Source organism: Convolutriloba macropyga, chromosome 7 (genome assembly GCF_964194025.1).
Source record: "Convolutriloba macropyga chromosome 7, txConMacr16.3, whole genome shotgun sequence".
NCBI classification, from domain to species: domain Eukaryota; kingdom Metazoa; phylum Xenacoelomorpha; order Acoela; family Convolutidae; genus Convolutriloba; species Convolutriloba macropyga.
This window is the reverse complement of record NC_134474.1, coordinates 42306473-42450651: the sequence shown is the minus strand read 5'-3', so window position 1 is coordinate 42450651 and position 144179 is coordinate 42306473. Positions and strand designations below refer to the sequence as shown.

At 35.5% G+C, this 144179-nt stretch overlaps 2 protein-coding genes across 2 annotated transcripts; one reads left to right on the top strand and one right to left on the bottom strand.

The window, feature by feature from the left end:
• The first annotated feature begins 27741 nt into the window (after nucleotides 1–27741).
• LOC142342295 (uncharacterized) lies at nucleotides 27742–29127 on the top strand. The gene has a single exon (XM_075393581.1). The coding sequence runs from the start codon at nucleotides 27931–27933 to the stop codon at nucleotides 28711–28713; it is 783 nt and encodes a 260-aa protein (XP_075249696.1). The 5' UTR covers nucleotides 27742–27930; the 3' UTR covers nucleotides 28714–29127.
• Nucleotides 29128–45356: 16229 nt separating this feature from the next.
• On the bottom strand, nucleotides 45357–135487 carry LOC142343037 (uncharacterized). The gene is made up of 13 exons (XM_075394724.1): nucleotides 135128–135487; nucleotides 134880–134909; nucleotides 134393–134524; nucleotides 131476–131544; nucleotides 123293–123478; nucleotides 113367–113405; nucleotides 105354–105515; nucleotides 102814–103047; nucleotides 97306–97515; nucleotides 82597–83811; nucleotides 79584–79772; nucleotides 68275–68427; nucleotides 45357–45638 (listed from the first exon to the last, which is right to left on the bottom strand). Exons 1-13 carry the CDS (start codon nucleotides 135444–135446, stop codon nucleotides 45457–45459), a joined length of 3120 nt encoding a protein of 1039 aa, XP_075250839.1. The 5' UTR covers nucleotides 135447–135487; the 3' UTR covers nucleotides 45357–45456.
• Between the last annotated feature and the right edge of the window lie 8692 nt (nucleotides 135488–144179).

The window sequence follows — 144179 nt, the reverse complement described above, 5'->3', positions numbered from 1 at the left end:
GAGAGGGTAGTTTGTCCAGAGTGGGTAAAATGATGTAAGAGTTGGGCTGCCATGGGGAGCAAAATTCTGTAAGAGTGAGTGGGTAATTTGTTCAGAGGGGGTGAAATGATGTAAGAGTTGGGCTGCCAAGGGGGGTAAAACGGTGTAAGAGTGAGGGGGTTGTTCCGTAGTATATGAACGAAGTTTAGCCAATCAAAATTGAGTAATTCTAAAATTTAAAATAAGAACTAAATACGTTCTAATATACTCGGAAAGTTCAAAAAAAATACGCTTAACCTAATTTTAAGTATATATAACCACGATATGTATCGATTAATCTTTTTTTCGGCTAAATAATTTTAATTTATCGAGACAATTGTTGAATAATTACGAACCTAATTTGACGTCAATAACATCAGATAAAAATAAAGTAAAAGAGCATCAAAAAATATCTTGCCGTCTAAATTCCACTTGTTGTATTGATCATAATAAAGCTTATACGTTGCTTTGGAATAACACGTTGCTAGGAGGTGTCTATGTATTCATTAAAACACAATCGTACAACAGTTTTTTCTGAGTTTATAATGGTCCCGTTACCCAATTCTGGGGAAATTCTATTATTACTGTCCTGTTGTTAGCAGGCCAAGCACACACTAAATAAAGTTGAGTGTGCATTAACTCTGTTCGTGTAGCCTTTTTTTCTATATTTCTGTTTTGCCTAACAAATATGTCAACTCATAAAATTGTCTCATATTTAATGGAGAAACAAAACGTGGTCATTTCTGCCATGGTTACTATTGTTTTTGCTGAAACGTCAGGTCACGTCAACAATAAAAAGGACAGAAGTGTGGTCCAAAAAGAAAAGAGTTGCCCAATCATTTGTCTTCCCAGTCAGGATTCAACGTGAAGTACTTCACTCCCAAAAACGAAATACCTCCAGGAATATTTTAAGTGGGATATCACTTTTCCGATTAACCAGGGCATTACATACCTGAACAGCAATAATCCCCGTTTTGACAATCGACAAGTCCCGCGTTTGTGAAAATACAAAACTGTAAGACAGAACCTCTAAGCTCTAAACTTTTTGAATATCATGATCCGATATATTTGATTTAGACGGAAAACTCCAACCCCTAGCGGAAATTATTGATATATAGTGCCTTAACAAAAAAAGTTAACGGTTTGAGCCCATTGATATACATAATCGGTCACCATACTTTTGAGACGAAAAGACATAAATTTTAAAATTTTTTCGGTCAAGTTTCCCAAAAATTTGAAAAAATTGTTAAAGTCGATTTTTATATCAAAAAATAACCTCTGATAGAGAAAATTGAGAGAATAACATTCTCGATTATTTAATTTTGAAAGTTTTTGGTCAATTTTGTTGCAAATCAAAAAAAAACGTACTCTCAGGCATAAAACCGTATAGTTTACTGGATTACCGTCCGTATTCAAGAAATTGCAAAAAATTGAACAAAACTAGAAAAAAAACTGGACAAAAATATAAAATTTTGACAAATTTTTCAAATATCAATTTTCAAAGAAGTTTGGTCAATTGAGTGAAACTCAATGCACAGAAAAGTTGTGAAAAATTCACAACATCCGGCCTACAGAAAAAAATCAGCGTGACACCATAATTTTTCTCGTTGCTCCATCAGTACCGTACGCGCCTTTGTCGTCCTTTAACTTTCAATTCTCCGTGTTCACTTTTTTCAATAACGTCGCTCTCCCAAAACTTTGCTTATCGTTTTCTCCGCGTCCATCTTTCCGGATTTCGATGTAGTATGTCATATGTGATGAAGTATGTTGTTGTTTTTGCTGTAGTATGTTGAGTATGCTAGTATGCTGCTTTGCTGTTTAGGTCTTATAGCTTTCTAGGATGTGACTTAAGTTTATCCTCGAGTTACCGCTGGGTTGTCTTTTGACTTTTTGATCTTTCCTGATTTATTTAGCAGTCCAGTTGTAGTATATTGATTTTGCTGCTGTATGTTTGTGTTTAACTGTATGATTGATAGTTGGTTTGGTCTATTTGCTTTCTAGGGTGTGACTTAAGTTTATTCTCGAGTTACGGCTAGATTATTTCTTGACATTTCCAACAGTCATAGTCTACGAATACACTTCTGTAGTTTGTTTAATTTATCTGTAGCTTGTTCAATATTTGAAGTACGCTGATTGACTGTTTGGTTTGGGTATAGCTGGTGTGTGACTCAAGTTTATTCTGGAGTTAAGTCTAGTAAATTTCTTGACCTTTTCATCTTTTTAGTCGCCTCCTCGTTGCTCGTTTCTCGCCCGTTCGTTGCTGACCGTCCCGCTTCCGTTGCGTTGCGCGTTTCTCCTTCGTCTTCCCGTTCGTCCCGTTTCCGTTCCGTCGCGCACTGCTTACTCGAATTCTCGTCTGTCCCGTTTCCGTAGTGTTGCGCTTTGCTTGCTCGGCTTCCCGTCGGTCACGTTTCCGTTTCGTCGCGCGTTGCTCGCTCGACTTCCCGTTTGTCCTTTGTCTCTCGCCGCGTTGAGCGCATAGCGTTCAGCGCCCCCACATCTTTTTTGTCGGGCACTGTGTGCTCGACGATCAGTTCTGTTCTTTGGGCGGTTTGTTGTACAGACTTTCTGCAGTTAGCTGAGTTTTGGTATCGTTTGTGTTGGGTCTGTTTTGCGTGGATTTGGTTTGTTTGGAGTGTGTGTATAATAGATAAACGTGTGCAGTTGTAGTTTCGCTGGTTTTTGAAAATAATAACATTGTGATGTCCAATAGTCTTGATCAAAAGTCAAAAAGATGTACGCTGCCAGGTCAGAGCGTGAGGCTGAATTGCATGCAAAACCAGAACATATCCTTCATTGTATAATTGATCAAAGTAGGCGAGTGAAATTGAACGCCTTGTAACAAAATGCAACGAAGTCTTCATGACTGTTGAAGACAAAAATGAGGACTTGATTGCGTTTGCTGGAAAAACGGAGGGTCCAAGAGCACTTGTTCCTCCATTACAGCATTACTTGGAGGCAATGACAACTAAGAACGACAAGATTCTCACTTCAGCACGAAACTACATCAATTCTGCTGATGATAAAGTGAGTGAGTTTCAAAAACCGAGGGCTTCCATTCAATCTAGAGTTTCCTCATTGATGACCTCGTCAAAAACATCTAGTCAGCGTAAACATGATTATGTAATCGCTAAATGAAGCGGGAAGAAATTGAAAAACAAAATGAGTAAGCCGTTCGCCTCGCTAAACAGAAAAAGCAAATGAAATTTGATGAACTGGAGGAAAAGTACAGGAAGCAGTTAGCAGAGCCAACTCTGCAAGAGTTTTAATTGCTGGACGCCGTTTCTAAAGGTATCCCCTCTGAAGCAACTGCAACTGCCAGGAGCTCAATGAGAAGTCAAATGGCTGTCCTGGACTGGATCAACACCTCAACTGCTTTAAGTTTTAACAAAGAGGATAAAACTGGTGAACCAGATATGAGATTACAAATGATCCTCCAGAGTGCCCTAGCCACAAGAACGGCCAAGCAGTGGAAGATCACAACAATGACATTTCAGAGCATTTGAAAAAATTGTTAAAGTCGATTTTTATATCAAAAAATAACCTCTGATAGAGAAAATTGAGAGAATAACATTCTCAATTATTTAAATTTGAAAGTTTTTGGTCAATTTTGTTGCAAATCAAAAAAAAACGTACTCTCAGGCATAAAACCGTATAGTTTACTGGATTACCGTCCGTATTCAAGAAATTGCAAAAAATTGAACAAAACTAGAAAAAAAACTGGACAAAAATATAAAATTTTGACAAATTTTTCGAATATCAATTTTCAAAGAAGTTTGGTCAATTGAGTGAAACTCAATGCACAGAAAAGTTGTGAAAAATTCACAACATCCGGCCTACAGAAAAAAATCATCGTGACACCATAATTTTTCTCGTTGCTCCATCAGTACCGTACGCGCCTTTGTCGTCCTTTAACTTTCAATTCTCCGTGTTCACTTTTTTCAATAACGTCGCTCTCCCAAAACTTTGCTTATCGTTTTCTCCGCGTCCATCTTTCCGGATTTCGATGTAGTATGTCATATGTGATGAAGTATGTTGTTGTTTTTGCTGTAGTATGTTGAGTATGCTAGTATGCTGCTTTGCTGTTTAGGTCTTATAGCTTTCTAGGATGTGACTTAAGTTTATCCTCGAGTTACCGCTGGGTTGTCTTTTGACTTTTTGATCTTTCCTGATTTATTTAGCAGTCCAGTTGTAGTATATTGATTTTGCTGCTGTATGTTTGTGTTTAACTGTATGATTGATAGTTGGTTTGGTCTATTTGCTTTCTAGGGTGTGACTTAAGTTTATTCTCGAGTTACGGCTAGATTATTTCTTGACATTTCCAACAGTCATAGTCTACGAATACACTTCTGTAGTTTGTTTAATTTATCTGTAGCTTGTTCAATATTTGAAGTACGCTGATTGACTGCTTGGTTTGGGTATAGCTGGTGTGTGACTCAAGTTTATTCTGGAGTTAAGTCTAGTAAATTTCTTGACCTTTTCATCCTTTTAGTCGCCTCCTCGTTGCTCGTTTCCCGCCCGTTCGTTGCTGACCGTCCCGCTTCCGTTGCGTTGCGCGTTTCTCCTTCGTCTTCCCGTTCGTCCCGTTTCCGTTCCGTCGCGCACTGCTTACTCGAATTCTCGTCTGTCCCGTTTCCGTAGTGTTGCGCTTTGCTTGCTCGGCTTCCCGTCGGTCACGTTTCCGTTTCGTCGCGCGTTGCTCGCTCGACTTCCCGTTGGTCCTTTGTCTCTCGCCGCGTTGAGCGCATAGCGTTCAGCGCCCCCACATCTTTTTTGTCGGGCACTGTGTGCTCGACGATCAGTTCTGTTCTTTGGGCGGTTTGTTGTACAGACTTCCTGCAGTTAGCTGAGTTTTGGTATCGTTTGTGTTGGGTCTGTTTTGCGTGGATTTGGTTTGTTTGGGGTGTGTGTATAATAGATAAACGTGTGCAGTTGTAGTTTCGCTGGTTTTTGAAAATAATAACATTGTGATGTCCAATAGTCTTGATCAAAAGTCAAAAAGATGTACGCTGCCAGGTCAGAGCGTGAGGCTGAATTGCATGCAAAACCAGAACATATCCTTCATTGTATAATTGATCAAAGTAGGCGAGTGAAATTGAACGCCTTGTAACAAAATGCAACGAAGTCTTCATGACTGTTGAAGACAAAAATGAGGACTTGATTGCGTTTGCTGGAAAAACGGAGGGTCCAAGAGCACTTGTTCCTCCATTACAGCATTACTTGGAGGCAATGACAACTAAGAACGACAAGATTCTCACTTCAGCACGAAACTACATCAATTCTGCTGATGATAAAGTGAGTGAGTTTCAAAAACCGAGGGCTTCCATTCAATCTAGAGTTTCCTCATTGATGACCTCGTCAAAAACATCTAGTCAGCGTAAACATGATTATGTAATCGCTAAATGAAGCGGGAAGAAATTGAAAAACAAAATGAGTAAGCCGTTCGCCTCGCTAAACAGAAAAAGCAAATGAAATTTGATGAACTGGAGGAAAAGTACAGGAAGCAGTTAGCAGAGCCAACTCTGCAAGAGTTTTAATTGCTGGACGCCGTTTCTAAAGGTATCCCCTCTGAAGCAACTGCAACTGCCAGGAGCTCAATGAGAAGTCAAATGGCTGTCCTGGACTGGATCAACACCTCAACTGCTTTAAGTTTTAACAAAGAGGATAAAACTGGTGAACCAGATATGAGATTACGAATGATCCTCCAGAGTGCCCTAGCCACAAGAACGGCCAAGCAGTGGAAGATCACAACAATGACATTTCAGAGCATTTTCTACCAAAAATTTGTCGAGGCAATTACATTTTAAGCAATGAGACCTTGCAGCAACTCGACCCTTATTATAACCTACCTGAAAATTTTTTGGCTGCTGCCAACACACAGGCGTTGTACCAGGCGCACCTACGGGCGCAAATATTTGAAACAGGCCAACAAGGCATGCCGCTTCCAAGCATAACTAACTAAGGAACTGCAGATGGTCAACCGCCTTCTGTTCACGCCCCAGGGGCTTCTTCACCACCCATTCAACAGCCCGTTTTACCACAGCCGTTCGCACCGCAACTAAATCAAAATAATGCATCCGAGTTTTTTCCACACGCACAGATTCAGACTTAACAATTCAGGGGACCTGAAACATCAAGACTGCCTAAAAATAATTTGGCTTAACGTATATTTTTTAGCGTAATTAGTTTTGTACCCCGAGCACCAAACGCCACTCTTCCTCATTTTCCGAAAACAAATAATCCAGCCCCAGCAATAAATGTTCCCTTGCACTCAAGCGCCCCATCAAATCCAAACACTCAACAGCACAACTCAGAACCCGCTCATCTTAATGAGTTTCCCATTCCTAAACCAGTTTTTGCACCTAACCTCACTGCTCCCATCCCACACGCCCCTTTGATTAATCAGCCTCTCGTCAACAACACTTTTCAAAAAATAGTAATAACTGAGTGCGCAATGTCGTACGTCCCCTTGCTGCTCCTCTCCCAATTGTGCCCAATATCTGTCTTTGCCAAATTTTAGACATTGGCGTTTTCCACAGCACAGACCATCAATATTCAACCAAAACACTACCACCACGAAAATTGTGCCTCCAAATGTACAGGCACATATCGCACCCTCAAGCAATAATGTTCCACTACGAATGCATCAGAAATCACCCCTCTTGATTCATATGCAATCACCATCAGGCACACAACAGGAAAACCCGATCGCAACTACTAGTAATGTTGTACCTGGTCTAGCCATTCCTGTTTCTCAGCCAATATACCCTTATGTTGGGCCCCCTCCGTTGAGTTGGATTGGTCTGCAGGTGTCTGCACCTGCCCCTCCAATATCGGACAATGCGTAATTGATTAGGGAATTAGCTGAAGCAAGCTCAGTATAATGCAATCTAATACAATGTCACGACTGGTATGTTCAATTCAAAAGGGCGATTGACTCGCAGTCGCTCACTGATGACGTTAAATTGACGTACCCTAAAACACTGGTCAACGGTAACGCAAAGATTGAAATCGCTGAGTTTGCTTACTGCGGTTAAATGTATAGGGATGCACTAAGGACTTTGGAACGTAAGTTTGGCCAGCCAGGGGAGTCTTAAGTGAACACATGGATTAATTTCGAAATTTTCTGCCTATTAAAATGCACAATAGTGATAACCTCATTAACTAGTCTGCAGCCAAATCCAGCTTCGTTGGGGGTTCCAGTCACTATCACATGATGGTGACTTGAAGAGCGCTTCCCTACTCATCCAAGCGGTACATAAATTTCTACCAAACATGAAAGAGTCGTGGTCGCACTTTACGGTTAAGAAGCACTTCGTTAATCCTGTCCTCCATGACTTTAACGATTGGTTTAAAGAAAAAGCTGAGGCCCATGATCTTATGAGGCAAAACGCAACCAAGGCAAAACTTGAAGAGAACATCACTTCAGTAACCAAGACCAACACAGCGTCAAAAATGTGTGCATCAAATTCACAACAAACTGAAAAAAAGAAGCAAATGCCATCTTCTTCCAAAAACACTTACTATCGCTTCATTGTATGCAAAGGTAACCACCAGCTATGGACCCTCGATTTTTCAAGGAAAAGACTCCAAACCAGACAGCTATGTTGATGGCGGATAATAAACTTTGCTTTTCGTGCTTACGGGACAAGCACACATTGCGCCAGTGCCCTCAACTAAGAAAGTGCCAAGCAGAAGGGTGTAATAGTTCGCATAGCACATTACTGCATGGAGCAATTAGGGTTTTCCCAACAAAAAAGTCAAGAAATTCCAGTACCATTCAGACTTCTGGCAGCATAGGTCAAAATAAAGCAATTACTAGTCAACACCCCAAGGGGCTCTTTCAGGTGACTGAATTGCAGTTGGGCAATTGGTCCGGTCTAGATACTAAGGCTTTGATACCGCCTGCAGTGACTCTTGGGTGACCAGTAGTCTCGCAGGTAGACTCGGTTTGCACGATAAAGTCAAGGGTAACAATACCAAAATATTAGTTGATACTAGGGTTGTTGAAGTTACTGTGAAAACAAGAGAACATCCGGAGTTCGAACCATTTACCATCAAACCTTTCGTTAAAGAGATTCTGAACGTCGGCTCGGATAAAAATAATGTACAAGCCCTGCTAGAGACTTACCCACAATTAGCCGTCCTTGATCTCGTGACATAATCCTATGAAGACATTGAGATGATAATGGGACAAGATGTCTATCATGCCATCCACCCGATAGAACCCTTCTCTGCCGATGAGAAGCGTTCACCCGCTGTCGCACATTTACCCATAGGTTGGGCTTAAGCGGTCCGTTACAATCGAGTTTGTGTTTAACCTCAACGTGTTTTAAAGTGAATATCGAACATGACAAGAAGTTAGCAAGTCAAGTAAAGTCATGGTACGACATCGAATGACTTGGAGCAAACAAGCAAGTTGACCCACGATCTGCAACAGACGCAAGGGCTCAAGAAATCCTTGAGAATAACACCGTACACTATAGCCTGAGATACCATGTTGGAGTTTTTTGGGCAGCAAACAACACCAATCTCCCAAAAAATTACTTCTCTTCCCTTGTGCAACTAAAATCTCTCGAAAATCTTAGAGAGAAGTATACTAGTATCATCAAGGAAGATCTAAAAAAGGGTAGGTAACTGAGGTTCCGGACGCTCACAAGGTTGAGAACCGGTCCAATAAAGAGTGGTACCTACCCCACCAATCGGTTTTAAACCCGAATAAACCGGGTAAGGTGCGGAGGGTGTTCAATAGAGCCGCAAATTTTCATGGTGCCTCGCTGAATAAATCCGTGCTCACTAGCCTTGATCTGCTCCAAAACCTATCAATGTATTTCTCCGGTTTCGACAGCAGCCAAATTCTGTGTATGCCGATATCGAGGTAATGTTTCTTCAGGTTGGTGTATTACCATCAGATCAACTATCAATTCGCTTTTTGTTGCGGAAGGACACCACAACTGAGGTTGTAGTGTATCAATATACGCTTCATATATTTGGCGCAAAAAACTTGCCCACAAGCGCCAATTATGCATTGCAACGCACTGCGAGAGACAACGGAAATTTTTACCCGAAAGTTTATCTGACGCGGACGTTTACCTTGAATCAGTGGAGTCTCCTGAGAAAACCATCAATAGATCGGAGGAATTGGTACATTTTCTCAATCTCTGTGGGTTCAAGCTTACAAAGTTTGTAAGCAATGTGCCAAATCAATGTGCCAAGCAGTGTGCCAAAATGTAAGCAATGTGCAAAGCGCCAATGAAAGTAATGACCATCCCAAAACTGGAATTGCAGGCAACTCTATTGCCGCTCGACTGAAGAACGAAATTATTCAGGCACCTACTGTAACTGTTAACCAAGTACTCATGTGGACAGACAGCACGACCGTTCTCCAACTTATTAACTCTAACGAAAAGCAACGAATCCTTGTTACAAACGGCGTATGCGAAATTTTGGAGTATATCAGAGTTGACCAATTGAACCACGTCGCAGGATAATGCAGCTGACGCTTGAACGCGTGGAATGTCGGCTGAAGCTTTGCAATTAAAAAGTTGGGTCAAAGGTCCACAATTCCTAACTAGTTTACGTTTCCCATTCGTACCGAACAAAGACGTCATTAATAACATCAAGCTTGGCGTCAACCAGGCAGTCATTATAGAAGACACTGTATCTCTGGCCTCATCTGTGAAAAACAGACAACTCTCGTTCTTTCAAAATTTTCGTTTGATAGGTTTATTTTTTATCAAAAGTACTTGCGCATTGCCGCATACGTTCTCCGGCTTTTGTCGAAACATGCCGGCTATCGTAACCTCGATGGTAGAATTACTGACCCTACTGAGCTTGACGAAGCCGAGCGTCATCTCCAGTAATTGGTACACGGAGAGTCTTCTGAAACCAAAAGGAGAGATCTCCTTGCCAATAAATCTGTTAAGCGGATCGCTCCACATTCACCGTTCCTTAGTTCAATAGGACTAATCTGTTCCTCGGACCGCATGAAGCGGTCAATGGATGTTGGGGTTAGGGTAAAATACCCAATCATCTTAGATGCACGTCATCCGTTTCTAAAACTCTTCCTTGAATACACCCACGTAAATAATTATCATCAAGGCGTTGACTACGTAAGATCAATTGTGCAGGAACACTTTACAGTGTTACCATCTTTGCGTTCCATCAAAGCACACTGCCTGAGATGCCGAGAGTTCAAAGCTGTAACTATGCAACCAATCATGTCTGAGTTACCTAAAGAGACACTTGCTTACTAGTTTCTTCCCTTCACCAACAACGGCGTTGACTACTTTGGGCCGTTTTATGTTACTGTCCGCCGTACTACTGAGAAAAAATCGTACTTCCTCTTCACCTGTCTCACTACTCGCGGTGTTCATGTCGAGATAGTTGCGTCCATGGACACCAGTTCTTGTGTTATGGGAGTTGTGCGGTTTGTGTCACGTAGGGGTACACTTGCCATGTTTGATCGGACAATCGCACTAAATTTATTTGAGCGGAGAAAGAGCGCCGAGAAACTACCGAAAAGTGGAACGTTGTCAATTGTCAACATTGCAGCTGAGCTTGCTCACAAAGGCATAAACTGGTGGTTCAATCCAACCAGTGCACCACATCAGGGAGTTATCTGGGAGAGGTTTGTCCGCAGCTTCAAGCGCGTGTTGTATACTATTCTTGGCACGTGTCGCCTCACGGCTGAGGTGATGCATAATACTTTTTGTCTAGTGGAGCATGCTCTCAATTGGAGTCCCTTAACACCCGTAAGCGCTGATCAGTGCAATTTGAACGTTATAACGCCTAACCACTTTCTTTTAGGAGAATACCGGTATTCCGTCTACTGTCGGGAATTATGAATTTCACCATCGTAAACGTTTGCTCAGTCGTACGCTAATGCAATTTGGTCCCGTTGGATCAGAGAGTACGTACCGACGCTGAACCGACGCTCTAAGTGGCAGAAGCCTGCCGAGCAATTGCTTAAGACCGGTGACTTGGTTTGGATAGTTGAAGAAACCAACCCTAGGGGTTACTACCTACCGCCTGGAGTGTGGAACTCCGTTACGGTTCCAAAAGCGTCCGTTTTACGTACGTCGACCGGTTCACTTGTCCACCCGACTTTAAAACTTTTACCAGTTTTGCCAACATCTTCCGGGCCGGAGGATTTTACGTAGAAAATGAACGAATTTAGTCAATAAGAATCGAGTATTTCTAAACTTTAAAATAAGAATTAAATACGTTCTAATATACGTGGAAAGTTCCGAAAAAGTAAGTGTAATCCAATTTTAGGCATATATAACCACGATATGTATCGATTAAGTTTTTTTCGGCTAAATACTTCTAGGTTATCTAGTTAACTGTTGAGTGATTACGAACCTATTTTGACGTCAATAACAGACGAAATTCCGGTAAAAGAGCATCAATAAAACCTTGCCGCCTGAGTTCCACATGTTACTTGTTCTCTTGATCAAATTAAAGCTTTTACGTTGCTTTGGAATAATACGTTGATTAATACGTTGCTATGTATTCAATAATTCAAAATCGAACTACAGTTTTTTCTGAGTTTATAGGGGTAATTTGGCCAGAGTGGGTAAAATGAGGCATAAGTTGGGCTGCAATGGGGGTAAAAGGGTGGAAGAGTGGGGGGGGGGGGTAATTTGTTCAGAGGGGGTAAAGTGATGTGAGAGTTGGGCAGCCAAGGGGGGTAAAATGGTGTAAGAGTAAAGGGGTACTTTGTTCAGAGGGGCTCTAATGATGTAAGAGTATTGCTGCCAAAGGGGGGGTAAAATGGTGTCAGAGTGAGGACGTAATTCGTTCAGAGGGGGTAAAATGATGAGAGAGAGTGGCTGCCAAGGGGGGTAAAATGGTGTAAGAGTGAGGGGGTAATTTGTTCTGAGGGGGTAAAACGATGTAAGAGTGAGGGGGTGATTTTATGAGAGGGAGCATTTCTAACAAGTATTATTCTTATAGATAGACCGTCAAGAGTTGGACATAATTGATGGTCTGGAGGTTAAGGGGATGCAGCTGAGGGTACAGAGGTTCTGGGTTCAAAACTGGCAGTCTTCAGATATGGGGGCTAAAACAATGTAAGATTGAGAGGGTAAAATGATGTAAGAGTTGGGCTGCCAAGGGGGTAAAATGTTGTAAGAGTTAGAAGGTATAAGACAAATTAACCCCCCACTCTTACATCTTTTTGGTCCGTCTAGGGGGGTAAAACGATGAAAAAGTTCGGGGGTAATTTCTCCATTACCCGCAAACTCTTACATCATTTTACCCCCTTGACTGACCAAAAAGATGTAGGAGTGGGGGTTAATTTTTGTTTTACCCCCTCACTTTTACACCATTTTATCCTCGTTGGAAGCCCAATGCAGCCCCCAAAAAATGTAAGAGTTTTCAGCTGCATTTTTCTCCTATTGAAGCCCCACTTTTACGTCATTTTGGGCGCAAAAGTTCAATCCGGGTTTGATCACCCTGATAAATTAACCAAATCAATACTGATATCTCAGCTTTGCTACTAATGCTCGAAAACACGAGCTTTGTTTTTCAAAATTTTTGTTTTATTTTATCTACACCTATCGACTTCGCCATAAACCATGTAATAAGTTTGGATTTGATCTATATATTTGACCCTGAAGCGCAAAGTTTTCAGTGCTACTTTTTACGTACGTGTGACACTCAAATTGTCCCCTCTTAACAAGAACAGAGTGTACCACTCACTCGGTATTTAAACACTATATTCATTTATGTCTATTAGCAATTGAATGTCTTGGTATATGAAAAATTTATACGTTTTATATAAAAAGTTTTAGGGTGTCCTCATTGTTCATAAATTTCTCTGCTTTTTTTGGTACAAACATATTCAAGGCTTCTCTTGCGGCGTGGTTGCTAAAAATTTTGGTATTGAGGATTGACGGTTTTGAAGAATTCATTATCTACATCATCATCATCATCATCAGGGTCGTCAATAGGCTCATCTTTTGATAATGTTTAGGTTTTTTCTCTGGTGGCAGAACTATGAACTAACAAGAACAAGCAAATCATAACAAGCCGATTCATTATATCCTTGCTTCGTAGCTCGGAAAATTTTTTCTCCTTACCCTTATTCTTGCTTAGTTTGGCTTTCTCATTTTTCAATGGATTTTGTTGACTATTAATAACATTGTTTTTTTTCTCCGGCACTTTTTGGCCAAATATTGATTGTAAGTGTAGTTGTAGAAGCGCTGACCCCATTTCGTTACTCTCTTGTTCCATTTTCTCTGCCCACTCTGGCTTCAAAGTGTCAATTGATTTCTCTTCTTCGACGCATTTGGCTGCGTTTGCATTTCGTGACGCCGTTGTCTCGTGTTGCCCCTCATTTGGCGCTCAATTCATCCTTTACGTTGTTGCAACGTCAGCCCTATAGCAAGGGTCGTCCAGTTTTTGTCGAAACTCAACTAAGTGTCTTTAAAATTAATATTTTGTACCCTTTTCCTTCTCCGTGACCGAAAATTTTCAACTGCCAGTACTTCTAACGTAATGACATTCTGCGTCCGAGATAGACAATATTCAAGGCAATTACACTGGAGAAAACTGGCTTATAATAAACATATTTGCCAGTTTGTGGTGTCTTGATGCCTGCGTTGATGATTTATAGGTGACCACTTTTGCTTTTGTAATTTTCGCAATAATATTTGGATGTCAAAATTGAGAGGTTTTCAATTTGTTCCTCTTCTTGAACTCAAGACATTTCTTTTTTCTTTTTCATCTTTGTTTTGGTTGCGAACTCGAGATGGCTTGTTTTTTTAAATTCCTGAACAATACGTTCTTTTTTTGTCATGAACAGATGTCATTTTTTTCGTTGGAAACTTAAAACTTATATTCTTTTTTAGTCTGGAACTCAAAACATTTTCCCTTTCAAATGCCCGACTTTTTGTCCTTCGCTTTCTGTTGATCAGGTCGTTGTTCTAGTAAATTGGGTAAATGTTGTTACATACGTTTTGGTTTTATGGGTATGACAACATCAATTTCTGCCAAGATGTCCATTAACCAATAACCCTAAATAGACGGACACTTAAGGTAAGTATTTTAAAAACTGAAATATGAGACACACTTTTTAGAATAACACTGCAATAACCTTATTTTTAACCAAAATATAAGCTTTCGATCTTTAGATTGCGAGGAATTGTTAACTCTTTTGGAAACAGAATTTTTTGTTGATTTGTTAGTGTCAAAGTTTGAAATTTATACCATAGCATTTTCCGTACACTTTTAGGAGAGGATTGCCTCTCGGATGATAAAACTCTCACTGTTGAGGCGAATTGTCCCAGTAAGTTGACCTTTCCAAGATCTCCTTTGTATAAAAACGGACTGCCATGTAGATTTTGATTGCTAGTAATTAAGGCATTATTCATCAGCAATGGTATATTTCATGATTCAATTTCTTCCTTGTTTCTCTATAACGATGAGATTTCCGTCTTATAGTTCGATGAAGTTTTGGATACAGCGGGTTACATGCTGAAGTTTTATAATTATTATAAAAATTTTTCGTAAAAGGGACCAAGTATCTGATAGAACAAAAACCTGACCCTCTATTATGACAGGAAATTCTTAGGGGCAAAAAGGAAAGGCAAATAAAAGTTGCTAACGTCATGGCACATATTTGAGCAAGTAAAACGGATCCTGTCCTTTCAACGTGAATTCTTGGCTCGAAGAACCTTGCTGAAGAACTCTTAAAATTTTTGGACATTTCAAGAGTTGTTTCAAACGAAGTTCCAATAAAAGTAATTTCCTCAAGTACTTCACTGCTAAAACTGACATTGAAAATTGAAAGAAGGATTTCGATGCGAACCAACCCTAAAATGTATAATCTGCGAACCAATCCTAAAATGCAAAGTTTTGATTTCTCACAGATGATTTTATTTATTCCTGTCATTGTACCTGCTGTCCACATAGAATTACATTTTCTGTTCAAATTTCCCGTGCAGAAATTTTTACGTTTGTTTTTGAGCGAAATTTTTTCGCTCAATAAAGTTGTCTTGTCTTCAAAAAATTTGCATGGTCATTCTTATTCAAGTTTTTATTAATCTGACAATTTCGCCTGCCTTGATTTTCAAAACAAAACAACACTCTAATTTTTTTCAGACAAATTATTTATATTGGCCTGATCGAGTAGGCTCCGTAGAGATTTGTGGTGGCTTCTTTTTCTAACAAGAAGCCATTGTTGGTCAATATGCTTCTTGTGCACTTGGAAGTTGCGTTTGTAGAGTTTTTGTTACAGTTTTTCCTTCAAACCTAGAGGTTGATTCACCTTGTTCCTAAGCAAGAATTATTTCTTGCTTGCACTTTAAATGTTTTCTTGCTCTCATCCCTAGCAGCTTCTTTCTTAAAAAACGTAATCCTTAACAATTGCTTGATTGTTGGCATTCTCATCTAGTGGCTGTTCTTCTGGGTTAAGATTATTTCCACTGTCCTTGGATGCTTCTATCTCATTTAATTCATCATCATTTTTCGTAAAAGGGATCAAGTATCTGATAGAACAAAAACCTGACCCTCTATTATGACAGGAAATTCTTAGGGGCAAAAAGGGAAGGCAAATAAAAGTTGCTAACGTCATGGCACATATTTGAGCAAGTAAAACGGATCCTGTCCTTTCAACGTGAATTCTTGGCTCAAAGAACCTTACTGAAGAACTCTTAAAGTTTTTGGACATTTCAAGAGTTGTTTCAAACGAAGTTTCAATAAAAGTAATTTCCTCAAGTACTTCACTGCTAAAACTGACATTGAAAATTGAAAGAAGAATTTCGATGCAAACCAACCCTAAAATGTATAATCTGCGAACCAATCCTAAAATGCAAAGTTTTGATTTCTCACAGATGATTTTATTTATTCCTGTCATTGTACCTGCTGTCCACATAGAATTACATTTTCTGTTCATATTTCCCGTGCAGAAATTTTTACGTTTGTTTTTGAGCGAAATTTTTCCGCTCAATAAAGTTGTATTGTCGATTTCAAAAAATTTGCATGGTCATTTTTTTTCAAGTTTTTATTAATCTGACAATTTCGCCTGCCTTGATTTTCAAAACAAAACAACACTCTAATTTTTTTTCAGACAAATTATTTATATTGGCCTGATCGAGTAGGCTCCGTAGAGATTTGTGGTGGCTTCTTTTTCTAACAAGAAGCCATTGTTGGTCAATATGCTTCTTGTGCACTTGGAAGTTGCGTTTGTAGAGTTTTTGTTACAGTTTTTCCTTCAAACCTAGAGGTTGATTCACCTTGTTCCTAAGCAAGAATTATTTCTTGCTTGCACTTTAAATGTTTTCTTGCTCTCATCCCTAGCAGCTTCTTTCTTAAAAAACGTAATCCTTAACAATTGCTTGATTGTTGGCATTCTCATCTAGTGGCTGTTCTTCTGGGTTAAGATTATTTCCACTGTCCTTGGATGCTTCTATCTCATTTAATTCATCATCATTTGAGCAGTCCAAAGTGATTATTTTCCCCTTTTCTCTGTTGTTATTGTTTTTGCTGCAGCTGTAATGCAAATGGTTTTTCTCGTGGTTTATAAATTAAACGACCAGAGGGGACTTTTATAACTTCCTCTGACTTTCTATCTTGCGCTCCCTCGTTAGTTTCAAATAGTTTTTTTAAGAATAAGTTTGGTTCTCTAAAAAATGAATTTAACTTTTTGTTTTTTTTTTACATTGGGTTGAAAACTAACACTTCATCACTTGTTTCGTAGCTGCGTTCCTGTCTACTTCAATCATAATAGGTCTTTTGGCTTTCGTGTTTGAAATCCATGAACTCGCTCATCAACTGTTGCGTTTGTTTTGTGTTTTTTTGGTTGTGAGAACATAACCTTTCGGGTTTTGTATATTGTGATCTGGGGTGCGCCATGGATGCAGTGTCATGTAGTAGAAGGGAAAAACCCAATACCAAAAACACTGGGTTGTATTTTGTTACACTATGGATTGAATATTGCTAGGACATCCTTGCTTGAAGAAGTAAAATTGTCGACTCAAGTTATTACTGGCCTATGCATTTGAAAAGGCAATCATCTAATGATCGATTTGTTCTTTCTATCATCGCGTTACTTTTTCTATGGCATGTTATTTCTTTGCCGATGGAAACATGGAAAGACTACGAAAAAACTTGGACTCGATGTTCAGCTCGTAGTAACTGTGTAAGTTGACTGAACAGCGAACTAATAACATCCAGTATTCAACAAATGCTCTCTCCATTTTTGACCCTTTTGACCACCTATTGAAATGATATGCAAAAAGCAATACTTAAATGTTTCCTTGTGACTCGGGAAAGGGACCAATGACCTTGAGCTAGACTTTGAAAAATGGAGGTCTGGGCTTCCATTTTGTGAGTGCAAGTTGATGTTTCAGTTTAGTGCATTAGCTTTTCAAGTAGACGTCACAGTTTTCTGTTCTATTTCTTAAGTCCCTGCACGGCCATGATATGTTTTCTCTATCCCAATGGACTTGCACTGAGAGAGTCAAGCAATTCAAGCCCCTTGTACACTATATCCCATCGTACTACAACTTGACGAACATTTTCAGAGTTAGATTCTGTTTGGTCTTTGAAATGCAAAATATCATCTCTGTCGTCACTATATTTGTCGCCCTTGTGAATTATTTTACACTTTTGATGACTTGAGCGTTGTAAGTGTTAAATGACAAAGAAGGAAATTCAGTTAATAACAGTTTTCCAGAAAAATTTTAAATCGAAAGATTCAATTGAGTGGTTAGCTCGGTTGGGAGGATTCTTGTTCAAGGGTTGATTGAAATTCTTGTACTGGTGCGCGCCAAATTTTGGTTGTTATTACCATGGTAAATTAAACAAGTCGATGTCAATATTTCAAGTTTGTTAATTTTGCTCAAAAAGTAAGCTTTCTTTTAGCAAATTCTGTTTTAATACTGAAACCTATCAACCTACAATCATTGACGTTGAAATCTTGAGCTATAACTTTAACGTTGAAACTTAAGGTTTTTGAGGGCTTTTTTTAAATACCTGTGACACTCAAAATGCTTCCTCATAATAAGAACAGAGTACGCCACTCACGCGGTGTTTAACCAATTCATTCAAAAACTCTTTCCAATTGATGTATCAGTATATGAAAATTTTTTAACGTTTCTGAAACGTTGTGTCAGTTATATAGTAGATAATATATTAGGATTTGACCTATATCTTTAACCTTGAAGACCAAGATTTTCTGCGCTTTTTTATATGTGTGTAACCCTCACTCAAGCTTGAGGGGGATGCTTTCTTTACTTGTGGTGGACAAAGTATTCGATCCGGCTTTTATCATGTTATGAGCCTCCGCTAAATTTACTCTATAATTCTAACGTGTTTCATTCGTTTTTGCGAACTAATGTTTTTTCTTCTTTCCGTTACAACTATAATCTCCTCTATTTATCAGACACCTCAAATTTCGCGGACATCAAGAAATCTCCCGAGAGTTTACACTTAATCGATCCCTAAATAGCGGGGATTAGCGTTTGATGCGTTTCCAACACCTATTTATTGGAGAGAAAACTTAAGAGTGTTATTTCAAAAAATTGCACTGTATTTACACTCTTTTCTCCCGTCTTTTTACACTCTTTGCAAAAAGTGTAATTTAGGAAAGATTTGTAAAAGATTACACTCTTACACAATTACCATTATAACCGAAATTGAAACGTATAATGATAGTATCAAATGGCGCAAAGGTTAACGTTCGAACTGAATATAACATGATCGCGAGAAGAAAGATGGGGGATCAATTCTCATTTCCTCCTTCCACTATTTTTTAAAATTACACTCTTGAAATTACACTCTTCCACCGTTAATTAAGCGGAGAAATAGGGCTTCATGTTTTAAAAATGTTACTCTCTTTACGGTCTTTTACCCGTTATTTTTGTGGAAACCACAACTGTAGCAAGAAGCTAAGGCCAAGGTTTTGGCCAAAAGTTGTGGAACATACTACCCCTGGGTCTGCTTGGAATTAGTTCAGGACATCATTCTTGTTCAACTCTCCTACTTGCCTCCAAAAATGAGTTTCGTTAAATTTGAAAATGATTGAATGTTCTAAAACCGGAGATAGTGCTTCCCATACAAAACTTGTAAGGCAACTTAGAGAACCTATTGTCGCCAAGTTTCTTCCAAATCTTATGGTTTTTAATTATTATATTTTCTGTTTTGATTTCAAGTTCTTCAGCTTGTACCAAAAATCACTATTTGCTATGATTTCAAAACCACAGCAAATTAAACGATACTGCCAATATTTTCTTGATTTTCCGAAAGGAAGTTTTTCAGAGATATAATTTCGTTTGATTGAAAACGTATGGTTTGAGACTGAAGGATATCTTGCAGAAGAAGAGAATAGACTGTAAACTCAAAGACAGCAGTTATCGTTTGATTAAGAGTAGTTTTATGATTTAAGAACTTGAATTCGAATTACCGAAAAGAACATGATTTGATTTACCGAATTACCAAATCGAAAATTGAAAAGAGAACTTATAAAAAATAAAGGAAGCACGGACACCTTCCTAAACCCTTTACATTGATTGTTAAAGGACTAGTCCAATTTTAAAATCATATTTACAAGCGTATATCTAGGATCATCAGGTAAAATGCAACTTAAAGTCAGTTTATTTACAACTAAGATGATTTCATTTCAATTGTTAAACAAAACTGTAAATTCAGAGTTTCTCGAAAGACATTTTTGTTAAAACCATATAAAATTTCTGTTTTGCTCAGATCTTTAATTTGGGTTCATGATCAAGTCTATTAACGTTCAAAATTTTTCTTTGTCCTTCTGCTGTTAATTTACGGGTTTCGCTTATCGGTTTGGTAATGTTTTGGTTTGGTAGGATCTAATTTTACAAAAAATCAACATGACCACTGTTAACTAGTATTTCAATATAGGCACTTGGCTTATATACTCATTGCGCGTGTTCAACGATGAACTCCATTGGGCTATACGTGTTGCTGCAAGGGTCTTAGCTTTTCCAGCAGTGGTCAATTATATGCCAATAAAATGCGTGTGAGATGCCACAACGTCTGCTTACGTGCTGACCTGGACGCGAGTCTGTCTTTTGATTCTCTGCCATCTGCTCGGTTATATGTCTGTTTGTTTGCCCGACACGTTTGGAATTGGATCCGCATCAAGTAATTACGTTTGCCACTGGCAATTTAAGATGCTCATCAAAACGTGATTTGAATTATTTCAAATACACTTTGATTTTCCTTGTTGGTAGTTCACTCTAATATCAGTTAAGATTTTCAGCTTTTCCTTAGTCTCATGCTTAATCGGCCTTTGTATCTTGAAAAACTTTGGCATCTCTTTGTGGTTTAGGTTAATTCTTTTATTCTTCCGCTGCAGTTTTTGCGGTTTATTTAGAGTTGCCAAATATTTTTCCATTTTTTTTATTATTAATTCGTGACAGCCAATTCTCCAGATATTGGTTTTCTGCTTTGACGTGTTTTTGTTAACTTTAAGGGATATTCCCCAGTTGCTGGTAAAAAACCCATAGAGAATACAATCTACAAACTATTTCTAAACGCTGGAGTGGTGCGTAAAACCGGAATTGGTTCTGATTCTGTTGGATTTCGGCAGTAAATAATATAAAAATGTCGCTCTTTGTCATTGTAAACTACAGTATTGAGGACTAGTACTTGACGGTTTTCATTCATCGTTTCGATTGTGAACATGTTTTTTGCGAACTAATTCGAAGTTTTATCGAATTGTTGGGGTCGTTCTTTGCTGTGCAAATGATTTTGTCTCCATATCTTTCATAAAGATTTCGTTTTCTAGTTTTGTGTTCACACTGATTCCACACTTGGTGTATTTTCACACTGGAAACAAATCCAAACAGGATTGCCAATCTCTTCGAATTGCTGCTCATTTAAATTTTGACATTTTATGTCATATTTTTTTTCAATGTTTGCATTCAACTGCCTGGCTATTGCAAACCACCTTCTTAGGACAATCGGAGCATCTTTGTTTCACAAGTTTTGTTTCTCCCGAGCTCAATTCGTTCTTGGTATTTAGTTTATCTTGAAACAATTTTTTGTCCAAAATAAATGCCAGGGAAACTCCCCCTATAAGTAGGAGCTTACATTTTGATCTTTCAATATTTTGAGTGATGTCAATGGATTGAAGACAACGTAGTGCAGTTCCAATGGCTTCTAAGAGGGAAGTTTTTTTGTAATTTTTTAACATCTATTGCTTATTTGATGCTTATTTACTACATGCTTATTTGCCTCAAGCTCAAGAGTTGCTAATTATTTTGTGATATCAGAGTCAATGTTTTCATTGGTAGTAGCTGTAGTTCCCCGCATTTTTCTCAAAAAGTGGAGTTAAAACGTTCGTTACATTGTGATGAGATTTTCCTGGAAGAGATAAAACGGGGCGCACTGATGTGTTTTTTTGAGAAAATTTGCACGCCCAAAAATTTGCGCTGGTTGTGCTACTGTTCTTCTTAGTCTTTGGTAATTATTATCTGTAATGATATCTTGTCTTTCCCATTTCAAGTAAAATTCCGGTTTTGTATTTTCTTTTTTGAGAATTTAGTGGTCTCCCATACACGTAAAACCGTGGAGCCGTCAGTTATTTTTGTTCATTATTGATAAATATGCTTTCTGAAGAACACAAAATACAGAATGTACAGTTAAAAATTCATTCTCTTTAAATTTTTTTACCACCTCTGATAATCTTCGTTCAGCAGCTGTTTCTCTTGTATTTTTAGGGTATCATTTTGAAGACGCCTTAAACCCACAAAGGTTTTCACCACAAACACATACTTCTATTAAACTTCCTACTAACTATTTCATGTCTGCTAAAATTGGGTTGCAATGAAGTTGTCTTTTATAGAGTGTGACAGAAGTACTTTGACAGGCACGATATTTTTATTCAGTTTTTTACGTCATCTTTGCTTACGACTCATTTTTTATTACGGATCTATCCTGACGTTGCGACAAGTTTTTGATTCATTTTTTTAAACTGTTTTCCAGTAGTAAAAAAAATTTTCTGCTTGAATAAGACGACTGAGGCCAAACTGTTTTCAATATCTCAACTGCTGATTATTCGCCTTTTAGTTAACGATCTTTCCCACATGAACAAAACTACTTTTTGCTCTTATTAGTTCGTCTCTAGTAATCTGCACTAAAAAGTATGTCCGAAAAGAATTTTCAAGTTGAAGAGTTAGGTTTATCCGACCCTTGTAATGTAACAAAAAATTGCATTTACCCGATATCAACCCTCACAACCTCCCCTTGCACTCGATACCAAAGTTGACAATCCCTATTGACAGTCAACGCTTGAGAAATTTTTGGCAGTTCTTGACAAAAAAACAGAACTTATGAACTCAATTGAGGACCAAAATAAAATGTTTACCAGCATAGCCGTTTCAATAACTGACGCAATCCTTTTGTTGACAGAACTGCAGCGCTTAAAACCAAAGAATTACAATCTTTGATTCACGGAAAGTGTTCAAAAAAGCGTGTCAAGGTCAGGAATTCTTTGAAGAGTTACAGACAAGCACCAACGACTGAGAATAAGTCCATATATTCAAGCCGGCGCAATGACTACCAAAGACAAATAAAATCTTTAAAAAAGACTTTTACATCAAGAAAACATCTCTAATCCGATGATATTTTACGCATATCTTATCGAAAGCGCGCTCGCACAAAACAGAATGATAATTCATATTTAAAAGATGACAACGAAGATATGATAGCAGATGAAAAGTCCATAGCACACGTGTTCTATAGTAGATTCCTTTCACTGGGAGCAGGCTTTTCCAAGTCCTTGATTTTAACCCAATTCGATCAAATTCTCCATTCAAAAAAATGGAATTATCGTTTTATTCTCTTCTTCAGTAATTCTGTTTTCGAAATATCGGACGAGATAAAACTATTAAAAGAAAAAAGGCAACAGGCATAGATTAAGTTTCAGCAACGATTTCAAAACTAAATCGTGGTGCAACCCTTCATCCTCTGACAGAAGTGATCAATGTTTCAATGCGAACTAGAGAACAACAGTTCTTTAAAATTCTAATTGTGTACCAACTACAAAAAAGCGACAAAACCCTCCATTGATAATCATAAGTCAATCTCAATTTCATCATGCCTAAATAAAATTCTAGAAAGGATCGCTTTGCGCAGGCTTTTCTGTTTTTTGAATGAAGACAAAATGTTTTACCCGAAATGGTTTTGATTTACACCGAAGTGAAACAATACAATGTCACTCTTTACGAGTCATCTAGTTCCAAATATCTACAAAATATATATCGACCAACTCATCAAATTTTGTCTGAAAGTAGCGAAGAAAGAGTTTACGGTAAGTTCTCTGAACGATTTGTTCATGGGAAAGAGCAATGATACCCGAGGTTGAAGTCTTAGTATTTACCTTGTTCCACGCATAAGAAACCAGGTCCAAGAAAGTTTGCTGACTTTCAGAGGAACTTATCTACACAATAAACTGATAAGTAGTGGAGCCCTCCCTCTGGGTCGGTCATAATTTCTATGGGTCCTCCAAGCATCAAGGATTGACACCTAACGAGGGTCCTCTCTAATGTTTTTTAAATATAAGTTGTTTCTTGTTTACAATGTGTCAACATTAAAGAAATTAACTTCTTCTTCCTCTTTTTCTTCCTGCTTGCTCGGAGAAAAAGCTTTTTTTTCGGAATAGGAAATTTCTGAAAGTCGGGAACTAAATCGTTATCTACACATTTCTCTAGGAATTATACTCTTGAATCAGCATTCTCGCTCTAGGTTCTAATTTTTTGACGTGTTTTAAAATTATTTTCCATTCACCATTACCCAGACTCAATTTTGTTTATAAGTCTGATGCTTTATCTATTTTGTTTATATTTATTTTGTTATCTATTTTGTTTATAATTCTATTATTTTCTTTGTCTCTTGCATCTGATGCTTCAATTTTTGACTACTGTCGGAATTTATAAATACACATAGGAGTTGACTTGCTGCCCCCGAGTTGACCGACTGCCCTTTTAGGGGAGGGGCTTTCTCTTAATTGACCTTTTTTTATTACTCAGACTCAAGATGTGTAGTAGCCAACTGGGAGTAGAACTCTGCGGAACATCGGCGCCGTGATTTGGATGTTCACTCGAAACTACTGACAACTACGTCTGAACGTAACAAGTGTGCTACCCTCGCAAGACGATTATCTCGCTCTACGTTGGTTCTTAATCAATTTTGGCTTTCTCTTCACTTGTTGAGCAGGCTACTCAAATTGTGTCGCCAAACGACGTCCAGTTTGTGCGGCTCTCGGTGCGTGTGCTGGTGGAGTTGGTGGTACTGCTTCAGGACAAAAGCAGTCTGCTGCTACCTCCTGGAGATTCGATTTCATCACATGGAGGATCAATATTCCAGTCTTGAGATCCTTGAATATTTTGCGTGTTTTCCCTCTGCACAATTGATTAAAACCGGGAACTATTTTCTGTCAAATAGACACTTATCATTGGGTCAGGGTTTCGATTTCAATTTGTCTTTTGTTAAAGTGTTGTTGAGGACAGCATGTAGGTCTCCTGTTTAGTGAGCTGCCTGATTCCAAATTTCTGACGATGTTTTTCAATCGAATGTATATAAACGGGTTATATGGGTCCCGGTACCGTTATAATATGGGACAGCAGATCAAGTTTTTGGCAGCAGATCAAAATTTTGGATCGATCTTTTAAAATAGTATAACCAGATTGTCTTTTGGCAGAAGTTATATTCTTTTTGACATAGCCAAGACACGTGGAGAATGAACGCGGAGAATTTGACCAGTCTTCTAAAATCCGTGCTTACGGCGCTTCACAGGGTTAAACCATGAGCATAACAGCAAACCACGAGGATCAGGCCTTGATTAAGCTATGAGCATAACAGGCATTGATACAAAATTTTTATGCAATAAAGTTTTGAAAATTCTTCGTAACATAGTTAGAAGGCACTTTAGTGTTAAGAATAATAAAATCATGGAGCGCAATAATAACTGGATCTCCTCTGGTTCACAGCTGTCTTCTATATGACGCCACTTACTTAATTTGTTGTATAGCACGTTACTATGTTCAAAATCGCACGTGCAGTTTAGGGGCATCGTGAAAGTTTTGTGCCCGATAAGCTGGGGGATAGATCTTAATGGTCTTCAATGTTTTTGAGAACTGATATCTTGCCAATGAACCGAATAGGGGCTTTCTCTCGTTTTCTTAAAATGTTTGTACGCCCTGGTACGCAATGATTGGGGCAATTTTTGCGCAACAGTTGAGTAATTTTAGCGGTGTTTAATTGCTCTCAAACGAAGTTTGTAGCAATTATATTAGTCCTGTCGGTCTTTTTTATGCAATTTTTTGCTTGGCCAATTTTTCGTCTGACGCTTTTGACTTTTCATCCTCAAAAACGGGATAAACAGGTATCGCCCAGTGGGCATTAAGTGCTCTTAGAGCCTTTCAGCTCGAACTGTTTTGAAGACACCCCCACTGGTGACCCCCCCACTATTGCCCCCCACCGCACTGTTGCCCCCGACCCCACTGTTGCCCTCCCTCCCCATCCCCCAATGCACCCCCCCCCCCCCCCCCCCCCGCGCCTCGTGGCTACTGATGAACAACCGATCGCTAAAAAACTCAATTTTATGCTAATTTTCACATTTTTTTCAAGCTTTTTGAAAATTTTCGTCATTTTTTGAGTTCTTTCAGCCCTAGCTGTCAAGAAGCCTTCTCAAGGTTTTTTAAATAGCTTACTGCATAGTTTCTAGTGGTAGTAGAATGGTTTCAACATTTTAACATCACGAATTTTAGCATTTTTTTGACAAAACGTGCACATTTTCTGAATTTTTTGACATTTATTTTTTATTATTCACGTTTTTCCAGACGCAGGGGCCAGAAAACGTCCTTAAGAGTTTGATAATAAGTTCCTGAAAAACTTTTGTTTGCCATGGAATAGCTTTCAATTTTTTAATGCGACAATTTTTAGCAATTTTTGATAAAACTTACATTTTCTTCAAATTTTTAAAATTTTTGTCGGTTTTTAGATTTCTCAATCGTCAAGAGCCAATGAACCTCCTCTAGGGTTGACAATAGGTTACTGTATAGTTTCTAAATGTAATAGAATGTTTTTCAAGATTTCAACACCACGAATTTCAGCGGTTTTTTTTTTGACAAAACTTACCTCTTTTTCATTTTTTCATTTGTTGTCCATATTCAGTTTTTTCCAGACCCAAGGGCCAGAAAAGTTCCTAAGGTGTTTGATAATAGGTTACTGACAAACTTTTATTGGCCACATGATATATTTTCAACTATTTAATGTCACAAATTTTGGCAATTTTTTTTTTATAAAAATTGCTTTTCAAGGATTTTGAAAATTTTAGTTTTTTTAGATTTTTTCAGCCTCCAGAGCCTAAGAACCTCCTCTAGGATTTGTAGGTTATTGTATTGTTTCTAAAGGTAATAGAATGTCCTACAAGATTTTAACATCACGAAGTTTAGCATTTTTTTAAACAATTTTTTTTGCCATTTTTTCACTTTTTTTTATAATTTATTGTCATTAACGTTTTTTGAGCCTCAAGGGTCAGAAAAGCTCCTTTAGAGTTTGATAATAAGTTTTTAGAATCTTTTTTGGCCGTGGAATAGTTTTAAACTTTATCACAAATTTTAGCAGTTTTTAATGCAACCTGCAATTTTTTCAAGTCTTGCATTTTTTGGCGTTTTTTCAGGTTTATCCAGCCTCAAAAGCCAGATAACCTCCTCCAGGGTTTGATTATAGGTTACTGCATAGCTTCTAGATGTAATCGAATGTTTTTCAAGATTTTAATATCAGCTTTTTTCAAAAAATATTTGCATTTTTTCAACTTTTTTGAATCTGAATTTTTCATCATTTTTTCCGGCATCAGGGTCCTAGGGTCCTCCTCCAAGGTTCGATAATAAGCTGTTGCATAGTTTTTGGAGTTAATGGAATGGGTATCAATATTTTAATGACTCAAGCTCTAGCAATTTTTTGATAAAATTTTATTTCAAATTTTTCAAAATTGTCATGTTCCAAGTTTATAGATCTTTGAGCCGGTGAAACTATTTAAAGCTTGAAATAGGGATGCTGGATAGTGTCTTGAGACAATGAATTGGTTTCAAAGATTTCAATATCTTGAATTTTAGCAGGGTTTTGTTAAAATTTGCGATTGTCTTTGAATGTTTTGTCCTTTTCTGAGTTTAACGATCATTACTGGCCAACGAAGCTTTTCAAGTATTGCAGATGGGCTACTTGACATAACTCCAGAGATGAAAAAATATTTTTGAAGATTTTCACTGCGAAATCTGGAAGCTCTTTTAAATTTTGCAATATTTTGCATATTTTTGAAATATCAGTTTTTCATTTGATTTATTTACTAACAAGGCTAGAAAACGAAAAGTTGCAGAGTCTAATCAAGCTGAAGCTAGCCTCACTAAACCCTGTCTAGCTACTGACGAAGCCAACCGCTTGCCGGTCGTTTGAGATCAATTCGCCCGACGTTAGTCGGTTATGTTCATATTTGATTTTTAAAGCTGGCACTCCAATCGGTAAAGTACATCCTGAGAAATCTGAAGTTCAAGATGTAGTGCAGATTTCTCTTTTGGTGGCTTGCTCTGTATATGGTATTTCGTTTTCTGATAGACGCTATGTTTTATAGTCCCGCTTCCTGTAATAGTGCGTTGACGTATGTTTTCATGCGTTCCACTGTGTACTCAAATAATGCTTTAATGGTAATGTGTTTCCGCTTTGGTAGTGCTTTGCACAGTACGCTTATAATAGTACCAGTTGGTTCACGTAAGTTTAGCAGTCTATTCTTTCAATTCCAGTTTACTCAGTCTAAGTTAAACTTATAATGTATAAAGTTCAACTTATGTTGCCTTGATTATTCCGCAAATAAGAATCTTGAAATTTAGCTGTCATTTATAAAAAGTTGTTTTGATATTCAGATACTCTGTGATGTCTTTCCCTGTCATTGCAATTGTTGCGATTGTGGACGTTGCAATCCAATGGCTCTGCTTTATAATATCTGCCATTCTTAAGACGGAGAAGTTTTTCGATTTGGTCGGAGGCTTTTCCTTCATAACTTGCGTCTCTATTTCTTTTATTATGAATGATCGCTACAACTATGCACTCTGTATCGTTCAGTATGTATGCGTTGTGATATGGGCAGCGAGGTTGGGCCTCTTCCTGATGTATCGTATTTGGCGCGATGGGAAGGATCGACGATTCGATGACATCAAAGTCAATCCAATCAAGTTGTTCATCACGTGGACTATGCAAGCGGTATGGGTTTTCCTGACATTATTCCCGACATTGTTTCTGTTCGAATGGGGAAAACTTGACGGAAAGGATCCTTTCGTGGGACAATACATCGGTTGGGCAATTTGGCTCCTGGGCTGGTTGTGTGAAGTAGTCGCCGACCAACAGAAACTGATGTTTAAGGAAAAGCCGGAAAATGCAGGGAAGTTCATCAGCACTGGATTATGGAGCATTTCTAGGCACCCTAACTACTTAGGCGAAATCACTCTCTGGTGGGGACTGTACATCTCAGCGGTCACAGTTTTCAGTGAGTGGTGGTGGATCTTAGTTGCTGCTATTGGACCCGCTTGGGTCACTTTCTTGCTGGGATTCTTCTCTCTAAGGATGTTGGAGAAATCTTCCGATGACAAATATGGCGCAAACGAGGATTACCAGGAGTACAAGAAGAATACCAAAGTGTTGATTCCTTTCATTATTTAGCTTTGAATACAGGTCTGCATGCTGTGGGAGTTGCTTAGTCAAAACAAAAAAACAGACTGGTATTAAACTGAAGATACTTTTTCCTCAATGTCCCAAATATTTGATTTCTGACATGCCATTTCTGTTGAAATCTCATGTAGATGAGGACAGTTTGGTTACAAGTCTTTTTTATAGAAGTCTATCAGTGCTTTTCTCTTACCTCAGATTGCATGAATCATGAATGAATTCTATATTTCGTACAGTAGATGTTGAATATTAATACAATTGTGAATTAGATACAAAGCATACTCTACTCAGTGTGAAATCCCAAGCATATTGTTATAACTCCATTTATTATATTGATAATAGTATTTAATAAATTTCGAACCAAGTGTAATGATAACGAGAATGGATGAAATTTAATTATTGTTCAGATGGTTTTTGTGGAGCCGTTGGTATTGCAAACGTGTTTTTCGTCTCTTAGAACAGGTAAGTGAACTAGCTAAGTTTCGAGTTGAGTTTAGAGTTTTAAGCAAGTTAAACCGGTAGAGAAAAATGTATATTATTTGTAAGCATACCAAAATACTTGTTGCAGGATATGATTCTAAATCATTCTCCTCCACCGCTATTCTTAATTATTTGCATATGATTTATCAATAGCCGCAAAGCGATAGCTGAGGCTCTTTTTGACCTTCTCTTGTTTTTTAAGACAATTCAAAGAATTTGAACTGTATTGGGGCGCTGTCTTTTTATGACTCCAAGACAAGAGGAGTATTGGAGAAGTCCTTCTTTAAAATCATTTTTTGGATTGAATTTTGAAGCAGGAAATGAAACGCGTAAAAAAATGTAGATTGGTTTGGTTGCTGAACAAATTAGAAGAGCGGAGCGAAAAGAGTCTTTCATGCCACTGTTTTGGAGAGAGAGCGAGAAATTGAGGTGTGAAAAAAATATTTCTAATCGAGCAATTTTTTTGTTCACATGCGGCTTTTAAAAGTTTTTTCAATTTTTTTGGTTAAGAGGTTTGATTATATTTTACTGATTTTACTGGTTTTTGGTGTTAATATGTGTTTTATTTAAAGAGTGTTTAGATACCAAGTGATTACTTCTTCGTTGGTATGAAACATTTTTGGTGAGAAATATGAGAAAAATAATTATGTCATTTTTCCTGCATTTCGTCCTTTTTCTACAACCTTAGACAAATTTTAAATACTATTATGACTTACCAATTGTTGGACGGGCATTTTTTTTACTTCTATTTGGTTGAAGGAAATTGTCCGTGGCTTTGTGTGCCCTTACAAAATTTAAAAGTTGTTATTTTCTAGCGTGTAAATTCAAGTTGTTTTTAAGAGCTTTTTTCATGAGAATGAACACTATATTATTGTATAGAATTAGCTGTCGCTAATTATAAAATGAGTAAATAATTTATGTAGAAACAAAAAGTTTTTGTTTTAGTTCAACTGCTCACAGGCCATTATCACAGGCCAACTGCTCAATTATTTTGTTGTGCGCTTGTTAATCCTATAGCTGGCCGTAGGTAATTTAAGATGTTTTTGAAAGGCTGTTTTCATGTTTCTAATGTAACGGAGGTAGTACGTTAAAGTTATCAACTCGATTAGCTGTATTATACTGATTAAATTTTTACGCTTTCTCAATTCATTTGACTTGATACGAGAACGAAAAAATACACACTTCAAAGCCCAATTCATCTGTTTCTCCAAAGAAAGCAGCAAAGTTGAACTGATCTGAAAGAGAAAAAAAGCAGAGTACTCTAAGTGACTAATGACGAGTGCGTGAAAAGGCATGGGTAATGCTGTTGTGGGAAATCAATGCTGTAGAGATTCAAAAGTTTTGATAGCAACAGCCATTTTTTTCATAACTTTTTTAACGTTTGTTTGAAAACAAATGTGACTGTCTATGGTTACACCTAAATATTTGGATTCAATTAAAGGGCCCGGGGTTGCTCAATGTCACCGCAGCGGTTCGAAAATAGTTAAGTATTCAAGAGAAACGTCAATGCGCAAGCTGATGAGTCAGATATCCCAATATTTCAAAAAGCACGTTTTTACAGTCTTATATACATCAGAGAAAAGCTCATTATCCCACTCTTGGAACTCGTACAGATTTTTGAACACAATCTTTTCTTTGTCCCGCATAAAGACATTATTTTTCTCATTAACAGTAAGAACATTACCAACATTTCACTAGTTATCTCTTATAAGGGTCAGGTCATCATTAACAAATTTGAATTCTTTTTTTTCTTCATCAACTGATGATTAGTATCACGTCTAACAAAATTGGCTATTATCGGAAATGGCACTTTACCTCCACTTGGTAAGGGATGACATGTACATTTGAAGTGATTGCGACACCGGCCCTCTCTGCTTTACCACCTCTGCCAAGACATCCTCACCTTGGTCCTTATCCACATCAAAAATACGCACATTTTCCCTGTGCCCGTACTGCTCAATGCCCTCAGCCTCTATGACTGAGGGAAGGTCCCCCACAGCAGAGCAACGCTTCCTTTCCAGTTCCTGGCAAACAGTAACCACTTTGCGAACGTTTTTGGGGATGAGTGTCGGCACCCAGGTGTTTGTCCCTATGATGCAGCCCTTCCCATCAATACCTGGCCAAGTACACTCCACAAGATGGTTGATGGACTCCTCTAAGTATGAGCCATCTCGTTTTGATGTTTTAATTTCATTTAATTCGAAGAGATTTATTAAACAGCCGGAGCTATTTAATAAATTTATCACAACAATAAGGCTAATTGACGAATATTTTATAAATTCTCATGAGGTGTTTCAGTAGGTACTATTTTTTTTTACGGTGGCGTGGTTTTTTTTTTACCAGAGACGGCTCTTGAGTCGTCTCCGGAATTCTACCGGCTATGTTTTTTTTAATATCTCCATACATTTTCATGATTTTTGAAATCAAATTGGAGAAGTGGCTTTGGTCAAATCGAAACAGGACGTGGAGCTTAAAAATGAGTGGTTTTTTGGCTTACTATAATTTTTGAGTAGAGTGAGAAAAATGTGTTTGAACAAAAAATCGCTTTGTCGATTGTAGTTGCTCGTTCACATGCGGCAATTTCACTTCGATTTGAGCTACTTCTTATATTTGGCATATTTTTTCTAAGTGGTTTTTCCAATCCATTTATCGACTAGGTCTAGTAATTTGTTAGTCAATTCTTTAAATTGTCAGGACTTGTCCTGCTATGCTTTTTTAAATTTTCGACGTCACAATCACTTAAAACCTGTTTTCCCATTCGTCCATGCAATTGCAACTGTTCTGCGTGTATGACATCATGATTTCCACTCTGAATTGAACGAATTTTATCCATTCGCGTGATTAACTTTTGGTCACATAAACTTAAAAATAAACTTAAAAATAAACTTAAAAACTCACTCTCAAAAATGACTTCCTCACTCTGAAATTGGCTTTTTTTACAGTTCAAAGAATTTGAATTGTATTGGGGCGCTGTCTTTTTTTAAGATCTGTTCACACATTTTCATGATTTTTGAAGTGAAATTGGAGTGGTAGTTGTGGTCACGCCGAAACAGGAAGTGGAGCGAAAAAGCGAGTGGTTTTGTGGCTTGATTTTTTTTCGCTCTAATTTTAAAAAACGGTGATAAAACGGTGGTTTTGTGGCTTGAATTTTTTTCGCTCTAATATTAAAAAACGAGTGAAAAAACGGTGTTTGAACAAAAATTCGCTTTCTCGCTAGTGGTTTTTTGTTCACAATCGGTAATTTCATTTTGGTTTTTACTATTTTTTCGATTTTTTGGATCGGATTTTTTTTCTAAATGGTTTTCCCAAATCCATTCATAGTTCATTGCAGGTCTAGTTTTTTGTTTAGTCAATGAAAATTCTTTGAATTGTACGTCAGGACTTCTCCTGCTACTTTTTTTTTTTACTTTAGTTTAGAGAGATAAGGTCAAGTGATTGTGTCGTTCTAATTGAAGGTAGTTTGAGAGCACCTACTTGAATAATAGAACCAGCAATAAGTTAATCAGGTTTTTAATCGAAAGCATTGATAACATCTCAGCATTTAATAAAAAAGGTTTTTTTTCTGTTTCTTTTACTATCATTTTGAGACCGCAGATCTACGAAACTATTGCGGCTTTTTTCTGGCAATCTGCCATCTATGTTTTTTGTTTGCCATTTTAACCCGTTTTAAAGCGGAGAGATTTAATTGACTGAAAGCGTCCTTTCTTTGAATCGATTTGCTATCCTCTTTATTAACAATAAGCATCGCATAGTTTTGGAGGATCACGTTTGTTAAAAACTGTGTGTGCGTTTAATTGCTCTCAAACGATGTTTTTAGCAACTACATTAGTCCTGCTGGTTTTTTTAAAAGCAATTTTTCATACTATATCGACTTTTTGTCTGTCTTTTTCTGGTCTGACCATCTGTCTTTTCGTCCGCAAAAACGAGATTAAACTAGCAAAAGCCGGAGTTCATTAAATCGCTAAGCAGTTCTCGCAGAGCCTTATGCCTTACTAGTCTCTAAGGATGCGGGCATAAAACTATGCTGTGAACGGAGGGAGTTGTTTAGAGTTTACCCACTGTTGTCCCTATCTTGTCTAGCCTCCACCTCATTCTACTTGTAACCCTCATGCCCGTTTCCCGCGCTCCGAACACCCCCCGCAATCCATTTTGGCGCATAGTTTTGTTTCATTGCATTCCTTGGGTGTTGAATAAACATCTATTGCTGGCATTTTTTTTGGTAAGTTTGACAAAAAATAAGAACGTTGATGCTTTTGTCAATTTCTTGAAGTTTTTCAAATTTCCTTGAAATATAGATGAGTTTGCCAGCTTATTATTGCTTTCTTATTGTTGCTTGAGTATTTTTGTCATCTCCCTTTGATTAAAGAGAGGTTTTCTTTATACTGTAGTGGAATAAATCTCTTCTTTTTTCAGTTGTTTTTTGAGGCTAAGTTTTTCTTTGATTTTAATTGACTTTAAATTGTATTTTGTGTGGTTTTGGTATGTAGTAGTTTTCTGAAAGGCTTTTTTTGAGGAGATGCCTCTTCGGGCCGTTTTCGGAATTCTCCCAGCTATGTTTGTTTTGATTGATGTGAAAGCCAGTGCCGCACGTGAAAACTAAGTATTTAGGTAAAAAGGTTGAAAGAATTGAAGAGAAGAGAGAAGAGAGTGATAATCTGTTCTTATCATGTTTTTGGGAGAGAGAGCGAGAAAAGTAGTTGTGAAAAAGTGTTCGCTAGTGGAGATAAAATTTTGATCACGTGTAGATTTTTCGAAGCAGTTTCCTTATTTTTACTTTGGGGTTATAGGGGTTCTAAACAATATTAAAAGTTAGCTGTACGTTAGCGAGCAGTGTTGACTATCTCAATGATGTATTAGAATTTTAGATGCATTCTTGAGCTGTTTTTGTGACTTCGTCGTTTTAGACACTTTTAGCGGTTTTTTCTTCATGTTTTTATTGTGTGGGGTTGAGTTAATTATTTTTGTTTGGTCGGAACAAATTTTAAGTTGGTTTTCGTGGCCTTATTATTTTGTTAGCATCAATTTATGGTTGATTTAATTGGCGACAATAGACTAAGTTTAAACTAATTTTTACTTAATTTCTCTGTTTTTTAAGCTTTTGCCTAATTCTTCTGTTTTTCTGGCTTTCAGTCGTCTATTGAATTCATTTTTTTACTTTTATTTTTCTTTTTTTTTAATTAAGTGAAGCCTATTAAGGTTTGATAGCAATTATTTTGAAATAATTTAATCAATTCTCCAGTTTTCGTGGTTATTAAAAATCTTGCTCATGTTTGTTTTCCATTTTGTTTGATTGTCGTATGGGTGCTCAATGAATAAGGAGGAATTGTTTCTTAAGGTGTGTTGTAAAGAGTTATTGAGACATCACAATTTGTAGAGAATGTTATATACAAATTTTACAGGTTTTTCCGATTTTGTCCCTTAATTGTTGCCTTTTTCTCGTTTTTCTCCTTTTTCGAGATGTATCGTTGGTTGCGTTTTTCATCATTTGATGTTCATTGCCTGAACGCAATCAAGTCTTACCGGATAACGTTTTAGAAATAATGCTTTTGGGGTCGCAACTTATGAAAATTGTCCTAGAGAAAATTTGCCTTTCCCTGATAATATGTTTCCTGCGTTTGTTGTTTCAATTTGGACGGTATAACAAATTTAATATTTTTTAGTTACTAGTTGGCTGGGGTATAATTTAAGCTTTTCTTCGAGTCAATCGAGGACTCCTCCGGCTATTTTTTTAATATCTGTTCACACACTTTCATAATTGAAGTCCAAAAAAGCGAGTGGTCTTGCGGCTTAAATTTTTAATCACTCCATTTTCAAAGAGAAGTTCAAGTTTGAAGTTCTTGGTGGAGACCGATAACGTAATGCTGTTGGTGCACAATTGCTTTTGTGGCTTTGATTCCTCATTGTATAGAGATACGATGATACTGCACTAAATACCATTGACATATGCGATCTTTTGCATGAAGTATTGGTTCTTTGGCCAATTAAAATGCACTTATGGTGCTGTATTGGACCTTCCACAGGCGCGCAACGTTCCGATTGATTCCAAATTGGGGTTGAGAGAACAATTCTTGCATCTTTCACTGTGCGGCGAAGCTTCAATGGTGCACGGGAAGATTTTTTGTTCAGACATTACAATTACTTGTCGTTTTGATTGCTCAATGTTTTCTACGTTATATTGTTGTTCATTACAATGGTTTTTTTAGTTTTTGTAGACTACATTTAAGAGCATAGCTAGCTTTAAAAAGTTTTGTTTTCGATAAGAAACATCTGGACTCAATTAAGAGCGTCCCTGCTTTATCTTCTTTTTGTGGCCGAACGAACGGCAAGAAGATCCGGAGTTTCCATGAACGCTCTGACAAAAACTTTTGTGTAACAAATCCTTTCCGCTCAATTTGTCTTGGCTCCTATCCGCGGGTCTATTGGCTGCTTTAACGCTTGTGCCATTGTGATTTCAGGCTGGTATTAGATTTTTTTCAGTAATTTCGTTAGCAACAAAAATTAGGCGCCTTTTTCTCACATTTTGGGCAAGAACGACGACTGCCAGACCAATGAAATGCTTTGCTGATAATGATTGACAGCTCACATTGATCAAATTTCTAGAGTCAAATTTGGGAAAGCTTAATTGCTAAACTGCTGCATCCTACCTTTTCCGATCACAATTAAATTTTCTACATCATTTGTGTCGAGGCTTCTTAGGGTGATTACTGCCTATTTTGCAATATTTGATAATTTAACAATAAAAAAGAACACTTTATTAACCATAACAGTCATAGCAAGTAACAGAGTTTGACAATTGTTATAATACTGCCTGGAGTGTGGTTATTTATTTCAGTACATAAGTGTACTTAGCTCGACCAAGTAGTGTAATTAGCATAAGTGTACTTAGCTGAAATAAATTCTTAGCTCGACCAAGTAGTGTTGATTCATGAGTCGTGGTTTAGTAAACTTTTTTAAATTTGATAGATTTCCAACTAACCGACCCATAAGTTGTATATTGTTTAATATCAGAAAAAGATTTAATATAAAATTTTTTAAATTCTTTTGGGAAGGTTTTTTTCTTTTCCAAACCCCTTAGTTCTTTAGAAAGTGAATTCCAATTCTTTGATGCAGTTTTTAAAATTGAACGTTCTAATTTTTGAGTGTGACGTATAGAATCAAAAAATATGTCACAGCTTATAAGGTTTTGTCTGATGCACCAAGTGGGCAAGGTTGTGACATCTAAAGGATTAAACCTGGGTAAAAGACAGTTTCTCAATTTCCACATATAAGTGGTTCTTTTCAGTTTGATGAAATTTTCAACAGGGAGAATAGAATGCTTCATCTTGAGATCTTTTGTTGAGTCCATTCTATTGCTAGAGTAACAAGCACGAATGGCCCAATTTAGCTGCTTTTCAAGCGATATAACCAAGTTTTTGTCTATTGATTGGGTTAACAGTAATAAATAGCGTAGATGGCTGATAACAAATTTGTTCAGATCCGTTTTCATTAGAAACGTTGGTATCCGATTACGGAGCGTATAAATTGTTTTTATTCCACGCGCCATTTTCTTAAAAGATGATTCACTTCGTCTTGGAGACAGATTTTTGTCAATATGTACCCCAAGATACTTGACGCTTTTGGACTCTGTAATAATTTTGTTCCCGATTTTTTTATTCAGATTTGCTGAAATTTCTTTTGCGGCTGAATAGTATGAATTCAGTTTTTGATGTATTCAATTGTAGTTTTAGACTTGTGAAATATTTGGTCAGCAATATTAAATTTATTTCTATAATTGTTTTGCACTCTTGCTGTATAGGAGCGGAAGCAAGGAGTAATGTGTCATCTGTATGCTGTACCACCTCGCAGTTTTTATCAATTTGATGTCGCAGATCGTTTCTATAAATATTAAACAAAAGAGGACCAAGCACTGTCCCCTGAGGCACACCACTTTCTAGAGTAATCTCATCTGAATATGTTATTAATTAGAACTCTTTGTTTTCTCTCCGAGATGAAACTTTCTATTATTTTTATGGTTTTAGAGTCGACAGCTAATCTTCCTAGCTTTTTTAAAAGGATAATATGGCTTATTGAGTCGAATGCTTTTGAAAGGTCTAGAAAGGCAGCAGCTACAATTTTGTTTTGATCTGTTTTATGTCTTATAAATTCAGTAGTGTAAACGAGAGCGTCAGTTCTAGAATGTTTCTTCCTAAATCGGTATTGAGAGCGACTTAGTAGTTTGTTTTTTGTAAGTACTCTGTCCATTGCTCTTTGATTAGGATTTCAATAACTTTCGAAATGCAGGGTGTTTTTGATATAGGTCTGTAGTTGTCTGGTTCCTCGGAGCAGTTCTTTTGATAAATTGGTGTTGCGTCAGCGATTTTTAGAATCTCAGGGAAGGTAGAGGTGTTTATGCATTCTTTCATAATGAAACATAGATATTTATTGACTACAGAAACTGCATCTTTTAAAGCCCAGGGGGTAGCGCTGAGTTTCGCTGTGGTTTGTTTCTAGTGAGCTTCTTAATGCATTGTAAGCATTCAAATTCTGTAATACATCTCATCAAAAAAGTTTTGGCTGATCTACCCGCAAAGTCATCAATATATTCGTATCGTAAGTTTCGTCTAATAATATGAACTTTCCTAGCTGTGGAAAACTGTAATTAAGAAGATTTGGTATTTTCTTGGGCTCCGTGACATAATTATTGAAGACATCTTTTCAACTGTAGATATGGTTTCTTGTTCTAGCTGAGTTTTTTTATTTCTTTCATAAAATTCCAACGTTTTCTGCTATTATTAGACGAGATAACTAATGACTGATAAAAATTATAAAAATCATTGTTAGATAAGCAGAACAACTTCTGTTTTAATTCGGAGGAGGTTTTGAACTTTTTCGATTTCAAACTAGAGTCACACTCTTTCTGTTATTCTTTGTTTTTCTCTTTCAACCAAGTTTGTGAACGAGCAAAGCAAGATTTGTCGTTTCTGATTAACACAATTTTTAGTGGCGCGTGTTTTTGCAGTACACTAGTGAAAAGGTGAAAGGTTTAAGCATTTCATTTGCATTTTTGTTGATATATGACTGACCAATTTGCTTTGTTCAAATCATCAAGTACTTTTTCTTTGTTATATGTACTTCGGTCATAGATTTTATTCTTCTCTACTAGTTTTAATGGGTTTGTTTCTTCTTTCAGTATAGTGCACAGGGCAAAATGACCAGATAGAATTGCAGTGTCGCACACTATCGTTTTTTTGACGTAAATATCGGAAACAAAGTAATCGATTAACGTTGCAGTCTTACTCGCCTTGCATATACGAGTTGCCTCAGTTTTGTTTTGTATTTCTAGATGGTATGATAATAATATTGAGTCTAACTTCTCCTTTTCCTTTGAGTTCAGATAATTAATGTTGTAATCACCCATGAGTATTATTTTATGACCCTTGACTATTGCATTATCAATGTTTGTAGCCAATTGGTCCAGAAAGATGTCCGTTTTGTTTTTGTTGGGAGAATAAGTGACAGTAAGTAAGATTGTTTTTTTGTGTTTTCTGGTTGTTTATTTTTAATTCTGCTCAAATTTTTTCACAGTCAACTGAGAACATATTTTGATCCTTCCTCAATTTTGGAGCAAAGATTTTTGGTATAAGCAGCATTACACCTCCGCCCCTTTTTGGAAATGCCCTCTTTCGCTCTGTCAAATTCAAAACACACGTACTGGTCTTTATTTTTCTTATAATACTGCCTGGAGTGTGGTTATTTATTTCAGTACATAAGTGTAATTAAGTTAAATTAAATTAATTCTTAGCTCGACCAGGTAGTCAGGTAGTGTTGATTCATGAGTCGTGGTTTAGTAAACTTTTTAAAATCTGATAGATTTCCAACTAACCGACCCATAAGTTGTATATTGTTTAATATCAGAAAAAGATTTAATATAAAATTTTTTAAATTCTTTTGGGAAGGTTTTTTTCTTTTCCAAACCCCTTAGTTCTCTAGAAAATGAATTCCAATCCTTTGATGCAGTTTTTATAATTGAACGATCTAATTTTTGAGTGTGACGTATGGAATCAAAAAATATGTCACTGTTTCTAAGGTTTTGTCTGATGCACCAAGTGGGCAAGGTTGTGACATCTAAAGGATTAAACCTGGGTAAAAGACAGTTTCTCAATTTCCACATGTAAGTGTTTCTTTTCAGTTTGATGAAATATTCAACAAGGAGAACAGAATGCTTCATCTTGAGATCTTTTGTTGAGTCCATTCTATTGCTAGAGTAACAAGCACAAATGGCCCAATTTAGTTGCTTTTCAAGCGATATAACCAAGTTTTTTTCTATTGATTGGATTAACAGTAATAATTAGTGTAGATGGCTGATAACAAATGCGTTCAGATCCGTTTTCATTAGAAACGTTGGTATCCGATTACGGAGTGTATAAATTGTTTTTATTTCACGCGCCATTTTCATAAAAGATGATCCACTTCGTCTTGGAAACAGATTTTTGTCAATATGTACCCCAAGATACTTGACGCTTTTGGACTCTGTAATAATTTTGTTCCCGATTTTTTTATTCAGATTTGCTGAAGTTTCTTTTGCGGATGAATAGTATGAATTCAGTTTTTGATGTATTCAATTGTAGTTTTAGACTTGTGTAATATTTGGTCAGCAATATTAAATTTATTTCTATAATTGTTTTGCACTCTTGCTGTATAGGAGCGGAAGCAGGGAGTAATGTGTCATCTGTATACTGTACCACCTCGCAGTTTTTATCAATTTGATCTCGCAGATCGTTTATATAAATATTAAACCAAAGAGGACCAAGCACTGTCCCCTGAGGCACACCACGTTCTAGAGTAATCTCATCTGAATATGTTATTAATTAGAACTGTTTGTTTTCTCTCCGAGATGAAACTTTCTATTAATTTTATGGTTTTAGAGCGACACCTAATCTTCCTAGCTTTTTTAAAAGGATAACATGGCTTATTGACTCGAATGCTTTTGAAAGGTCTAGAAAGGCAGCAGCTACACTTTTGTTTTGATCTGTTTTATGTCTTATAAATTCAGTAGTGTAAACGAGAGCGTCAGTTCTAGAATGTTTCTTCCTAAATCGGTATTGAGAGCGACTTAGTAGTTTGTTTTTTTTTGTAAGTACTCTGTACATTGCTCTTTGATAAGGATTTCAATAATTTTCGAAATGCAGGGTGTTTTTGATATAGGTGTGTAGTTGTCTGGTTCCTCGGAGTAGTTTTTTTCATAAATTGGTGTTACATCAGCGATTTTTAGAATCTCAGGGAAGGTAGAGGTGTTTATGCATTCATTTATAATGAAACATAGATATTTATTAACTACAGAAAATGCATCTTTTAAAGCCCAGGGGCTAGCGCTGAGGGTCCCTGTGGTTTGTTTCTATTGAGCTTCTTAATGCATTGTAAGCTTTCAAATTCTGTAATACAACTCATCGAAAAAGTTTTGGCTGATCTACCCGCAAAGTCATCGATATATTCGTATCGTAAGTTTGGTCTGATAATATGAACTTTCCTAGCTGTGAAAACCTGTAATTAAGAAGAGTTGCTATTTTCTGGGCTCCGTGACATAATTATTGAAGACATCTTTTCAACTGTAGATATGGTTTCTTGTTCTAGCTGAGTTTCTTATTTCTTTCATAAGATTCCAACGTTTTCTGCTATTAAAAGATGACATAACTAACGACTGATAAAATTTATAGAAATCATTGTTAGATAAGCAGAACAACTTCTGTTTCAATTCGGAGGAGGTTTTGAAATTTTTCTATTTCAAACTAGAGTCACACTCTTTCTGTAATTCTTTGTTTTTCTCTTTCAACCAAGTTTGTGAACGAGCAAAGCAAGATTTGTCGTTTCTGATTAACACATTTTTTAGTGGCGCGGGTTTTTGCAGTACACTAGTGAAAATTTTAGCGAACGATTTCAGCATTTCATTTGCATTTTTTGTTCGTATATGACTGACCAGTTTGCTTTTTTCAAATCATCAAGGAATTTTTCTTTGTTATATGTACTTCGGTCATAGATTTTTTTCTTCTCTACTAGTTTTAATGGGTTTGTTTCTTCTTTTTGTATAGTGCACAGGGCAATATGACCAGATAGAATTGGAGTGTCGCACACTATCGTTTTTTTTTGACGTAAATATCGGAAATAAAGTAATCGATTAACGTTGCAGACTTGCTCGCCTTGCATATACGAGTTGCCTCAGATTTGTTTTGTATTTCTAGATGGTATGATAATAAGATTGAGTCGAACTTCTCCTTTTCCTTTGAGTTCAGATAATTAATGTTGTAATCACCCATGAGTATTATTTTATGACCCTTGACTATTGCATTATCAATGTTTGTAGCCAATTGGTCCAGAAAGATGACCGTTTTGTTTTTGTTGGGAGAATAAGTGACATTAAGTAAGATTGTTTTGTTTTGTGTTTTCTGGTTGTTTATTTTTAATTCTGCTCAAATTTTTTCACAGTCAACTGAGAACATATTTTGATCCTTCCTCAATTTTGGAGCAAAGATTTTTGGTATAAGCAGCATTACACCTCCGCCCCTTTTTTGAAATGCCCTCTTTCGCTCTGTCAAATTCAAAACACACGTACTGGTCTTTCTTAGGGCTATAAAAGTCATCATGATCATTGCTAGTGAGCCATGTCTCTGTGAAACGAAAAATAGTGTTCTCTGGCAGTTCTCCAACAATTGCATTTAATTCCCGTCTTTTATTTACAAAGCTTCGACAGTAAACCTGGAAAATTTTAGGTTTCTTTTTGTCCGCATTGCATGATGCTTTAGCCTCTGCAAACGACAGAATTGGGCCGGGATTCAACTCTATGTCGCCACAGCTGATCAGCAAGATTAGTATGAAGAATGCGTACAGTATGTTGCAGTTTATTACTAAGAGAGTAAGCACTTCTATTGGAACTTTTTTTCACAGCCAAAATATTTTTTAAACTTAGAGTTTTTGAATTGTACCCGTGCTCCTCTGTTCTTACTGCTGTCGCGGGAAATCTTGAGGACAGCAATAAGAAACAAAGAAAAACGAAAATTTTTGTTCGAGCTAAAACAAAGAAAGAAAGCATTTAAAAATACAATATTGTGTGGTTTCCTACATCAGAAACTGATCAGATACTTTACACTAAAAGCCATAACTGCTGTGAGAACCATTGAATTTATACGCATTAAAGTTGGCGCGATAGGGCAACTGATTATTGTAATGGTTATGAGAGTAATTTACTGCCCTTTGGAAAGGTTGGTACCTATTTTGTCTGGTAAATTGAGCTCTTACAATTTTCAATGGTTGCCTCAATTGCGTATTGTCGGCGGCTCTTGATTGGGGAGACCCATAGGACTGAGCAATTCGACCATTCGATGATGGCAACAAATGAGTTAGTAGCCAATTTATCAATAATGGAACGCCATGCGGATGATTGAAATGAACATTGTCATAGAACATATAGTTAAAGCTCCTTGAGTCATCATTTCTTATTGCAGCGCTTTTAACAAAATCGTTTAGAGGCAAAATTTTAAACCGATCATCGTTGTCATAGTTATCATGAAGTAAAGAATTAAAGTTATCTATAATCTTGTTCTTTTGAGTGTTATGTTCAAGATCCTTTAAAGGTGGTATTTCACAGAGTACAAATGTTTCTGGTGTGAATTTTTCAATGCAAAGATTAACCAGTTGTTTGAGTTCTTCAAAGTTTACTTCAGCAGATTTAGAAGTATGTTTCAGCACGTTGTTGGTTCCGTCTTGTAGGACCAAAGTTTTCAATTTTTTTGCCTCGTAATCCTTCAGTACTCTATTTTTCATTTGTTGTTGACTCCCGATAAGCATGCACCCCAATATCAGCAGGTATTGCTGTATGTCGATCTAGTTTTCCAATAATGCTGCTCCCAATAACTAAATTCTCATTAACATCCTTAATTGAAATTTTTTGGAAATCTCTTTCTTGTTCATTGTTGTCCGTTTGGATTGCTTTTTCGACCATAGCATGTTCGCTTTTGTCTTGACCACTCACCACCTTGTTATACAGTAATTTTTCCGCCAGCTGAGTGATACCTTTTTTGACAAACGTGTCCTTTTCTTGTAATTTTATTGAAATATCAATATTGATTTTGTACATGTCTTGTTTATTTAAGCTCAGGAAAGCTTTTTCGTCAAGAAGAGCCATAGCTTTTTGTGTTATAGTACCGTCTGTTTTCAGATGTAGGAAAGGGTTGCTTAAAGCTTATTAAACATTCAAAGATACGTTTAAAGACAGGGACTAATCTTCAATAGAGAGGTTTGCGTTGGTGACGTAATAATCGACCGTTTTGAAGAACGCTTTGATGCTTGTCTCCAAGAACGCTTTGATGCTTGTCTGAGAACGCTTTGATGTTTGTCTGAGAACACTTTGCTGTTTGTATGAACGCTTTGATGTGGTATAGTTGGTTCTCCCTTGCAATTGGATTGTCTTATCTTTTTTTGGAGTGGTACTTGTTTTGTAGGTTTTTTATGGTTGTGAAAGTTCAGCCGGTATAATCCCATTTTGGATTTAGTTATCAAATTTCCTGGAGGACGTTGATTTTTGTTGTCAATGGGCCAAGAAACTTAATCTGATCAAAAATTGATAATAACAAGCAAGCATTTGAGTGTGGAATTCTACTTCTTAAAACTTTTTTATGAAAGGGCAACCTTAAATTAAACACTAAATTATTAAAGGTCAGCGCTCAATGTTAGGCGTTGAGTTGATGTAAGATCTACGCTTAGGAAAGCCAAAATTATGTAACATCTACGGTTAGAATCGTCAAAATTGTTAGATCTACGCTTAAGAACGCACAGTTATTAAAGGTCTACGCTCAGAAATGACAAAAATATCTTAGATCTACGCTTAGAAACGCCAAAATTATGTTGGATGTACGCTGAGAAACGCAGTTATATAATTTTTACGCTTAAAAATGCGAAACTATGTAAGATCTAGACTATAAACGTCAAAATTTCAATTTTCTTTTCAACGCCTTAAGCAGATCTTTCATAATTTGCACGCATTCACCGCCAATCTTACTTAATTTTGCGTTTTTAGCGTTGACATCTCGTCACGTGATATCTATTGACTAAGCTTTTGGTCTGATGTGAAAAAAGCGAGTGTAGTGGCAATTCCAAAGCTAAAACTAGTACAGTCTAAATGCACAGTATTAAGATATCAAACCTTTGTCCTGAGATTTGAACACTTTGATTTTAGACTGTAAGAATGTAACTTGCTTTTGTGTCTCCAAATTTTTTTGCTAAAAATCAACTCTCTCTTTTGATGTTTACCGATTTGATTGAATTGAACCAACAACTAATTCATAAGTACGGTATTTTTACGGAATAAAGATGAGAAAGTTTTCATTTGCAGTGAATATATCTCGATGGCAGTTTCTATTTTTATTGGATATTATTTAATGGCAATTTCCGAAACTATCGGAGAATTTTAATTTTGCATGGTGAAATAAGTTTTTTTGGTTAAAATATCAGGACCCTGTATAAATTATTTATCAAAAAAACATTGAATAGGACAATTTTTTATCCATAGTAGTGTCTCAGTTTACAATCCAGGTCTTAAACTTTTTAGCAATCAACGATATTCTTAACTGTTGCTTTGCAAATATGAAGAAAATTGGATAGCAGAGAAATTTATTTTAGTTTTTTTTTTCAGCTACAGATATGTTTGTCAAAAATGTTTTATTTTGCAAAATAAACAACAATACATATGTTCTGCCGTTTGATTAAAAAATTATCAATTGTTGGTTTCTGAAGATTTCCTTCTGAATTTCTGCTCAAAAATGCCGCCAAAAGGATGTTTTAAGATTATTGTTAATGAAATCAAAATATTTTTTATTCATTGAATTGATATTTTTCGACTAGCCTGTGATGTGAGTCGGATTGTTTTGTGCTAGAGATACACTCGCTCGAGCCGTTTTTTTCTTTATTTTTTTTTTTGTCTTTATATCCATTACTTTTATCTGTTTTTCGAATATAGAAATAATTTGTATGACCAACTTTCTTTGTGAGGGCGCATAATAAAAGATTGCTCTCAGCTGTCAAGACTCAAATATTTATCATCAGACTATAAAATATCTATAAAAATTTTATTCAGCAGAATGTTTCACTTGTATTTTTAAAATTAATAAAGGACTTATCATTTTGAAAGTTCGGACAATTAGTTATTGTTTGACAATTAGTTCTTGATGTAATTTCTCCGAATTTGGTTGAAGTGATTCTTATTTGCTTTTGTTCTGACATGCAGAATCATTAAGCGTCATTTATAGGGATAGTGTAATTCAAAGTAGGGAAGAACCATTGGTCATCAGTTTGTTGTGAGTAACTATAGGCCAGTCGGCTCAGCATTTGGAAGTAGATTTCTTTGTCCGGATCTACCGTCACTCCAGTGAACTCAAACTCAAGCGAGTTCATAGTGTCATTGATTGTTTTCTCTGAAATGAAACACAGAAACGATGTCTTAAGAAAAACTCACATATTGGCCATTATTTTATATACACGGCACAGAATCTTCGTTAAAATTGAACTAATATCTTTTTACAGGAAAATTTAGTCACTAATTGTAATTTTCCTCTCGGTCATTATAATAATACGCCGAAGTGCGCTGAAACTGCGCTATTGGTTCCAGTAAGTTTTCCCAATTGAAGTGATTTCACATTAATAAACCGTTTTGTACGAAACGGATCCGCTGACAGTCGACGAAATGCGCTCAAATTTCAGCGCATTACATATTTTCGGCTCAATTCGCAGCCTTATAGCGCATCACTTACAAAATGTTAGTTTCAAATGTGCGCTCAAATTAGATAGTAAGAATTTAAGAAATCTGAGTTAAGAAAGAGCTGAAGTGCACTGAAATAATTTAAGAAATGCGGTAAAATTCGAGCTCGTTTCTTACAAAGTTTCTGCGCATTTAGATTGATCATTATTTAAGGATTTTGAGCCTAGTTTTTCCAAGTTTCGGCGAGTTTAATGCATTTTTTACTATTCAAGCAAGTTTAATAAAATTACTTAATATCAGCGCATTTCAAACAAAATAATATGCGATGAAACGGCTCTGACACTTGAATTAGGATAGTATAGAGGCATCCGGGTTGAGGTCCACCATTTCAAAAGACAAATCAAAACGAGGTGGCGAGTTATTCCCTAATCTCAATAGATGGACAAAGCAGCCCAATTAAATTTGTCAAAGCTTTTTCAAACGTCGACTCACAGCTTTCCATACTCAATAATCGTCGACTACGATCTGCGCATGATCGTTCCATTGCCAGTGTAAGTCGACTACGGTCTTTTTGTAAGTCAGTATCATAAGATTCTCAGTTCGTTCTTTTCATAAGCTGCTACTTTCTGTTGTATCATTAGGTTATGTTCGGTAAGAGTATTAAAGTTTTTCAGGGATTGAATAAGAAAAGGAAGGCTTTTTTTGCTGGACGAACTGTTAAACTTTTTTTCTGAATTATTAGAGCTAATAATAGAAGTTAAATAGAGCGATTATTAAAAGTATACTTAATTTAGTTTTTCTATAGTTTCCTTAGCTCTCGATTGGTACGTTCCATAGCCAGTATAAGCCGACTACGGTCTTTTCGTAAGTCCGTATCATAAGATTTTCAGGTCGGTCTTTTCATAAGCTGCTATGTTCTGTTGTAATTTCGGTAAGGATGCTAAAGTGTCTTAGAGATTGAATAAGAAAAGGAATGCTTGTTTTGCTGGACGAACACCTAAACGCTTTTTTCTAAATTATTAGAGTTAATAATTGAAGCTAAATAGAGCGATTAATAAAAGTATACTTAATTTAGTTTTTCTGTAGTTTCAAACGTAGATTCATAGCTTTCCATACTCAATAATTGTTGTCTCTACGGTCTCCACTACGGTCTCCGAACAAGTCAACACATGGTCTTTCCATTGCCAGTATAAGTCGACTACGGTCTTTTCGTAAGTCCGTATCTTAAGCTTCTAAGTTCCGTCTTTTCATAAGCTGCTAATTCTGTTGTAATTTCGCTAAGAATAATAAAGTTTCTCAGAGATTGAATAAGAAAAGTAATGCTTGTTTTTGCTGGACGAACTTTTGAACGCTTTTTTCTAATTTATTAGAGTTAATAATAGAAGCTAAATAGAGCGATTATTAAAAGTATACTTAAAGTACTTTTTCTATAAATTCAATCATGAATGCACAGCTTTCCATACTCAATAATTTTCGACTACGGTCTCCTCACAAGTCAACGCATGGTCTTTCCATTGCCAGTATAAGTCGATCGACTACGGTCTTTTCCTAAGTCCGTATCATAAGCTCCTCAGGTCGGTCTTTTCATAAGCTGCTATTTTCTGTTGTATACTTAGGCTAATTTCGCTAAGAATTTTCAAGTTTCTCGGAGATTGAATAAGAAAAGGAATGCTTGTTTTTGCTGGGCGAAAGCTTAAACGTTTTTTTCTAAATTATTAGAGTTAATAATAGAAGCTAAATAGAGCGATTATTATAAGTGCACTTAATTTAGTTTTTCTTTTATTTCAATCGTGGATGGACAGCTTTCCATATTCAATAAATTTTGACTACGGTCTCCTCACAAGTCAATGCTTGGTCCCTCCATTGCCAGTATAAGTCGACTACGGTCTTTTCGTAAGTCCTTATCATATGCTTCTCAGGTCGGTCTTTTCATAAACTGCTATTTTCTGTTGTATCATTAGGTTAATTTTGGTAAGAATAATAAAGTTTCTCAGAGATTGAATAGGAAAAGGAATGCTTTTTTCTGGACGAACGCTTAAATGTTTTTTATAATTATTACAGTTAAAAATAAAACTTAAATAGAGTGATTGTTAAAGGTATACTTAATTTAGTTTTTCTATAATTTCAAACGTCGAATCACAGCTTTCCATACTCAATATTTTAGACTACGTTCTCACAAGTCAACGCATGGTCTTTTCTTTGCTAGTATATGTCGACTACGGTCTTTTCGTAAGTCCGTATCATAAGCTTCTAAGTTCGGTCTTTTCATAAGCTGCTATTTTTTGTTGTAATTTTGGTAAGAGTATTAAAGTTTCTCAGAGATTGAATAAGAAAAATAATGCTTGTTTTTGCTGGACGAACACTTAAACGCTTTCTAAATTATTAATGTTAATAATAGAAGCTAGATAGAGCGATTATCAAAAGTATACCAAACTTAGTTTTTCTATAATTTCAGTCGTGGATTCACAGCTTTCCAAACTCAAAAATTTTAGACTACGTTCTCACAAGTCAGCGCATGGTCTTTTCATTGCCAGTATAAGTCGACTACGGTCTTTTCGTAAGTCCGTATCATAAGCTTCTCAGGTCGGTCTTTTCATAAGCTGCTATTTTGTTGTATTATTAGGCTATTTTCGGTAAGAATATTCAGGTTTCCCGGAGATTGAGTAAAAAAAGGAGTGCTTGTTTTTGCTGGGCGAACGCTTAAACATTTTTTTCGAATTATTAGAATTAATAATAGAAACTAAATAGAGCAATTATTAAAAGTACACCTAATTTAGTTTTTTTATAACTTCAATCGTGGATTCACATCTTTCCATACTCAATAACTTTCGACTACGGTCTCCTCACAAGTCAACGCATGGTCCCTCTATTGCCAGTATAAGTCGACTACGGTCTTTTCGTAAGTCCGTATCATATGCTTCTCAGGTCGGTCTTTTCATAAACTGCTATTTTCTGTTGTATCATTAGGTTAATTTTGGTAAGAATAATAAAGTTTCTCAGAGATTGAATAGGAAAAGGAATGCTTTTTTCTGGACGAACGCTTAAATGTTTTTTATAATTATTACAGTTAAAAATAAAACTTAAATAGAGTGATTGTTAAAGGTATACTTAATTTAGTTTTTCTATAATTTCAAACGTCGATTCACAGCTTTCCATACTCAATATTTTAGACTACGTTCTCACAAGTCAACACATGGTCTTTTCTTTGCCAGTATATGTCGACTACGGTCTTTTCGTAAGTCCGTATCATAAGCTTCTAAGTTCGGTCTTTTCATAAGCTGCTATTTTTTGTTGTAATTTTGGTAAGAGTATTAAAGTTTCTCAGAGATTGAATAAGAAAAATAATGCTTGTTTTTGCTGGACGAACACTTAAACGCTTTCTAAATTATTAATGTTAATAATAGAAGCTAGATAGAGCGATTATCAAAAGTATACCAAACTTAGTTTTTCTATAATTTCAGTCGTGGATTCACAGCTTTCCAAACTCAAAAATTTTAGACTACGTTCTCACAAGTCAGCGCATGGTCTTTTCATTGCCAGTATAAGTCGACTACGGTCTTTTCGTAAGTCCGTATCATAAGCTTCTCAGGTCGGTCTTTTCATAAGCTGCTATTTTGTTGTATTATTAGGCTATTTTCGGTAAGAATATTCAGGTTTCCCGGAGATTGAGTAAAAAAAGGAGTGCTTGTTTTTGCTGGGCGAACGCTTAAACATTTTTTTCGAATTATTAGAATTAATAATAGAAACTAAATAGAGCAATTATTAAAAGTACACCTAATTTAGTTTTTTTATAACTTCAATCGTGGATTCACAGCCTTCCATACTCAATAACATTCGACTACGGTCTCCTCACGATTTAACGCATGGTCTTTCCTTTGCCAGTATAAGTTGACTACGGTCTTTTCGTAAGTCCGTATCATAAGCTTCTCAGGTCGGTCTTTTCATAAGCTGCTATTTTCTTTTGTATCATTAGGTTAATTTTGTTAAGAAAATTGAAGTTTCTCAGGGATTGAATAAGAAAAGGAATGCTTTTTTTCTGGACGAACGCTTAAACGCTTTTTTCTAAATTATTAGAGTTAATAATAGAAGTTAAATAGAGCGATTATTAAAAGTATACCTAATTTAGTTTTTCTATAACTTCAATCGTGGATTCACAGCCTTCCATACTCAATAATTTTAGACTGCGTTCGTTCTCCTCACAAGTCAACGCATGGTCTTTCCATTGCCAGTATAAGTCGGCTACGTCTTCTCGTAAGCCCGTATCATAAGCTTCTCAGGTCGGTCTTTTCATAAGCTGCTATTTTCTGTTGTATCATTAGGTTAATTTTGGTAAGAATATTAAAAATTCTCAGAGATTGAATAAGAAATGGAATGATTGTTTTTGCTGGATGAACACTTAAACGCTTTTTTTCTAAATTATTAGAGTTAATAATAGAAGCTAAATAGAGCGATTATTAAAAGTATACTTGATTAAGTTTTTCTATAATTTCAATCGTGAATGCACAGTTTTCAATACTCAATAACTTTCGACTACGGTCTCCTCACAAGTCAACGCATGGTCCCTCCATTGTCAGTATAAGTTGACTACGACCTTTTCGTAAGTCCGTATCATAAGCTTCTCAGGTCGGTCTTTTCATAAGCTGCTATTTTCTGTTGTATCATTAGGCTATTTTCGGTAAGAGTATTCAAGTTTCCCGGAGATTGAGTAAGAAAAGGAATGCTTGTATTTGCTGGGCGAACGCTTCAACATTTTTTTCTGAATTATTAGAATTAATAATAGAAGCTAAATAGAGCAATTATTAAAAGTACACCTAATTTAGTTTTTCTATAATTTCAATCGTGGATGCACATCTTTCCATACTCAATAACTTTCGACTACGGTCTCCTCACAAGTCAACGCATGGTCCCTCTATTGCCAGTATAAGTCGACTACGGTCTTTTCGTAAGTCCGTATCATATGCTTCTCAGGTCGGTCTTTTCATAAACTGCTATTTTCTGTTGTATCATAAAAATAATTTTGGTAAGAATAATAAAGTTTCTCAGAGATTGAATAAGAAAAGGAATGCTTTTTTCTGGACGAAAGCTTAAATGTTTTTTCTAATTATTACAGTTAAAAATAAAACTTAAATAGAGTGATTGTTAAAAGTATACTTAATTTAGTTTTTCTATAATTTCAAACATCGATTCACAGCTGTCCGTACTCAATAATTTTAGACTACGTTCTCACAAATCAACGCATGGTCTTCCCATTGCCAGTATAAGTCGACTACGTTGTTTTCGTAAGTCCGTATCATAAGCTTCTCAGTTCGGTCTTTTCATAAGCTGCTTTTTTCTGTTGTAATTTTGGTAAGAGTATTAAAGTTTCTCAGAGATTGAATAAGAAAAGTAATGCTTGTTTTTGCTGGACGAACACTCAAACGCTTTCTAAATTAATAATGTTAATATTAGAAGCTAGATAGAGCGATTATCAAAAGTATACTTAACTTAGTTTTTCTATAATTTCAGTCGTGGATTCACAGCTTTCCAAACTGAATAATTTTAGACTACGTCCTCACAACTCAACGCATGGTCTTTCCATTGCCAGTATAAGTCGACTACGGTCTTTTCGTAAGTCCGTATCATAAGCTTCTCAGGTCGGTCTTTTCAAAAGCTGCTATTTTCTGTTGTATCATTAAGCTAATTTCGGTAAGAATATTCAAGTTTCCCCGAGATTGAGTAAGAAAAAAATGCTTGTTTTTGCTGGGCGAACGCTTAAACGTTTTTTTCTGAATTATTAGAATTAATAATAGAAGCTAAATAGAGCAACTATTAAAAGTACACCTAATTTAGTTTTTCTATGATTTCAATCGTGGATGCACAGCTTTCCATACTCAATAACTTTCGACTACGGTCTCCTCAAAAATTAACGCATGGTCTTTCCTTTGCCAGTATAAGTTGACTACGGTCTTTTCGTAAGTCCGTATCATAAGCTTCTCAGGTCGGTCTTTTCATAAGCTGCTATTTTCTGTTGTATCATTAAGCTAATTTCGGTAAGAATATTCAAGTTTCCCGGAGATTGAGTAAGAAAAAAAATGCTTGTTTTTGCTGGGCGAATGCTTAAACGTTTTTTTTCTGAATTATTAGAATTAATAATAGAAGCTAAATAGAGCAATTATCAAAAGTACACCTAATTTAGTTTTTCTATAATTTCAATCGTGGATGCACAGCTTTCCATACTCAATAACTTTCGACTACGGTCTGCTCACAAATTAACGCATGGTCTTTCCTTTGCCAGTATAAGTTGACTACGGTCTTTTCGTAAGTCCGTATCATAAGCTTCCCAGGTCGGTCTTTTCATAAGCTGCTATTTTCTGTTGTATCAATAGGTTAATTTTGGTAAGAATAATAAAGTTTCTCAGAGATTGAATAAGAAAAGGAATGCTTTTTTTTCTGGACGAACGCTTAAACGTTTTTTTCTAAATTATTAGAGTTAATAATAGAAGCTAAATAGAGCGATTATTAAAAGTATACCTAAATTAGTTTTTCTATAATTTCAATCGTGGATTCACAGCCTTCCATACTCAATAATTTTAGACTACGTTCTCCTCACAAGTCAGCGCATGGTCTTTCCATTGCCAGTATAAGTCGACTACGGTCTTCTCGTAAGTCCGTATCATAAGCTTCTCAGGTCGGTCTTTTCATAAGCTGCTATTTTCTGTTGTATCATTAGGCTAATTTCGGTGAGAATATTCAAGTTTCCCGGAGATTGAGTACGAAAAGGAATGCTTGTTTTTGCTGGGCGAACGCTTAAACGTTTTTTTCTGAATTATTAGAATTAATTAGAGAAGCTAAATAGAGCAACTATTAAAAGTACACCTAATTTAGTTTTTCTATGATTTCAATCGTGGATGCACAGCTTTCCATACTCAATAACTTTCGACTACGGTCTCCTCAAAAATTAACGCATGGTCTTTCCTTTGCCAGTATAAGTTGACTACGGTCTTTTCGTAAGTCCGTATCATAAGCTTCCCAGGTCGGTCTTTTCATAAGCTGCTATTTTCTGTTGTATCAATAGGTTAATTTTGGTAAGAATAATAAAGTTTCTCAGAGATTGAATAAGAAAAGGAATGCTTTTTTTTCTGGACGAACGCTTAAACGTTTTTTTTCTAAATTATTAGAGTTAATAATAGAAGCTAAATAGAGCGATTATTAAAAGTATACCTAAATTAGTTTTTCTATAATTTCAATCGTGGATTCACAGCCTTCCATACTCAATAATTTTAGACTACGTTCTCCTCACAAGTCAGCGCATGGTCTTTCCATTGCCAGTATAAGTCGACTACGGTCTTCTCGTAAGTCCGTATCATAAGCTTCTCAGGTCGGTCTTTTCATAAGCTGCTATTTTCTGTTGTATCATTAGGCTAATTTCGGTGAGAATATTCAAGTTTCCCGGAGATTGAGTACGAAAAGGAATGCTTGTTTTTGCTGGGCGAACGCTTAAACGTTTTTTTCTGAATTATTAGAATTAATTAGAGAAGCTAAATAGAGCAATTATTAAAAGTACACCTAATTTAGTTTTTCTATAATTTCAATCGTGGATGCACAGCTTTCCATAATCAATAACATTCGACTACGGTCTCCTCACGATTTAACGCATGGTCTTTCCTTTGCCAGTATAAGTTGACTACGTTCTTTTCGTAAGTCCGTATCATAAGCTTCTCAGGTCGGTCTTTTCATAAGCTGCTATTTTCTTTTGTATCATTAGGTTAATTTTGTTAAGAAAATTGAAGTTTCTCAGGGATTGAATAAGAAAAGGAATGCTTTTTTTCTGGACGAACGCTTAAACGCTTTTTTCTAAATTATTAGAGTTAATAATAGAAGTTAAATAGAGCGATTATTAAAAGTATACCTAATTTAGTTTTTCTATAACTTCAATCGTGGATTCACAGCCTTCCATACTCAATAATTTTAGACTGCGTTCGTTCTCCTCACAAGTCAACGCATGGTCTTTCCATTGCCAGTATAAGTCGGCTACGTCTTCTCGTAAGCCCGTATCATAAGCTTCTCAGGTCGGTCTTTTCATAAGCTGCTATTTTCTGTTGTACCATTAGGTTAATTTTGGTAAGAATATTAAAAATTCTCAGAGATTGAATAAGAAATGGAATGATTGTTTTTGCTGGATGAACACTTAAACGCTTTTTTTCTAAATTATTAGAGTTAATAATAGAAGCTAAATAGAGCGATTATTAAAAGTATACTTGATTAAGTTTTTCTATAATTTCAATCGTGAATGCACAGTTTTCAATACTCAATAATTTTCGACTACGGTCTCCTCACAAGACAACGCATGGTCTTTACATTGCCAGTATAAGTCGACTACGGTCTTTTCGTAAGTCCGTATCATAAGCTTCTGAGGTCGGTCTTTTCATAAGCTGCTAATTTCTGTTGTACCATTAGGTTAATTTTGGTAAGAATATTAAATTTTCTCAGATTATGAATAAGAAAAAGAATGCTAGTTTTTGCTGGACGAACACTTAAACGCTTTTTTCTAAATTATTAGAGTTAATAATAGAAGCTAAATAGAGCGATTATTAAAAGTATACTTGATTAAGTTTTTCTATAATTTCAATCGTGAATGCACAGTTTTCAATACTCAATAACTTTCGACTACGGTCTCCTCACAAGTCAACGCATGGTCCCTCCATTGTCAGTATAAGTTGACTACGACCTTTTCGTAAGTCCGTATCATAAGCTTCTCAGGTCGGTCTTTTCATAAGCTGCTATTTTCTTTTGTATCATTAGGTTAATTTTGTTAAGAAAATTGAAGTTTCTCAGGGATTGAATAAGAAAAGGAATGCTTTTTTTCTGGACGAACGCTTAAACGCTTTTTTCTAAATTATTAGAGTTAATAATAGAAGTTAAATAGAGCGATTATTAAAAGTATACTTGATTAAGTTTTTCTATAATTTCAATCGTGGATTCACAGCCTTCCATACTCAATAATTTTAGACTGCGTTCGTTCTCCTCACAAGTCAACGCATGGTCTTTCCATTGCCAGTATAAGTCGGCTACGTCTTCTCGTAAGCCCGTATCATAAGCTTCTCAGGTCGGTCTTTTCATAAGCTGCTATTTTCTGTTGTACCATTAGGTTAATTTTGGTAAGAATATTAAAAATTCTCAGAGATTGAATAAGAAATGGAATGATTGTTTTTGCTGGATGAACACTTAAACGCTTTTTTTCTAAATTATTAGAGTTAATAATAGAAGCTAAATAGAGCGATTATTAAAAGTATACTTGATTAAGTTTTTCTATAATTTCAATCGTGAATGCACAGTTTTCAATACTCAATAATTTTCGACTACGGTCTCCTCACAAGACAACGCATGGTCTTTACATTGCCAGTATAAGTCGACTACGGTCTTTTCGTAAGTCCGTATCATAAGCTTCTGAGGTCGGTCTTTTCATAAGCTGCTAATTTCTGTTGTACCATTAGGTTAATTTTGGTAAGAATATTAAATTTTCTCAGATTATGAATAAGAAAAAGAATGCTAGTTTTTGCTGGACGAACACTTAAACGCTTTTTTCTAAATTATTAGAGTTAATAATAGAAGCTAAATAGAGCGATCATTAAAAGTATACTTAATTTAATTTTTCTATAATTTCAATCGCGAATGCACAGCTTCCCATACTCAAAAAATTTTGACTACCGTCTCCTCACAAGTCAAGGCATGGTCTTTCCATTGCCAGGATAAGTCGACTACGGTCTTTTCGTAAGTCCGTATCATAAGCTTCTCAGGTCGGTCTTTTCATAAGCTGCAATTTTCTGTTGTATCATTAGGTTTTTTTGGTAAGATTATTAAAGTTTGTCAGAGATTGAATAAGAAAAGGAATGCTTTTTTTCTGGACGATCGCTTAAATGTTTGTTCTAAATTATTACAGTTTATAGTAAAAATTAAATATTGTGATTGTTAAAAGTATACTTAATTTAGTTGTTCTATAATTGCAAACGTCGTTTCACAGCTTTCCATACTCAATAATTGTCGACTGCGGTCGCCTAACAAGCCAACGCATGGTTTTTCCATTGCCAGTGTAAGTCGACTACGGTCTTTTCGTAAGTCCGTATCATAAGCTTCTAAGTTCGGTCTTTTCATAAGCTGCTATTTTCTGTTTTAATTTCGGTAAGAATATTGAAGTTTCTCAGAGATTGAATGAAAAAAGTAATGCTTGTCTTTGCTGGGCGAACGCTTAAACGTTTTTTTCTGAATTATTAGAGTTAATAATAGAAGCTAAATAGAGCGACTATTGAAAGTACACTTAATTTAGTGTTTCTATAATTTCAATCGTGGATGCACAGCTTTCCACACTCAATAAAATTCGACTACGTTCTCCTCACAAGTCAACGCATGGTCTTTCCATTGCCGGTAATATAAGCTTCTCAGGTTGGTCTTTTCATAAGCTGCTATTTTCTGTTGTATCATTCGGTTAATTTTGGTAAAAATATTAAAATTTTTCAGAGATTGAATAACAAAAGGAATGCTTTTTTCCGGACGAACGCTTAAACGCTTTTCTAATTTATTACAGTTATTGTCGACTGCGGTCGCCTAACAAGCCAACGCATGGTTTTTCCATTGCCAGTGTAAGTCGACTACGGTCTTTTCGTAAGTCCGTATCATAAGCTTCTAAGTTCGGTCTTTTCATAAGCTGCTATTTTCTGTTTTAATTTCGGTAAGAATATTGAAGTTTCTCAGAGATTGAATGAAAAAAGTAATGCTTGACTTTGCTGGGCGAACGCTTAAACGTTTTTTTCTGAATTATTAGAGTTAATAATAGAAGCTAAATAGAGCGACTTTTGAAAGTACACTTAATTTAGTTTTTCTATAATTTCAATCGTGGATGCACAGCTTTCCACACTCAATAAAATTCGACTACGTTCTCCTCACAAGTCAACGCATGGTCTTTCCATTGCCGGTAATATAAGCTTCTCAGGTCGGTCTTTTCATAAGCTGCTATTTTCTGTTGTATCATTCGGTTAATTTTGGTAAAAATATTAAAATTTTTCAGAGATTGAATAACAAAAGGAGTGCTTTTTTCCGGACGAACGCTTAAACGCTTTTCTAATTTATTACAGTTAATAATAAAAGTTAAATAGAACGATTGTTAAAAGTATACATAATTTATTTTTTCTATAATTTCAAACGTCGATCCACAGCTTTTCATACTCATTAATTGTCGACTGCGGTCGCCTAACAAGTCAACGCATGTTTTTTCCATGGCCAGTGTACGTCGACTACGATCTTTTCACAAGTCAACGCATGGTCTGTCCATTGCCAGTGTGAGTCGACTACGGTCTTTTCGTAAGTCCTTATCATATGCTTCTCAGGTCGGTCTTTTCATAAACTGCTATTTTCTGTTGTATCATTAGGTTAATTTTGGTAAGAATAAAGTTTCTCAGAGATTGAACAAGAAAAGGAATGCTTTTTTTCTGGACGAACGCTTAAACGTTTTTTTCTATATTTTTAAAGCTAATAACAGAAGCTAAATAGAGCGATTATGAAAAGTACACCTAATTTAGTTTTTCTATAATTTCAGTCGTAGATTCACAGCTTTCTATACTCAAGAATCGTCGACTACGATCTTTTCACATGTCAACAAATGGTCTTTCCATTGCCAGTTTAAGTCGACTACGATCTTTTCGTAAGCTGCTGTTTTCTATTGTATCCTTAGATTATGTTCGGTAAGAGTATTAAAGTTTTTCAGAAATTGAATAAAAGGAAGGCTTGTTTTTGCTGGACGAACTCTTAAACGTTTTTTTCTGATTTATTAGAAATAATAATAGAAGTTAATTGGAGCGATTGTTAAAAGTATACTGATTTTAGTTTTTCTATAGTTTCCTTAGCTCTCGATTGGTACATTTTTTAAACGAGAAACTGAAAACGAAAAATAAATGAAACCATTCTTCTAATGACACGACACCATCTTCATTTGGCAATTCTTACATCTTAAAATTGCCATGGTCCTCCTGTTTTCTGACTTTAAAATTAGGTTGTACTTACCAGGTCAAAGATTCAGCCTAACTATTTGTTGTAATCAAATGCGTTTCTTTATTTTTGACTCAAATTTAATTAATGCAAAGAACTCCTGTATAATTTAATTTCCTGTAAGTTATAGTCCAAAAAGTTTGGGACAGTTTTCCTCCTTGGCAAAGAGATTGTTATCTTCTTTCTTGTTTAAATCTTCCAAGCTCTAGTCTTCATTCATGTCTTTCGTGGGTTGCAAAAGAGTTGGGATGAAAATCATGAGGTTTTTGTTGCAAGAAATATTTGACCTCCGCAAAATACATAACATTCGCAACTTCGGCGGTGGTTAGAGCGTTGGATGGCAGTTTTTGAAAAAAATTTGAAGCGCTGTTTTCTGAGCACCGTTACACGTCCAAAAATTTTAATAGCATCAAAACAGAATGTTTTCATGGATCTCCCGTTTATTTAATGAGATCATTGTAATTTCGACAGTTTGCCGAGAAAATAATGTTTTCTAGATTAAAAAATTCCTTGTAGCTATTCACAACTAAAAAATTAGCAGAATATCTTCTGATAACGACGACAATTTTATATTACTATGAGTATTTATGGAAGATTATCTACTGACCTTTGTTTTTGTTTTTGTGGTGTTAAAATTTTACATTTTTTGGTGGAATTGGAAAAGAACCGCTCCAGCTTAGAAACGTTAGCTATGGTTCTATTGATTATAAGTTCCTAGAACTACGAACGAAGAAACAGTATAAAACGTTACAGTCTGTCTACTGTTTTACGAAGTTATTTTTAATACAAATTCCGGATGCTTAATAATATCAAATCTTCAGAATAAATAGAAAGATTTAAAAAAAACTGAGTTTAATGAGATTGAAAAGCGGATCGAAAAAGTTCTATCTAACTGTATCATTACTTTTTGTTCTCTATTTTTAATATATTTTTGAACTTGCTATTTTCTGTTGTATCTTTAGGTTCATTTCAGTAATAATGTTGGGTTTCAGAGAGAATAAATTAGAAAAGGAATGCTTGTTTCCTGGACAAACGCAAAAAGTTTCGAGAATCCTAAACATTTCCTCTCCAAAAATATTAGAGCTAATGATGAAAGCATAATAGAGCTAATAATAAAACTATTTAATTTGGTGATTCTATAGTTTCAGTAGTTATGGATGGGTACATTTATTTACGTGATTAAATGAAATTGAAAAAAAATGAAGCCATTCTTTTAATGATGTAATCTGGATTAATTTGTCCTATTCAAGCAAGTTTCATAAAAATACTTAATATCAGCGCATTTCACACAAAATAATATGTGATTAAACGGCTCTGGTACTTCAACTAGGATAGTATAATGGCGTCCAGGCTGAGAGGTCCACCATATCTAAAGACAGGAAAAAACGAGGTTGCGAGTTATTTCCTAATCTCAATAGATGGACAAAGCAGCCCAATTAAATTTGTCAATGTTTTTTCAAACGTCGACTCACAGATTTCTATACTCAATAATCGTCGACTACGATCTGCGCATGATCGTTCCATTGCCAGTGTAAGTCGACTACGGTCTTTTTGTAAGTCAGTATCATTAAGATTCTCAGTTCGTTCTTTTCATAAGCTGCTACTTTCTGTTGTATCATTAGGTTATGTTCGGTAAGAGTATTAAAGTTTTTCAGGGATTGAATAAGAAAAGGAAGGTTTTTTTGCTGGACGAACTGTTAAACTTTTTTTCTGAATTATTAGAGCTAATAATAGAAGTTAAATAGAGCGATTATTAAAAGTATACTTAATTTAGTTTTTCTATAGTTTCCTTGGCTCTCGATTGGTACGTTTTTTAAACGAGAAACTGAAAACAAGAAAAATAAATGAAACCATTCTTCTAATGACACGACACCATCTTCATTTGGCAATTCTTACATCTCAAAATTGCCATGGTCCTCCTGTTTTCTGACTTCAAAATTAGGTTGTACTTATCAGGTCAAAGGTTCAGCCTAACTATTTGTTGTAATCAAATGCGTTTCTTTATTTTTGACTCAAATTTAATTAATGCAAAGAGCTCCTGTATAATTTAATTTCCTGTAAGTTATAGTCCAAAAAGTTTTGGGACAGTTTTCCTTCTTGGCAACGAGATTGTTATCTTCTTTCTTGTTTAAATCTTCCAAGCTGTCGTCTTCATTCATGTCTTTCGTGGGGTGCAAAAGAGTTGTGATGATAATCATGAGGTTTATGTTGCAAGAAATACTTGACCTCCGCAAAATACATAACATTCGCAACTTCGGCGGTGGTTAGAGCGTTGGATGGCAATTTTTGAAAAAAATTTGAAGCGCTGTTTGTTGAACACCGTTACACGTCCAAAAATTTTAATAGCTTCAAAACAGAATGTTTTCATGGACCTCCCGTTTCTTTAATGAGATCATTGTAATTTCGACAGTTTGCCGAGAAAATAATGTTTTCTAGATAAAAAATTTCCCTGTAGCTATTGACAACTAAAAAATTAGCAGAATATCTTCATATAACGACGACAATTTTATATTACTATGAGTATTTATGGAAGATTATCTACTGACCTATGTTTTTGTTTTTGTGGTGTTAAAATTTTACATATTTGGTGGAATTGGAAAAAACCGCTCCAGCTTAGAAACGTTAGCTATGGTTCTTATGACACGACACCATCTTCATTTGGCAATTCTTACATCTCAAAATTGCCATGGTCCTCCTGTTTTCTGACTTCAAAATTAGGTTGTACTTATCAGGTCAAAGGTTCAGCCTAACTATTTGTTGTAATCAATTGCGTTTCTTTATTTTTGACTCAAATTTAATTAATGCAAAGAGCTCCTGTATAATTTAATTTCCTGTAAGTTATAGTCCAAAAAGTTTTGGGACAGTTTTCCTTCTTGGCAACGAGATTGTTATCTTCTTTCTTGTTTAAATCTTCCAAGCTGTCGTCTTCATTCATGTCTTTCGTGGGGTGCAAAAGAGTTGTGATGATAATCATGAGGTTTATGTTGCAAGAAATACTTGACCTCCGCAAAATACATAACATTCGCAACTTCGGCGGTGGTTAGAGCGTTGGATGGCAATTTTTGAAAAAAATTTGAAGCGCTGTTTGTTGAGCACCGTTACACGTCCAAAAATTTTAATAGCTTCAAAACAGAATGTTTTCATGGACCTCCCGTTTCTTTAATGAGATCATTGTAATTTCGACAGTTTGCCGAGAAAATAATGTTTTCTAGATAAAAAATTTCCCTGTAGCTATTGACAACTAAAAATTTAGCAGAATATCTTCAGATAACGACGACAATTTTATATTACTATGAGTATTTATGGGAGATTATCTACTGACCTATGTTTTTGTTTTTGTGGTGTTAAAATTTTACATTTTTTGTTGGAATTGGAAAAGAACCGCTCCAGCTTAGAAACGTTAGCTACGGTTCTATTGATTATAAGTTCCTAGAACTACGAACGAAGAAACAATATAAAATGTTACAGTCTGTCTACTCTGTTTTACGAAGTTAATTTTAATACAAATTCCGGATGCTTAATAATATCAAATCTTCGGAATAAATAGAAAGATTTAAAAAAAAACTGAGTTTAATGAGATTGAAAAGCGGATCGAAAAAGTTCTATCTAACTGTATCATTACTTTTTGTTCTCTATTTTTAATATATTTTTGAACTTGCTATTTTCTGTTGTATCTTTAGGTTCATTTCAGTAATAATGTTGGGTTTCAGAGAGAATAAATTAGAAAAGGAATGCTTGTTCCCTGGACAAACGCAAAAAGTTTCGAGAATCCTAAACATTTCCTCTCCAAAAATATTAGAGCTAATGATGAAAGCATACTAGAGCTAATAATAAAACTATTTAATTTGGTGATTCTATAGTTTCAGTAGTTATGGATGGGTACATTTATTTACGTGATTAAATGAAATTGAAAAAAAATGAAGCCATTCTTTTAATGATGTAATCTGGATTAATTTGTCCTATTCAAGCAAGTTTCATAAAAATACTTAATATCAGCGCATTTCACACAAAATAATATGTGATTAAGCGGCTCTGGTACTTCAACTAGGATAGTATAGTGGCATCCAGGTTGAGAGGTCCACCATATCTAAAGACAGGAAAAAACGAGGTGGCGAGTTATTTCCTAATCTCAATAGATGGACAAAGCAGCCCAATTAAATTTGTCAAAGTTTTTTCAAACGTCGACTCACAGCTTTCCATACTCAATAATCGTCGACTACGATCTGCGCATGATCGTCCCATTGCCAGTGTAAGTCGACTACGGTCTTTTTGTGAGTCAGTATCATAAGCTTCTCAGTTCGTTCTTTTCATAAGCTGCTACTTTCTGTTGTATCATTAGGTTATGTTCGGTAAGAGTATTAAAGTTTTGCAGGGATTGAATAAGAAAAGGAAAGCTTTTCTTGCTTGACGAACTCTTAAACGTTTTTCTGAATTATTAGAGCTAATAATAGAAGTTAAATAGAGCGATTATTAAAAGTATACTTAATTTAGTTTTTCTATAGTTTCCTTAGCTCTCGATTGGTACGTTTTTTAAACGAGAAACTGAAAACAAGAAAAATAAATGAAACCATTCTTCTAATGACACGACAATCTGGATTAATTCGTCGACACCATCTTCATTTGGCAATTCTTACACCTTAAAATTGCCATCGTTTTCTGACTTTAAAATTAGGTTAGGTCAAAGGTTCATCCTAACTATTTGTCCTAATCAAATGCGTTTATATGTTTTTGACACAGATTTAATTAACGCAAAGAACTCAAAATATAATTTCCTGTAAGTTATAGTGCACAACTCTTTGGGACTGTTTTTTTCCTTCTTGGCAGGGAGATTGTTACCTTCTTTCTTGTTTAAATCTTCCAACCACTCGTCTTCATTCATGTCTTTCGTGGGGTGCAAAAGAGTTGTGGTGATAATCATGAAGTTTATATGGTAAAAAAAACTTGATCTCCGCAAAATACATAACATTCGCATCTTCGTTGGTGGTTAGGACGTTTTGGATGGTAGTCTTTATGATGACGAAAAAAATCTGAGACGGGCTGTTTCTTCAGCAACATTACACCTCCAAAAAAATTATTAGTATCAAAACAGAATGTTTCCATTTTTTTTAAATTCGACATACCGTTTTTTTCTATCGACAACTTGCCGAGAAAATGATGTTTTCGAAATCAAAAAAATTTTATGTAGCCATGCACAACTCAGAAACTAGCAGAATGTCTCCAGATAACGAATGCAATTTTATATAACTATAAATAATAATGGAGACTTTCTCTTCATCTATTTTTTTGTTTTTGTGATATTCAAATTTACAATTTTGGTGGAACTTGAAAAAATACCTCTCCAGTTTAATAGAAGCGTTAGCAATGGTTTCATTGATTATAAAATCCTAAGAACGAACAGACAATATTATAAATTACAATCTGTCTACTCTGTTTTACGAAGTTACGTTTAATACAAATTCCGGATGCTTTATAATATCAAATCTTCGGAAAAAATAGAAAGAATTAAAAAACTGAGTTTAATGAACTTGAAAAGCCGATCGAAAAAATTCTAACTGTATCATTACTTTTTGTTTTTTTAAATATAATTTTGAAGGTGCTATTTTCCGTTGTATCATTAGGTTCATTTCAGTAAGATTATCAAGTTTCAGAGAATAAATCAGAAAAGGAAAGCTTGTGTTTTCTGGACAAACGCATAAAGTATCGAGCATCATGACCATTTTCTCTAAAATATTAGAGCTAATGATAAAACTATAATCAAGCTAATAAAATTAAAATTAATACAGGTTTTTTTACAGTTTCCTTAGCTATCGATGGGTACCTTTATTTATACAATAAATTGAAAGTGAAAAAAATGAAGGTATTGTTTTACGACACGACAATCTGGATGAATTTTTCCTATTCAAGTTTCTTATTTTTTGACTCAGCCTTAAATGACGTGAAATTTACACTTACTCATGAAAAACAGACTACATAAAAAAAGTGCTCACAAATGTAAAATGAGGAATTAAGCAAATATTGATTGAATTTATTAAAACTGAAATTTTGCTCTGTGCTAGAAAGCTGCTTTCTTTCTTTTCTCACCAAACTGAAAATGAATCGCTGTCAAAGACTTAAGATTCTGTTTCCATAGCATTCAGAATAAATGTTTCAAAATTGTTCCACAGTTTGCTTTTTGCTCAAAACACAGCAATATCGAATTATTATTTTTCAAAAGAACAAGGCAATTTGTCAATGTGATGAATTTCAGTTGCTGACATGCGGCTGTTTAATGCCGGTTTTTTATGTTAGCGTAAAGGTTTGTTAGTCCTTTATCGAAGAAGGGGCGTTTATTAAAATGCAAAATCATAATAGAAATCAACCAAAATTAACTTTTCTGTTAGATGTTGCTGGTATCCTCTGTGATTTTTAAAAAAAATTCCAATTCTTTTTTTTTCAGTCGTATGGTGATCTTTTATTGTTAAATTGTAAAACATTAAAAACTTTCGAATTGGAGGAAACGGTGAATTTTTTTAAAAACTGATCTTAACTCCCTGAAATCGACAAAAAATCAATTGTTTTTCTAAAAATTGATTGGAGAATGGCTCACGTTCATTTTCTTGGTAATTTTGTTCCGACACACTTTAGTGGAGAAGGAACTATGTGATCAACTGGGTTTTTGGGTCAGTCAATTTTGGCCGATATATCAATTTTAAGGAGTTGTGAGTGGTTAGAATCTAGAATTGAAAGCTTTTTGGAAATTCGTTTTTTCCAGGCAGTTATAGTGGATTAAAATTTTGTCAACATTAGAATAATAATTGTTCACATTTTCAAGACTTTTTCGTCAATTTTGTCAAACCTTCGTCAGTATTTTTTTTGGTTTTGCCTGTAAACACAGAATAGAGTTGCTGACTCGTTTGATCCAAAATTTTGATCTCAAAATCTGCTGAATTTTTCAAAATTCAGTCTTTTCTCATCAAAAATGGTAGCAAGTAGGTTTCTTTCCTTTTCCCAATTTTGTCAGTATAAGAGACCCTAGAAACTAGTGACACTTTTTGAATACACTCCAATACTCCTGAAATAAAAGATTTGACAATTTTCGCTAACTTAAACAATCAGTATCTAAAATGTGTTTTTTTAATTTCGATATATTGAAATTTTTGTCGCCAAATTATCTTTTTTGGTTATATTTGTAGGAGTTGCTTCTTGCTATCAAACGGGCAGTAATAATATGGCTAATGTTGGAATCGTCGTAGTTTTTGACAATGAAAATTGTTATGATTCACGAGGGTGATGCTGTTTTTAAAAACTGTTTTAACATTTTAACTGTTTTTTCTTTGTTTATCACAGACCAGAAAAGTTTCGCCAAAACTGAATTTTTGACAGCTCATTTGAGAGAGAATGAGGCCCTTTTGCCATATATTATCTCTTCAGTGAGAATTTCATGATTTTCCTTGCTTCCACTAAAAGTGTTTTCGTAAACCTAAATTGAATTCTTGTGTTTTGCCCCGCATTTGTTGTTCTTTTTGCAGTCTCATGAGTTTCGATAGAAAAAGTCTTAGATGGTTTCCCTAACTGTTAAATTTAAAACGTTTCGGTGCTTTCAGTTGATAACTAATAGCTCGTATGTCTTTTTACATATTTGTTGCAAGAAAATCTCTGATCTTTTGAAGTTTGCCACGAATCTCGATGAGTAGTCTCAATAAACGTAATTTTCATCGTTTTGCTTGAGCAAAATATTTGCCCAACTTCGAGGTTGTTTTTTGTTGCCGTGTCAGATTATCACTGTAATAACATGTCCCATTGGCTTTGAAAGAAATGAATAAATCTGCAATTTAACATACAGAGAATGTTTACTGAATAGGGTATTCTTTTTAACGGCTACGAGACAGTTTCCTTGCAAAAGAAAACTAATTCGATTTTTATTTTGGCTGTATTTTTTGTTTTTTATGGTCGTATTAAATATTCAGGACGATGAGAGGTCGCATTTGAGACATAAACAAATTCTGGAGTCATAAGTGAACGATTTTATTTATTTCATTCGGCAACTAAAAGAATTCATGACTTTAGAAATCGTTTTTTAAAAAAATTATCGAGGTTTGAGCTGTGCATTTTTCTTCTTTTGGGAACTCGTAGCTTAGTCTCATTAATGGTATTTCTGCTCCACTTTTCCATGAAGCAAACAGTAATCCGTTTATTGTTTTTTTTTTCGTTGAATATGATGGTTTCATGGCTCTGACTCCATATGACTTCAAAAAATTTATACTTGTCCTTGCCTGTGGTTAATTTTAGTTCTTTTTGCATGCTCCTCCAAAAAGAGGGCTCTTTGATGTTTAAATGTGACCCAATTGAACACTCATAATCTTTCCAATTGATAGTTTATGGTTTCAATGGCTCTACAGATGTGCTTTTGTAATTTTTTTTTGGATTTTTGCGTTTTGCTTATGTTCGTTATTTTGTAGGCTGAAGACTTATTCTCCAGTAATGCGATGTACAATTGGCTTCCTATAAAGTTACAAGTTATTCTGTCTAGTTTTTATTTGTTGAAGGTTTATGGGTTATCTGCTTGAAAGAAAATAAGTGTTTTTGTACTTTGCCGTGTTTACTCTTCTGTCTGTAGAATAATTGCATTAAACACAGGATTCATTTTCTGTCTATACAAACGTATTTTTTCGTAATTGTTGTTTTTTTAAATAATGTTTTTCGGGCTCTGATGCTTCAAGTTCTCATAAATTTTTTGTGATTTCTGGATATTTGCCAGTTGTTACGTTTTTTGTCAGTTTATTGTCTCCCTACAACTCTAATGACGGTTTGTATTGGCTTTAAACATAATGGTTTTAATGAATGCCTTGTGCCAGAATTTTATCTGAAAGTTAATCTGCTTTTTTATTTCTGGTTGTATTGGTTGCTTTTTATAGTCTTGTGACGTATTCTGGATGATGACAGGACTCAATAGCAGTTCACAAAATCCTGTCTAATATTTTCAGTCGATAGCCATTGATTTAATGACTTAGAATTCAATCATTTTCAAACATGTGAATGTATTTTCGATTTTTGTCTACTTTTTTGGTCCATTTGTCACTTAGTCTTATTAATGACCTGTCCCATCTGTTTTCTGGAGATGTACAAGTTTTTTATATAGGATGCTGTTTTCGTGATTTTTTGATGTTTTCTCTGTTGTTTAAACTGTCGTCTCGTTTCATCTCATACCATTTTGACTTATTTATTAAGTGTTTCTAAAAATTTTACAAGCTTGTTTTTGTTTAATGGATTTTTTTTATTTCGTCTCGTAGTTCAATCAATGGCGGGTCTCATCAGCTCTCGAAGGTGGCCTTATTTATTTAATTCATTGTCTCACTAATGATGGGTCCCAATTGCTCCGATGGAGTTATATAAGAATCTATCCAGTATGTTTAGGTTTGATTTGATGGTATCTTGACTTTGTTGTCGATTTAAGAAAATAGATTTAATTTAAACGCAATTAATGTTACTGTATTCTCTTGTCTTGTGGTCTTAATAATGGCAGATATCATCGGCTCTCTAATTCGGCATTTTTTCCATTTAGTGGTTTTGAGTTTGAAAACTTTTTTCAACTCATTAATCAATTCATTTCGAATAGTATTTGTATTGTTGAAAAGTTTTTCTCTTCCTCATTTGATAGACAATTAAGTTGAAAAAATTTGGATGAGCAGGTGTGGGGTCATTATGTGCTAACGCACATAACAATCCACCTTGTAAGTAGTATTTGTGTTTGTGAAAAAATTTTTTCTTCCTCATTTGGCAGACAATTAAGTTGAAAAAAAGTTGGATGAGCTTTTTGGATGGTGGGGACATTGTGCTAACGCACATAACCAAGCTGCCTTGTAAGTAAGTTTATATTCAAGAAACTCATTTGCTTTGGGAGAGATTAATATTCTAAAAGTATCAAATATTTGACTAACTATTCTTTCACAATTTCGTACAAGTGTTTGAAAAAGTAACTGAAATTCAAAATGTTTTCAGAAAACCCCGAAAAGCTTAAGGATCTTTCCTGTTGTTTGCAGTCTGCAGATAATTAGTTTTATCTATTCGTATCTGTTTTTGTTTATTCTGAAGCCAAAAATGTTATGGAGTCCAAATTAAAGCTGTTTGCTGTATTTGCTTGTTTAGGCCATCTGGTAAAATTGGTCTGATTTTGAGATTTTGGAAATAGTTAATTTTCTTCAACTACGAGTTCTACCTCAAATTTGAGAGCTCGAAAGTCTGCTCAGAGTTCACAATGGTCTGGGACGGTCTGATCAGATGTCGTTTTGGTCTGGGACCTCTCCCTGGGCTCCGTTAGATTCTATTTGAGTCGATTAATTATCAAAGATCATCACCTTCATAGTCTCCTGTTGGGTCTCCTTTTGCGTAAGGCTCAGCTGTATCTTTGTCTTGGGAGAAAAGTTGCCCCATCACTTCCAAACCCGTCAGATAGCCACCAACATTTGGATTAGAAACGGTGCATCTGATAGTGTACGTGATTGATACTTCTAAACATGCCTTGTGCGTTTTTAACCATGCGAACGAGATGTCAGTTCATATGCGTATATTTCGGGAGAACAGAGCTATATATGCTTCAAATCTGAAAATGCAACGGTCGTTTTCCAATGCGTTAAGGAGCTGAAGTTTTTGGTAAAATTTTGGCTGTATACTGTTTTCTATATCTTTGTGAGAAGAGAGCTTCAAAACCTGCATGTTCTTATACAGGTAAAATGCTCAACTTGATCCAAAACGATACTATACTAAAATGGAAAGCTCCCCCTATCTAAAATGGAAAGGGCTTAAAAACGTAGAATTCTTTTTTGTGATAAGACAATGAAAATATTTGTTCGAAATTCTACTTAATTTTGTTTTTTTTTTGCTGTGAATTTTTAGGGCGTAGAATAATAGGCGAAGAGAAATTTTGTCGCGATTAGGTCGAAATTTTCTATTTAATTTTTGCACAAATTGGGCAAATTCCAGTTGAAACTAATAAAAGTGGTGTATTTTTTAAACCCACTGGACAATATTAGGTCAGCAAGTGTTCCTTGTTCTCTGCAAAAGCAAATTAGTCAAGAAGTTCGCGTAAACTTTACTATTTGTGATAATGCAGCACCCTTTTTTGAAACTTTTTTTGATAATGTAGCAACCCGATACCAATCGGTGCAGTTCGACCCAAAACTTTGACAGAAAAGCAAGGAAAAAAAGTTATGTTTTGTTTGATTTTGAGCCCTCCTTTCCCTCCCGACTAAAGGACATAAAACTTTTATTTCCTCTAATGAAAGGAATCTGAATCTAGTTTCTGATCGAGATTGTAGGGAGTGATTATTTTCACTGCGAAACTATCCCCTTGAATATGCTGCTAGTGGAAAGCTATTTTTGGAATCACAAGGCATAGTTTTGTTTTATGTTGGATCAAGCCGACAGGCAGACAGTAATCTTGTTTCTATTCCTTTGTCGTATACGCTCGCAAGACAACTGGTGCAAAAAAGTAAAAGTTATCCGACTTGAAACCAAAACCAAGTATATTTTACTGGCTTGGAACCAAAATCAAATCAATTCTGCTGACTTGAAACCAACTAAATTAACAAGACTTCAGCCCCAAATTTGTCCTCAAATTAGAAATTGATGAAAAATGCTGTCAATAACCTCGTCATTTAGCCTGCATGAGCGTGAAGTGATAATGTATAAATCGAAACTTTAGATTGTGGATTTGATGGCGTGGTTATTTTCTGCGACTTTGACCCATCTCGAGGACTGAAACGTATGAATTTTGAAAAGTTCGGGAAATGTTCGACATCACATCTGAAGTGAAAAAAATATATGTAATTTCAAAAATTCAGCTACAGATCTTCACAATCCCTGCAGAATCCCTGATAAATTTGACGCATTCAAAAATTCATCATGTGTGGCGTCTGAGCTTACTAACTCAATAACCAAATGGATAAGCGCTCCAAGGCCATTTCAAGCATTAAAGCTAGGATAGCATGACAAGCAAAATTTAATGTTACATTCTACTGAAGCCATACGGATTTGTTCACTTTGTTCAACATTTATATTTAGCAACTATTATTAGAACACAATCGTCATAAATGAAGTTAAACTGAAACTCAAACTCGAACTACGCTATTATTGCCACGAATTCAAGTGTTAACAATCACACAAATTTAGCTCAAATGGAGCAAGAGATACCCAACTTAGTAAGCCAGATTCGATGAATTTTACGATTTTCTTACCAATTCAAAGAGTGCGGGGCACCGTATAAGGTATCCCGAACCCCAAACTCAATTTTTTCAGAGAATCTTACGACATAGTGATCTACAACCAATCAGAGATGCTATTTTGACATGTACGGCAGTATAAATAGAGATTGAAAAACTACCAAAAATCAGTGGAAATTTGCAAATTTGGTTATATTAAACTGACATACAGTGCGTACCACAGCACAGTTTCTTGAGCGGTAAATTAATTGTTACTGTGTCTTGTTTTTGTAGATCATATTAGTGATTGTACAGTTTTAACTTTACTTTGACTTGTGAAAAGAGAACTAACTTTGATATTCCCTAAACTTTCTTTCTGAGGAACGAAGTTGCTAAGTCAGAGAAACTTTGGGCAAAGCATCAAGTCAGTTGCTCTTACTGGCTTTGATGGAGCCTACTTTAGTTCACAAATTGCGTTTTTGAGCGATTGAATGCACTGAAAGGCACAAAGTGTAAAAATTCTTACATTTGTTAACTTTGATTATTGGGAAAAACTCTCCGAAAATGTTAGGAAGTCGGAGACGGAAATCATTTGCCCTAACCAGTAGCTAGGACAGTTAACTAGAGCTAAACAAAGGGGATTTTGCGATTTCGAATTATAACGAGTTTTTAACCAGAACTCGAGCAAAAATTGATTGTTTCAATTTGAATTGTTTTGTTATTCTGAGAGAAACAAGTTTGTTATACAGCAAAGCTGAACAATTAGTTATCAGGAGTAATTGAGCATCAAGTAATGCAACGGTAATCTACAGTATAGCGGACAATACAGTTCACAAAAGTTAACTGCAAAAACACAATATCCGGACAGATTTAAAACCGCTGAAACGAACTGGGCGGTGTAAAGTTTTCCTTGACTTTGATAGGAGAGCAGCCGTTACATTTAGTCCGCCAAACGGGACAGTGAAAGGCAAATTACTGTCTATTCTGATGGAGAGAGTGCCAAAGGCACCCATCAAAGAAAATCAAACGAATCAACAGCGCAACGCCAGTGAAGCAGAGCGAAAGGTGCGAGTGCAATTCTCAAAACACGTTGAAGAGTTGACCTCGCTTTAAAGAAACAAGAAAAGTAAACAGCAACCAAGCAATTCGATCACAACCGGCAGAGAGGAGCTTCAATAAACAGCTCAAAATTACGCAAGAAGTTCCAAGATTTAGTGGAAGAAGTTAGCACTAAAACAGGGATTCGCTACAAAATAATTGAAGATTCAGATCGACCGAACAAACTTAAGGTCCTCTACCAACAGACTGTTCACTTTCTAGAGGAGGAAATACACAAGCAGCTGCAGCGTTGAAACAAGCTTGTGTCCTATCAAGCTAATTTCGTTGAAGAACACCTAAAAAAAGCAAGAAAGTGCAAAGCAAGTTTGGACTATCATTGGCTTGCATATATAAGCAAAAGCACGTAACCAGCAATAAATGCAGAGCAAAGCAACACAACTTAAGCTGTGAACGACAGTGAGAGCAATAACGACTGCACAACGGACAACCCAGTTGCTTAAACAGTTCAAAATGGAGCAACAGCAAAAGGCCAAGAGACGGATAATGTTTCGGAAACATCTTCAGCAAAGCAAAGGCGCGCGGAATGGACGAAGAAATTCGATGTTGAATTTGAAACCAAGATGCGACTAGAACAGGCACGGTTCGAGCGGAGGAGGCTAGAGCTGGAAATGCAAGTGAAGGAACTGGAAACCAAGCACCAACTACTGGAGGAAGAGCGCGAGCTAGAGCGCAAAGTGAAGAGAATAGCATTAGAAAACGACGTGCTCGTTCCCAATCAACTGGTGCTCGAGACAAATCACCATTCAACTGGACCCCAAAGAAGGAAAATGTCTCAGACTGGACCAGCAGGATCGACAACATTTTAATACCAGAACGATCAACAGCTCGCTTCAAAGTAACCCCTGAAGTGAACAGGTATAGTCACTTCTCACGATATCGCAGTTCACGAGACTGATCCTCAAGTGTTGAAGACCGAAACGTTTCCCCCAGAGCTGGTCTATTATACAACACTGGCTATTCAGGTAGTAGTAACCTACCAAAGCTGAAATTCAACAACTTCGATGGAAACCCTCCCGAATGGCCGGAGTGGTCTAGTATGTTCATTGCTACAGTGGATCAACGACCAATACCAGACTCAGAGAAGATGAGCTATCTGAAGACTCTACTGGCAGGTAAGGCAAGATCAGCAATCTCTGGAATGGGCCAATCTGCACAGGTCTATTGTGCTGCATGGAGCATTCTGGAGAGGAAATTTTGAAGGCCTCATCTGATCATTGATGCACAGCTGGAGAGTCTTCGCAAAGCAAGTCAGGTGAAACCTCACGACTCAACAGGTTTGATCAGTTTCTCAGTTATTGTTTCGAACTTTGTGAATGTGCTCAAAGAGTACAAGCAGATTGGTGATTGCAATCGAGCTCGACACTGTTTATGGCAGTATAAAAACTACCCCAAGTTCTCAGAGAAGTGGTGGTTCTTTGTTGATGATAAAGATGAAGATTGGCCTGATCTGATTATGTTTAAAAAATGGCTATCTAGGATAGCATTCGTGCACGAAGAGTTTTCAGCGTTCAAGGGAGAGCGAAAAGAAGAAGACCGAAGAAGCACAAATAGAGACAAACGGTTCTCGAAAGCATCGAACTTCAGTGCAAGTTCGAACGTAAAAGAAACGAAGCAAATGCAAAGTGATCACTGTCCGCTAGCTGATGGCACTCTTAAAATATGGAACTGTCCACTATTCAGGAAAATGAGTGTGAATGATCGGTACGCAGCAGTGAGGAAGCAACGCTTATGTTACGGATGTCTAGGCAAAGGACATGCAATCAAAAATTGTAAAGTCAATGCGTGCGGCGTCAATGGATGCATCAAGAAGCTCAACCGATTGCTACACCGAAAGCCAAATGGACGAGCGCAATCAGGCAGTCAGCGTAATTGCAACAACAATCGACCAGAGTAACGAAGTTACTAGCTTTCTTCTGATAGTTCTTGTCTCAATACAGAGCGGTGGCAACAGGCTGAACACATATGCTTTCCTCGATAGTGGATCAACGGTTTCATTCACCGATCAAAGTGTCCAAGGCACCGATGTGACGCTCAACATAGCTGGTATACTAGAAACAAAGGATCTGAAGACGGAAAAGGTTCCTCTCAAAATAAAGGGACTACATTCAAAGGTGCATTCAATCGAAGCGTTTGCACACCGGTCAATTTCCCTGGGGAACACAAACTACAACTACAACAAGCTGAAGCAAAACTTCAACCACTTGAGGGTTCTACCCAACAAAAGCTTCATTTTGATGGAAGTTGGCATCATCTTTGGTCAAGATGCTTATGAGCTACAACGCCCATTGGACTATAAGATAGGAACACGAAGTGAACCTTTCGCCGTTCTAACAGAGCTAGAATGGGTAGTCAATGGACACATGACGAGCAAAAGAAGACAAAATGTTTTGGGTCAGCTTTACTCACTGGAGCGAAGATTCCAAAGGGACCCAAACCTGAAGAGTTTGTATCAGCCGTCAACGGACACAGATGTAGAAAAAGGATACGTAAAGATATTGGACGAGTCCGAAGTGAAAGGCACCTTCGGGAAAGAATGGTATTTGCCACACCATCCAGTGCTAAACCCGAACAAGCCTGGCAAAGTAAGACGTCTTTGCAATGCTGCATCAAAGTACAAAGAAGTATGCCTAAATGATAAGCTAGTAGCAGGACTTGATCTGCTACATGGGTTGATTGGAACAATATTAAGATTCCGCGAAGGACCAATAGCCCTAACAGCTGACATCGAATCGATGTTTCTACAAGTGCAAGTTCCTGAACAGGACAGAAGTTGCTTGAGGTTCTTATGGCGTCCAAGAACTAACGAACCTGTTCACATATATGAATATCAGCGTCACGTGTTTGGAGCAAAGAGTTCACCAACTTGTGCAAACTGTGCTCTCAAACGAGTGGGACTGGACAACGAAGAAGAGTATCGAATAGCGACAAAGCCAATACAAAACAACTTCTACATGGACGATTTCATCAAATCAGTAGAAACCCTCGAAGCAGCAATTGAGGTCTTCAATAAACTACAACCTCTTCTCTCGCAACATGGATTTGATAAGCAACAACGACGCAGTTACCAAAGCAATTCCAGAAGACTAGAAGTCAATCAGCAACACGAAGCAAGTCGAAGTGGAACCCAATACGGAGGGATCCTCACTGCTAGGACTACAATGGTCTTTTACTGATGACAGTCTTCAAGTGTGCAGAGGTACCAACAAAGAAGTTGAAACACCTATAACCCAGAGGAAGATTCTATCACTATTATCTTCAGTATTCGACCCGATCGGATTGTTTGCTCCGTTCAGTGTTCACATGAGACGACTTCTGAAAGGCATCTTGACTAATAATAGGCAACATTGGGACACAGAAGTGGAGCCTGGGGACGAAGCAGAATTCCTGAAATGGAAAGAACAACTTCCAATTGTAGCTGAAACAAGCATCGATAGAAGGTACTTCAACAGACAAAAGGATAAAACCGAACTTCATGTGTTTGCTGACGCATCTGAGGACACGATGTGTGCAGTGGCCTATCTACATTCACAGCCAAAAGAATACTCAGCTGACCTAGCATTTGTCATTGGAAAATGCAGAGTGGCACCGATGAGGCATCCTTCAGTACCCCGATTGGAATTGCAAGCGGCAGTCATGGCAGTGCGGTTGAAAGAACAGATAGTCAAGGAACATGAAATGAAGATGAATAAATGCAGTTTTTGGTCAAACTCAACAACAGTATTGCAGTGGATACACAGTTCCCATAGTAAACAACAAGTGTTTGCGGCCAATCGGGTGGCTGAGATACTAGATACAACTGATGTTTCATTGTGAAAACATGTGGGTGGCATCAACAACCCAGCGGACATTGGCACCAGAGCGATCAACACTGAAGAACTCAAGAGAACTGGCTCACTGGACCGTCCTGGTTGAAACGACCGGAAAGTGAATGGCCAGAGCAAGTGAACCTAATCTTTGCATCAGATGAAGAGAATATACCCTAATTCATGATACAGGCTGAAGAGAAGAAGGCTGTTATTCAGTGGGAACGATTCAGTAACTTTAACAGGCTAGTGAATACAGTGGCATACGTACAGCGAGCATTGAACAAACACAAACCAGCAAAACTCTTAGTCAGCATTGGAGAAAGGGAAAAAGCAAAAGCAACAATCTTCAAACTACTACAGCAAGAACAGTTTGGTGAAAAGATGAAATCTCTCAAAGCTGAGAAGGAAATTCCAAAAGGCAGCAATAGCCTACTGTACTCATCATTTCTAGATGAAGAAGGACTTGTTCGAGCCAAAGGAAGGATAGGCAAAAGTCAATTGGACTTCAGTGCAAAGCAGCCAATTTTGCTACATTGGAAACATCATGCGGTTGAATTATTCTTGCAAAATGAGCAGAAAGACAATCAACACAAAAGCACTGAGCATGTAAGAAACATCGTTCAGCAGAAGATGTGGATCCTAGGCATACGATCCTTAACATCAATCAAGAACAAGTGTGTTACCTTCAGAAACGGTAGAGCATAAACAGTAGCACCAGTAATGACAGATCTACCCGTAGAGCGATTAGAAGCTTCAACAGCCTTTACAAATGTTGGAGTTGACTACTTTGGTCCTTTCATTGTGAAGATTGGGCGAAGAAATGAAATTTGATGGTGTTGTCTCTTCACGTGTCTAACTATGAGAGCGGTGCATATAGAAGTGGTACCCAAGTTGGACACAGATAGTTGTCTCAATGCAATAATGAGGTTTATTGCACGAAGAGGCAAACCAAGTACAATCATCAGTGAAAACGGGACAAACTTTGTCGGAGCTGAAAAAGAGTTTGCAAAGTACGTTGCCGCATGGAACAAAGAAGGGATCGAAGAACATCTAATTGAATGAGGAATCAGATGGAAGTTCAATCCACCTCCAGCACCTCACTTTGGAGGAGTATGGGAACGGTTGGTCAGAAATTGCAAGAAAGCGTTGTATGCGGTGTTGGGGACTGATCAGTCACCGAGGACTTTCTTTCATGAACGGTGTGTTTTGTTGAGCAGATATTGAACGCAAGACCTTCGGCTCCAGTCGGTTCAGATGTTAATGACTTAGAAGCATTGACCCCCCATTTTTTCTTGCTTGGCAACAGGAACGTTTGTCTACCTTATCTACCATACGCAGAAGAATTTGTGGATCATCAAAAGCTCTTCCGACAAACTCAAGCTTATGCATATCTCATATGGGACAGATTTCGTAAAGAATATCTGCCAACTCTGAACAATCGGCAAAAATGGCGATCTAAGGCGAACGAAATCCTTAAAGGAAGCGATCTCGTTTGGTTGATCGAAGACAGCGATAAGCGTGGATATTATAAACTAGGTCGAGTTACGGAGACCATCGACGGCTCTGACGGTGTGATTCGATCAGCGATAGTTCAAACGAACGACGGAGTTTACAAGAGACCAGTAGTGAAGGTTGCCCCAGTACTACCTGGAAAAGATGTTTTCGCGATAGAAAACAGGGCCGGTGATGTGGCGGCTGAGCTTACTAACTCAATAACCAAATGGAATAGCGCTTCAAGGCCATTTCAAGTATTAAAGCTAGAATAGCATGACAAACGAAATTTAATGTTAAATTCTGCTGAAGCCCTACGGAATTGTTCACTTTGTGCAATATTTAGCAACTTTTATTAGTACACAATCGTCATACATGAAGTTAAACTGAAATTCAAACTCGAACTTCGCTATTATTGCCACGTATTCAAGTGTTCGCAATCACAAAAATTTAGCTCAAGTAAAGCAAGAGATACCCAACTTCGTGAGTCAGATTCAATGAAATTTACGATTTTCTTACCAATTCAGAGAGTGCGGGGCACCGTATAAGGTATCCTGAACGCCAAACTTAGTGTATTCAGAAAATTTTACGCCATAGTGATCTACAACCAATCAGAGATGCTATTTTGACATGTACGGCAGTATAAATAGAGATTGAAAAACTACCAAAAATCAGTGGAAATTTGCAAATTTGGTTATATTAAACTGACATACAGTGCGTACCACAGCACAGTTTCTTGAGCGGTAAATTAATTGTTACTGTCTCTTGTTTTTGTAGATCATATTAGTGATTGTACAGTTTTTACTTTACTTTGACTCGTGAAAAGAGAACTAACTTTGATTTTCACAAAACTTTCTTTATGAGAAACGAAGTTCCTAAGTAAGAGAAACTTTGTGCAATGCATAAAGTCAATTTCTCTTACTGGCTTTAACGAAGCCTAGTTCAGTTCACAAATTGCATTATTGAGTGATTGAATGTACTGAAAAGCACAAAGTGCAAAAATTCTTATATTTGTTAACTTTGATTATCGGGAAAAACTCTCCGAAAATGTTAGGAAGTCGGAGACGGAAATTATTTGCCCTAACCAGTAGCTAGGACAGTTACCTAGAGCTGAACATAGGGGGTTCTGCAATTTCGAATTATAACTTGAGTTATTAACCAAAACTCGAGCAAAACTTGATTGTTTCAACTGGAATTTTTTTGTTATTCTGAGAGAAACAAGTTTTTTATACAGCAATGCTGAGCAATTAGTTATCAGGAGTAATTGAGCATCAAGTGATGAAACGGTAATCTTTAGTATAGCGAATGATACAGTTCACAAAAGTTACCTGCAAAAACACAATATCCGGACAGATTTGAAACCGCTGAAACGGACCTGGGCGGTGTAAAGTTTTCCTTGACTTTGATAGGAGAGCAGCCGATACACAATGTGTATTATAAGGAAATTTTAGGTAACTGAACAAATTCTGATGTTCCTGAATTTACACTTTTTTGATATATTATTAGTTACTTTTTTTGAAGTACAGTTTCGGCTATTTTAATTCGTTCAGTAAACAATTTACAAACAAACCTTCGTTTATTGATTATTATTGTTCCCAACCCCCAATGAAATGGGCTTAGGAACTCTATACGAGCCCTACGTGTTTTTGTTAAGCCAATTTGGGCTACCGATATATTTTGCGTAGGGAAGCAAAAGAAATATATTTGAAAGTTGACTTTTACGCCACTTTTAAAAAAGATTTCAATGAGCATTGTATTACTTCAGATTAATTTTCTAGTTATTTTTAGCTTCCTATCATTTACCTTGCATAAGGAATGGTCTTTTTGGACCTTTCATGAGTTAGAATTGACCAACAAAAAACTTTTCCAAATTATAACTAAAATTTTTAACCACTTTGATAGCAAGTATTTTTCATCCCCATTTTAAAATCCTTTTCTCATGATACCAACGGAGGTGCAAACAACACAAGGATGTTTGCAAAAGGAAAACATTTTTGGGCAACTTGAGGTCATCCCGTCGCAGATCACTGTTCGACGATAAGTTTCGTATCTTGCTTGCTCTCATTGTTGAGGGGTTTATATACGAGCATTTTTGGAACCTTTTCCATCTCTAAAAATTCACCATTTTGATCCTTCTCATGCTCTATTTCGAGAGGAAATATATTTGCTAATTTATTGGTGATAAAAGGGACTTAAGCAAAGCTGAGGCCAACAATTAATGGTGATATTTTCCAGATTACGCCAATAATTTGCTAATTTATTGGTGATAAAAGGGATTTAAGCAAAGCTGAGGCCAACAATTAATGGTGATATTTTCCAGATTACGCTGCCAGACCCAAGCAACCTTTGATGGGACCATCTGGGTCGCTCAAGGGGGTATAGTGCAATCCAAACTACGATCAGAGAACAGAGTTAATGAAAATATTAATGGTGATTCTGTGTGCGTGTATGAAAAATTTTATTTTTGTTCTAGACTTCAACCCATCGTCAACCTGTCTTCAAACCATCGTCAACCCGTCTTTAACCCATCCTCAGCTCAAGAAAAAAGAAAATCAAGAAAAAATCAGAAAGTTGATGAAAAAATGGAAGGACTCTTTTTCTGATGCCTTAGATTAATAACTTTCTGATGCTTTTTCTTGTGCTTTCTTTTGTTGATGCCCAAAATATTTGTACATTCAAATTATGCGACCTTTAAGCGATTTCTAGTCCAAGAAGAGGTATTAAGGATGTAGGACGTTTTTTTGCGCGAAATAGTTATCTTGTAAGATTCTTGGAAGTCGAATGTTTATCCTGTTAGAACCTTATAAGCCGAATAGTTATCTTGTAAGAGCCTTGTAAGTCCAATGGTTATCTTGTAAGTAGACCGATTAACTTGTAAGAAGTTATAAGTTGGATACTTAAATTGTAAGAACTTGCATGTTGTATGTTAAACTTATAAGACCTTGTAAGTTTTTGGCAGAAAAACTTGCAAGGCGATACAACGCCTTATAAGAACTTGTAAGAAACTTGCAAGTTCTTAAAAGTTATTATTCGAATTCGACCCTGGATAACCTGTGGCAGTGCAGCTGACAGTGTCAGGGTATGGCCATTCCACGAAGAACTTCACTTCCATGCTTTTCGTATCATGTGGGTTTTCTGCCACGATTGTTGCCGTGTACAGCTTCAAGTCAGCCATGCCACTGAACTGATAATTGCAAGTCCTCTCGTTATCTGCTTCAAACGTCCGGCAGGCGTATGATTCTGAAAAACGATCATTGCAGAGGTTGTTAGTTGGGGGGGGGGGATTTTTACCTTAATTATATGGTTGTCGAAATCACAAGTAATTTCGACAAAGTATTTTCATTGGTCGATGCACGGTCTTTTCACAACCAATATCAACCGACCACGTTCTTTTTATTTGTCGAGCGCTCAAGGCAGTATTAAGAACTACGCGTGAGAGAAACTTTTCAACACAAAGGCTTTCATGGTTTAGTCGTTCTCGACCGAAATTTTTAATGTAAGAAAATTGTGATTGGTATTATTAGAATTTTAATCGAGCGAAAAAAAATAACGACGTATGCATCGGTACTGTTCTAGCACGTCATTTGCCAAGCAACTTTTCAAAAATGGTTTCACTGTGATGCATGTCAAAAGATTTGTCTTGGAGCAGTTCTCTAATATTACACGTCGTGTTGGCAGACAAAGAATTGAATAATCTTTTTAATGTCTATTTTCCCATTGATTTTTACATTTTAGATTGACGATTGTCATCGGATTTTAAAAAAATAAATATTTTCTCTTTAAACTTTTATATTTCAGCTGAGAGTCATGTCTTCTAGTTGAGGAGATTCAGTTCTTTTTTTCTTTTTAAACATTAGCGGTTAATTGAAAGTGAAAGTTTCTTCTCACAGAAAAGTTTTTCAATTTTTGTTAAGAATTCCGAAATATATTGAAATAGTTTTAACTATTTTTTAATTGTCTTCTTACCATTAATATAGCCGAAAAAAATTTCAAAATACAACAAAAAGTGTGTTTTAAGTACAAAAACAGCGCCATCTAAAAGATTTTTCTACCTAAAGCGCTAATTATTTTCTGTTTTGATGAGCTAAGTTAAAAAATGAAACAAAAATTGTTTTTCACTTCCTTAGGCTGCGAGTAATTGCTGTCTTCTTTAATCTTTTGCAGCCTAAAAAACACAAATAGCTCAATTGCACAGTCCCTGCTCTGACCACCATAATTTTCATCTTATATGAATTTTATACAATAGAATAGGAGAGATGCCAAAATTTTCAAATTTGTCTGACCATTTAACACATTGGATACAAAATTTGGATTACTCGCCTTCTTCAATCATTTGCGTTCTCAAAAATCTGGCTTTTTGTGATCAAATTTTGTTTAATGTAGCAACTTGACTTACTTCAACGTCACAAAATATCAATAGAAGCGCAAAAAACGAATAATTTCCCTTCAATGATTTTTCCGACACTTTTTTACAGAATTTCTTTTTTGTGGTGATACACAATTATGAAATCGGGTTGGGAGGGCGTTCCAAACGCATGTTCAAACAAAAAGACATTTTAAATAAATTTGTTGTTTACTTTAAAAAAATGCAATTGAGATCCTTTCAATAATTTTCAAAAATAATTTTGAGAAATTAAGCTCTCAAATGTAACCTGCTTGCATTTATCTAAACAAATTTAATTATCACTTTAAAAGTTTTAAAATAGTTTTTTTTCTCTACGACCTCAAAACTTATACTTTTCATAACTCTATGAAATGCATATGCCAGCCAATAATGTATCAGCAGTTGTCATTTTTTGTTGTTGTACCAATGCAAATTGCTCAAACTTGTTTTCTCTGTAAAGATTTATAGAGAACACAAGTTTGAGCAATTTGCTTTTGTACAATAACAAAGATGACAATTGCTGATACATTCTTTGCGGGAAGATGCTTATAGAAAATAAACGAGAACTTCAGATGACTACAAATAATTTAATTTTAAGTTTCTTTTGCACATTTATTTAAAGGAGTTTTTCAATAGAATTAAAAAGAATTGGATCTTATTGATGAAGTTTCAGCAAATTGTTTAAATAATCCTTTGGTACATAAAACGTATGTCATTTGAATTTATTCAAACTTTGAAAGTTGAGTACTGTCAAAAACTTCAAAACTAAAGATCAAATTATTTTTATGAGACATTAAGATATGATAATGTGTCATATCAATTCAGTATTTCAGGCTCTCTTATGATACTGTTTTTGTTTCTCTGTGCAAAAGATATTAATCAGTTAAAATTGACTGAATAAAAAAATCGACCTGGTATAAATTTCCGAACCCCAATTTCATGGAGAGTTCGAAAAATTAAGTAACTTGTTTCATTTCGCTTGTTTTAATTTGTATTGGTTTTATGTATCATCTTAGATAATTCAAACTATTTTTTCTAGGTAAAATCAGAAATTATATACACTACCTCGAATTTGAATTGTGAAAAGGCGAGAAAATGAAAATTAGGGAAAATTTGAACCTCAATACCTCCTCAGAGAATAATAATTTGAAGATCTCTCATTAACAATCGATTCAATTTCTCAAGAGTATGTAATTGAATCACAATTTATCTCTCAGCAAAAGATTTCCATCGCAAAAAATAGATTTAACAAAATTGTCGGGTTGGTATAAAGTTTTTATCCCCAAACAAATTCATTAGGGTTGGAGCAAAATTAAATTTTTTTAAATAATTAAATTGATTAATATTTTGATAAATTTAATAAAAATTAAAGCATAATAATAGAATTAAGCATTAAAAATAATATAATTTAATAAATAATTGATTAATAAATTTAAGAAATGCAAGGATTTTTTGTAAATGTTGTGAAAAAAACGTATATTATTTCTTTAAAAAGCATTTTTGAAAATCGATTTTTACAGCTTTTTTACAGTAAAGTCAATTCAAGCAATGCTGTGAATTTATTAGCATTTTTTTGAAAAAAAAACAAAGTTGAGTTTTTAACACATTTTTTCACGGCTTTCACCACCAAGAATCCTTAGAGGTATTAGAAAGCAACAGAAAATCAATATAAACACAAACCGTATGAGCCTGTTGGAATTTGGTGGTCTAGCGTCACTTCGAATGTATCCACATATCCGACAACAGTGAACTCGATATCGATATACTGCCGGTACCATGGGCTAAACTCTGATTTCATTATATCGGGTGTTCCAATCATCAGATTGGACTCTGGCACAAGGTACCATTGAGAGAAAAGAGGTCCCACATACGCCCCAAAGTATGGCTGTAGCCTAAAATCTATCCATTGTCCAGATATCAGATTGTTCACTTCACATGGGGAATTCATATAGCATTCGATTGGTGGAGAAGCCGAACTGTCATCGTGAACGGACAATATTTGCATGATGCCAATGTAAAAAGGGATTATCAAAACTCCATAGCCGAAATCGATTGGATGGAATTCCACTGTTTGAATTATGGCCACATAACTGATGCTGAATATTGCGGAGGGACTGTCTTCTACTCCAATAACTGTTCCAGTAAGCAGGTACCCATCGTAATCAGGCGGGAATGTTAAAACAATTTCTCTCTGGAACATTTTTCGATGTTTTTCAACAACTTCCTGGTTAAAATTGGTAATTTCATAGTCGATAAAGTCGCCGTTTCCACGAGTTCCAAACGTCATTCGCAACGAACCATCAATATTTACCACTTTATTACGTAAGATCAGCTCGGAACAAGACGTGTGAACGGATTCTGTAAATGTTTTCACAAATTTAGGATTGCTATTAGGCCAAACATCTACAGTTAGATTATATCTAGTACCAGGAGTTAATGGATAAAACCACCAAGAAAGGCCAGTGTCGTCAACGTTGGCTGAAACTTCAAACTCATCCATTTTTTCACCAGATTGAGCGTCAAGAAGGGTCAAAATCATTTTTTCAAACATAGATTCTGTCTCTAATGATCCCGATATGGAGTCATGGGAAAAGTCGTCGGCATTGATATCAACATGTCCCACGGGAACTACAGCTTCAAGCATAGCTGAATCACCGTAAAAATTGTTGAAAGGTGTCAAGCGGATATTAAACACAGCTCCTGGTAACATGTACAGTAACGAAACTTCATTTCCTGTGTATCGTCTTTGACTGTCGTTCTCGAAGGGAGAAAATGTTTCGGGAACAACTTCCACAAACATTACGCTATCCGGACGATCAATTTGCCACGTGACAACGTAAGAGGTTTCAGAAGTAAGATTTGCGCTAGCGCTCAGAATGCGAGGCTCAACTTCGCCTGAAATGAAAATCATTTGGTCGCCGTTTTGGTCGGTTATTAAATTTAATTTTTTTTGCCGACTCAAAATATTTTTGAAATTAATATAGTTTCTGCTGAGATTAACTATTCATTTGTCACTTGATTTAGAAAATTTTAACATGTATACATACACACTTTACACAAATTTTATTGTCAACTTGAATTTTTTGGTCTACGTGTGTGTGTGTGTATCTATTTGTGTAGGTATGTATGTGTGTATGCATGTATGTGTAAATGAATGGATTTATATATGTGTGTCTACATGTAAGCATGTTGTAAAGTTTCTAAATCGAGTGACAAATGAACAGTTAATCTCAGCAAAAAGTGTATTTAATTGCAAAAATTGTGTTGTTTCAACCCTCCGTAAAATGCGAGTTAGGAGCTTTACATTAGCCGAGTTTTTTTGAGTAGTCATTTTGGGACAATGGATATTTCTTCAGAAGAGATACAATTGTAATTTCAGCAAAAAGTCCTGAAAAAACTAAAACTGAACGTTTTGATTTCTCGAAGAAAAACTGAGTTTCATCATCAATACTAAATTAAAACAAGGCGACTCGGTAATTTGCAATTGTACATAAGGTTCCGACCCCGCTCATCCACAATTTTGGCATGACTGTCTACCAACTGAGGAACATAGAAAAGCCCAAAAATTCAAGAATTTTTTTTAAAAATGGTGTATGAACGAAAAGATAGCCTCCAAAGCAAATAACTCAATGGGGGAGGGGATAATGGTACAATATATTGATTAGATTTGCAAATATTAAGAAAGCGAGTCAAGACGAAAAGCAAACTGAAACAACAACAACAAAAAATAAATACATCAAAAACTTCATGTCATGTCCTTTTTAAAAAACAAAAACTTAATAAAAAAGGTCAAAATAGCGTCAGATAAAACTGATATTAAACAAAAAAAAACTTTTGTTTCACCAGAAACGATATGGGACCACTCAATAAAAAGGCTTGGTAACAATAAGACAATAAAGAACAAAAACAGTAAAGTTGTAAATTTCGCTTATTTTTTAAACAATTAATTTCAAAGTAATGAAAACAATTAGAAATCAACTAAAAAATCCCATAGCTGTATGATTACCAATTCTTCTATAGAAGTAATAACTGCCGGTATTCATTTTTTTATGCGGTTACAAAAAGAACAAAAAAAATAGACAACAAACAAAAAATCAATTAAAACTTGGCAGACAACGCTTTCGGAACCACAGAGCCATACTATGGCCATCAAAATATGTTCGATTGCACTTTCTGCAAGCACCGAGATTGTATTATGTAACCTCTTTTTAATGAAGCTCGATAACAAGTAGATAAAATTGAAAAAAAAAGCAAAATTAAGTAGCACTTAAATTCTTTTTCGAAAAAAAATATTTTCAAAGACATGAACGCCATTAATTACAGAATGGAATAAATAATTAGGTTCGTTTTTTCTTCCAAAGCAAGCCCTTGAGAGTTGAAATTATCGAGAATATATCTTACGTCTACAAAAAGAACGTCAAACATGACGAAAATCAAAATTTAATTTACTTTTTTTTCCGTGTCGAAACCAGTAAAGTCAACGAATTCTTAAAAAACATTCGATTGTGTGACACCAATTTTTCTTGAAACCTTTCTTTGACAAGATTATTGTCATATTTGACTTGTAATTAACGAGACTAGATAACAAACAAACAATAAAATGAGCAAAATTGCAAAGTTACAAAGTGTCTCTTTTTGATTTATGAAACAATTGTTTTCAGAGTCATGAAGGTCATCAGCTATCCATTAATATCAGAACATCGGATCATCTATTCTTCCATGAAAAGCCAAAGAAACTGGGTTATTGTACTAGAATTTTCATACGACTAAAAAGACAAAGTAAAAAGGACAGTCAAAGACAAAATTTAAAAAATTCAAATAAATTCTTTGAGAAAGTAGTGTCGAAGCCGTTAAAATCATAATCTATATCTTCAAGGAAAATAAAATTACCAATTTCGCTTTGTTTTGAGCGCCAATAATGTGATATACGAACTGTCAATAAATTGATAAAGTGACAAAACTAGAAAACGTGAAAAACGAGCAAATACTTAAAAAAATTTTAAAAATGTGAAATCTAGTAATATCAAAGCCAGAAAAGCATAACTTGAGGCATAAAAGCGCAATAATGATTGAATTTGATTTCAAAAGAAAGAAGAAGCATTCTTTCTTTGCTGACAATAAGCTACAAGTTGACCAATTTAAGAGAAAAATAGAGGCAAAGTTCATTAAGTCATTATTTATTTAAAAATCAAATACTTTTTAAAGTCAAAACAACGCTTAGCTTTCAAGTAATTGATATGATACAACAATGTGGATCTATTCATGAATCCAATTGTACCTATCATTGAGCTTTGGTTTGAAACATTCTGTAATTTAATTAATGCAGAAAAGATCATTTTTTTAATAAAAAAGACCGACTGATTACAATCCGAATTATTTTTGAATTATACCAGTCCAAGATTGGTCCAAAACTAGCCCTGCTAATGCTCTTTGTCTATTAGGAACATTTAATTATTTGATTGTTCTAGATATTGATATTTTGTTAGTGAAAAACTCAAAAATAGATGCTGCGTTTTTTATAATCAACGAATAAATTTAGTAAAAATGGGCCAAGTTTTAATTACAGATCACTCTCAACGAAATTTGAAGTACAAAAATACCCATTTTGAGTCTAAAAGACTGTGTTTGTGGTTTTTGGGTCTGTACTTCCTGTAAATTTAATCAAACTGGACTAAAGAAACTTATTTGATGATTTTGACAAAACAATTAATACAAATAGCCTGCAAAAACGTTTTTTGTGTTAACAAATAAAAATCAACAACACTTTTGAAAAAAATAACAATTTTTAGCAAAATTGGCGAAGTTTTAGATAAAAATTTTGGAAAATGTGAATAAAATCTCACCGGAATTCACTCTATTTTCTCAAAATTTACACCTCGATAACTTTCCGCAAGAAACGAAAATTTAAAAAATCTTTTTAATTGCATATTCTACGCTGGACAAGCTTTCTAATGATACCAGTCTCAACTCTCTACGATGCATATATTGATCGGCCAAAATTGACTGAAGAAAAAAAACGCATTTGAGCATATAGTTCCTTCCCCCTCAAGAGGGCTCGGAACAAAAAACAATATTAAGGAAAGACTCGGATAGATTAGATTGATTAATTACCCAGAGTGAGGTAAGAAATCACAAAAATTTTATTTGTATCTTGAGTTATTGGATTTTTTAAGTGGTGATATTAGAATTTTCTTGAGCTGATTTTTAAACCAATTTGCTACAGAGACGTTATAATCTTATCTTATCGACGAAAAAGTCAATTAATAAATATTTGAAGAGTGTGTTTTCTGCCTGTTTAAGTACGTATGAATCACTTAAATTATTGTCTGAGAACAAAATTTGAAGTATTTTTCCTGTACTGCGACGATGTTAAATGCTATTGAGCGGACAGTGATTTTCAAGCGGAAGCTGCCAAAAAACATACATCAGCACCCAGAACAAGGGTACAACTTCGTTTTATTACTATTTTACTTTTATAAGATGATTTACCACTGTATACCATTCTGTAATAACCAAGTGTTCCTATAAACATACATAGCCCATATAGCTCTTTAAACATACTGCTAGAATTTTGTCCAACATATAGAAAATTTTGAAAGAAATCAAACTGATTTGAAAGGTTTTTTGCATATCCTCTGGAGGGTTGTGATATTAAGAATCTCCAAATGTACGATATCAGCGGGAACAAATATGTCTAAATTTGATGTCAAGTCATTCTAGTTCGGTGGTTGCATAAACTGCTGAGCACACTCGCAATTTTGGCCAAATATAAAAATCCTCAATCCAGTTTTCGTTTCTTTTTCGACTCATTATCATAACGCTTGAAATCAGGTGATCAATTTTGACAATTAATCGTCTTTTTGTTTACTGTGAACCAACTTCAATGAAGTAGGTGGCAGTCTTTCAGTGGCTGTTGCGATTAGAGCAAAACACGTTCATTTCTCTCCGATCCATTCTTTCAAACCTTTAATTCAAGATTCCGATAACCTAAGTGGTCAACTTGATCACCTAAATAATAGTGAACAAAAAACTATTTACTCCGCATTCAAAAATTGTTTTCAGGGTATTTCAAAGTTAAATATAATGTAAGTTTTTCTATTGCTAAATTCATATAAAAAATCAAACATTTTCTCTGCGATTGATCACTTAGGACATTTTTTGGCTAAAAATACGTCAACTGACATGAAATAGAACAAAGAGGCTGGCTGGTGTGCGTTTTGATCCTATCCACCTCTCAATAAATTTTTAGAAACACGAAGATGATTTGAATGACTCCTTAACTAATAAATTTGATAGTTTCAAACTGGCATAGTTTACAGTAGAGCTTTAGCCAGCTTTCACAAGTTTGGGTTTAAAAATTTCTGTGGTGTATTGTTCTAATGTTTGCTGGAATTAGAAATGAAACCGGATAAAAATTTACCTACTGATCGGGAAAAATTAATAGCGGGAGAATCATTTCATTTTGTAAAAAGTTACTAATTACGCAGAATTTTAGTTCGTTAAGTAAAGTTAAAATATCTTGCTTCCTTCAGAAGCTTTCAAAATTATTTAGAGAGTGAAACATTTTTGTGAAGAATGGCGAAGAAACAGCAGACAAAAAATTACAGAAAACAACCAATCCTCTCTATTTTGCAACAAGAATTTTGAGCTCTACTTATAGATAGAGATAAAAAAAAAGTCTTCAATGTAATTGAAAAAAAAAACGAGAAAGTTAAAACGATATCGATACCAAATTCTTCGGTTTTTCAATCAAATCATATTAAGTTGTCATTTTTTTCACAATTGAAAATGCAACGAACAAATCCAAATGCAGCGATTGATCTGGTTTTTTTGTGGTTTCTATATTTTTTTTTCATTTGTTTAAGAGTAACCTATTCGCTTTTTCGAAGTGGAACTGATAATCTATTCCATTCAGGGACTAATTTCACGTCCTTTTTAAATTGCTCTCAAATGATATAAGTCATGTTGGTCTTTTTTATACGAATTTTTGCTTGACCGATTTTTCGTCTGACCCATTCGACTTTTTGTCCTTAAAAACGGGATGAACAGGTAGCGGCCAGCGGCCATTAAGATTCATTAAAGGCCCTTAGCCGCGTTTAACAGTCCTTCAAGTGCTTAGTGCAAAGAAGCTACCGGGAGGTTCGTAGTATAAAGTTAAAAGGTCATTTTAGAAGTTTTTGAGCCCGAAATTTTGCAATTTTTTTTGTTTTTGTCACCTTTTGAATTTTTTTGTTGGAGCAGTCTAAAGTTGAGGCCCTTTAAAGTTGATAAAGTTCTTTTTTAACAGATACGTACTTTTTATGACCATTTTGCGAGCTATATATTTTGGTAATCCAAACAAATACACGCAAATTTATACTAATTTTCAAAATTTTCAAAAGATTTTGACAATTTTTGTCAATTTTTGAATTTTGCAGCCCTAGGTGTCAAGGAACCTGCTCTAAAAATAAAACTTGTAACTTTTTTCAATTTTTTGACTTTTATTGTCATTGTTCAGGTTTTTCAGCCTCAAGATTCAAAAAACCTCCTAAAGGGTTTAATAATATGTTAACCAAAACTTTTTTTGGCGTTGAATAGTTTTCACCTTTTTTATATCACAAAATTTCGCAATTTTTTCAAGTGCTTTAAAAATTTTTGTTTTCTGTCTTTTTTCAGTTTTCTCCATTCTCGGGAGCCAAGGAACCACCTTTAATAAAAAGTTATTGCATAGTTCCTAGATGTAATGGGATGTTCTTCAAGATTTTACATTACGAATTTTAGCATTCTTTATGACAAAACTTGATTCTTTTTTGTTTTTCTGACATTTATTGTCATTAGTGAAAATGCCAGAACCAGTAAACCTCCCTAAGGATTTGATAATAAGTAACTAATTTTTATTTTGGACTTTGGATAGTGTTCAACTTTTTTATTCCACAAAATTTAGCAATTTTTTTAAAAATAAAACTAGCAATTTTTTCAATTGTTTTGAAAACTTTTGTCCTTGTTTAGGTTTCGCCAGCCTCACAAGCCATGAACCTCCTCTAGGTTTTAATAATAAGTTATTGCATAGTTCCTAGATGTAAATAAATGTTTTTCAAGATTTTATTATCACGAGTTTAAGCATTTTTTTTTCAAATATTTTGCAAATTTTTTCAAGTTCCTTGAAATGGTTTATCACTTTGCTCGTTTTTCAGTTCTAAAGAGCAAGCAAACCTCCTGTAGGGTTTGATAAAAGATTACTGCATAGTTTCTAGGTTTGATTAAATGTTTTGAATATATTGAATGATTCGAAAAAAAAGCAATTTTTTTTCAAGATTTGAAATAATTTCGATTTTTATTCTCCGGCACCAGTGGCCCACGGTCCTCCTCCGAGGGTTGATAATAAGAAACTGCATAATTTCAGGAGTCAATAGAATGGTTATCAATATTTTAATGACTCGAATTTTTGCAAATTTTTGATGAAAAATATTTTTTTTCGAGTTTTCAAAAAAAATTTATTTCCCAAGTTTATGGACCTTTATGATCCATTGGAACTATTTATGGCTTGCAAGAGGGACACTAGATAATTTCTCGAGAAAATGAAACGGTTCTCAAGACATTAATATCACAAATTTCAGCAAGAATTTGTTAAAATTTGCATTGCTAAAAATGAGTTTTTCGTCCTTTTCTGAGTTTAACGATCATTATTGGCCAACGAAATTTCGGCCAACAAAAGTCTTGCAGATGGGTTACATAAAACAACTCCAAAGTAATAAATTGGTTTTAGAAGTTTTTTCACTGCAAAATGCGGAGACTTTTTTGAATTTTTGCTTTCTCAGTTTTTTTCTATAAAATGTAATCACTAACAAGGCTGGAAAACTAGAAGTTGCAGAGTCAAATCTCGTCATGGAGAATTTTCCTAGCTTGCTCCGTCTCTGTTGTTTGGTCTTTTTCCTTCTGCAGATAAAAATTAAAGTTGCATATGATAATGTTTGTCAAAATTTCTTTTCTCCAGGGTGGAGAACGAAAGGTTCACTTGTACTAACTTGCAGGTTTCATGCAGCTAATGGTTAACTTGTAAGATTTAACCAGTTTCCTGCAAAAGATGGTTCATTTGATAGAATTTTGTAGCCTGATTGCTTCTTTATGAATGTTCCAAAAAATTTTTACTCTTTCTTACTTTGATTGAAGTCTCATCTTTCATGTCAAAATTTATCTCAAAGCAAATTATCTACCCTTCATTTTTTATGCCAACTTTTTTATCTTATGATTTCAATTCACAATTTTTCAGATTTTTTTTGTTACGGTATAGACAGAATGATTATCTTGTAAGAATGATTATCTAAAGTTCTAGAAACTTATGTATTAACATGTGTTTTAAGTTGAATGTTTAACTTGTAGAAGCTTGCAGGACGAATAGTTAACTTGTAAGAACTTGCAAAAGAACTGGAAAAAAACTTGCAAGGCAGTGCATCAAGAACTTTCAAGCAACTTGCACATTCTTACAGTGTAACCATTCGAACTCGATACGGACTTTGCTCTCGAATTTGATTTCACCTATTTTTCCTCATGGAGGAAGTATTTTTCAAATTAATCAAGGTGTCGCTTTATTCTTGCTTTGTTTGAGTCTATAGATGCAATATCAATAAGAACTTTTGAAAAATTGCTCTAAAGCATTCTTTGGCCGTTTATATTTATAAAACTCTTATAGAAGCATAAAACCAGCATTTAATATACTTTTATGAAACTCTTCGTCCTCAGTATAACAGTCATTTTTTGATAGGTTGTCACAACTTTGTCGTAATTGAACCAATGACGGGCAATCAATTTTTTCTCCAACAAATTGATTTTCCTTCAATTAGTTACAATTAAACTTAGAACTATTCTAATGGAGTTACACGAAATTGGTCAGGAGAAAACTGCTTTTACTGTGAAATTTTCTAAATGGAATGAAATTCAATTCAGTATTTACAGCTTGATATGATGAGCATCAACGTGGAACGTCATATAATTTCAAACACCCGAATAAAATAAAAGGTTTTTAGTACTTATTGGAGATAAAAGTACTTAAATCCTATTAAGAATGAAGAAGTTGAGATTAAATAACAGAAAATCAGCAGAACTGTGCTTCGATATCTTTCTTGTACTGTTGGCAGCACCTATATCCAGCACTATAGTCCGCATTATCTGCAAATCAGCCCAAAGTTTTGGAGGAAGAGTGAAATGAAATGGTCCAGTTACTTTTTTTCATCTCAAAAATTTACATCAACATGGTTGTGCCAATAGAATTGTTATCATTGTTTTAATGACTCGAATTTTTGCAAATTTTTGATGAAAAATATTTTTTTTTTCAAGTTTTCAAAAAAAATTTATTTCCCAAGTTTATGGACCTTTATGATCCATTGGAACTATTTATGGCTTGCAAGAGGGAAACTAGATAATTTCTCGAGAAAATGAAACGGTTCTGAAGACGTTAATAACACAAATTTTAGCAAGAATTTGTTAAAGTTTGCATTGCTAAAAATGAGTTTTTCATCCTTTTCTGAGTTTAACGATCATTAGTGGCCAACGAAATTTCGGCCAACGAAAGTCTTGCAGATGGGTTACATAAAACAACTCCAAAGTCATAAATTGGTTTTAAAAATTTTTTCACTGCAAAATGCGGAGACTTTTTTTGAGTTTTTGCTTTCTCAGTTTTTTTCTATAAAATGTAATTACTAACAAGGCTAGAAAACTAGAAGTTGCAGAGTCAAATCTCGTCATGGAGAATTTTCCTAGCTCGCTCCGTCTCTGTTGTTTGGTCTTTTTCCTTCTCTTTCTCGTTCACGTTTTATTATTCGCACGCTATATCGCTTTCTCTCTTTCCTTAAGTCTTTTGTTGCTGCCGCTCTTTAGCTGCTATGTGGCGTGATGTCATTATCTATTACCCTCAACTCACGCCCCTTGAATTAATCTAAAAGTAGCCTCACTAGACCACTAGACCGACAAAGCCAACCACTCGCCGGTCGTTTGAGAGCAATTCGCCCGACGTTAGTCGGTTCTGTTTGCGCTATTAGTTCAATTAAAAATCAAGAAATGCAGCAGATAAAAATTAAAGTTGTATATGATAATGTTTGTCAAAATTTCATTTCTCCCGGGTGGAGAACGAAAGGTTCACTTGTACTAACTTGCAGGTTTCGTGCAGCTAATGGTTAACTTGTAAGATTTTACCAGTTTCCTGCAAAAGATGGTTGATTTGATAGAATTTTGGAGCCTGATTGCTTCTTTATGAATGTTCCAAAAAGTGTATATTCTTTCTTACTTTGATTGAAGTCTCATCTTTCATGTCAAAATTTATCTGAAAGCAAATTATCTACCCTTCATTTTTTATGCCAACTTTTTTATCTTATGATTTCAATTCACAGTTTTTTAGATTTTTTTGTTACGGTATAGACAGAATGATTATCTTGTAAGAATGATTATCTAAAGTTCTAGAAACTTATATATTAACATGTGTTTTAAGTTGAATGTTTAACTTGTTGAAGCTTGCAGGACGAATAGTTAACTTGTAAGAACTTGCAAAAGAACTGGAAAAAAATTTGCAAGGCAATGCATCAAGAACTTTCAAGCAACTTGCACATTCTTACAGTGTAACCATTCGAACTCGATACGGGCTTTGCTCTCGAATTTGAATTTACCTATTTTTCCTCATGGAGGAAGTATTTTTCAAATTAAGGAGATTTGAAATAATTTCGATTTTTATTCTCCGGCACCAGTGGCCCTTGGTCCTCCTCCGAGGGTTGATAATAAGAAACTACATAATTTCAGGAGTCAATAGAATGGTTATCAATATTTTAATGACTCGAATTTTTGCAAATTTTTGATGAAAAATATTTTTTTTCGAGTTTTCAAAAAAAATTTATTTCCCAAGTTTATGGACCTTTATGATCCATTGGAACTATTTATGGCTTGCAAAAGGGACACTAGATAATTTCTCGAGAAAATGAAACGGTTCTGAAGACGTTAATATCACAAATTTTAGCAAGAATTTGTTAAAATTTGCATTGCTAAAAATGAGTTTTTCGTCCTTTTCTGAGTTTAACGATCATTATTGGCCAACGAAATTTCGGCCAACGAAAGTCTTGCAGATGGGTTACATAAAACAACTCCAAAGTCATAAATTGGTTTTAAAAATTTTTTCACTGCAAAATGCGGAGACTTTTTTTGAATTTTTGCTTTCTCAGTTTTTTTCTATAAAATGTAATTACTAACAAGGCTAGAAAACTAGAAGTTGCAGAGTCAAATCTCGTCATGGAGAATTTTCCTAGCTCTCTCCGTCTCTGTTGTTTGGGCTTTTTCCTTCTCTTTCTTGTTCACGTATTATTATTCGCACGCTATATCGCTTTCTCTCTTTCCTTAAGTCTTTTGTTGCTGCCGCTCTTCAGCTGCTATGTGGCGTGATGTCATTATCTATTACCCTCACCTCACGATCCTTGAATTAAACTAAAAGTAGCCTCACTAGACCACTAGACCGACAAAGCCAACCACTCGCCGGTCGTTTGAGAGCAATTCGCCCGACGTTAGTCGGTTATGTTTGCGCTATTAGTTCAATTAAAAATCGAGAAATTCAGCAGATAAAAATTAAAGTTGTATATGATAATGTTTGTCAAAATTTCATTTCTCCCGGGTAGAGAACGAAAGGTTCACTTGTACTAACTTGCAGGTTTCGTGCAGCTAATGGTTAACTTGTAAGATTTTACCAGTTTCCTGCAAAAGATGGTTGATTTGATAGAATTTTGTAGCCTGATTGCTTCTTTATGAATGTTCCAAAAAATTTATACTCTTTCTTACTTTGATTGAAGTCTCATCTTTCATGTCAAAATTTATCTCAAAGCAAATTATCTATCCTTCATTTTTTATACCAACTTTTTTATCTTATGATTTCAATTCACAATTTTTCAGATTTTTTTTGTTACGGTATAGACAGAATGATTATCTTGTAAGAATGATTATCTAAAGTTCTAGAAACTTATGTATTAACATGTGTTTTAAGTTGAATGTTTAACTTGTAGAAGCTTGCAGGACGAATAGTTAACTTGTAAGAACTTGCAAAGAACTGGAAAAAAACTTGCAAGGCAGTGCATCAAGAACTTTCAAGCAACTTGCACATTCTTACAGTGTAACCATTCGAACTCGATACGGGCTTTGCTCTCGAATTTGATTTCACCTATTTTTCCTCATGGAGGAAGTATTTTTCAAATTAATCAAGGTGTCGCTTTATTCTTGCTTTGTTTGAGTCTATATATGCAATATCAATAAGAACTTTTGAAAAATTGCTCTAAAGCATTCTTTGGCCGTTTATATTTATAAAACTCTTATAGAAGCATAAAACCAGCATTTAATATACTTTTATGAAACTCTTCGTCCTCAGTATAACAGTCATTTTTTGATAGGTTGTCACAACTTTGTCGTAATTGAACCAATGACGGGCAATCAATTTTTTCTCCAACAAATTGATTTTCCTTCAATTAGTTACAATTAAACTTAGAACTATTCTAATGGAGTTACACGAAATTGGTCAGGAGAAAACTGCTTTTACTGTGAAATTTTCTAAATGAAATGAAATTCAATTCAGTATTTACAGCTTGATATGATGAGCATCAACGTGGAACGTCATATAATTTCAAAGAACTCCATTAGAACTATTCTAATGGAGTTACACGAAATTGGTCAAGAGAAAACTGCTTTTACTGTGAAATTTTCTAAATGGAATGAAATTCAATTCAGTATTTACAGCTTGATATGATGAGCATCAACGTGGAACGTCATATATTTTCAAACACCCGAATAAAATAAAAGGTTTTTAGTACTTATTGGAGATAAAAGTACTTAAATCCTATTAAGAATGAAGAAGTTGAGATTAAATAACAGAAAATCAGCAGAACTGTGCTTCGATATCTTTCTTGTACTGTTGGCAGCACCTATATCCAGCACTATAGTCCGCATTATCTGCAAATCAGCCCAAAGTTTTGGAGGAAGAGTGAAATGAAATGGTCCAGTTACTTTTTTTCATCTCAAAAATTTACATCAACATGGTTGTGCCAAAAACTCATTTATGAAAAATTTTGAGCAAAATGTTTTGAAATAGTGACCAAAGTAATTGAAAATTTTTTGAGTCAAAATTCAAACCTGGTTAAAAATCAGCCGACACCGGTCAAGTTCGAAAAAAACCTGTTTCAAATAATCAAAACTCGGTGGGGGGGGGGGGGGGGGCTTTGAGGCAGATGCCAGTGGATGCCGCTCATAACCAAAATTGACTGAATAAAATCCAGTTGAGCATATAGGTAAGTTCAGAAAAAAAATTCCAGCAAAAACGTTTCCTCTTGTTTTTAAATTTCAGTCAACTTAGCCTTAAAAAAAATTAAAACGTACGATTTTAGCAAAAAAAAACTTTCTTTTTTTAATCTATTGCTCTCGTTTTTTTGTTAAGGTAATTAGCAGTATTTTTTGTTCTTGAAAGATTTTATATGGTGACTGGATGAATTTTAGACGGGTAAGAACATTATGTGCGAATGCACAATAGTGATCTTCCTTGATAGATGCATGTTACATCGCAACGAATTTAAATTAATTTGGTTTATCTTTTTAGATAAGAAATATCACACCACAAAGATGCCATACATAAATGTCAACACGAACTAAATTATGAGTACAAAACTCACAGTTTCTACATATAATCATGAACAAAACAGATAATGGAAAAACTGTTTTGTATTAATAATAATAATAACAATTTGTTCCTGCGTACTCGCAGCGGAACAGCATTAGGCCACAGCTGCCCCTTTTTCTTATTATTCCCCACATTTCAGACTGATCTTGTTATGAGCAGCATTGCTCTTTTTTTGGTGACGATGGCCACTTTTTTTTGCGTCTGAAACTTTGACGTGGTACCATTATTGCAGCCAACATTTGTCAGGATATGGTCAACCTGAAGCTATGGATAAGTAAGAGCTCATCCATACACAAACAACTTCACGGAGGCAGGGGATTGAACTCTCAATCACACTCTGAATCACACACCTTACCTCTCGGCTATCACTCCACCATGTTTTCGAATAAATCTGCGGTACTGCCACGTAACAACATGCCTTTAAGACCCCGAAGTGAATCACGAACGACTCCCGCAATTTAACACGAATATTTAGTTCCCGACGGGCATATTAGATAGCAAAACTCATACATATATACTTAGATAAAATTTTTGAGAACAGAAGAATTGACGTGAAATTTTATACGGAATCCTATCTCAGGCTGAACTTTTGCATCAACAAGAAAATGACGTGACGTTGGTTGATCTTTGTATGGATACTGGGTCATAAAAACAACACTCCATGTCATTCCTTCAAACCTTTTAATTTAAAACAGCCTATATACCGATACGTTGTTACTCACTTCCAAACAAGAGAATCCCACAGAGCATTGCTTCCGTCTCAAACACTTGGGCTGCGGGCTTCTTAACAATGACGTAATCAGCAGGTGTAGCGAAGTCACATAACACTGTCGCATAAAGTGAGGGTTTGGTTTCTGGGACAGAAGTGCAGGGAGAACAAGATTGGGCGTTGTTACAGTACGATACTTCTAGTGCAGTGAAAGCTGGAAGTTCTAAAAGTGGGTTGTAAAAAAGATTCGATATTGTCCTTTTTTCTAGAGAAAATTATATAATGTATCTCAAAATGACATATATCTTTTTCAAATATGCTAGTCAATGCAGTAAAATTATAAGAAGTATAATCAATTATTCCTTTTCTCTTCCATGACGTTTATAAATTTTCACGTCACCAAATTTTGCTCGCAAATGTGATTTAAAAAATCTAATTTATGGATTACTCGGTGATGTGCGAACGCATATAGTACTCCGACCTCCCTGAGTACCAATGTTTGCTTAACTTTATTAAACTAGAGGACAGAGCGTGAACTTTCAGAAATTGAGAAACCTAGAAAAAAATGATTGGAATCTTTTGTTAAAGTTGCTGAATTTGCTACCCGAATTCTCTCAAAGCAGAGCTGATAAAATGTGAGGTGTATAAAATCTACATAAAGTAAATATGCTTATATTGAGACATTGTGAACACCGAACATTTTGAATTTTTAATTGCAACCTCCATAAGCCTAAAATGTTTTTGGTTTTAGAGCAAAAGCTGACTCGCTCCTGAGTCATGCGACTCTTTAAGAATCCTGAGTTTAATCTGCTTAAGGAAATCAACATCACAATATATAGCGAAGGAGATGAAAACGAGACGTCCGCGAAATATCTTAAAACTGAAAAAGAAAACGAAAAACCTAAAAATGAACCCGAAACTGATCTCTTGTTATTTTTCTTAAACTTCAATTTGGAGTATTTTTTAAAAAAACTTTTTTTTGTTTGTGGCACTCGTTTCAAGAGCAGTCAAGTAAAAGAACGACAACCTAATGAAAGCTATATTCTTAAAATATTTTCATCTATCTCTATACGAAAACTGATTTATTTCTTGTGTGAAATCAAGTCTCTATTCAATCAAATCAAATATGACAAAAATGCAGCAATGAAAAGGTGTAATTTTGCAAAAGTTTCCGGGAAAGAGTACTGCAGTGAATTTTTAATTCTTTTTATGTTGTATTTCTTTCGACCGTTTTTTCCAGGCTAAAAAAATATTGCCATTTTTTTATCATAGACCAAAACTCACTTGCTTCAATAAATGTAATTTATTGCAACCAGCCGAAAATTTCGGCTGGTTGCAATAAAGGTGCGAACCGTAATAGCCAATATAAAAGTGTAGAAAAATGCTTTAGGAGCGGCAAAAATAACAATCATAGAAATCAACTAGCTTTAGAGAATGGCCAACTCTGCTCTAATTTGGCGAAAAATTCCCATTCTTCAGAATTTAACCCCAGAAGCTTCCATTATCTTTTAGGTGAAGCCTTTTCAATGAGTTTGTTATGGAATGGAAAGCGTTAACTGAACTGAATTTCGGTGGGAGAATATTGTGGAATTGTGATCAGCAATAGTGAAAACAAGAGAAAAAGTCCGATTCGAATTTGGGTTAACAACAAACCACAAAGTTCAGAAAATTTAGATTTGTAAGACCCTGGAAAGTATTTATCGAAAATGTCCGTTTATACATGCCGTCAAGCAAATCAGGCAGCAAATTTGGAAAAGAAATGGAAATAGCCAGCAGAATCTGAAATGTCGGGAATTACTTTAAGATAATTGATTTAATTAAGCACGTAAGAATAATATTGCCATTTTTAGTTTTACCAGAATTTTATATAGTTTAATTGCCACGTGGTGTTTCTCATTCTAAAATTGTAAATGGTGCATAATGCAAAGTTGTGTTTTGCTTAATATAATAAAACATGCGTCCTTTTGCATCATCTTCAAAATAGTGGGAAATTTAAGACGGTTAAAGTACTTTTTTACGAACTTTTAGTAAATTTCTCAAAAACTAATTTGTTCTCAATTAGACAAAATTTTAGACAAAAAAAGGCACTCATTTTTGAAAAAATTGTTTGCTTAGACTTCACAATCCGGCGTTCCGTGAAAATATCTAAATTAAACACCAAATTTAGGTGATGTTTGCGATTACAAAAATTATCTGATTTGGATAAATGGATATAAACTTGAAAAATGTGTAAATCATTTTTCTAGATTACTGCATTGGAAAATTTATGTAATTTTAGCATTTATTTTTGCAAGAACAAATTTTCAACAAGCTTTAAATCAGTGTTTTTATGAAACGTTTGGTTGAAACGGGAAATATTATATGATAATGTGAATGCTCCCACAGATACAGCTAAGCTTTCGAAACAAGGCCTCTTATATCTTTAATGTTTTAAAAAAATCATCATGGCATTCAATAGTAAATTAGTTTAACAGAAATTGAAAAAAATTATGGGAAAGGGAAAAAATTATCGTTAAAAGGCTGAATTATGGCAAATTTCAAAGACGATTGGGCAGTTCGTACAACTTGATTAAAACAGTAATTTTGTAGTGGCAAACGTTTTACCGCATCGTTGCCTCCGTTTGAAACAAGATGTAAAAAAGACTAAAAGAGACTAACGCATAGAAAGTGATTGTCATTAAAAGAGCAAAAGAAGGAACTGTAATTCCATAACCCGATGTTAAATAGTGGTAACCACATCATCTGCCATTGTTGTTAACCAAAAAATTACTCAGTCGTTGTTAGGGCAATAAATAGCTAGGGTTAATGATTCAGTTATTGATTTAAGAAAAAGGCCAACTTAACCAGAGATCAGCTTAAATTTTTGCAAAAACCTCAAACCAAAAGCTCCAAAAAGGCTTTTTTATATCTCCGGTCTGAAAAAAATTATGTTTTGCTAAACAAAATATTATCAATGTTTTTCTAACATATCACAATACAATTGCATAATTTTCTTGCGAAATTTGAAAAAGTGAAAAAAATAGGGTATACCGACCGAATTTCACAAAAAAATAAACCTCAACGAATACTAGGACAGGAAGTTTGGAAAATAATTAAGTTAAAGCATTTTGTGCTCGACAAATTCTTAACAATACCTTTTTTTAGCTTTCTATGTGAAATGCATCGATTCGCCAAAACTGTTGGAACAAAAGGGCCCAGTTGGGTTTATAGTTCCTCCCCCACAAGTTGGGTTGGAGAAAATGCGTACAGCATGAGATCAGCTCGTCATAGATGTAAAAAGATCTATGAACATTTTAAACACATTAGATAAAAATTCAATATTAGAAAATTATTTGCAGTTATGGGGCATGTGAATCGTAAATTGCATCCAATACACTTCAAGTTAGTATTTCCTTGAACTTTTAACGCATTAAAATTGTGGCAGGCTCCTTATAGGGTTTCCATGCGATTCTAGAGTGATCAAAAATGAGCCCGTCGCAATGTTGTTTCCTGTGCGAAGAAGAGCAACCGTTCCACCCTAGACGTTTGCTTCAATAAATGTTGACCAAGTGTCAAAATGGAACAGTTAAAAATCCAGTAGGTTGCCAAAAAATGGTTGAAGTTGCTCCGTAGAGATCTAGTTTCTAAATACAAATAATTTGATACAAATACAAATACCTAACAAAAATATGTAAAACTTTTTGAAGTAAAAAAATGTCTGGTAAACAAGTTGTTTAGAAGCATTCCTCGAGCAATTGTCTATTAGAGTGTATTATCATTTAAAAAGTAATTTATGTTAAACAAAGTACTTTAATTGTCATTTAAAGAATTTAAATTAAATTAAAAATTGCCGAGAACCAATCGAGGAAAATCACACGTCACCAATAAAATTGTTCAAGCAAATGAAAACAATTCCAGATTAATGAAACGTACGTTGCTTTGAAATTAATTTAAAAGAGTGCATAATATGTAAGACGGAAAAAACTAATGCAACGCAAACACAAGTTGTTGATTAAAGCAAAAAAAAACAGAATAAAGCAAAAAGTTTTGAAATTTGAGAGCACTTATGTAGTATCTATTTTGAACAGATAATGGGACTATGAGTAAAAATATTGACTAATTAGAGGAAGCAAGGCAGAATAACCCTTGAAGTTCGGTCTGTATAGATTCTAAAAAAGTCAATCAGAACGATGTTTCCGTTTTGAAAACACAAAAAATTGCTTGGTTGAAAATGATGCTAACGAAGGCGACACTAATGCACAAGAACAGACAAAAGTTACAGAAAACCCTGAGAATAAGGAGTTGCGTGCAAAAATTTGGCTTCAAAATTTGCACCATAAGAAAAATTTATCAAAAGCTATTTTACAGATCAAGCATACACTTTAGAGCTTATATACTTGAACAACAAATCTTCAGGATAGAATATCATTTTTGTAGCCTTAATGAGAAACAAAAACAACAACATGAAAAACACGAAACGTCAATTCACTTTTTTTGTTCCTTTTCGGCTTCATTGGCTTTGAATAATAAAAGCTAAATAAATGGCCTGCTTTGAGATCAGAATTAAAAATAAAATCCTGAAAACAATCAAGTTGTTAAGACACAGTTTTTTAAGCTCAGGCAGTAGTTTGCGAAGGAGACAAACATCAAAAGAACGAGTTTTTTCGGTCTCTTTAGAACTTTATGGTGACAAAAACTACCGAACAAGATATGATTAAATAAAAATGATGTCATGACCAAATCTTCAAAATACTTGATTTATCAAAACCCAAGAAAAGGCTAATGAAATTTTGCAGCTGCATGAAAATATTTTTCGCTGTCACGTGCAAATATCTCTCTCAGAAACCGAAGCACACCCCCAAAAATGCACTCAGGCACAAACATAGTCATACTCAACACACACCCGCGCGCCATCGTACACACAATTATGTACTCAAGCACGGTTGCAGAGAAACACAAACATACGCTCACATGCAAACACACATAAACCCTCGCACAGAGGTACTCAAACTCATGAACATGCTAAAAGACAGAAACATGCATCTGTCTTTCAGCATGTTCATTAGTTTGAGTACCTCTGTGCGTGGGTGTATGTGTGCACTCACAAATGTGCTCGTACAATGCTGTACACAAACACTCAGCCACACAAACGCACGCACATACACACACACACACACACACACACACACACAAACGCACGCACATACGCACACACACAGTTATGAACCCACATATACACACACAAGGACACCACACGCAAATTAATGATTTGTCATGAAATTAGTTTTTTGCGTGAAACAGTAAAATTAAAAAAAATCAAACCTTGTTTTCTAACTAAGAAAGCAAAATTCCTGCGTCAACAGATTGATTTAGCTATTCAAGTTTTCTTAATGATACCACTTTTAATTTTGTACGCAAAACATAAAAAGTTCCCCTGACATATAGATCTTCCCCAAAAATAGGATTTTGGAACAATAATAGTAATGACAAGGGAGCAATGCGATTGATATTATATTATTATATGTCAAAAGACTGATCTCACCTTTCTCAGAGGTCGGTGCCAACAGAAAAACATGAGACACGTATTTATATTGCTCAAACGTCAATTTCAATACAATTTCATCCTTATCCCCTGCCTCAGCGAAGCTCAAACACGATTTGGGATTGAAAGCTGCCTCTCCTGTAATTGAACTTGAAGGGTTTCCTTCCACGGGTTTTTTGCTTGGTGAGATTTGGACACTTTCGATATCCAGCATCATTTTCCCGCCTGGTGAGACTAAATGGAAACAAGGGCGAGGTTACGAATCAAAAACAAATACTGTGATCTGAGAATTTGCAAATAAGATCCTGTAGAATTTATGCAGTCTTGTAAAATCTTGCTGTATAACAAAAAAACATACGTTGCTCCAATTTTTTCAGCAGTTTCTCAAACTTTAGTAAGAGAATTTTTACACTCATGTAAAATCGTGTAATTTTTACAATATATAAGATAACGGTTCTCAGATCTCCAGGGTTCTGTAGTCACAATGTATTGCTATATTCTGTTGGATTTTCCAAAATGGCGGGTAGACGATAGAATGACCGAAACTGAAAGCAGCTTCGCAGTTCTTAAAACTCATATTCAACTATTTTGGCTATGTCAAGACGGTGGATTAATTTATGAAAACACCGTTTTTCACCATTATCCAATATTTTTTCCTGCTCATAAAGTAGTCAGAATACGTGTCCAACACCGACAGCTATCTCGCATGATGTAGCTAAAGACGGTTATATTCTCAGACCTCAAAGATTAGAGTTATTTTATACGATTCTTGCCAGGGTCTTGGCAGAATACCTTCTTTTGAAGACAACGGTTATGTTGTAAGAGACGTGCAAACTTTGAACGAGACAAAAATCCTTTTCAGGAAATAGCCGTCAGCACCAGCTGTAAAAGGTTCTTTCAAAAAAGCAATATGTCAATTATAACATATTCAATATCTTAATGACATTCCATTCAGATCAACTTTGAGCTGGCCTGTTGAAGAGGTTCTACGACAAACATCAAGAAATAAATTAAAGATGTAAAGAGATCGATCGACAGATTTGCGACAGAGCCATTAAAGCCACTCATTGTGTGAATTAAAAACGGTTCGAAAACAATTTTTTTGGCTACTATAACTTACTTGTAGACGTTTATTCTAATTAAGTATCTTGTTCCCGTCTTCTCATGATTTATGTAATTGGCAAAAATCCATTGAAGCAGACATCCGACTATGGTTGTTTTCTAGGCTGAGAGTTAAGTGTGTTCTGGAATTTTTTGACACTTTCGAATTTTTAGTATAATACTGCGTTGCCGTTATTTTATTATTGGTATTTCAAACCAGTAATGACTTTTGCTAGTTTGTCTTGCAGTAGTTTCTCTCCCTCTTAGGGTGTGACCTAATTTTGTTTTGCAGTTACGGCTAGGTTGGTTGAGTTTGTGGCTGTGGTTATTACCAAATTTTAAGATAATTTAAATAAGTTCTCTGGCTTCCTACTGACTCTTGGGATTTAGTTTCGCTTCTTTCAGATTTCAGAATTGCACTATTTGTTACTTACTAGTCACCGAAAAAGCTGTGGAGGCTCATTAACACTCTAAGATACAGTTCTCCCGTGGACGCTGCAGCGTGAACGTGCACACCTTGATTGTAACTAACCAACGGTTTTTTAGACCGTTATCTCGACCAACTGTTTCAATCTTTAGACGGAATTTTTGCAAGGGTTTTGCAAACAAGACAAATACCTTGTAAAATGTGAGCCTGAAAGACGGCTTTTTGGCGAGAATCTTACCTAAAGATGGTCATAATGCAAGACTCTGGCATCATTATTTTTAGTCGTGGGAGACATGGTCGTTTTCGGACTCGGAAAGTAACTTTCATTTGTTATTTTTTTGATAAACAAGAGAAGGAATATTCTTCAAAGACAAACGAAGTTTTTCAATTTATCTCGACATTATAATTGCTGGCCAGGAAAACAAAATCATTTTTTCAAGTTTTCCAAGATAACGTAAAAACGGGCAAAATTACTCTAGTTGTTGTCAGAGATTATCAACAGAAATAATCTTATAGTTCCCAAAATTTAAAATCTTTGCTAATGTTTTGAAAAAAATTGTTAGGTTGGATTGTTTTGTAATAATGCTGTAAGGCTTTCAGTGTGTATCTATCTTCCTCAGCAGGAGTTATAAACCTTTTTTTGCCATTTTTAGCAGTCTTTATTGTCTCGCAAATTATTTTAGAGCGACTTATGAAAAAACTTGTTCGAACAATATTGGGAACGACTTGACAGTTTATCCAAATGTGAAGAGATTTCGGGCCAACCATTACTAACGTCCTCGACCATGTCAACAAGGTAATGATGTGACCCCTCCTCTCGACTTCGTACCTTTTCATAAATTTTCCTTTTCAGCCAAGGATATTTAGGACGACCCAGAGAGAAGGTACGTGTTTCCAGACTTACAAGCTTTCAATCTTACATTCTTGAAACGTTCCTTAACTCGTATGAGAACGGGGGATAAACAGTTTAAGAACAAAATTGTCTTCTAAAACTAATGGGATAAACACTAACTGTTCACTCCGAAAATTGTGACTTCACAAATCATCATCATAGCCCAGCTGACGTACAACTGCAACCTCACAACAGTTCCAATGAGTTTCACTTTGATATAAGTCCATCCAGCATCATTCCGAATTTTGAGATCTGCAACTTTCCTGCAGTCATCTTCTCCATCTTTTTTGTGAAACGGTCTCCATTGAAATTTGCCCTGCTTTTTGCATAGAACCTTTGCCGAATTCTTTACGCTCAAAGAAAATGCTGCAAAATGGGTTGGGAACCAAAAAAATTATAGAAAATAGAAAATTCCTAAAAAAATTCATTGGTTTGAGGAGCATATCGATGTAAGAGGGCGCCTCTATTTTTACAGAGAATTAAATAGCCCACTTTTAACAGGTTTTGCTGAATTTTGAGAGTGAGGCTGGGAAATCAAACAGTGAAGCTGGGTAATATTCGTTTGCAAATAATGTTCCAACCCCGCTCATCCTCATTTCTGACTTAAATGTCTACCAAATGAAGAGATATACACAAGTATATATTTGAGTACAAAAACTGCTACAAAAGCAAACTACTAACTGATATATAAAATACAATGCCAAATTAAACAACATATGATGCCCGCTATTAATAAGACTTTAGGACAAAAGAAACAACAACATACACAAAAACAAACAAAAATTATCGTTAGAAACTCAAAACGTAATTTCACATCGTAACATAGTCAAAATACCATCGGATAAACCTAAAAAACACAAATTAACTTGCATAAAACAAAGCAACTGTCACCTGTTCATAATGGAATATATAAACAGTCGACAGAAAGAAGAAGAAATGAGGGGAAAAAATCACAAAATTATCATGCTTTTGTTACAAAACTTCAAAACTTCTCTTGCGAGATTTCGGCACCTTTTCAGCACCTTTCTTACACATTTTCAGCACTTGTGAAAATTACTAATTCAGCGGATTCAGCGCCTTTCATGCATAATTTTACAAATAAATAGCCCATTTGAACAAGTTTTGTTGAATTTTGAGAGTGAATCTGGGAAATCAAACAGTGAGAATGGGTAATTTTCGTTTGCAAATAATGTCCCAACCCCGCTCATCCTCATTTCAGACTTAAATATCTACCAATTGAAGAGATTACACAAGTTTATATTTGAGGACAAAAACTGTTACAAAAGCAAACTACTAACTGATATATAAAACACAATGCCCAATTAAACAACATATGATGCCCGCGTTTAATAAGACTATGGGACAAGAAAACAACAACATACACAAAAACAAACAAATATTAACGTTAGAAACTCAAAACGTAATTTCACATCGTAACATAGTCAAAATACCATCCCATGAACCTATAAATCACAAATTAACTTGCATAAAACGAAGCAACTGTCACCTGTTCGTAATGGAATATATAAACAGTCGACAGAAAGAGGAAGAAATTAGGGAAAAATTCACAAAATTATCAAGCTTTTGTTTAAATCGAATAATCTCAAAAGTCATAAAAATATCATTAGCTTTTATTAAAAAATTGTGGATCAATTTGATTAAATGTCCTAAAAGACCAATGAGAGCTGTTTCACGCGAAAAATCAGGACGGTAAAATAACTACAGCCATAGAAATGGAGAAAAATATACAAAAACACAAAGTATTGAGGCCACCATCAGCTGTTATCCAAAAATTATGTATTATTTGTATGAATTCAGTTAAAAAACAAGCGAAATACTGTATAAGTGAATTTATGTCTCTTTTGCGAAATTAATTAGAAATAACATTAGCGCGAATATTTAAATGGACTGTAGAACAGGCACAAAAATTGATCGCTAAGAAATATTTTAAGTAAACGCAAAGTGTTCAAGAAATGGAACATCGGTTGCTACATAAAACGAAAAGAAAGGTTGAAATTTAAATCACGAGAAAGTGAATAGAACCTTCCAATGTGAAAATATGTTTAAAATGAATAAAAGCAAATATCGAATAGCTGAGGAACAAATGAAGAACAAAAAAGTCAAAATCATCAAAACCATCAGTTACCAGCAGATCGCATTAAATAAGTTTTTTTAACGTTTAAAAAGAAGCTTTTGAGAGCTGTCATCAATGAAAACAAACATCTTACAGATAAAAAATGAACAACTATTACAGACAGAAACCAGGAAATTAAAAAAACTACGAGAGACATTTGTCGAAGTTATTTAAAAAATATGTGAAACAACCAGTGCAAAATCAGTGATAGAAAACCGATTCAGGGGAAAATGTTGGATTAGTAAAATTGATTTTCTGTTCAAAACGTATGGGATCACTCATTATAATGATAGTGTGACTTCAATGAAATCAATATATATGTAAAAATATACAAAAAAATCACTAAATTTTAAAAACAACTCGCATTATTGCGGCCTTTAAAACCAATAGTTTTTAACCAAAAGCAAAAACAAGTTAAATTACAATTGACTCGGAAGCCAGTGGGATCTTTCATTAATCAGAATTGGTTTTAGGACTACAAAATCGACATCAAGTACATGCAAAAACCAAGAGTTCAATAAAACGCAAGAAGAAACTGTCAGAGCCATTAGAACCATTATCTACTCGCTGAAAACCCAACTCGCTGTTCAAGCTTAACTTAAACTTTGTTTCAACGCCAATGGGAAGCTTTAATATTTTGATGGCGTGGCAGGACTTAAAAATGAAAAAAGAATTTCAATTAGAACCTCAAAATTAAAAAGATTTTCAAGAAAAATTGCGCATCAAAGCCTTAAAATCCAATATTATAAATTAAATTGCTAACCAGTTTTATTATCCGTTCAATATAAAGCATATCAGACCTGTTATTTGTGGAACTGACCTACAATGTCACGAAAAATTCAGTTTGAAAAGCGGGCAACGTTCTTTTTTTCGGAAAAGAATACTTTCAAAGTCTTAAAAGCCATTAAGTTTGCATTCAAAGCATTAGATAGGTTATTTTAAATCTTTTTAAGTAAACCAACTGCACTTTTAGTTAACCATGTGATTTACCCAAATTCATCAATTATTTCGAAAACAGCGTAGGAGCCGAAAAAACCGTGAGCGAAGATTACCTGATAGTAAAATATATTTTCCTTTGGCTTCATTTGACGTTAAATGGGCTTTGTCGTTAACGGAACCTGGGTATGAAAAGTGAATTGTCCTGAATGACATGAGATCATGAGTTTATGAAGAGAATTAAAACAAAGTAGCTTTCCAATAGAATTCGTATGCTTTAGATAGTAAAACTTCAAGATCAGACCAAAACTAGTTTTCTTTTTGTTCGTTGCTAGTCCCTTAGGAACTAAAAATTGTCTTCTTCATCGTAGAGTGGACGAATTTTGTTTTAAATTTACGATACAAAAAAAACCTAAAATTGAGCAAAAATGACGTTAAATATGAACAAAATCACACAAAGTAGGAATATTTTGAAACCATTTTAAACCTCAACAACTACTCGATTCAAAAGAAAGTTAAAACTGTCTTTTTTATTTCAAACTCTACGCTTGAGGAGGATGATGCCACCCACGATTCTCTACAACGAACATATCGATCGGCCAAAATTGACTGAACAAAAACAGAACAAAATTTATTTGAGCGTATTGTTCCTCCCCCCTCTTAGTGGGGTCGAAAATATACATATTTACTAAATTTTTAGCTTTTTAGATTGGCATAAATTAAGTAGAAATTCAGCAAACTAACTAGCAGAAATACAGATTAATTGCAAAAAATTAGCAATATTTGAAAGATTTGCTTTACCTTTTACTTGTGGTCCATAATAAATTCATCAAAAGCGTTTTTGTGTTTTTTGGTCACTGTCCTTTCAAATAGATATTTATTATAAATTTCTTTTTCAAATTTGGAAAATCTATTAGTAAAGGCGTGCTAACCAAAATTTGGCCAGTTGTAAAGCCAGATCAGTTGGCAATGTTGTTTTCAACGGGGCTTCAGATACAAAAAACAGAAAAAGTTTGCTGCATATATATGCGTGCCTTTTAAAATAAAAACCAAATATTGTTGTTCACTTTAAGCTTCTTAATTTTGATCAGCTCAGATGACCCCTCTCATCCTCATTTCAGACTTAAATATCTACCAATTGAAGAGATTACACAAGTATATATTTGAGGACAAAAACTGTTACAAAAGCAAACTACTAACTGATATATAAAACACAATGCCAAATTAAACAACATATGATGCCCGCGTTTAATAAGACTATGGGACAAAAAAAACAACAACATACAAAAAAAACAAACAAATATTGACGTTAGAAACTCAAAACGTAATTTCACATCGTAACATAGTCAAAATACCATCCCATAAACCTATAAAACACAAATTAACTTGCATAAAACGAAGCAACTGTCACCTGTTCGTAATGGAATATATAAAAAGTCGACAGAAAGAGGAAGAAATTAGGGAAAAGTTCACAAAATTATCAAGCTTTTGTTTAAATCGAATAATCTCAAAAGTCATTGAAAAATCATTAGCATTTATTAAAAAATTGTGGATCAATTTAATTAAATGTCCTAAAAAACCAATGAGAGCTGTTTCACGCAAAAAATCAGGACGGTGAAATAACTACAGACACAGAAATGGAGAAAAAATATACAAAAACACAAAGTATTGAGGCCACCATCAGCTGTTATCCAAAAATAATGTATTATTTGTATGAATTCAGTTAACAAACAAGCGAAATACTGTATAAGTGAATTTTTGTCTCATTTGCGAAATCAATTAGAAATAACATTAGCGCGAATATTTAAATGGACTGTAGAAGAGGCACAAAAATTGATCACTCAGAAAGATTTTAAGTAAACGCAAAGTGTTCAAGAAATGAAACATCGGTTGCTACATAAAACGAAAAGGAAGGTTGAAATTTAAATCACGAGAAAGTGAATAGAACCTTCCAATGTGAAAATATGTTTAAAATGAATAAAAGCAAATATCGAATAGCTGAGGAACAAATGAAGAACAAAAAAGTCAAAATCATCAAAACCATCAGTTACCAGCAGATCGCATTAAATAAGTTTTTTTAACGTTTAAAAAGAAGCTTTTGAGAGCTGTCATCAATGAAAACAAACATCTTACAGATAAAAAATGAACAACTATTACAGACAGAAACCAGGAAATTAAAAAAAACTACGAGAGACATTTGTCGAAGTTATTTAAAAAATATGTGAAACAACCAGTGCAAAATCAGTGATAGAAAACCGATTCAGGGGAAAATGTTGGATTAGTAAAATTGATTTTCTGTTCAAAACTTATGGAATCTCTCATTATAATGATAGTGTGACTTCAATGAAATCAATATATATGTATGAACATACAAAAAAATCACTAAATTTTTAAGACAACTCGCATTATTGCGGCCTTTAAAACCAATAGTTTTTAACCAAAAGCAAAAACAAGTTGAATTACAATTGACTCGGAAGCCAGTGGGATCTTTCATTAATCCGAATTAGTTTTAGGACTACAAAATCGACATCAAGTACGGGCAAAAACTAAGAGTTCAATAAAACGCAAGAAGAAACTGTCAGAGCCATTAGAACCATTATCTACTCGCTGAAAACCCCTTGCCCAAGTTTAACTTAAATTTTGTTTCAACGCCAATGGGAAGCTTTAATATTAAGATGGCGTGGCAGGACTTAAAAATGAAAAAAGAATTTCAATTTGAACCTCAAAATTAAAAAGATTTTCGAGAAAAGTTGCGCATCAAAGCCTTAAAATCCAATATTATAAATTAAATTGCTAACCAGTCTTATTATCCGTTCAATATAAAAGCATATCAGACCTGTTATTTGTGGAACAGACCTACAATGTCACGAAAAATTCAGTTTGAAAAGCGGGCAACGTTCTTTTTTTTCGGAAAAGAATACTTTCAAAGTCTTAAAAGCCACTAAGTTTGCATTCAAAGCATTAGATAGGTTATTTTAAATCTTTTTAAGTAAAACAACTGCACTTTTAGTTAACCATGTGATTTACACAAATTCATCAAATATTTTGAAAACAGCGTAGGAGCCGAAAAAACCGTGAGCGAAGATTACCTGATAGTAAAATATATTTTCCTTGGGCTTCATTTGACGGTAAATGGGCTTTGTCGTTAACGGAACCTGGGTATGAAAAGTGAATTGTCCTGAATGACATGAGATCATGAGTTTATGAAGAGAATTAAAACAAAATAGCTTTCCAATAGAATTCGTATGCTTTAGATAGTAAATCTTCAAGATCAGACCAAAACTAGTTTTCTTTTTGTTCGTTGCTAGTCCCTTAGGAACTAAAAATTGTCTTTTTCATCGTAAAGTGGACGAATTTTTTTCAAAAATTTTGATACGAAAAAAACCTAAAATTGAGCAAAAATGACGTTGAATATGAACAAAATCACACAAAGTAGGAATATTTTGAAACCATTTTAAACCTCAACAACTACTCGATTCAAAAGAAAGTTAAAACTGTCTTTATTATTTCAAACTCTACGCTTGAGGAGGACGATCGGCCAAAATTGACTGAACAAAAACAGAACAAAATTTATTTGAGCGTATTGTTCCTCCCCCCTCTTAGTGGGGTCGAAAATATACATATTTACTAAATTTTTAGCTTTTTAGATTGGCATAAATTAAGTAGAAATTCAGCAAACTAACTAGCAGAAATACAGATTAATTGCAAAAAAATTAGCAATATTTGAAAGATTTGCTTTACCTTTTACTTGTGGTCCATAATAAATTCATCAAAAACGTTTTTGTGTTTTTTGGTCACTGTCTTTTCAAATAGATATTTATCATAAATTTCTTTTTCAAATTTGGAAAATCTATTAGTTAAGGCGTGCTAACCAAAATTTGGCCAGTTGTACAGCCAGATCAGTTGGCAATGTTATTTTCAACGGGGCTTCAGATACAAAAAACAGAAAAAGTTTGCTGCATATATATGCGTGCCTTTTAAAATAAAAACCAAATATTGTTGTTCACTTTCAGCTTCTTAATTTTGATCAGCTCAGTCCTTTTTGCCCACATAGTTGTACCTTCTTGCTAACTACCTGTACCATCCCCCGTGTGATTTAGCAGTTTTTACTTTGTAAAATCTGATATGATGCCTTCTAGGAACTTATTGTTTCAAGAATTTTTTCTGTTTTCGATAACATCTGTTGAGAGAATTTTAATTTTCTGAAATCTATTCAGAAATAATTTTGTCGTGCAAGATTTGAAGACTGGGAAAGTAGTCCGGCCTTAAAGCGTGACAGTTTGCGAACCAATAGGATCGTTTCATTAGCTCATTTTTGAGATATTAGACCCATAGTCCAACTAGAACCAGACTCTATATCAAACACATATATGTTGTTTTGCAAATAAAGTTTCAGGTTTAGAAAATACAGATAACAATGTTCAGAGACAGAGTTGCGGTACGTTAAACCATATGATTGCATCACACTTTCAGTGGGCTTGGATTTGATTAGAAGATATTCGGATAAACTCTAGTCTAATTAATTTCATTTTCAAAACACCAATATTTTTTCCATTTTATTGTTCCTAATGGTGTACCAATTTAATGGTTTGCTGCCACATTTCAAATCAGTGCACCATACAAGATCTTCATTTCACTAATTCCAGCCACTGAGAGATGAGATCAAAACTGAGCAGAATTAATTTTGGAAACTTCCTAACTCAAATGTATTTCAAGGGTAATTTCAAAAAAAGAAAACATTTAAATTGAGATCATTTCTCTCTTTTAGTGAACAGAGCTAATCAGAGCCATTTTTGAGGGTAACTGGCTCTGGTCACAAACGAGTTGGTCTCATTAGTGAGTCTGTCCGGAAGCAGCTTCGAGTTAGCAGCGGTCTTTACATAAAACTGACGAGTTGTGGATTCATGCGTACTATTTTCTGATCACTTTTTTTTGAAATATTTCCTCAAAAAAGAATGATTTCATCCCAGTGAATTGAGTCAGTTTATTTCCCTCATTCATAAAATCAACTCGTGAAGTAAGTGACAATGGAAACTATTTTTTTCCTGAGTTCTGTTGCTGACAAATCTGCAGCTCACCATAGTTTTCAGCAGAACCATAATCTAAAAAACAGTGGAGCAAAATGTGAACACGCTACAATAATCGAAAACATAGTCATCGTCGATCTGAATTTTTTTTTTGCTTGAAATCAAACAATTTGGTCTCGTGTGATGAATAAGCACACAATTTTTTGTGTGAAAACTGCATCTCTTAGAATTTCACATGAGAAATCATTTTCGCTCATTGCTTATTAATATGGTTTTTTTTCTGTGTGACTGAATAAATGAGCGAAAGGAGGGGTTTTAGTAGAAGTTTTGGTCATGATGCTATCACGAGTCGAGACCGAATGGTTAATTTGTAAGAACTTGCAAATTGAAGAGTTAACTTGTAAGAACTTTCAAGTTGATGAGTTAACTTGTACGTTTCAGTTCAAACTGAAAAACACATTAAAAAACAGAAATTGATGATTTATTTAATATTGGAAATTAGTTATATCATAGTGGGATATGTGGAAGCATCAAACAAAAATTATCAAATTTGTGATCGTTAGAATAGGATCATTTCGAGATTGTATATTAGTTTGTTAATTTTGGATGTTAAATTTCTGATGCTTTTTTCTTGTGCTTTCTTTTTATCAAGGCCCCAATATGTGTACACTCAAATATTGCAATATTTTGAGTCCAAGAGGTGGTATTAAGGACGTAGGACATTTTTCTTGCGCGAAGTAGTTATCTTCACAGAACCTTATAAACCGAATAGTTATCTTGTAAGGTTCTTGTAAGTTAACTTGTAAGGACTTGTAAGTTGTTCGTAAAACTTAAAAGAATCCAACTTTTTTGCAGAAAAACATGTAATGCGATGCAACATCTTATTTGAACTTGTGAGAAACTTGAAGTTCTTACAAGTTAACCATTAGAATTTGACCCCGGGATACCGAACCTTAAACTGACCGTACTAATACTCTCACCGTGTTAACTGGTAGAATAGGATCGGTATTAAACAAAACATACAACTTTGATGTGCTCGGGCCGATGTGTCAACGCTAAGAAATGCAAAATTATGTAAGATTGGCGTTGAATGCGTAGATCTTACGTAAATTCATCGTATTCACGCCAATAATTTTCATTGAATTTAGTGTAGATCTTACATATTTTGCGTTGAATTCAGCGTACGTCTTACATATTTTGCGTTGAATTTGGCGTAGATCTTTCATATTTTGCGTTTAATTAAGAGTAGATCTCAGAGTTTAGCATTGACCTTACCTTATTTCGTTTTTTGATTTCTTTGTGGGGGTTGGGGGCGTACGTGGGGGAGGTGGGAATAAGTGGGGGAATATGTGGGGTGGGGGGGAGGAGGTTTCGGGGGTACGCGTGGGGGGGTACATGGTGGGGTACATATGGGGTACAGCGGGGGGGGGGGGTGGGGTACGTGAGGTGTGGGGGGGGGGTACTTGAGGAGTGGGGGTGGGGATACGTGTGTGGGGGGAGGGAGTGTACGTGGCTGTTAGGTTTGCGTTGCGTAGGGTAAATGGGGTGTACGTGGGGGTACGTGTGGGGGGGGAGTACGGGTAGTGAGGAGGGGGTGCGTACCCCCCCCCCCCCTCGTACCCCCTCCTCACTACCCGTACCCCCCACACGTACCCCCACGTACAATTTTTTCAAAAAATCAAAAACCGGTTGTGTGCAAGAGAAACTGGAAAGAGTTGAAAAGACAGAAAAGTAGAGCAAAAATTGATTAAAAATCAAATAAAGTCTTTGCTGAAATTAACGCAACATATGTAAGATCTACGCCGAATTCAACTTAAATTAAGTAAGACCTACGCTAAATTCAACGCAAATTATGTAAGATCTACGCTAAATTCAACGCGAAATTATGTAAGAAAAATGCGGTGAGTTTTCCGACTTGTCAACGCTGATCTTACATAAATTTGGCAAAATTCCTCGGCCAGGATGATTTGGCACACGGATTGTGTAAACTTGTCCAATAACCTAATAAAGTTTGAATAATTTCGACTTAACCATGACGATACGGAATGACATTGTACGCATGTGCTCCGACCTAATTTGTTGACCCATGGCGGGTTTTACATTGGAGAAGAACCAAACAAATCCTAACAAACTGTCGTTAAAATTTTGCTGCTAATGAAAAGCAATAAATTATATCTCGAATCTTTTCCGTTTCAGCCCCCCAGTACGTTATGCGCCCCCCAGATACAAAGCACGTGCCATTACATAGTAAATCATTATGTAAAAATATGGCACGTGCGTCTGGGGGGCGCAAATAGTATGCGCCCACTAAGCTGGGGGCACAAACGAAAAGATCCATTATCTCAAAGAGAAGTACTTTAAAAGGAGCTTTTTGGTCTATTTTTGCACTCGTTTGCATATTATGAAGAAAACTGCGTGAAAATACTGCGATACCTTAGCCAAGCTTCTTGGAAAAATATTTGGAATTTCATTTACAGAACTGAACTGAAATTTCGAAAAATTTTCCAAGAAGCTTGACTAAGTTTTCACTGTATTTTCACTCCTCTTTCGCTCAAGTTTATAAAACGACTGATCCAGAACGAAGACTTGTACACGCCCAACTGACCCTGATAGCAGAATAAATGACTGTTTCATACATGATGATTTAGCGGTGGGGCGGAACATTTTGGCGGCGGAACATTTTGGCGGTAGGGCGGTCTTTTTGCCATCTTTTTTTGAAGTTTGCCGAATTTAATGTAATTATCTCAAAACCCAACAGTAGAGCGATCAAAATTACTCTCTCAACGATTTATTTGTAGCAACATGATTACGGTTCACGGTTCTTGTCTCGAAGAAATGGACAGAGAGCCAAAACTTTTAGCAAGATCTGCAACCAAAAACTGACTTAGGTGCATTTATGGTAGAACATTTTCAATTATTTTAGGTAGCTAATAAATACAATAAAAACTAATTCGAGCTGTTCGGATTGGTTTAATAATCTTCGGCTCCCAAAAGGTGTTTTAAGTTTTGTTATCTTTAAAAAAAGTGTTTTTAAAAATAATATGCAAAAGAAAACAGTTCTAAAGCAGGATGACAAATTTTTTCGGTCTTGTAATGGATTCAAGTGGATTCAAAGCAAAATAATGATAGCAAAGCCACCGAACTGTTCCGAATCCCTTACTAACTTCTAAAAAAAAATCGGGGAATTAAATTCTTTTCCTCATCAGAATTGTTTCTCAAAATTACATTCTTAGAGGAAGCAAAATTGAGAATCAGCCGTTTCATATCCAAGATGAAAGCAAAAAAGCAAAAATAAAAAACATGAAAAATTATACCCTCAATGCTTTATATTTACTCAATGCTTTAAGTAACTACGCAAGGCTTGCCAATGCGAATTAAATGTAGGTAATTAAAACTAATGAGATTTTTCTTACTGCCAACCTTTGTTTTTGTCCTGCGTACACAAATACTAAATTTAGTATTCTCGCTCAAGAAATGATTAATTTTGTCTGAAATGAAAATTTGCGCAAAAATTTTTTTCCCAAAAAAAGTTTATTTGAACACTTTTTTGGTGAAGAATTACCAACTATTTCGTGGGGTGTATATCAAAGATAGTTTGATGTTTTTGAAAGCACTAATCGTTTTGTTTTATATCAGATTGAGTTTTCTAATTTAAAAATAGATAGTTTAAACTGCTGACACACATTTAGTTCACCCTTTTTGCAACAAAAAAATCATCTCCATAAGCTGGCTACCAGTTTATTTGTCTGAATTTTCCGTGATCAAAATTGTAAGAAACAACGAATTTGAGTTTTTGATTTTTTTCTCAGATGATTTGTTAGCCAATCCATGTAATTATTGCAAACCATACATAAATATTTTCATAAAATAGTTTTCGGCGGGGTTTACAGGCTCAAAATTCTCGAACACCTTAAATATTACAGCGGATGAGCTTTGTAGCGACCGGTTCTGAGTTCATCCAGCAAAGTTTGGTGTTTTGTAATTGTCACGAATGCCTCACTTTTTCATTTCAGAATTGTATGACTCAATAAAAAGAAAAATTCAATTCATAGAAACATTAGGTCAATTGATCGGCCAAAATTCTGCACTCTAATTGTGATAGGTTTCCCAAAATTATATTCTGACAATTTCATGGGATTCAAATTCGCTGTAACTAAAAAACACGACTGAAATGAAGTAGATTGCCATAAATTCCGAAGCCGGACCTTAAGACTACCTAAGCAATGCCTCTTAGAAAAATTTCTGGGGGCAACCAAAAACAACTTGGTAAAGTTTTCCTTGACAAACAAAAGAAACATTTTGTTTTGAAGAGCAAAGATAAGAAAAGGAGCGAAGCACGTATTGGTGGTAAGATGTTTTTTGTCATAATTTTTTTCAAGTTTGTCTCTTTGGAGTGCTAGGAGGACCAATTTTGCGCTCCTGTAAAAGGATAGGGTATATCAAAAGCCAATAACAGCTGATAAAGTTACTCAACTTTTTTACATTTTCACCCGGAATTGTTCACAAATCAAATTTAATCTAAACATCTCAAATCCAAATTAATTAGAGTAATCAAAATAAATTCTTTCAACGGAAAAACAATGAACAACATGATTACGGTTCCCGGTATTTGTCTCGAAGAAAAGGGGCAGATAGCCAACACTTTTTGCAAGATATGCAACCAAAAAAATAACTTAGATGAATCTTTTGTTGTACAATATTTTCTATTATTATAGATAGGCAATAAATGCAACAAATCTAATTCGAGATGTTCCGATTGGTCTGTTAATCTCCGGCTGCCAAACGTGGTTTTAAATTTTATCCACTTTCAAAAAAGTTTACTGTAGCAGAAGAAAACAGTTCTAAAGCAGGATGACAAATTTTTTCTGTGCGGTATTAGAGTCAAATTGTGTCAAAGCAAAATAAGGATAGCGAAAGTCAACTAATTGTTCCAAGACCTTGACTAATTTTTCAAAAAAAAAAACAATTGGAGAATTAAAATTTTTTCATCATCAGAATTGTTTCTCAAAATTACACTCTTAGAGGAAACAAAATTGAGAATCACCCTATTGATATCAAAGGTAAAAGCAAAAATCAAAAAAAGACTAATGAAAGCTTATACTAATCAAAGCGAGAGAGCCGATTGTTGGATAAGTTTTAATTAGTAATTAGAAAATTAGGCGAAATAATAATGAGACACAAAAGCATCGAGGCTGTTCTACCTAATCGGTTAGTTTGTAATTGAGCCATCAGAAACGATTGTGCTGAAAGTACTCTGGACTCAATAAATGCATGCCTTTATCAGGCTCTTCCTATGTTTCCCCTATCCTACTAAGTGCCGTTCGTTTTGTCTAATTCTCTGGCCCTGCTTATAATTACGATGCGATTTATCCTAACCTTTTTTAAATTTAAGGTAAATTTACCTGTTTGTTAGGATGTTTTTTTAGGTAAGTTAAAGCAAGTTAAGATAAAGTTAAGATAATTTAGGCAAAGTTAGGCCACCGTTAATGTTTGAAGGCAAATTAGAGTGAAGTTGTCACAAGCGGGTCACAAGCGGAAAAACTCGAAATTCCGTTGGATTTGTTTTTGCGTTTCAGCATTAACGACTGGTACTACGAATTAGTTAACGGAATAACGCAGAAAAGCCAACAGATTATTTTCTCGATTTGATTGACCCTTGAAACACACCCGTGAAAGTTATCAGAAGCCAGATTTTCCTACACACAATGATAGATTTTAAGACTTGTTCGTGTTATAAGCTAAGTAAAAGCAAAAGAGTTCGTTTTTTTTAAGGAAAGTTGGGTTATTGTGCTAACATATGTTTTTGTTTGTTCAAGAGGGCAAATAAGCAGGATAAAAAGGTTAGACTACATACTAGATAAAGTTGAGGTGTTTTTACCTTAACAAATAATTTAAGGTAAGTTAAATCAGCCTTTCCTTAGCTCATCAAATTTTAGCTAATCTTAGCTCCACTTCAACGAAAAATTAAGGCCTCTTCACTTGATGAAAAGCCTCAATACTGATTTTGTTGAGATAGCGAGGCCTTAAATTTTACGATAAATTTGCGCTAAAATTAGCTTACGTTATGCTGAGTCATTTTGTCTCAAGTTTGTCTCTTTGGAGTGCTAGGAGGACCAGTTTTGCGTTCCTGTAAGAAGATGGGGTATACAAAAGTTAATAACAGCTGTTAGAGTCACTCACCTTTCTTACATTTTCACACGGAATTGTTCACAAATCGAATTTAATGTAAACTTCTCAAATTCAGCTGTAGAGCAATCAGTAATAGTTCTCTCAGCGGAAAACAGCGAGCAACATGATTACGGTTCACGGTATTTGTCTCGAAGAAAAGGGGCAGAGAGCCAACACTTTTTGCAAGATATGCAACCAAAAAAAGTAACTTAGATGATTTTTTTTGTTGAAACGATATTTTCTATTATTTTAGATAGCCAATAAATCCAGCAAAACTAATTCGAGATGTTCCGATTGGTCTGTTAATCTCCGGCTGCCAAACGTGGTTTTAAATTTTATCCACTTTCAAAAAAGTTTACTTTAGCTGAAGAAAAAAGTTCTAAAGCAGAATGACAAATTTTTTCGATGCGGTATTGGAGTCAAATTGTGTCAAAGCAAAATAAGGATAGCGAAAGTCAACTAATTGTTCCAACACCTTGACTAATTTTTCAAAAAAAAACAATTGGAGAATTAAAATTTTTTCATCATCAGAATTGTTTCTCAAAATTACACTCTTAGAGGAAACAAAATTGAGAAACATCCTATTGATATCAAAGGTAAAAGCAAAAATCAAAAAAAAGATTGATGGAAACTTATACTCTCAATGCATAGTGTTTTCCAAATATATTATTTTTTCTGAAAGTCTAAATAAAATTGGATGCGACTCTAGGAACTGTTCGGCAATTTGAGTTGCTCACGCTTCTGAAACCAATATCCGAACATATGCATAGCAAGGCAACAAAGTATTGGCTTGAGGTACCTTGAAGTGACTTTAAAGCGAGAGAGCCGATTGTTGGATAAATTTTAATTAGTAATTAGAAAATTAGGCAAAAAAATAGTGAGACACTAGAGCGTCGAGGCTGTTCTACCTAATCGGTCAGTTTGGAATCAAGCCATCAGAAACAATTACGCTGAAAGTACTCTGGTCTCAATAAATTCATGCTTTTATTAGTCTTTTTCTATGTTTCCTCTACTTAGTTGCCGTTCTTTTTGTCTAATTCTCTTGCCCTGCTTATACTTACGACCCAATTTATCCTAACCTGTCTAAAATTTAAGGTAAATTTACCTGTTTAATAGGGTACTTTTTTAGGGTAAGTTAGAGCAAAGTTAAGATAATTTAGGCAAAGTTAAGCTACCTTAAAGGTTTAAAGGTAAGTTAGAGTAAAGTTGTCGCAAGCTGGTCATAAGCGGAAAAATCCTAGATTTCGTTGGATTTTTTTTGCGCTTCGGCATCAACGACTGGTACGAACGGCATTTTGCGCTTCGGCATCAACGACTGGTAACGGAATAACGCAGAAAAGCCAACAGATTATTTTCTCGATTTGATTGACCCTTGAAACACGCCCGTGCAAATTATCAGAAGCCAGATTTTCCTACACACAATGATTGATTTTAAGAATTGTTCGTGTTTTAAGCTAAGTAAAAGCAAAAGGGTTCGTTTTTTAAGCAAAATTGGGTTATTGTGCTAAAATATGTTTTTGTTTGTTCAAGAGGGCAACTAAGCAGGATAAAAAGGTTAGACTACATACTAGATAAAGTTGAGGTGTTTTTACCTTAAGAAATAATTTAAGGTAAGTTAAATCAGCCTTTCCTTAGCTCATCAAATTTTAGCTGATCTTAGCTCCACTTCATCGAAAAACTAAGGCCTCACCACTTGATGAAAAGCCTCAATACTGATTATTTTGTTGAGATAGCGAGGCCTTAACTTTTACGATTAGTTTGCGCTAAAATTAGCTTAGGTTGAGGTGAGTCATTTACCTCACCAGTTGAGGTAAATTAAGTTATTTCTGAAGGTAAAAATACCTTTACTCTATCCAATATGTAGTCTAACTTTTTTATCCGGCTTAGTTGCCCTCTTGAATAAACAAAATCATAATTTGGCTTTTTCTGAAATTTTTTCGAAATGAATTTAGCACATTTTTGCTTGAAAACACAAACTTTTTTTCTACTTTGCTTTAAACATGAAAAAGTTTTAAAATCTATCAATGTGTGTAGGAAAATTTGGCATTTTATAAACTTGCACGGGTGTGTTTCAAGGGTCAATCAAATCGAGAAAAAATTCTGTTGGCTTTTCTGCGTTATTCCGTTAACGTTTCGTATTACCAGTCGTTAATGGTGAAACGCAAAAAAAGAATACAACAAAATGTGGGATTTCCCGGGTTGAGGAAAAATGGGAAAAGGAGTTGTAAGATAAATGGTAAAATTTTTTTTCACAGCAAATTTTGTACGTGTTTTTGCCGTTAAATGCATTGTTTATGTATAATTTCATCGGTAGCGTAAGCGGTGAACTTACAGTAATTCATCACATTTCACCGCTAAAATAAGTAATTTCAGAGCTTACTACCATTTATCTCTCTTACACGGGCTCGAACCTCTCACCTCCTGCATGTCATCCACTTCTTCTTACACTACGCCAACTCTCGCCAACGTCTAGGATTTTTGTTTTCAACTTAAATCCTTCTCACTTTACTTTTTTTTTAAAAAAACATGCGCCTTGAATTTTTGTAAGTTTTGCGATTTTTAGCGTTGAAATTTCATACTTTAGCGGTGAGATGTGATGATTTTTCGTAAGTTGGAAGCTTACTCTATTATTGTTCTGTAAGTTCACCGTCAAATACTGACTTTTTCAGTTATACGGGTCATCTACCAACTTACCCCATAAAATCTTTCCTCCGAACCTTACATCTTTTTGGGGTTCAATTTTTTTTGGGGTTGGGGGTAATTTTTGGGGGTAATATCTAACAATTCCCCGCTTCTTACTCCTCATTATTCCCATGATCTTACACGTTTCCCCCCTAAAAATATCCCCAATCTGACTTTTTTTGGACACTTTTTCTATGCGGTCATTTTGTTTGACTTGTTAAGAGGTAAATTTAGGTTATTTCACATTATTCGCCGCTTATCTCTTATGAAATGAACATTTTTTTAAACGGTGACGTAATTTCACCGCTAAATAAAGTGGTGAAATTATGTAATTTTATCGCTGCCGGACAATAAATTTTTTTTCACCGCAATTACCGCCTGATATATGTAATTTCACCGCATTCACCGCTTATCTCACAAAGTTTTCTGCATTCACCGCTTATCTTGCATATATTTTGCGTTGATTGTCGGTGACCCTCGACCCGGGCTTTTGCGCTTGTGACCCGCGCCTTCCTCACCCAGATCGAGGTGAAAAAATGTAAGATTTGCGGTGAATTTTAATAAAAAGTGGTAGATTTGCGCTCAATACGATGAATGCGGTGGAACTTTTGAGCTGTGGAAAAATTTTTCACCGGTATTATCAGAATGCAGTGAAAAAAGGCTTTCAGCGCTACCAGGTTGCGGTGAAAAAAATTTCAGCGCTACCCGGATGCGGTGAAAAAAAATTGTTCACCGCTAAAATCTGAAAACCGATTATCTTAACTTCCAGGAAATATCATTGAAGTAAGTGACAGATGACGCAATGGAGTATGAAGTTGTAGACATGCAGGAGGTGAGAGATTCGAACCCGTGCAGTGCAGTTTTTTTCCAGCGCTATTTACCGCTAATCTTACATTTTCACCGCTATTCACCGCTAATCTTACATTACTTTTTGACCAAACCTCGACCCTGGCGAGTACGTTACATCCTCCAGTTACAGAGCATTACATTGCAAGTCGTTATGTGAAAACATAGGGAGAGGAAGGGGAGGGGGTGCCATTAGTATTTACCCTCCAAACTGTGGGGGGGGGGGGGCAGAAACGAAAAAAAAATTGGAATTGTAAATCAAATACAAATGTGGACTGGATCATTGGGGTAGAATATTCCAATGTCGCTGATGAAATGTCGACTTCCCAGGTCAATGTCAATCCGACTATAGATATGGTCCAACGCTTCAAGTAATAGACACGTGGTTGGACTGAAAGAAGGGGCAGCCATCTTGGGTGTTTTGCCGTCACGCAGACCAACCGGAGCGCCATCTGAAAAAATAGAGTATAAAATATTTTATTCTTCCCATTGGAAGAAACTTGAAATATATAATGCGTTTCTTGGTATAAAAGAAATGTCAAGCTTTGAGCAAATTTGCAAGATTTATGCTTGCGATGCAGGATTTATGTGATATTTGAAAGATTTCATGAATGCATTTTAACAAATTCGTCTGGCTAAGGCATTGGCATACCCTGTTTTGTAAACAAAATCAGGATCTCCAATGTCTTGGTAAGCTGTCCCAGGTTGAGGTGGCCAGACCAAATTGAGCTCTGATCAGACCATCTTCGAGCGCATATATGTTCTCGGTGCGCTCGAATTACATGGCCTGGAAAAGGCTTCCAGCGCACTTTTGTCTGGACAATGGTCTGGAACTTGTCTGATCAGAGGTCAATTTGGTCTTTTCTGATCAGGGGCAGTTTTAAGTGCATACTAGTCTGATCAGAGGCCAAGTCAAGCGAATTTTTTTCAAGTTGTTTGTTTCGTTTTTACGGACAGATGTTCTCTCTGCTAAGAGTCCACAATACAGCAGCATTTTTATCAGAAACCCATTGAAAGTCTGGTGGGGTTGATAAGAACCAATGATTCCAGCTGATAGCAACTGCCGGTCCTCTCATGAAAATATTTGTAATCATTGTAGATCAAGACGTTTTTATGCAAAGCTGTCTAAGTTCTTCTATTCAGTTAAAAACACGAATTAATAGCATAGTAAAGAATTTTTTTCGGTACTTGCGTTTTCATTTCATTAGCAATACTTTTCTTTAGGTTATTATATGATTGAAAACATCAATTTTCGTGAAATTGATATATTATAGCGTTACTGAGATTTGTCCATATTCAAAAGCCTTCTCTGATCAGAATAATTCCAGCGCACTTTAGTCTGTTCAGAAGCAATTTTGAGCGCACTTGAATGCCATCATAGGTAATTTCGAGTGCACTTCAGTCCGACCAGAGGCGGTTTCAAACGCACACTAGTCTAATCAGGGGAGCACTTTCGAGCATACAATAGTTTAAACAGAGGAGGTTTTCGAGTGCACTTACTTTCAGCGCACACGAAGCTTCGAGTGCACGATAGTCTAATCAAACGAAAAATTCTGTCTTGGTCAGATTAATCAGAGGTTGATTTTGTTTGAGATGGTCTTATCAGAGGTGAATTCGGTCTGGACCACAACGTGCGGTCTAGGGTTTCGTTCACAGTTCCAACCTTGCAAATACCTCGGGGTTTGGAAATTTATTCACGCCTGGGATTGCATGCCTTTAGAATTGAGGCCAATGATCGTATAACGGCCACTCTCCTTTCAAAGACAAAGAAACATTTACACCGCCAAGTTCGTTTTAGCGATTTAAAACCTCGTTTTAGCGAGGAACTTTTAGCTACACCAATGACGTTGTTTTTTGTATATTTGAACAGTTTGTTAGTTCTTGGACCCCATAGAAACCTCAAGCAACTTTTATTCTTCTCGCTAACTGGTGACTGCGGAAATATTGATTTAATTTCAGCTGTAAGGTAAATTGTTCCTTCTTGAAATTTGAATATTGCTCCAATCAGCACGTGTATTAGTTCAGGTCCAGCTAGTAGCTTGCCTATAGCTAATTTCACTTTACTTTGGGGCAGCATTGCAAACACCTCTAATTTTCCAGTTTTTTTCTTGTTTAGCACTTGATGGTGAGGCAAATACCATTTTTTTCCAGAAAGTGTCTTTAACAATCCCTTCTCAAGATATGCATCTGTAGACTGTAAATAGAATTTTGTCTGGTTTTGGTTCCTTTGGAATCTTCTTTCAACTGTGTAAAGTAGACCCAGGCTAAGCTTTCGTGCATGCATCTTCTTCTTTGACTGACTGAAGAAGTAGATATTGGAAGCATAGGTTTCAATGTCACATCAGGTGTGGATATTATCAGCCACTTCGACATTTTTTGTGAAGACGAAATGACCAGCACTTTTGCTCTTCTGCCACTCATGAGTCCAAAGGCTACCCATCCTATTTCTGTTAGAACGGCGAAAGGTTCACTTTGTGTTGCTATCTTGTAGTGCTATGGGCGTTGTCGCTCGTAAGCATCTGGACCAAGGATGATGCCAACTGCCATCGAGTGATTGCTCGATAGAACACTTAAGTGATTTAGGCTTTGCTTCAGTTTAATGTAGTTCATCATAATTTGTTTTTGCCAGTAGCATTGAAGGGTGTGCAAATGCTTCGATTGAATGCACCGTTGAATGTAATCCCCTTATTTTGAGAGCAACCTTGTCTGTCTTCAGACCTTTTGTTCCCTGTACGCCAGCAATATTTAGCATAATATCAGTGCATTAGGCTAACAGCTTCTCTTGCACAATTTGACCCATTATTATTCAGCCAATTGCCACCACTGTTTTGAGACAGGAATTAACCGAAGAAGTAACATCATTACTCGGACAGTTGGTTGATTCGCTTACGTTGACTGCGTGATTGACCGCTTATTTGGTTTTGTGAGTGTAGCAGTCGCTTGTGCTTCTTGCAACATCCGTTCATACCACAAGAATCGACTTTAATTCTTTGATTGCATGACATTTGCCCAAGAATTCGCAACATAAGCATTGCTTCCCCCTCATCTGCATACCGATCAATCGCATTCATGTTCCTGAATAAATGATAATTCCAATATTTACGGGGGCCATCAGCTAGCGGGCAGTGATGCGTTTGCATAGTTTCTTTCACATTCAAACTTGCATCTATTTTGTTTGTCTTCGGGAACCGTTTGTCTCTCCTTGTGCTTCTTCGGTCTCCTTCTTTTTGCACTCCATTGAAAGCTGAATAGCATTCATGCCACAACGCCATTTTGCGATCACAAAAATGTCAGTCAAGTCTTCATCTTAATCATCGACACAGAAGTTGATTTGACAAGTTGATGTAGTTTATCTAATGTCATATATAACTTTTTGTCCTACTCTTTGAGCAAGCTCAAAACGTTAGGAAAATTGAGAAACTGATGAGACCTGATCAGTCGTGAGGCTTCATTGGAAGTGCTTTGCGGAGACTTTTCAACTGTGCATCGGTGATCACATAAAGTTGTCTATTTTTTCTTTTCCAGAGGGCTGACTTTGTCTTGTTTGTCAGTGGAAAACTTCAGTTGGCTCATTTTCTCTGAGTCTTGTAGTGGTTGTTGATCTACGTTAGCAATGAACATACGGGATCATTCTGATCATTCAAAAGGTTTTTCATCGAAACTGTTTAACTTCAGCTTTGGTACGTCATTGCAACCTAAAAAAGCACAGGGGAAGCCTTCCAGTCTTCAACGCTTGATGAACGATTGCGTAAATTTCGATGCCGTGAGAACGGACTATGTCGTTGAAGTTCAGGTGTTGCTTCGAAGCTAATGTTGTTAGAAAGTCATCGATACTGTTAGCCCAATCCGAGACATCCCACCTCTTTGGGGTCGAAATGAAGGATGACTTGACCAGAGCACTAGAATTATTGGGATTGCACATCATCAATTTCTAATGAAGTTCTCTTCACTTTGCGCTCTGGCTCACGCAATACTTCCAGTAGTTGATGCTTTATTTTGAAGTCCTTCATTTGCATTTACAGCTCTGACTTTATCCAAACCATGCTTGCTGTGGTTGCTACTTTGTTTTGAATTCGATGTCGAATTTTTTAATTCGGTCTTCACGTCTTTGCTTCGCCGAAAATGTTTCTGAAAGACTTTCCGTTTTTACTGGTTACGATTGCTCCATTTTATACTGATTTAGCAACTGAGTTATCCGTCGGATAGTTTTCGACTCTCTCAATTTCTGTCAGCTTGAATCACGTTGCTTTCCTCAAGAATCATTTCTGGTTGCTTGCTTTTGCCTTTATATACAAGACAAAGAATGTCCAAGTTTGCTTTCTTACTTCCTTGCGTAGTTTAATAGGTCAACTAAAATATTGCAGTGCAGGGTATAAGCTTGTTTTGGCGCCGCAGATGCTTTAGGACTTCTTCATCTAGAAAAAGCAGAGTTTGTTTGTAGAGAACGCTAAGTTTGTTGGTTCGAACTGAAGCTTCATTTATTTTGTAGCCAAGCCTCTTTTCAGTGATAACTTCTTCAACTAAGTCTTGAAATTTCTTTTCCTGTTGGATTTGTGCTGGCCCGTACTGTACGGGTACTGTATTGTTGTGTTGGCTGGGTCTACTTTCCTTAAAGTGAGGTCCGCACTTCATTTTCCTGATTGAATTGCGCTTTTCGATTCGCCTCGCCGTCGATTCGATGTTGGTTGGGTCGATTTTGGTTAATTGAAGCCTTTGCACTCTTTTCATTTGATTGGACACCAGATTGTCTTCAGATGTCCGTGTTGGTGGATGAAATGTAACGGCTGCACCTATATCAAAGACCAGGAAAGCTTTATACAACCCAGATATTTTCAGTGGTTTCATTGGTGTACGGATTTTAGGTTATTGCAGTAACCATTTGTGTTTTATCCCCTATACTAATTACTAGCGTTGCATTATTCATTGCTCTTTTTGGCGAAGAACTAATCATGCAGCTTTGTTGACAAAGAAACTTATTTCGCAGAGAATTGTTCAAACAATCAAGTTTTGATAGAGTTTTTGTTTATATTTCAATTTAAAAATCGAATCCAGGATTTTTAATTCCCTTTCCATGGTCGTCTAAGGTTATGCAAAGTTTCAGATTTCCATTACATAGATTAAAGAAAGGAGCTAAACTACTGTAAATGTACAACAATTGAAATTTTCTAACTCTAATATTAGGAAGTCTCTCTATTGGTTTCAACACCAGAATCGCTGCAAAAGCTTCAAAAAGCCATTAAGCAAAACTGACTATATGCTTTTCTTGAACTTTCTCCTCAGGGGGAAAAATTGAGAATACCAAAGTTAGAACTCTTTTCAAAATGTCAAATTGGGTCAAACTGTAGTATGATTTACGATAATTAGTAGTATTCACAGGAACAAGACACAGTAACAAGCAATTTACCACTCAAGGAAGTATGTGTCAAGTTAATACTACCACACGTATAAATTTTATCCGAATTTTGATAGTTTTTCTTGTGTTTTTCATGTTAAAAATCCTAGCTCATATTGGTTTTAGACAAGGATGTTGACAAATTCTCTGAACACACTAAGTTCGGGGATCGAGATACCTTATACGGTGCCCCACGCTCTCTGAGTTGCTGTTATTATTGCAAAATGCGCTGTAATTGGCAAGCCAAATTCAGTATCTTGTATTCCTTTTGAGCTCAATCCGTTGCAATAACGGATTTAATTCCGTAGTTCAAGAAGACGAGGAAATGATGATCTGGGGATAGTGATGTAAATGAAAATTTTGTTTCGGTTTTGCTTTGTTTGCAAATAAAGATAATGCACAAAGTGATCAAAACAATTTGGCTTTGATATTGTGCAGCATTAAATTTTGCTTGTAAAGCTTTTCTAACTTCAATGCTTGATTTCGTTTTGAGTTTAGTTCCTATTTTGCAAAGGTCAGCGTTCAAAATAGGGGTTTTTATGCTCAAACATGCTTGACAAAAAGTGCTGCGTAGGCTAGAAATTGTTTGAGTATTAGTAAAAAAATTGTGCCTTCTAATTAGGAAACAAGCAAATTCAAAAGTTCCTTATTGCTACTCTATATCACAATATCGCCAAAAATTGTAACGTAAAAATCCAAAAAAATAAGAAGAGTGATTCTTCATTAGATTCATAAAATTCGAATAGTCTTTCAGATAAACTTATCTAACTGATTATAAAAAGAAGATACCGAATGGTTGGATATTTTATTTGGAGTTAATGTGATCAAATTTGTCTTCACAGAAATCATACTGGTACTTTCTGTACTTTCTAAGAGCCAAAGAATCATATAAAGTTTTTTTTTAACTTAACCGAAAAGTAATATTTGATAATATTTGTTTTTCAATTTCAGAATCACCTTTAACTTCAGCAAAAAGATTTTGCTATTACCTTTTTAGTATTCAATAAAACTGCACTGAAAATGGTCGCTGTTTCAAACAAAACTGAAAGAAATGGAAAAAAAATCGTTGCAATCTTTAAAAAAATCAAACTTCGCTATGAGAAAATTCTGCCAAATAGTAACTTCTAATTTCTCCATATTATGATTCTTTGTGGTTGGATATCACTTTTCCTCGTCAATAAAGCATTGCATATGATGCGCGAGAATCAATAGGGGAAGAACAACAAATTGGAACCTTTTTTCGACGGTTTTTGCCAGTAAACTGTTCATATGGTGCAAATCAATTATTTTAGTTTTTGTCATTACTGAGAATTTTGGAGGTAGGGTTGTTGACGTAAGTGTTGTTCATCTTTTCACCATCAGTCAAACAGTTTGTTCTCAGTAAACAACATAAAAAATCGTGATGATTTTTCAGTGCGTTTGTTCAACCAGATATTCAAACTACATTTACAAGTTTACGACTACTTTTTAGGTTTTTTGAAGCAATTTTTTGCCTAATCAGAGAATCGGGTTATATATTGAAATGGTTTGCCAGGTTTATCACAAAAATGTGATAACAAAGCGTTTTTAATAGAATTGTTTTTTCCCCACTGAGAATTGAAAAAGTTGGTTTTTGTTCAATGAAATTTTGGTTTTACGTAGGTAAGTGGTCAATGCTGAAAACCGCAAAACAACGCAATTTGAACCAATTTTAAACAAGGACAAAGTGACAATGCTAATTGTTGTCCGGACTCGGGTGTCAGAGTAAATCAGTCCTGATTCATTGATTTCCAAAAGTAAAGTGTTAAATCAGGACTGAATCACAGTGTCATAAGGGTAGATTCACCTCTCCTTCTGTAAAGAAAAAACTCAGAACCATTTTTTTCATGATTCTTCACCAGACATACTTTTTAAATAGTTTTTACTGATCCGAGTCAAATCATAGAAAAAACAGTGAAAAATTTTAAATTAAAATTTTCGAATATCGGGAAAATCAAAAAACGTATGGCCGATTCCGGCACAAACGGAAAAGATCCAACTTCTCTGCTAAATATAGGTTAGTTGATAAAGAACAAAACAGTATTCGTAAAAGTCCCCCAATTTGCGCTTCTTTTTTCCACGAACTCTACTGAACTGGCTTAAATGAGAAGTGCAAAAATAAGTTAAAAAATAAATGCTGCTCTCATTAATATTTCAAGGGGCCCACAGATTGCAAAAAATCTATTTCATTTACTGAGTTAGAAGATATGATTAGGAAAACTGATGTAAAAATGGATATATCTTCACCACTTGCAAATAACTACCAAAAATTTAAATTCGATATTCAACTGATCAAAGCAATCAAAACTGCCTCCGGAAAATAATCCAAAAAATGAACATTTTTCAAATTATTTTGTTAAATTTATTTTGGGTTGTGGGTTCTAGAAATTAATTCATTCACTGAAAAAAAACAAGCTTTAATTTACCCTCAGGGACATAAAAAAGGTAAAATTTGCAAGTTTCGCAATTTCTGCTGCAAAAGTGACATTTTTTCTGTTCCAAAGAATTTTCTGATCCGGCTCTGATTCCTCGACACTACCAAACACAGAAGTATGATTGACAGAAGTCTCAAATTGATTTTTTCAGTCATTCTGGAATAAATGATGAACAGCTGCAAAGCTAAAGCTGCACATCAATAATTATTCATGGTGTCCACTTAAAGGTGCTCCTTAAAAGGGCTCCTGAAAGGTGCTCATTCCAACTTGAGCGTTCTGCAATCTATTTTTTAAATAAATTTTTAATGAACGCTCAATCCGTTTTTTTAAATAAATTCCGATAAATATAGTAGTGTACAATGAGCTTTTCCGTTTTTGTTTTGGTTGACCAAATAGTTCTGTAAAGTTTGAGCTACATCTTCACAATGGACAAAACTTATTTTTCTACTCATTTTGGACTCTCTTTTTGCCATGATAATCCATTTCGATGTTCAAACTAAATGTTTTTTTTTGACTGAGGACGCCCAGTTTGCTCAAAAATAGATAAGATACCTGATTTTGTCTTACTGGGTTTTCAGTCATTACAATTGCAGGGAATCCTTACCATCAATCCAGATGTAGGAAACAGCAACATCCGTACCATCAGAGATCTGCCCTCTCAATTCTCCGAAATCTAAAAAGTTTAAACTTTTTTAAAATTAGTTCAAAGAATACCGCGTGACTTTTGCGTCGAAACAATATCATTTTGTTCATGCATTTTTAATCATGCAACCAAAACTTAACAACCTTTGTACAACACTAAAGTTCAGTTTGATATCATCCTGAAATCATAACGATTTTTGATTTGTTATCTGTCGGTTCCATGTAACATAAGCTATCAACTAGAAGGCTCCACATTCGAATTTGAAAACATAACATATATCAAATCAACATACCGATGAATTTATATCAGAAACCTTAGTTTTAGCACCAAATATTGTTTTTTATCATGATGCTACGAAAAAAGCAAAAGTTTTTTAGCTGAGGTTTGAAACGGAAACAACAGTGAAAAAATTTGAGTTTTCAGAGGAACCAAAAAAAACCTGAGTAATCTTCATTTACGAAATACTTAGTTGCAGTTAACTGATTCTCATATTAACTTTCTCAGCAGGACCGTATTATCCCAAAACATTGGTAAATGTGGATGTAGAAGATGCATTAGCTTTATAAAAACAATATTGTTTCCATGTTTTATTTACATTATAATATACATTAGCTTTATAAAAACAATATTGTTTCCATGTTTTATTTAGGTAATCGGAAAGGAACTCAAAAATTCTTGAGAAAAATAGCGGCTCCACGTCAAGTGTATTCAATGAAACGTTCCTCATTTCAAGCTTTTTGCAGCAATAACACCTTTTTTTGGAAATGCTTAAGACTCGAAATTGAAAGAACATTATTAATGTCAGAAATATTTTGATTAGGTGGCTTACAATATCAACGAGACAAATTGCTACAATTTTTTTGAATTTTTTTTAAACATCCCGTAAACGACGTTTTGGTTAAACGAAGGACTTAAATAGCATATAATTAAAAAAAATAAAAAACTTCAGAAAAGAGCAATCAATTTGTTAGAGAAATTGATAAACAAATAGCAGGACAAGTCTGGGATTACACTTCAGGAGCAACTAAAAACAACAAAAAACGCAAAATTGAGGAGCTGGTTAATTCAATGGCAACTGATGTGTTCTGTTAACAATAAAATAAAACGGGCTGTACAATTGAGATGTTTAAATATAGTAATTGAAACCAGTGGTTTCAAAGTAATCAAAACTAATGTTAACATAGAAATTAAGCTATGACGCACTGACGCCAAATGACAAATTATTCGAAATAAAAACACTATGAAAAGCTGAGGAGCGGGAGAAAATCAGCAAACTTGACTCGGTTTTTCAAATGAAGTGGCGTTTTACTTCCAAAACATGCCAATATGGATAGCCTAATTTCAAAAAACATTGTCGAAAATAAAATACTAAGTCTCCTTCTTCAGGTCTTGAAGGAAATTTTTCTATGTGACAACAGTGAATTCGTGGACAAGTTGTGATAGCTTATACACCTTTGAAATTCAGAAATTAGCTGAGGCTCCATAAAAAATATTAACAGTTTCAAGCTGTAGTTTTGTTTTTAATACTCTGAGAACGAATATTTTACTGTTTTATGAGCATCAAATCTGAAAAATACAAATTCTCAAAAAACAACAGAAATATCGATAGAACCATTGCTTCGTACAAGAAGGTTCAAAAATAGACGATATAGTTTAGTAGAGAGCCTTTTAGGACTCCTACTTTTATTTGTCATCAAAATCATCAAAAATTATGAAGAGTTCTGTAACAAAAGACTGCACCCAAAAACAATCTAATTTATTTGAAATTGGAACTCAATAATATCTGAATGAGTACGCCAAGGTGTTCTAAACAAATCTTATCTGCAGTTGTTTCAATGAATGGCACAAATATGACAAAAAACGTTAGTAGCTTAAACTTGATCAAATTTAGAAAATACCAAAAGAAATTATGTGATTTTATTTGCAAATCTCAGTTTAGTCCAAAAAATTACAAATGCAGACTGAGTTATTTTTCGAGTGGCGTACAGTCAATTGTGCTTTCTATCTTTCAAATCTAAAATATCTCTGTCATTTTTCGGTTCGGTATTTAATATCTTTCTAATTTTTCGGTTTTTCAATATCTTTTTTAACAATTAACCATTAATGCAGATCTCAATTGATTTTCTCTCTTTTTATCACGACTTGAACGATTGTTTAAAACGAACTGAATGTTGGATGAAAATTTAGTTTGACACATCTGATGGACGGGTAAAAGTTCCTAAATTTGCCCAAAAAATGTCTGAAAACTTGTCGCATTTTTTCTCAATGACGCGTTTTTCCTGTTTTTCTGTACTTTATGGAGAGATGGACAAAACGTTAAGATACTTGTTTTCAAAGACATCATCGAAAAAAGCGATAGTAGTCGTGAATTATTCATTTTTGGTCAGAATTTTAGCTAAACTTGATCAAAAATTATAATTAGGCTAAATTGCCTGAAATTGTGGTGAAAATTTTTTTCAAAAGCAAATTTTCTAAAATTTCTTTTTGTAGTGATTTTCTAGACGTATAGAACTTCAGACTGATACCACATATGCTAGCCTTGGATGCCCTCAAGTTAGTCTAAAATTGCCACAAACAAAAAGAAAGTGGGGCTGGCATAAATTTCTCCAATTGTTTAAAATGTTGAAACACTTAGGTCAGAAGGTTTGTAGGTCAAAAGTTTTACAATGAGGTCAAAAGAACGACGTTCTAAATCGTACTTGGAAGATGTTAAAATTAAAAGTGAAATAATTGTAATTGCAATTGTACATTTACTTAAACCGCTCCAACCGTTTGATCTTACTTTTATCAAGTTTTTGGGAAAAAATTGAATTTTTATATTCGAAAAAACTTGTTACTTCACGTGATCAGTTGGTGTAGTTGAAATTGAACGACTAACTAGTGCAGAAAACTCCATCTCCACTGAAGCCTGGATTGCACTGACAGAAGAAAGTGTCATATCTGTTTGTGGCTGAGACAGGAGTACAAGATGCAAAACTGTGACAGTTGTGCTCACCGCTTTCACACGCATCTGAAACATTTCACTTACTCTATTTCTTATCACTGAGTGGCCATTTCTTTTTGTTTGTAGTGTACGTGGAATGTGATTGACTTGCAGAAACCAGACATTTTGGTCTCGCTCGGTTCTCTTCTTGTTCATTTGTTCTCGCTACAGAACTTTTGGCCAGTTCTTATTCTTTAAAAAATTGCTTTCGTATGTCATCTCATTGCCGTTAAAAAAGACACTGCCGGAATATCTTTTACAGTATGAGTTAGAGTTTAATTGAAACAAAAAAACTAGTAAGAACAAAATTTTTCCTTGATTTTTTGTTACTCTACTTTTAACTACAATTATGATTAAAATAATCGTATAAATTCTCACGTACCTTCATATTCAGCATCTGATGTGAGAATAACTGAAACATTTAAAAGTAGTTTTAAGAAATATAGACGAACACAATACTAACAGCAGCTTTTCTGCTGAATTTGAAGAAAAAATTTGAAAAAAAACCTATCTTAAACAGGGCCATAAATTGGTAATTCTAAAATGTATTTGTCCTTTGTATCAAATTCCTGAAATCAGCGCAATAGCGCTAGTTTAACGGTAGGAGCGTTTTAAATAATGTTTATTTACTCTCGTAGGCAAACGTCGCATCCACCAACTCGTCCGTCTTTGAATAGGACTCCAGTTCTTCGTCAGGTGAATAACATTCACATCTGGTGGTTCTCGAGTTGAATTTGTTCAAACTTGCCTTCCCTCTTCCAACTTGTTTCGCGCAGAAATGGGAACAAGTTGCAAAATTTTTTGTGAAACAAACAGAAATTGGCTTTGAAAGGTCAGGGTTTGTATCCTGGATATTTTTGCTTGTTTTATATCTCATGGCAGCTCTAACGCTGCACTTTATTGAAAAAGTTAACATAAAGAATTGTACAATTAAATGCCTTGAACACATTTAGAACAGTTATTTGTACGAGTTAAGTTTGAAAATTTTCAATAAAATTTAAGACTATGGTTGAAATTTCACGCAATAATTGATTAATAAGGTTTCATATCTTCCAGAAAAAAAAACTTGGATTCAGTACAAGAAAATAGTTTAAAAAACATTATAGAGTTCTTTTTTTTTAAATGAAATTTTCTTGCACTGAATAGAAGTTTATTTTCTGAATATTTTGTCCAAATTTTGTCGTTACATGATAAACTTTTTCTAATGAGACGATAAATTGTTGTTTAGAAGCTAAAAATTTGAAACTTTTCAAATTAATTTTTTTTCTTAACCAATCAAAATCGCTTTCCAAAAAATGGAAGTGGTTTTAAGTTGAACAGAGTTGTGAATGAAATAAATATTTCATAATTCATGAGTTTGAAGTACTTTTTGTTGAATGAGTCTGCATGGAGTGTGTTTTCCAAAATACTTTTGGGGCGAATGTTGTCCTATAATTGTTAATAATTAAGTTTCAGCGGCCGCCGGTGAGAGGTAGTTAAGATAAAGTTTCTGGACGCCAGAAAGTGGTTAGACACCTTTTGTAGAGAGCTATTCTCTTATCATTCGGAGAAAGACATGAGAATTCTTGACGGGAAAATCTTTTTGAGATTTTTTTGTTTTGAAGACGAATTCTCATGATTGAGACTATATAACTTTCATAAGCAAGGGACCACAGCCTCTTCAGCCATCCGAAGCATATTGAGTGTAATATAATTAGTTGGAGCGAAGTACACTAATTCACCAATAAATGAAGATAACTTGCCCAGACTATGGCAGAGACCGAAAGTTGACATGTCCGCTACGAAACGAACGCATCAGGGGTTTAAATTTACGTTTCAGGGGTTTCAAAATTATAGACCGCCTCATGGCTTTCAGGTCGACCAGGTGTTAGGGGTTCAAAGTTATAGACTTGTTGCAGAAGCAGCAAGGCTGCTTCTCGCTCCTAGTTTCAAATCGTGCTTTCACAACTCGGATATCCGAAATTTAAATTATTAATTTTTAAAAAATTAATCGACAGCTTATGACGTTCATCTTGCAAGATATAGTATAGGTATTACAAAAAAAATCGAGTGGCTCGCGAGTCTAGCAAAAAAGCTGCATTTACAAGATATTTGAAAAACTCAGTCTATTGGAGCATTATGCAAGGCAAAAGCAACTTTTTTTTGACAGGTCTTGAAAATCGATCACGGAGAAGTTCCTGAAGCCTAAAAATATTAAACCTATAGCAAGCGCAATCAATTTAGTATATTGGTATGTTGAACAAAAATTGTTTTATTTTACTTTCTCTGAGCTTTCTACGTATTATAGAACTGATTTTATGTGCAATTGAAATACTATGGCTTACGTGATTAAGAAATGACGTAATAAAACTTTCCCGCTGCTTGTATGACTTCAAACAGTTTGCTGATTTTATTTGGTTTTTCAAGTATGCAGCGAGGAGAGCGGCTTGCAGTTTTCCACTTCGGAACGGCGACCACCTTCATAGGCGGAATGCGTGCTTTGCCCAGGACGAACGCCAACTCTGTTTTAATCTAACCGGAAGTGCAAGTTAACTGAGCCCGAAGAAATCCTACAGCAATGAAAACGTCTTGCGAGCTATCATCAAACTTGTGGAGTTCAAGATGCTGGAACTGTCCTAAAAAAATTTCCTGGTATAGCAATCTTAAACAGCTGCGGACGTTCGACATACCAATTGGGTCCTATACATTTGACACAAGAATTAAAACAGCGCTGTTTAAAAACTATTTGTAAAGGTGCTATTTGTGAAGCTATATGTTGTAACCCCACTTAAGCCCAAGCACGTGTATTGATTTCTATTTTGATGAAACGATGACCTTCGACTCAGTAGATTGAGCAGATCCATCATCTCAATCAACCAGATCTGGTACATGGTTTACAAACTTAGTGTGCCTGAACCCACCTAGATGGAGAAGATATACTAATTCCTTCGACTGAATGAGGGTCCTCTCGGGGGTTTCCACTGAGTCTAAGCAATCTTCCATGTATGAGTTCTAATGGACGATTTTTGTCGCTTCCAGATACTGTTTGCATTATCAATTGCCGTTCGCTCTAGTGCATAGTTAGCGCAGATAGGCAATTCTTTTGCAACAAAATGTGGCGTGTATACTGATGTACTACAACATTTGATGTGGAGTCTTCCCGCCACAAAAAGCTTGAAGATGGCTGATTACTTGGCAAAATTCCCACATGGAGGAAGAGTCCCTCAATTTCGACTGATACGGCTAATGGATGTTGTCTGAACGGTAGAAGTACATATATTAAATTTTGCAGTGAATCAAGTCTGGTGAGTAAAGAATTATTAAGAGATGCGCCATGGAGTTTATCTGCCCCATTTAGAACCCTACGAACCTTGCCAGTCTTGTTCGGATGAGAAAACGGATGGTGCGGTAGGTACCACTCACATTCGGAGCGACTTTTTTCCTTTTGGTTATCTTTGATCATTGCTACGTAGCCCGTCTCTAAGTCTTCATTGATGGTATTCGAATACTTTTCCCTTAAGTGCTGGTCTTTTGTAGGCCACTGTTCCAAAGACTTGAACCAAGGTTCGTACCTGCGCTGAGATGTAGTTTTGGGCATTTCGATGTTATCTTAGGCCCATAACTTTCAAATATCATACCTCTTTCCATTATATGCTGTGTTGTTTTCAAGAACTTCCTTTCAATCGTGTTTCTTTTTGCCTAAGTGAGACATACAACTCCATGTCGTACGAAGAATTTACCCGACTAGTGAGCTTAGAATCTGGCTACATTTTAGCTCTGAAACAAGTCGAGACTAGACCTGAAGACGAGGGTAAAGAGCCGCTTAAAACCCATTCTAAGGGCAAATTAAAAGCAAAGGGCGCGCACTTCTCGTCGGCAGCGAAGCACTCTAACGGGCAGATGGTACCATACACATCACGTCCAAGTTCATCTCGATGTTTCCATTGCAATTTGTAACCGGGTATAGAACAGTTTGGTGCGAATATGTTTCTTGAAATACATTAATATTGATTACGTCGACGCCGACACTCAAACTTTCCTTCACACAAGGACTCTGCTTCTTTAGTCGTGGAAAAGAACTGAGTTTGTTTTAATGTGCTTTGAGAACTGCATGTCGCTGGCCAAATTTACGCACAAATGTCTTAGGTGAATATTCATATATTATTAAATAGTGTGAAAACTCTGCGTTGGCGGGCTTTGCTTTTCGATTTACTAGATTCATTATGACAAGTAAGTAAACTTGACATCATCAGTCAGTGACTTTGAGTCTTTGGCGCTTTCAAATTGCCCAAACCATTCATGCCACTGCAGGGGGTCACCATTCTACTGTGAAAATTTCCTATCAGGTAGTAGACTGTTCTTCATACTAATGTTTGAGTCCGCCGATTGTTTTTATCAAATCCCCGGAGTCTAAAGAATAAGACAAAGCGTTCAGTTGCATGAATTCTTAAGTTACGTTAGTTTGGAATCTTGCTGCTGCTTTCACATGAGTGGCGGAGCAAAGAGAGGCAGTGATATGGGGGTTCTATAGCGTGACTTACTGTACCAACGGGACATACTGCTTTAAAAAAGAAGTGGATTGATTTAGCTGGGACGGATGCCGTGAATCGCCAGACGATTGAATCCGGCAGAGAGAGAGAGAGAGAAAGAGAGAGAGAAAGACAGAGACAGATCAGCATGAGTTGAGGGGTCAGAACTTAGGGGCTATTGGATAATTTTCGTGTGCTACAATAATATTTGCAGAACGAAAAAAGATCTATGCGGGAGGAGAGGGCGGCGACCGACTGGCATTGTTTTCCAAAGTGGTATTGAAATTAATCTGAGAAATGTATGTGGTGCGGGAGCAAAACAAAAAAGCGGATTGAAATAACTGGAGTTGTGGTCCTATGGGAAAAAGGACTGGGGGTGGAGCAGCGGTTGTATTTATGTGTGCTTGAGGCTGCTAAGGAGTAGCGGATCATTAGCAAGACCATTTAACGGTGGTGAACTATAGTGACCGACTTCAATAAACCATCCCGACATGTTTGACCTGCGGACTATTTGGTCGTCCAATTGCAAACCATTGAAAGCATGGTAGCCTGAGACTGCACTCGGTCTGCGTTCGGGTTGTTTAATTGTGTCGGCATATCAAAGTTTATTGACAATGATGGAAATGTATTTTGAGGCTGTTGCTGCAATATTAATTACATTTTTCAACAGGTGCATTATTTATTACAAGACTTCTATTACTGGTATTTTCGGGCTTATTGACAGTGAGGTTGAGGTGAGCCTCATTTTGACCATTTTTATTGAGATCAGTATGATGCGAGTTAAGAGGTTGAGCGGAAGAAGCACAAAAAGCAGTGACTTGGTTTGAATGAGCAAGGGATCCTGAAAGGTGCCATTTTAATTCATTTGCAACATCTACCATATTCCCGTCGGTGATGAATTGACCCGTTCAGGAAACTTTTTAGCCGTATTTCTAGAATAAACTTCAGTCACACCATAAAACGCAACACCACTGAACAACCAACCATTATATTAGCAGAAAAGACTAAATACAACTAAACTGAAAAAACTACTTCAAACAACAGAGAAATGGGGAAAAAAGAAGAGACGGCGAAAACGAGAAAGTTTAAGCTTGAAATTTTATTCTATTTTGAAAATCTTAAATATCGGAAGTAATGCCTGCCTTTGCTCGGAAGTGACTCGGACATACTGCTTTAAAAAAGAAGTGGATTGATTTAGCTGGGACGGATGCCGTGAATCGCCAGACGATTGAATCCGGCAGAGAGAGAGAGAGAGAGAGAAAGAGAGAGAAAGATCAGCATGAGTTGAGGGGTCAGAACTTAGGGGCTATTGGATAATTTTCGTGTGCTACAATAATATTTGCAGAACGAAAAAAGATCTATGCGGGAGGAGAGGGCGGCGACCGACTGGCATTGTTTTCCAAAGTGGTATTGAAATTAATCTGAGAGCTGTATGTGGTGCGGGAGCAAAACAAAAAAGCGGATTGAAATAACTGGTGTTGTGGTCCTATGGGAAAAAGGACTGGGGGTGGAGCAGCGGTTGTATTTAAGTGTGCTTGAGGCTGCTAAGGAGTAGCGGATCATTAGCAAGACCATTTAACGGTGGTGAACTATAGTGACCGACTTCAATCAACCATCCCGACATGTTTGACCTGCGGACTATTTGGTCGTCCAATTGCAAACCATTGAAAGCATGGTAGCCTGAGACTGCACTCGGTCTGCGTTCGTGTTGTTTAATTGTGTCGGCATATCAAAGTTTATTGACAATGATGGAAATGTATATTGAGGCTGTTGCTGCATTATTAATTACATTTTTCAACAGGTGCATTATTTATTACAAGACTCCTATTACTGGTATTTTCGGGCTTATTGACAGTGAGGTTGAGGTGAGCCTCATTTTGACCATTTTTATTGAGATCAATGTGATGCGAATTAAGAGGTTGAGCGGAAGAAGCACAAAAAGCAGTGACTTGGTTCGAATGAGCAAGGGATCCTGAAAGGTGCCATTTTAATTCATTTGCAACATCTACCATATTCCCGTCGGTGATGAATTGACCCGTTCAGGAAACTTTTTAGCCGTATTTCTAGAATAAACTTCAGTCACACCCTAAAACGCAACACCACTGAACAACCAACCATTATATTAGCAGAAAAGACTAAATACAACTAAACTGAAAAAACTACTTCAAACAACAGAGAAATGGGGAAAAAAGAAGAGACGGCGAAAACGAGAAAGTTTAAGCTTGAAATTTTATTCTATTTTGAAAATCTTAAATATCGGAAGTAATGCCTGCCTTTGCTCGGAAGTGACTCGGACATACTGCTTTAAAAAAGAAGTGGATTGATTTAGCTGGGACGGATGCCGTGAATCGCCAGACGATTGAATCCGGCAGAGAGAGAGAGAGAGAGAGAGAGAAAGAGAGAGAAAGATCAGCATGAGTTGAGGGGTCAGAACTTAGGGGCTATTGGATAATTTTCGTGTGCTACAATAATATTTGCAGAACGAAAAAAGATCTATGCGGGAGGAGAGGGCGGCGACCGACTGGCATTGTTTTCCAAAGTGGTATTGAAATTAATCTGAGAGCTGTATGTGGTGCGGGAGCAAAACAAAAAAGCGGATTGAAATAACTGGTGTTGTGGTCCTATGGGAAAAAGGACTGGGGGTGGAGCAGCGGTTGTATTTAAGTGTGCTTGAGGCTGCTAAGGAGTAGCGGATCATTAGCAAGACCATTTAACGGTGGTGAACTATAGTGACCGACTTCAATCAACCATCCCGACATGTTTGACCTGCGGACTATTTGGTCGTCCAATTGCAAACCATTGAAAGCATGGTAGCCTGAGACTGCACTCGGTCTGCGTTCGTGTTGTTTAATTGTGTCGGCATATCAAAGTTTATTGACAATGATGGAAATGTATATTGAGGCTGTTGCTGCATTATTAATTACATTTTTCAACAGGTGCATTATTTATTACAAGACTCCTATTACTGGTATTTTCGGGCTTATTGACAGTGAGGTTGAGGTGAGCCTCATTTTGACCATTTTTATTGAGATCAATATGATGCGAATTAAGAGGTTGAGCGGAAGAAGCACAAAAAGCAGTGACTTGGTTCGAATGAGCAAGGGATCCTGAAAGGTGCCATTTTAATTCATTTGCAACATCTACCATATTCCCGTCGGTGATGAATTGACCCGTTCAGGAAACTTTTTAGCCGTATTTCTAGATTAAACTTCAGTCACACCCTAAAACGCAACACCACTGAACAACCAACCATTATATTAGCAGAAAAGACTAAATACAACTAAACTGAAAAAACTACTTCAAACAACAGAGAAATGGGGAAAAAAGAAGAGACGGCGAAAACGAGAAATTTTAAGCTTGAAATTTTATTCTATTTTGAAAATCTTAAATATCGGAAGTAATGCCTGCCTTTGCTCGGAAGTAAAGCCTTTGAAAAAAATGGGAGCGCAAAATGGTGAGAGCAGCGGTGCTAGTGACAGTGAAGAGAGTCAAGGGAAGAGGTAGAGGTTATCTGAGACGAACTGAGCCTAAGAAAAAGCCGATTGTGGGACTGGAGTCGTCAATCGTGGTTGATGATCTGTAATCTACCGGAGTGAACTTTGAGGTAGATAACAAAACGAACAGAACGGCCAACTAGACGATGGAGATGGAGAAAATTTTCAGGCCTGAAGAAGAACATTACACACTAGGTATTGCCTCAGAACCACCATAAGATTTAATAATGGATCCTAGAAGAGTCTCGCTTAAATTAGCCATCCACTGATGCGCATGTTGCATCCATTGGATTAGTGTCTACAGAGTAATCAATAACAGAGGAACGAGATGCCTTTTGACTCAACTAGGAAGAGGAGCCTTGCTCAAGCGTTTATAATTGGGAAGAAAGTGATCAGCGGAGGCACTGAGTTGGGTGTGACTACAATGAAACTGGGGAGAGCCAAAACTTATAAGAGAACTACTGAAAAGAACCAACCACAACTGTTTGGCTTGCCTTTGTTGAGTAAACTAAGTCACACCTCAAGTGAGCCGGTTGACTTCAACAACAACGCAAAACTATTACAAATCCAGAATACCAAAAGTTTCAAAAATTAGGGTTCCTCGTACGCAGGTCGGTTACGAAGCGTTTTCCGACAACGCTTAGAGAGTCGTTAAGGAAGGGAGGGTGAGATAAGGGACCGGAGGTTGCTTTTATGTGCTAACACTATAGTGTTTTCAGCGCAAGCGCAGGCTTTTGTTGTAAATCTCTATACTCTTTAAGTAAAAATGTGTCTTTCTGTTTCCGTGTAGACTCAATGTCTTTTACTATATGGATAGTGACTAGAGTACTAAGCTTGAGCTGATCGTAAATGTCCGGCGTTACTTCTTTGGGGCAAAACACTCTAGCTTCTAGGAGCTCCTGACACTTTGCAAGCATCAAGCACTGCAATAAGCTGCGAAGATGTTCAAAGCTGATTGTTGTTGTTGCGATGACGTGAAAGCAAATTTTTCGCTACATCATGTCGTATCTTAGAGTTAGGAGCTTTTTAACATGAACGGAAAGAATCAATTGAAACTGAGCACTTTTAGTACTTTCACAGTGTTACGATTAAAATTCAGTCCCGGTATTGCATAAATCCATTCTTACAATGGTATTTTAACGAGTGAGGCAATGTTTTTATGGCGTGATGCAGTGAACTGGCAACTAAACTAAAAACCATGTATATCTTTATGACAAATTGATGTCATTAATTATGTCATAAAGACTCTCTCAACTCCGAACCTTTTCTCTCCAAACCTTGTGATTTTCCATAGGATTTTAACGAACTAACCAAATTTGAGCGCAATTTTTACTAAATCAGAAATACATTCTGCTTTTTTATTAAATTCGAAAAAAAGTTGACCAACTTGACTTTTTTCTGATCAACAACTTTATGCAATCGTTATGAGCGCATTTAATAAACTGCTTTTTTATAAAATGTAAGGAATTTTTTCAAATTGGTCAAATTGTTCAAACGTTTTTTTGCTACTCCCAATTTAAAACGTATCTAGTCTTATGATTTCAACTTTACCAAGAAATTGAGCATGTTGGTCATTTCACGTTTTTTTGTGCAAAGATTTTTTGAGATCGATGCTTTTCAAGATAATAAAAATTGTAAGAGGTGGTTTATCGGTGACCAATGAATTTGGCTAATTATTCT

What these genes read in the sequence shown, in the direction of transcription:
- LOC142343037 (XM_075394724.1), bottom strand. Translation starts at nt 135,446, where the DNA reads ATGTGTTCAAGGCATTTAATTGTACAATTCTTTATGTTAACTTTTTCA. An exon ending in TGCGACGTTTGCCTACGAGA is followed by an intron (nt 134,910 to 135,127) that starts GTAAATAAACAT and finishes TAAATGTTTCAG; the next exon opens with TTATTCTCACATCAGATGCT. An exon ending in TTCCTACATCTGGATTGATG is followed by an intron (nt 123,479 to 131,475) that starts GTAAGGATTCCC and finishes CTATTTTTTCAG; the next exon opens with ATGGCGCTCCGGTTGGTCTG.
- LOC142342295 (XM_075393581.1), top strand. Translation starts at nt 27,931, where the DNA reads ATGTCTTTCCCTGTCATTGCAATTGTTGCGATTGTGGACGTTGCAATC.